The sequence below is a fragment of the Saccostrea echinata genome, unplaced genomic scaffold (assembly GCF_033153115.1).
Source record: "Saccostrea echinata isolate AGI-Se365-2 ecotype Australia unplaced genomic scaffold, CSIRO_AGI_Sech_v1 ptg000054l, whole genome shotgun sequence".
Lineage (NCBI taxonomy): Eukaryota > Metazoa > Mollusca > Bivalvia > Ostreida > Ostreidae > Saccostrea > Saccostrea echinata.
In genome coordinates, this window is record NW_026889803.1 from 46,829,260 (window position 1) to 46,969,330 (window position 140,071).

Below are 140,071 nucleotides of genomic sequence, written 5' to 3' on the forward strand. Positions count from 1 at the left end.
ACTATTATGAATTATAGGAGTTGAAGTATATATATTTTTTTTTTTCAGAAACATCAAGTCAAACACTGTCTTCCCTATTGTGAAGTCAACACTATTGTTTACAGATTATTTCCATCGAAAGAAACATCAAGTCGATATGAATCTTTAAATGGTTAAATGGTTTAAATGGTTTGCTGTTATATACTTGATCATGTGATCAAGTTTAAGCCAATCAGATGAATAAATGAGAAAAGTAATATTCCATGTTAAATATATAAAAAGGTACATGATGCATACCTACTAAAAATACGCATTTCTGTTTAATATTTTTGAAAGTAAATTATCATAGAAAAAGTATTCACATACCAGGTAAAGACCCTGTTCTTCTTTCTTCATGGTATATTTCGGAGTGGCGAGCAGTTCAGCACCCACGTGAACTTGAGAAAATTGAAGCGATAATTACCCCATTTGCATTATCACCTCCGAATGATTCGATAATCATCATACATGAATCTTAACTACCCATATTTATACATGAAATAATGATATATAAAAACTGACTGTGTAAAATAGGTTTGTTATTCCTTTATGTTACTATGACCACATATGTTGCACTGCTTATCCAAACTGGAAAAATTTCTGATGAAAATTTATGCAAATAAAAATAATTGTTTGAATATGATTTCAAGAAAATGGACGCAATTTCTGACGTGTTGAATGCTTTCGTTTCAATTCATTCAAGAAAATGTTTTGTGTGCATCCAGAATGGGCGGCTTCCAATAATTGGTCCTTACTACATTATATATTAGCTTCTTCCCATAGTAGCTCCCAGAAAACTGACAATATTATAGTATCCCCACTCCTGGGGAGGGGGGGGGGTTGTACTCCCTCTTATTTAGAGAAATCAGAAAAACAAATTGATATTCGGAAAGGTAGGGTCTAACAATATGTTCAGCCATACGCTCGTCTCCAACGTCGGGGATAAAGATGTCATTTTTTCTGCATGCCTTTTACATATACGCCTATATGAATGACATAATCTTTTATATATACATATATGCATATAAAAGTCTTTAAAATATAGGGTATGTTTCCAGGTAACAATTAATTGCAATATCAAGTTTTCTTGCCTCCCATTTTTGTTAAGTTTAGATTACCTTTCTATCAGCAAGATACTTTGGGAAGACCTATACTAACCAGGGAAAAAACTACTGTGACTGTGTGTGTGTGTGTGGGGGGGGGGGGGATTGGGTAGGGGAAAACACTATATAGATATACTTGCAGCACCGGTGTAACCGTGATTTCTGTCGCTAGTGCTCAGGGTCGCTCTTAATAGAATATATAGGGAAAAGAGCGACTCAAATCACTGGCCTCTGCGCATGCCTGGGGATTTTAGTCGCTTCAAATCAAAGCGGTGCTCTACTGGTTTTAAATCCACGGTAATATTATCCGCAGTCTTCGCTTTTAGTGTTCTATTTATTTAGTTTAATCCTAAAAGTATGCAAAACAATTATATATGTTATTTAAAACTTAATATTGAATTTTCTTCGTATAGGATTATTAAATGATGTTTTAGATTTCTAAAATCTATTTATTTTCTAAAAAGGAAATAAACGCCACCAAATTTGATTAAAAATTTTGTAAATTGAATATATATTTAAATAGAAAAGAAGGGGGGAAACATGCTACGGTCAACAATCTCTCAGTCATTTGTTTCAACAGGTGTGAACCATGCCCAGGGCGTTATCTTAGACAGGTGTCAACAATTACCTGTATGTTAATAACTCACAAACACAGCTCCCCGTGGTCAAAGGTGTGAAGTGTGTTTTTATAACCACTTCATTATATACACTTGTATTTTGTCTTCAATGAACCATAAATACCTGTATTTCACCAGAATATAAAGTAATAATTCTTATCTCATTTCGACCTATTTTTTATTTAACAGATAAATTAAATAACGGGAAAATAATTCTGAACAAATAAATAATGACGACATAATAATTTTAAATACGTTTAGGGTGGTTGGCCACTTGTCCGGCGAAATGATAAGAAAAAGTGAAAAAAAAAAATGGATGTGGTTTTAATTTTATGTAGCTGATATAAATTTTGAGTTTAATAAATCTGAATATGAAGAATTCAAGAAACATTATCTTAAACAAATCAAGAGCGTCGGTGATTCCAGTCGCTCTTCAAAATTACGGTTTCATGTTCAATTGTTTATACGAGCCGACCAGTATGCCTTCTGTTACAACATTAAATGCAGTTTTGATTTAAAGTAGATTATCTGAGTGTAGTTCAATATTTCTAGGGAAAAAATCGGAAAACGTTATTTTAAATTTATTTAGTTATTCGGTCGCTCTTCAAAAGGGGGTTTCATAACCTACCAGAATTATATTTCCATCTCTAACAACTTAATTTTTCATATATATTACATGTACAACATAAAATTTCGTAAATTATCTCAATTTACTTATTATGACAATCATATATTGTATTCACTGTTTGTATAATAAGGAGAGGATTTATTAAGTTGAAAGAACTTGTATCCAATCCTTTTGTATGTATTATTACAATAAAATATGTTCAAATCAAATCAACAACTTAAAAAATTGGATGCAGTTATGACAAAGAGAAGATGATAAAAGGTAAGTTTAATAATTCTAGAGAAAAAATTCGAATACTACATGTAAATTATTATTAATAAATTATGAGCATCGGTGATTTCTGTCGCTCGTCAGAAATCCATCAAAAGCTACTAGTTCACGGTCTGTACCAACTGAAGGAAATTAAAATGGATGCAGGTTTAGCTTCAAAAAGAAAATTGAAGTGTAGTTTAATAATTCTACATGAAAATATTAGGGAAAATAATTATTTTGAATTACATGTAGTTATGAGCATCAGTGATTTGAGTCGCTCTTCAAAATGGCGATTTCAGAATTTATCAAGACTGACTTATTTAACGTCTGTAAAAAAAAATAAAAAGTGGAATTTGATGCCGGTTTCATTTGAAATAGATAATCTAAATGTAGTTTAATAATTCTACATGAAAATATTTGGGAAAATAATTATTTTGAATTAGTTATGAGCATCAGTGATTTGAGTCGCTCTTCAAAATGGCGATTTCAGAATTTATCAGAACTAACATATTTATCGCCTGTAAAACCAGTTAAAGGTACAATTTGATGCCGGTTTCATTTGAAATAGATAATCTAAGTGTAGTTTAATAATTCTACATGAAAATATTTGGGAAAATAATTATTTTGAATTAGTTATGAGCATCAGTGATTTGAGTCGCTCTTCAAAATGGCGATTTCAGAATTTATCAAGACTGACTTATTTAACGTCTGTAAAACCAGTTAAAGGTACAATTTGATGCCGGTTTCATTTGAAATAGATAATTTAAGTGTAGTTTAATAATTCTACATGAAAATATTCGGGAAAATAATTATTTTGAATTAGTTATGAGCATCAGTGATTTGAGTCGCTCTTCAAAATGGCGATTTTAGAATTTATCAAGACTGACTTATTTAACGTCTGTAAAACCAGTAAAAAGTGGAATTTGATGCCGGTTTCATTTGAAATAGATAATCTAAGTGTAGTTTAACAATTCTACATGAAAATATTTGGGAAAATAATTATTTTGAATTAGTTATGAGCATCAGTGATTTGAGTCGCTCTTCAAAATGGCGATTTCAGAATTTATCAGAACTAACATATTTATCGCCTGTAAAACCAGTTAAAGGTACAATTTGATGCCGGTTTCATTTGAAATAGATAATCTAAGTGTAGTTTAATAATTCTACATGAAAATATTCGGGAAAATAATTATTTTGAATTAGTTATGAGCATCAGTGATTTGAGTCGCTCTTCAAAATGGCGATTTCAGAATTTATCAAGACTGACTTATTTAACGTCTGTAAAACCAGTTAAAGGTACAATTTGATGCCGGTTTCATTTGAAATAGATAATCTAAGTGTAGTTTAACAATTCTACATGAAAATATTTGGGAAAATAATTATTTTGAATTAGTTATGAGCATCAGTGATTTGAGTCGCTCTTCAAAATGGCGATTTCAGAATTTATCAGAACTAACATATTTATCGCCTGTAAAACCAGTAAAAAGGGGAATTTGATGCCACTTTCTTTTGAAATAGATAATCTAAGTGTAGTTTAACAATTCTACATGAAAACATTCGGGAAAATAATTATTTTGAATTAGTTATGAGCATCGGTGATTTGAGTCGCTAGTGCTCTTCTAAATGGCTCTTTCAATATTGTGTCAGAAACTATTATTTTACGATCTGTAACAACTTTAAAAAATTCAAATGGATGCAAATGGATGGTATTAATTTGTTACCTGTTAGATTGCTTAGTAATCTGGCACCAGTTACAAGCAGATGCCTTCATTACAAGTTTCTTATGATCTTGTACCTGTTATAAGTAAGTCATCTAAATTGATCCAACCATTAACAGGTATCTAATTATAGAGCACCATACTTATAACAGGTAGATAGTCCTTTGTCACTTTTGCTTTATGGGCAGGAGCATTGTCATGCAGAAGTTTAATGCCTCTCAAGCCGGTATTTGGTCGTATTTTTTGTAAAATTTATAACGTCTCGGAAGTATACACGAAGAATACATATTTCCAGTGACAATTTTGCCCTGTGGGACTGCATATTGAACTACTAATCCATTAGATTTAAAAAATATTGTGTACAGAGCTTTCTTGGCAGTTTGAGTTCTTTTTGCAATTGTTGGCCTCTTCATATTCTTTGCAATCCAGACTTGATTTTTTACTTTCCTTCCTGGCTGGAAAAAGTGGACCTACATTTCGTCACCTGTGACAATCTGACTAAGCTTCCTGTTGCCCATATCTTTAAACATTTTCAAAAGTTTTTGGCACTTTTGTAAACGATCTCGTTTCTGAGCTTTGGTAAGTACATGTAGAATCCACCTTGCACAAATTTTTTCGGTACTTTAATTTAGATTTTAAAATAGTAAAAACACTACCCGTTGAAATTCCTACACATCTTGCTATTTCTTTGACGGTAAGTCGTGCATCTTTCTTAAGAATATCACGGATTTTGGAAACATTACTTTTGGTGACTGCTCTTAGCGGTCTTCCTGAATGTTTGTCGTCGGAAATACGTGTTCTCTCACTCTTAAACTTGCTAACCCATCTGTAAACTGTCTTTTTTGAAATAACAGACCCACCATATATCCGAAAAATTTCTTCATATATTTCATTTCGTTCTATACCAAGGGTACAACGAGCAAGAATATACCTTCTAATTTCAAGTGACTCCAGACCTCGTGTTTTACCCATACTTGATGTCCAGTGTATTCGGGTAGGTCATTTGCTATTGTAAGCGTTTGTTTCAGAGTGCACGGACTTGTTCCAAATTTTGACACAATGTCAATAAAAGATATATTCATTCAGGGATGACCAAATCCCGAATCGACTGTCCTAATTTATATTGAAAACCATAAGGGACAAAAAATATTGAACGCCCCTCGTATTTATTCAGAATACGGAATAGATTGGGCAACAGGCAATGCCTTTAAATACCCTCTCTATACAAGAATCAAGGTTAGAAAATACAATGAACTGAGTGAATATATGTATTACAATTATACGGGTAAACACACACGGATCCAGATGAATTAAGCATAACATATAATTGTATTAATAACATATAGTGAAAAGAATATATTAAAATGAAATGTATTTAAAAACGTTTTGTTAACCGTATATATTCCATCCTCGCAAGCCAGGGGTCCTGGGTCAACACGTTGCCGTCCAACGGTAATGTATTGACTCAGGACCCCTGGCTTACGAGGATGGATATATTCTTGTACATAATTTGTATGTTGATGCTCGTTTGATACGAAAACTCCGAACACCCATGTAAAAAAATCTTTAGCTTATACGGTACACCTAGCTCAGGTTGTAGGTCTTTTATTAGTTTATTTCTTTGTATGCTATATGCTGGACAATTCATAAAATAGTGCTCATTATGGTAATCACACCTACGACAAGATGCATCAGCTATTATATAATGATTGTTTAAGTGTGCATTAAGGTTATTAGCTTTATTGAGAAATTGACAGTGAAGTATATTCTCGTTTCTGTTACCATAGTTAAAATATTTACAACTGCTAAATGGTCGTTTAATTTTTATTTTTGACTTAAAAATTCATAAAGAAGGTGACATTTTTACATCAGAGCTAAGATTCTTCCACAGTTTTATAGTTGAAGTTGAAGAAATAAAAGTTATAGTAAGATACAGTTCTACATTATGGTTAGAGACAGATTACTTCTGTCTGATCTCAATCTGTAAGCTTTAAGAATGATGCACTTATCATGTTGTAAATTTTGAATTTACTAGGGAGAGGTAAATTCAAAATTTACAACATGATACACTGATTGGAAAGGCTGTAATAATTCGCTAAGATAAATATGGGGCAATACCGTGGACAATTTTATAAAATAATATAAGTTTATGATTTATTCTTCTCTGATGTAATGAATCCCAACCTAGTTCATCGTATAGAATTGATCTTGAAGAATTTACCCTTAGACCAGTAATAATTCTTGCAGCTTCAACTTGGATCTTTTCTAATTATAACAATTCTGTATTTTCCTGAGAGCAATTATCCCATACCACATCTGCGTATTCTAGGACTGGTCCAATGAAAGCAAGATATATCGTTATTAAAGAATTTCTATCAAGTGTTTGCTTTAATAATCTCAAAATATTAAACCTGTTACAAGCTTTTTCGTAAATAGCAGAGATATGGTTATTCCAACTACCATCGGACTGAAGGTGTAGCCCTAGATGTATATGGCTACTGGATTGTTCAATAATGTCCCCATTTCCTCCAAAATGTCTGGAAAAAGTCGCTGCTTTCTTGTAAAATTAACATTAATTGTTTTATCAGCTTTAAAATCTACAGCCCAAGAGTTGGTCCATTTCTTTATTTTTACAAGATCGGCTGTAAGAGACAATGTAGGAGTAATAATATCGGCGTCTACTATAGCAAACAATGATGTTTCCGCAAATAAACGGATACCATTATGTACTAGTATGCCTTCGGTTATATCATTAATGTATCTTAAGAATAAAAATGGGCCTGGCAGAGATCCCTGGGGTACTCCTGCATCAACAGTTTTAAATGTTGATGAAAAACCTTCAATATTTACTTTTTGTTGCCTGTCAGTAAGGTAATCTTTCATCCAGCCCAAAATATTATTTTGGAAGCCTATTTTTCTCAAGTTTAAAGATAAGTCCTTTGTGCCAAACCCTGTCAAAGGCATTTGAAATATCATAGTTTTTTATAAGTTGAGAGGCCAGTTTTATTTTATAATCATTTCGAGCTTTTCGTACTAAGTTGACTACTTCGTTACGAATTCCTCTAAATTTTTGCCAGAGAACAGGATTATCCGTACGTTTTGCTTCATAATGTCTACTATTTCTTTTCCTCATTTTCCTACGAATTGCATTTGTAATAAAAGGTTTGTCAGAGGATCAAACAGTTATGACCTTTGTAGGGATATACTTCTCAACATAGTTCATTAATTTTAAATTAAAATTAATATTCACTTCACTAATATTCTCACAATTGAACACAGCCTCATCCCATTTAACTTGTTTTAAGTCGTCGCTTAAGCTTTGGTAATCGGCTGAATTATAGTTTGATACAAAATGCTACAATTTTAAACATTTTTTCCTAAAAACTTGTTATCTCTGGGTCATCTCTCCATGATTTTGAAACGTTATTTGAGTGCATTTTAATTCAAAGATACTAACAAGCATTAGTATAAAAAAAAATGGAGAACAAAAAAAAAATCCAACGTGTACATGCGGTCCTCGTTTTAAAAAACCCGTATAGTGGCTATAGCGGTGATAGCTCAGTAGTATGCGTTTTCCGTCCAGTGCAAGGAAAAAGAGAAAAAATTTGGTTCGATCCGCAAGGAGCGTTAAAATTTTTTTTTGAAGTACAATCAATCATTTTTTTTATCCGTTTAAATTCATGTACTGATTTATTTTCAAATAGATATATTCTGGTTCTGTTGCACCGAGAGCGACAGTAATTCTTCCAACCTACTGATACTAACTTTAATATACTAACTTTAATATACACATGTACTTGTAATTCCATTTAACTATACCCTATCATCTTATAGGTGTTTATTATTTATGCGAAGCGTTACTAAGTTATACATGTAGTAATTATTAAGATAAGCGGACTTAAATATTAAATTTGACAAAGTATTTCAAACTAAATGTAACATTTTCCCATGTGCTTAACTTTGTAAAGTATGTCCAGCTGTTGTCAGCCGACCAAATCGTATGCATTTAAACAATAAATGTTTCGTACGCATTATTCCTGCAAATAATGTTAACGGTTGTGGCTGCAAGCTATTTGTTAAGGTGCCCTACAACTTCCGTGCATTTCTCTCAACTTAATACATCAAAATCAGGCTGTCGTGTATTATAATTATTACAACAATCTGGCTCGAATCTGGTTCTGAGTAAAATTGTCTCAACTTTCATCTGCAAGCAAATTCAACCATAAATCAACCTAAGTTCAAACCATTTTCAACGTCTATTCCACGTTGATATTTGACGTTGAAACAACGGTTGAGGTCTCAACATTGCCTCAACTTTCATATGCAACCAAAATTCAACGTTGGTTCAACGTTGAAATACCTGCTGGGACACCAATTTAAATTGTTTTTATTAAGACTAACACGTTAACCACCACGCTACAACTTCTGACAAATTGTGGCAATTAAGGACATACGCAACGTAGTTTGAACTCTATTGTCTTTTTCCCTGGAGTTGAAGAGTTCCAACTCTTGAAGGAACGGTGTGCTACATTTTAATGTCTATATATGGTTTTGTACACTTCTTCTAAAACAAATTTGGATAAACAAAACATCTAGAATATACGTTTAATATTTTTTGTATATTTTTCTTTAAATTATACAAGAATTTTCATCAATTGATATCTTTTCAAGACCCTTGGTAATACATGCTAATTTTTTGTCTACGAACATCTGATGGCACTATATTCTTATATTAAGAATATCTTGAAAAATTATCAGTAGGTAAGGTACGTTGCGTATATCCTTAAATCATGCATGATATTTGACTTAATGGACTTGGAATAATTCTCGGAAATACAGTATAATACAAGTATACAAGTATAATACAACATTGTAAAGTTTGTAAATGTGACCTTGAACTTGCCAAAAAAACTTGATTATAAAAAGATACACATCTTCTGATCATAAGTAATCTTCTATTAAAATATGGACATTAAATGTTTCTCTGTTAATTATTATCAATTAATCAAATTATAGATCTGTCATGAATTTTATACTTTTTTTTTACCAGTGACCTAGAATTTGCCACAGTGAGCTTGGGTCAAGGCTATGGCACACACTCAGGTCATAACTAATCTGTGTACAATGTATGAGCTTCTAATGATTTGCCAGTCCAAAGTTATAGTCTAAACAAGAATTTTATGCTTTTTCTGCCAGTGACCTTGAACTTGCAGGAATGACACTTGGTCAAGGTCATGACACACCATCAGGTCATAAACAATCTTTGTACCAGCTCTGAGCTTCCATTGATTCTCTAAGGGGCAGAGAAAACATTTAGAGAATTTATGCATTTTCAATAACTATAAAGCTCTGCCCTAACATTAGAACTCCTGACCTAGGAGCCAAGAAATTGAAAATTTTAGTGGGGGCTCAATGCTTATTACAATTACGCCAACAGTTTGACTGCTTGCTGTCTGGGAGTGAAAAAGGATAATTTTTAAAGATAGCACTAATTTTGCCCCCCCTCCCCCCCAGAGCAGGGACACTGAAATTCACTATTTTTGTACCCCTTCACCCATTGAAATCTGGATGAAATAGGTTTTAGGGTTCAAAAGAAGTAGCTGAAAATGTTCAAAACATTTACAACTGACCAATGGACGAGTGACTCAGGTGACACAAAGAAGAGGCCCACGGGCCACAATGCTCACCAGAGTAACTACAGCCATTCTATTCTTCATCATCAGATTCTTTTTCCTACATATTCTTATGAAAAACTTTAATCAATGTTTTTGGGCCCACCCTATCCCCTGGGTCATGATATAAACAAATGTGAATCTACACTACCTGAGAATGCTTCTGTATTAATATGACTAACAATGGCTTTGCAGATCGTGAGAGATGATTTTTTAAAGATATTTCCTATATATTCCTATGTAAAACTTTGACACCCTGTTGTGGCCCCGCCCTACCCCATGGGGCATGATATGAACAGAAATGAGTCTACACTACCTGCGACTGATCATGGCTTTGCTGTTCTTGAGAAGATTTCTTTAGTTATTTTCTACATATTCTATGTAAAACTTTGACCCCCTGTTGTGGCCCCGCCCTACCCTTGAGGGTCATGATATGAATAAACTTGAGTCTACAGTATATTAATATGACTAATCATGGCTTTGCTGTTCTTAAGAAGATTTCTTAGATATTTCCTACATATTCCTATGTAAAACTTTGACCCCTAGCCTGTTGTGGTCCTGTCCTACCCTTGAGGGGCATGATATGAACAAACTTAAATCTAGTACACTTTGTAATGAAGCTCTCACATAAGTTTCAACTTTTCTGGCCAAGTGGTTCTTGAGAATATTTTTTAAAAAATGCCACCAAATTTTCATGAATTCTTAATTATTTCTCCTTGAAAGAAAGCATGGCACTTCTTCTGAAAAAACTTGAATCCCCTTCACACAAGGGTATTTTGTGGCAAGTTTGGTTGAAATTGGTCCAGTGGTTCTGGAGAATAAGTCGAAAATGTGAAAAGTTTACAGACACCAGACAACAAACACTGGGTCGCCCGCATGGCGTTGTGGTTAGAGTGCTTGCTCCAGAGTCACAGTATGAGGGTCACAGGTTCAAATCCACTGCGGGATGTGGAGACCAGTCCTTCGGAAGAGACCATATAAACCGAGGTCCCGTGTCACAGTAGGTGTTGGCATGAATAAGATCCCTCCATGCTCAATGGTCCTGAGTGCCTAGTATAGGTATAAATTTGCAGCCCTCCATCAGCAAGTGGTGGCTTCTCAATATGAGTGAGAAATTCTCAAGAGGGACGTTAAACAACAAACAGACACCAAACACTCTTAGATCAGAAAAGCTCACTTGATCCTTAAGCTCAGGTGAGCTATAAAGGAGTGAAGACCCACTCATATGAAAAAATTATGTTAGAGTATGAAGAAATGATCAGCATTTTTGCCCTCTTTGGTATGTGTATGCTACTTCTAGACAAATAATTACAATCTTTGTGAGATTTTCTGTAAATTTTGGAGATTTTACATAGTATATGTTAATGTTTGATGAAATATCAAGGAGAATTTTGTTATAATTGAGATTTAATTTTTCACCTTCGTATTTGTCACACCATCGGCATTTTGCTCGCTCATCTTCTTAAATTGCATTTTATGTTTGATGAATGCTGAACTCTGCCACACATAGCCTATTAAAATATCTAAATACTAATCAGCATGTTTTTTAGAGTGAAAACTTAATTGCAACCATCTTTTATCTCAGTGAGACAGACATTCTGCACTGTGGTTGTTGAAATACGAAAAAAAAAAATTAATTAAAATATTTCATACAATAGCAAATTGATTTAATAATTTTACACCAAATTCAATTTGAAAACAAGATCTGGGGAATGGTCATCTAGAAGTATGGATTTTAAATGGCAGATACTATAAATTGTAATTGAGAAACACTATCTTTAATTCCTCTTTCCAATTCCTGAGAGATATAGATAACACCTGCTTGATCAGAGATGGTTAAGGCAGTCTACTTACATTGAATTCAGTAACAAATGTAACTGGACAGAAGTAATTTGGCACTTATCAAAGTGCTCTTTGCATGTCCATGCAACTGAACTTATTGAAACTTCATGGCTTAGATCAATACTCGCATGGAACAAATAGATTTACACTTTCTGCTGTGTTGATGCAAGTCTGCATTTTTGTATACAATTTCATATTTATGTAATTATTGTTATACATGGGTAATCAAAGATTACAGAGCTTAACTCAACGAATTTTGTCTTCAAGTAATGCAAAGTCCCACACTTGAAACTAATTATCTAGTAGACAAGTGTGCATCCCTAGATGCAACATTTATGCAATTTTGGTCTGACAGGGCTTTTAGTTACTTAGGAATGGACTAATCTATAAACTTTAAACTAGTCACTCATCCAGAAAATGTAAGTCAAATCCAGCATCTGAAGCAAGTTTGAGGGTGTTCATCCCTTGATGCATCACCCATGCAAGTTAAGTTCAGATAGGCCTTATAGTTTTTTGGTAATGGACCTGCTAAATTAACTTTAACCTAATTACTCATCTGGAAAATGTAGGTCAAATTCAGCATCTGAAGCAACTCTGGTAGTGTGCATCAATAAATGTATCTTCAGTGCAAAGTTGGTTAGCATAGGGCTTATAGTCACTTTAGAAAGAAACTGCTCCAAAAACTTTAACCTAGTCACTCATCTGGTAGTGCTTAACACCTTCCATCAAAAAAAGGGACAAAAATCATGAATGCTGCATATCCTCTGTGAAAATTGTTGCATATCCTCTATCAGAAATATGGAAGGAAAATCACAAATGATCAGTACCCTAAGTCAATTGGTAAGGTTTGAGGCTGACTGGACTTAAGGGAAAGAAATTATGCACCGAACAAAGATTTTAAACAGAGAGGCTATTTTTGAAGTTGACCCTTGACCTAGAAACTTTGTTCAAGGTCACTGCACATCCACATCCACTGACAAGTGGCACTCTGTGAGTGAAGTATGAGCCACATTGGACCAAGGGGAGAGAAGTTATGCTCTGGACAAGGACTTTTCATATAATTCTGCTATGACCTTAACCTTAAACCTGAAACATGGTTCAAGGTCACTGCACACCCTTTACCCAAAGACATTCTGTGGGTGAAGTATGAGCCAGATTGGGCCAAGGATAGAGAAGATATGCTCCAGACAAGGATCTAAACAGAGAGGCTATTTTTGACCTTGACCCTTGACCTAAAAACTTCATTCAAGGTCACTGCATATTCATTGACCAGTGGCACTCTGTGAGTGAAGTATGAGCCGTATTGGACCAAGAGCAGAGAAGATATGCTCTGGGCAAGGATTTTTCATATAGTTCTGCTATGACCTTGACCTTAGACCTAGAAACATGGTTCAAGGTCAATGCACACCCTTTACCCAAAGACACTCTGTGGGTGAAGTATGAGTCAGATTGGGCCAAGGAGAGAGAAGATATGCTCCGGACAAGAGATCTCGGACGGACAGGCGGACGGACGGACAGACTGATCACTTTAGGGCACCCGCAGAGTGGGGCCCTAATTATCCTTTACCTCATTACTTCATACCCTATCTTCACATTAGATGAATGATCCCTTATTGTAGCCCTACAATCCCCATGGGCCATAATTTGAAAAAAAAATTTGAATCTGCATTGTCTGAGAATGCTCTCATATTGTTACCACTTATCATGGCCTGCTTTTCAGTTCGAGAGAAGATTTTTCCGACATATTCCTAAATAAAGCTTTTATTCTTCAAGAATATTGCCACTCCAACTCTACCCTGGAGATATATTCAAACTGTACTACTTGAGGATGCTTGCATATTATTTAATATCACTTCTAGTCCTGATGTTAATGATGTCTTGGTTTAAAAGATGTGTGAAAGTCGGTCAATATATGGGGTCTCACTTGCTCAGTGGTTAGAGCCACGGTACATGTATGCCAAAGACCCTGGGTTGAGTCCCTCTTGAAACTTGATTTTTCACCACCTGTTACATTTGGCACCCAATATGATAAGCATATTTTTAAAAAAAAAAATCATGAATTTTCCTGTATATTCCTCTATGAGATCTTTCATATGCACCTACCATCCCAGGCATGATCTGAATAGAGTTGAATCCATACTACTGGTACCTGATGATGTTTGCAAATCAATATGACTAATTGTGGCTCTGCTATTTCTTGATATATTTTTTTTCTTAAATATGTAACAGGAAAGGAGAAAAATCGGACAGACCAGACAGGGATTCAAACCCGGGCCCCCTGAATCTCCAGTCAGAAGCTTTACCAACTGAGCTATTGAACCCACCTGACCTCCACAAATATTTCTACTAGTAGATTAATGTAAAAATATTCTTTTGGATGTTTTCAACAGTTTAAATTTTTCCAAGGTAAGGGACTGACATAGGGCTGGTGATTCATAACCAGTTTCTTTTGTGCTAAGCAGATGAGGATCATAGAGTCAGAGACTCCCCATGGAAGGGACACCAGATCATCAGAGGTCTATTACTTCAACTCTAAGACATAAGGTGCTTTAATTAATTAAGGTGTTCAATTCCTAATTGGACAAAATTCTCTATCTTTAAATATCAGTCTGATATAAAATTCATCTAAAGTAGGGATTGACATGAGGAGAGAATTTTCAAAAATGTTACTACCTCATAAAGATAATCTCCTTTTAATCAATATACCCCTGTTATCTTAAATACAGGTACTAAGAATACAAACGAATGTTGTAGTGAAAAAAAAGTAATTTAATTATTATTAGGAATAACACTACAGTTAAACTACTGGATAATGACTCCCATCATCAGTTTGATTAAGTGCATCAGAGTTAACAATTTATGGGAGAAGAGACTACATCGAACCATTTAATTATTAACATTTTACATTTTCAGGGAGGATTTATCTATTGTATCTGTATTCATTTTGTGCCCTTTCTTTTACTTTTTTTTCCTGCCTTTGATTTCTACTTTTAAGACATTGGTTGTAATAAATTATCATCTTAAGCACCATGTTTCTAACAGAAATTTTACAATCAAAATGTCGCTTTGTTAAATTAAGCTGTTTTAAATAAACAATATTGGTCTGGATATCAAATGTTCATCAAATCCATTATTCATAGTATGTAGTCTTGACATATAACTTCAGAATGAAAAGAAGGTCATTCATGAATCACAATAAAATGATGTAATCTATTTTGCTTTAAGTGTAGCATAAAATAGCTACAAAGCGATCCAGTTGTCTTCGAGAAGGTGGCAAATTGTCCAAACAGTGGCCAAGTTTTTTGAATCAAAGGTGATTGTCAATGTGAATTGTTCTACAGGAGAGCTGTCTTAGGGGTGACTTGTCCAGCATTGCAGTGCACGTGCAAGCTGATTTTACAACATATTATCTGGTTATTTATTATTTCCTTAGTTTATATATTCAGTGTGGACCATGAGGTTCATAAACCCCAGACTGAAGTTTAATAATTGACTGTAAAGAAGATTAAACTCCCCATCCCCACCCTAACAATAATTCACTGACATTGTATCTACTTATTTAGTTTACTGAATGTCTCCCATGCATATATCATAACTGAACAAAACCAGATATCTATAGACATGATGACTACTTAGAAATGTAAAGTTAATTCAGTTGAAACACATATTATCAACTAACATACATAACTTTGTTGGATAGTTATTATTATACTTGTACAAAGTGGTCATCTAATGATTCATCATTAGTTATCATACATGTAGATACTGATATAGGATATATTAATGAGTATTAGTCAAAAGGGAATCCTTCTATAACCACAAAATATGATGAAAAACTGCTGTTAATTCATAATTAATTGCAGAGAATTTTAATTTAATAAACACTTATCACCTATTTAGAAAAAATCACCAGTAGTCCTAAATTATATGAAAAAAGGTCAGTGCTTTTAAGTATTGTAAACACAATAGAGGAAATTCGCGTCACAACTTTGTTTCGAATTAGCATTAGACTTGTGTGATCAATATTTAAATTTATTCGTGCTTACAATTAACTTATCGCTAATAAAAAAAGGTAATTATTCTTATTTTATCTTTTAAAACACTGTCTTACTTACAATAAATCGACTTTACAAATCATAATACATGCCGATTCCGGATTCGTATGCGGTTGCCTACTGCCTATAGTCTGTCCCACGACCGGAACGTCACTACTTTTTGCAAGATATCTCAAAATATATAAATACCTTGGCTTTCAACCTAGGTTTGATCGGTAGATTGATTTTTTTCCAAACTTCCTGCATTTATACGAACCCTCGAGGTCAACCAGTGTATTGACACGGCGGTAAATTCAAAGTCTACGGGGATTTAACATTGTCAAAATGGCAGCCACTTCGGAAGGGGATCCATCATTATTCGTAATTTTCCGTACATTGCCGTCAGTGAGGCAATGACGTCACGCAAGTTCGGGAATCCTCTGTGCTTATCGACGTCCAAAAAACTATAAAGCCCGAAACTTGCCAAGTATATATATAGGAGAAATTACGTCTTCGACAAAACTTTCATACCCAGGGCCAGACAGAATTTCACAGAAGGGATCAAAGATTTTTAAAAACAGCTAGCCTATACACTGCATGAAGAAAAGAGGTATGTCTCAGTTCATATCTCATAAGATTGTAATTATCATGTTAAAAACAATCGAGGCAACTGCAAATTTAGCTCAAGTGACATGACTGCTTTTATTGCCAAAACGTGGAGTCCTAACTTCTAATAAGCGTAGTCATATTATTAAGATTATTAAAATTAATTGCTGCTTTACCTTACTCCTTAGCCTTCCACATAAATCCAACTCCCTAGATCCCTAGCTATAGTTTGTTATAAACACGGTCAAAAGAAGAATCGTATTACTTCTATGTGAACAATTGATGTCCGTAACTGCACAGTATATCCTGTTTTTGTTAGACTTTCAACACTTTAAACACATAAATCCACAATCAATATTATATTTTGAATCTCGGTGCAAAACAACAATTGTTGTCTGCATCAAACTACGTCACCAATGGAATTTGACCTTGCCCTTCGAAAACTTCCTGTAATATCGGCATTAGGTAAATTCAGGCCCTTGGATATATTTTTAGTGTTTCCACAAATATAACAGAATGCCAAAAATTAAATACTCAATCCTACACACAAAAACTACATAACACAAGTGTAAAAGATTATACTACTTTTTTATTTTAATTTTTCCTTTTCTTTTTTCATCATCTTATTTTTTTCTTTTGGTAGAAAGTTCAATAGTTTTACATTAAAAAAAAAAGGTTATACATGCATATATATTGACACTTTCAATACAAGTCAGAGCCAGCTGCTAGTTTGATTCTCATATAATAAAAAAAAAATTATTCATAAAAACAATAGATAAAATTTTTTAAACAAGAATTTAATTGCAGGATACCAAAATAGCTACCTGGTGAAGGCACAATATAGACAAGCACAAACAAACAAGTACATAAAATAAATTCAGCCATAAGTAGCTGCAGATACATCCTAAGTAATTTTTGCTATATGGACTGTAGATACATGAGCAGTCTGGGCAGCTTAGTTGTTAAAATACCTCATTAGTATACAAGCATTTGTAATGCAGAGGTCCTGGGTTTGATTCCCAGCCAAGCAAAATTTTTTTCCTCATGTATTTGTAAATTTTCAAAGTATGTTTATTCATTATTCCATTCCCTGGTACATATGGCTTCCTGATATACATTTTTTTTCTAAATTGCATAATACCATGGAATCATTTTAATTTGTGGAGGTCAGTGATTGTGGGCAGGCATATAGTTTTGCTGTTTTGTGGACAGGACTTATTAAATAAGGTTAAACAAAATACAATCAAAGGAATTAATGGATTGATTAAAATGTTAAAATAAGCATTTGTGGAAATATAAATTTATGGGTATGGCTGATCCATGTGATAAAATCCAAGAATGTTGGTCCCCCACAAACAATGATGATTCCACAGTAGATGTCAATCAGTTTTTGTAAGCTACCTGTCTGAAATGGGCAAAGTAATTAATCATACTCAGATAATTGTTTTCAAAATTTTATTACTGCTTGTTTAACAGCTAGATACAGGTATATGTTTTTTTAAAATTATCAAATAGAATTGCTTCAAACTTTAAACACATTTAGTGAGATTACAGGAAATATTGCAAATGATTAATGAATTGTCTTTCCTTTATTTAAAGATATCAGATCAAATTTAGAAGAATAAATGATTATGAAAATTGAGTGCCCAATGCTGCTGGTGTCCATGCTTTTGAAAAAAGAAGTAATGACTCAGAATCCATAGTGAGAAACAAGTCATGAATGAAGATTGAGAAAGAGTGTTTATGTTTGTCTCCACTAAAACTTCTGTGGTAAATGGTTGGTGTCTGGCTCATCCAATGATCAACCCATTGGCAGACTACCAGGTAATCCTTCATTCAGCCAATATACTTTGAGCCTGAAAAAAAAGATGAAACACATTTTAATCCATCATAAAGATTCTGGTGCATGAAAAATACTTTTAACTCTGTGCAAAGTGAAATTTAAAGGAATAATGAAAATTCAAATGATTATACTTGAACTTGCATTGTATGTTAACATGAATTGATACATATTAAAAAATGCATGTTTATAGTCAATTTTCAATTTCAGGTTCCAACCTGAAGAATACATGGGAAGAGTAAAACCTTTTTCATTTAAATAAATACTTACTAGCTATAGTCTAGAAGAATGTCCTGAAACCTGAATGTTTAGTCCACCATCAGATGAATTTCAATCACATTATTCTGAAAAATTGAGTAGATAGTTTTCTACATGCATGCAAGTCTTAAAGTCACACTGTCTTGTCATAATAACTTTGCACCCCATTTAATTATACCTTCAAAAATGTTATTTAGTAATTAATAAAGGCATCATCAAATATTTTTGCTTTGGTTATTATTACATTTCTTTGATCAATGATTTGTCTTTTTAGCTCACCTGAGCCGAAGGCTCAAGTGAGCTTTTCTGATCAAAATTTGTCCGTTGTCTGTCGGCGTCGTCAGCATCGTTGTTGTCGTAAACTTTTCACATTTTCATCTTCTTCTCCAGAACTACTGGGCCAATTTCAATCAAACTTGGCACAAAGTATCCTTGGGTGAAGGGGTTTCAAGTTTGTTCAAATGAAGGGCCACGCCCTCCTCCAAGGGGAGATAATTACGAAATAGCAAAAAATTAATGGCATTATTGAAAAATCTTCTTCTCAAGAACCAGTGGGCCAGGAAAGATGAAACTCATGTGGAACTATTGTCAGGTAGTGTAGATTCAAGTTTTTTCGAATCATGACCCCCGGGGATAGGGTGGGGCCACAATGGACGATCAAAGTTTTACATAGGAATATATAGGAAAAATCTTCAAAAATCTTCTTCTCAAGAACAGCAAAGCTATGATTGGTCATATTCATTTGGAAGCATCCTCAGGTGGTGTAGATTCAAGTTTGTACAAATCATGACCCCCGGGGATAGGGTGGGGCCACAATGGACGATCAAAGTTTTACATAGGAATATATAGGAAAAATCTTCAAAAATCTTCTTCTCAAGAACAGCAAAGCTATGATTGGTCATATTCATTTGGAAGCATCCTCAGGTGGTGTAGATTCAAGTTTGTACAAATCATGACCCCCGGGGATAGGGTGGGGCCACAATGGACGATCAAAGTTTTACATAGGAATATATAGGAAAAATCTTCAAAAATCTTCTTCTCAAGAACAGCAAAGCTATGATTGGTCATATTCATTTGGAAGCATCCTCAGGTGGTGTAGATTCAAGTTTGTACAAATCATGACCCCCGGGGGTAGGGTGGGGCCACATTGGATGATCAAAGTTTTACATAGGAATATATAGGAAAAATCTTCAAAAATCTTCTTCTCAAGAACAGCAAAGCTATGATTGGTCATATTTATATGGAAGCATCCTCAGGTGGTGTAGATTCAAGTTTGTTCAAATCATGACCCCCAGGGGTAGGGTGGGGCCAAAATGGACGATCAATGTTTAACATAGGTGTACATAGGAAAAATCTTCAAAAATCTTCTTCTCAAAAACAGCAAAGCTATGATTGGTCATATTTACATGGAAGCATCCTCAGGTGGTGTAGATTCAAGTTTGTACAAATCATGACCCCTGGGGGTTGGGTGGGGCCACATTGGACGATCAAAGTTTTACATAGGAATATATATAGGAAAAATCTTTAAAAATCTCAAGAACAGCAAAGCCACGGTTTGTCATATTTATGTGGAAGCATCCTCAGATAGTGTAGATTCAAGTTTGTTCAAATCATGAACCCCCCCCCCCCCCCCACTCCCTTTTTAGGAATAGGCCACTTATGCATTTAAGCTTTTCAATACTAAACTGATTTTTCCTTTTTTCCTAGCCACAGTGCTCAGGTGAGCGATGTGGCCCTTGGGCCTCTTGTAAATAGTTAGGACTGCAATAGGAAGATAAAACTGAAAACAAGAGGCCCATGGGCCACAACGCTCACCTGAGTAACTCTGGCCTTGATGTTTTTCACCTGATTTCTCCCCTCCCCCCCCCCCTTGTAGTACATATTGTGGCCCCTCTCTTACCCAGGGGTCATGATTTGAACAAACTTGAATCTACACAACCTGACAATAATTCCACATGAGTTTCATCTTTTCTGGCACATTGGTTCTTGAGGAGAAGATTTTTCAATAATGCCATTAATTTTTTGCTATTTCTTAATTACCTCCCCTTGGAGGAGGGAGTGGCCCTTCATTTGAATAAACTTGAATCCCCTTTACCCAAGGATACTTTCTGCCAAGTTTGATTGAAATTGGCCCAGCAGTTTTGGAGGAGAAGATGAAAATGTGAAAAGTTTACGACAACGCCGACAGACAACGGACAAATTTCGATCAGAAAAGCTCACTTGAGCCTTCGGCTCAGGTGAGCTAAAAATAATTATTTCTAGCCCTGCAAAAATGTTCTGAATTTAGAAGTTAAAATTTTTGGTGAATAAAAAAATATTTACATAACTCTCTTTCATAGTAGGTTTCCCGGCAGAAAATATATTATGCTATGGATACAATTACCATAAATTTTTTATTACAATAGAAAAACTATTCCTTCATATGGGTGTTAAAAGATCTGTCTATATGAATATTGTTGCACTAAACTATTGCAAACAAAAAATTGCATATACCAGTGAATAGAGTTTTGAAAAAGAAATACTCAGATGAGACCCTACAGTATACTAGGAAACAGATTTTTCAAATTAAGTCCACATTTGAGCAGTATGGGAACTTTGAGACAAAATAAAGCTGCTGCCTGAGAAACACAACACAGCAATTTGGAACACTGAATGTGGCACATGGCATTAATTGGAAAATTGCCTCTGATGTCAAATTTTTTTTCGGGGGGGGGGGGGGGGGGGGGGGGGAATGTCTGTATTCAGAATAAATGATTCAGTTTTATCTTTACGTTTATACTGATGAAATTATATAGACATGACTTGTTCTTTATTTTTTTTCCTTTTTCCTCTTTTGCTTATGTTTTTATTTAAACTGGAAAGCCAGGACATGATTGCTAAAACACTCTTATATTCATCTACCTAGATAGTTATTCTATACATCAATACATGTACATAAATGACCCTTAGAACTCGGTCCCATAAAATTGACAAAACTTTGGGCTAAAGGTATATTTTAGATGTTAGAACTTGTAAAAAATACACATTTTTCAGTAATTAATTAAAAAAAAATAATAATAATAATAATAATGCAAAAATTATGTGTTATATATACATGATATAGAAAACTATATTGATTCCCCAGGGTGTTGACACTACAAATAAATGTAAAAGGAAAATGCATTTTACATCATGTAGATTGTGATTCACTGTCAAAAGCATGAAATGTTGAAAAGAAAGTATAGACTTTCATATATTGAAAATAATGTTTTTAACCAGCTGTTATTTTCTTTATGTAATCTTGGTGTTATTTAATGCTTTTTTCCTAATTGTTTAATCAGCTGATTGTGTCATTATAACCATAAAAGTACCTTTTTACGTTTTTAAACACATGCTTCTGTATATGGGGCACTGGTTAAAATGCCAAATATACATATACTGATTATACATGTACATAAGTACCACACGTTTTGGCATATTCTTACAATTTGGAAACACTTCTTTCTTGTGTGTACATTAGGTAGTAAAACAACAACAACAAAAAATAAACAACTTACGTTTTTAAAAACACATTCTTGCATCATCATGGCCATTTCAACATCTGTATCCACAACTTGTACTGCATTATATTCGGCCGCGGACTATTTTCTCGGCGTTTATGACAAAACTCGTTATACAGTGTTAAATATATTTTAATTCAAATAAATACTCACATTATTAATAAGAACACTTTAAATTACGTCCTTTGATTTTCTCAGATTTTTTGGAATTTTACTTTGGAAAGAACGACTACTCCCTTCATAAACTGGTTCCCCGCCCCGTAATCTAGACGCTAATGGACGAGTTTACCATGTTAAATCCCCGTAGACTTTGAATTTGCCGCCGTGTTAATACACTGGTTGACCTCGAGGGTTCGTATAAATGCAGGAAGTTTGGAAAAAAATCAATCTACCGATCGAACCTAGGTTGAAAGCCAAGGTATTTATATATTTTTAGATATCTTGCAAAAAGTAGTGACGTTCCGGTCGTGGGACAGACTATAATAAAAGTTGGATGCCGATCTCGACGATTCAAAATATAATTCCTCGTACGATTCTGTTGTTGCCTTTTTTCAATAAGAAGTTATAAACTGTCTTAATATTTAATTTAATTGGTCAAATCGTCCAACTTCTCACGTAAGAGATGAAGATAAACGAAGCCCACATGCCGATCGCGATGTCAATTAAGAAATGACCATACACTTATTTTCAGGATTTTTGAAGTAAATATTGAATAATACAGAATTGTTCAAGAGTGTTATAACTTTTTTTGCTTCAAAATGTTTCATTTTAAACACCAATAACATCTATATTACGTGGTTATAACTATCTTTGGGTATAATTATAGGAGTGACGAATTGCAAGGCTACCGCTTGGGATTTCTATTTTTAGAGCGACTCTGAGTACTAGCGACAGTTTTCACTGGTACACCGGCGATATTTATGGCATATGTGTCTACCTTGATAAGTTAAGGATCAAGTTTGCAATTTTGTTCTACTTGAATGATTTTTGATGGCATTATCAATTTTTAAGGTTCACCCGCGTGGCGCAGTGGTTAGAGCGTCTGCTCTACAGTCTCGGAGTAAGAAGTCGATCCTTATGTCGCAGGTTCGAATTCCACTTTGGGACGTGGAGACCGGTCCTTCAGATGAGACCGTATAAACCGAAGCCTCGATCGTGTCGCGGTAGGTGCTGGCACGAAAAAGATCCCTCACTGATCATTGGCCCTTAGTGCCGAGTATAGGTCAAACTTTGCAGCTCGCCACCGGCAAGTGGTGGCGTCTCCATGTGTATGAAAAATTCTCCAGAGGGACGTTAAACAACAAACAAATAAACAAACAAAATATTTCTAAGGAGAACCAGATTACACTTGCCGGTAGGGGACTAGTATTGCTTATGCAATACTCTCAGAATGGTTGTAAAAAACCCGGAAGGGACTATATGTTTCCTCTTCGTTTGTCCATCTGTCTTTGTCACTTTGTCCAACTTGATTTTCCGCATTTTTTCCTAAACGCTTGCAGATATTCAGCTGATTTTTGGTAATTGAGCGTATCTTGATGAGTTACAGAATAAGTTTGCAGTTCGTTTCGCTTTTGATTTTAACGGAATTACGGTCTTTTTAATTTTTAAGAGTTTTTTCTGCATTTTTTTTCCTAAACGCTTGCAGATATTGGGCTCATTTTTTGGTATGCGAGTTAACCTTGATGAGTTATAGATCTAGTCTGCATTTTACTATTCTTCATTTATTTTTTTGACGGAATTATGTCATTTACAATTTTTAATGGGAACCACACTACACTTGCCGGTAGGGTATTGATGATGCAATACTCTCAGAATGCTTGTTGGATTGGACATCAGGCATCATGTCTATATAAGTCCTCTGCAAGAAGACCAAGGTTACAAACAGGGACATGTTATCTTTTTGAAAGGGGGGGGGGCAGAAAAAAATTTGTCTGAAAATACTTTGACAAACCCAAAAAGAAAAGAAAAAGAAAAAAAGAAAAGAAAAATTGACCCCAAAATCCTATTTCGTAGGTGAAAGGGGGAGGGGGGGGGTAGGTTTCAAGTTTATTTCACTACCAAAATTTATCAATACATTAGCACATTACCTTGATTTTACTACGCCGCAACAAAACGTGGGGGGAGCGGCAACTGGCCTCTCAATGAAAATTTTCAACAGTAAAAAGTTTTGTTTGGAAAAAAAGGGTGCAGGCCCCCTCCCCCTGATACAATGTACTAAGCCTGACAAATGTTAAGAATTCGCAATAATGTGTAATGATTGACAATGATGAAGTTACACATAATCAATTATATAAATTTAAGGCTAATGCTACTAGAAAAAGAAGGACAGAAGTGAAAAATGTTATTATTACACTGGATTATACACTGGAGTATAACTTAGCATATGTCTATAATATTACATGTATATACAATATAAGAAAAAATGAAGAGTGCAACAAACAACAAAACTGAATAGGAAAACAACAGCAAAAAGACAAAAATACATACCAAAAAAGGATATCCATGGGCCACATCGTTCACCTGATTTCATTGTCTAGGAAGAAGAAGAAGACATCAGTTCAGTATTGAACTGGGGGACTTTAATTTACACTACCTCAGGATGCTTCCATATCAATATTACTATGGCTCCGCTGTACTTAAACAGATTTTCTCCTATGTTTTCCACCGTCACGGTAGCTCATTCTGTAGAGCGCTCGATCCGTGATCGGAAGGTGGTAAGTTCGAGCCCCGGCTGCGACTGACCTAAGTCGATAAAAAAAATAGATATCAACTGCTCCTTCGCCAAGCGTTCGGCATTTTGAAGTGAAAGTTACGGGTCCTTCGGAAGAGACCTTAAAAACCGAGGCCCCGTGTCACGGCAGGCATAGGCACGATAAAGATCCCTCACTGCTCAATGACCCCGATTGCCGAGTGTAGGTCTTAATTTGAAGCCCTTCACTGGTATATGGTGAGGTCTCTATATAAGTAAAAAATTCTCGAACAGGACGTAAAACAGCATACAATCAATCAATCCTATGTTTTCCTATGTAAAACTCTATGTAAAACTCTGATCTCTCATTGTGACCCCATCCTACTCACCTTAAATTCGAACAAATTTAAATCTACACTACCTGCGGATGCTTCTATAATAATATGACTAATCATGGCTTTGCTGTGCTTGAGCAAAAGATCTTTTCAAGATGATTCCTATATTTTCTTATGCAAAACTTTGTCCCTCTGTTGTTCCCCCATGATTTGAACAAAATTGATTCTACAATACCCAAGGTTGCTTCTGTTTAAATATTACTAATAATGGCTTAGTTGTTCTTGAGAAGAAGATTTTAAAGATTTTTCCTATGTAAAAGCATTTTACAGTAGAAAAGGATTTACCAAGAGAAAGTTTCAAAAATGTAATTCACTAAGCAGTAATTAATTAACAAAGATTGCATTGAAGTTTATGAGGACAATCTTTTTTTTTTTTAATAAAAATTCAAATAATAAGAATATCAACAAATACTGTGGTGGAAAGAGTATTCTACACCTACACATCTGTTATGTATTCAATTTCATTGAATCTGTTGTTATTAGGGATGGAATACTTTAACGTCTTCTTTGCTAACTCAACATTCAACTTCTTCAGCTAGCTTCTGAATGCCTGACTTTCCCAAAGCTTTGTCTTATATACCCTTTGGTTTGGCTAGTCCATTCAAAGAGTTGTTAGGTCATTCCATTATTTGAGGTCTTCAATGCGTTTTACTCGAATGCCCCTTAACCATTACACCTATATATTCCTATGTAAGAACTTTGAACCACTGTTGTGGCCCCGCCCTAACCCTGGGGGTCATGATTTGAACAAACTTGAATCAACACTACCTGAGGATACTTCTGTATTAATGTGACTAATAATGGCTTAGCTGTTCTTGAGAAGAAGATTTTTGAAGATATATTTCCTAGATCTTCCTATGGTAAACTTTGACCCCCTGTTGTGGCCTTACCCTACCCCCGGGGGTCATGATTGGAACAAACTTGAATCTACACTACCTGAGGATACTTCTATTATAATATGACTAATCATGGTTTTGCTGTTCTAGAGAAGAGGAATTTTAAAGACATTTCCTATATATTTCTATGTAAAACTTCGACCCCTTCTTGCAGCCCCGCCCTACCCCCTGGGGTCATGATATGAACAAACTTAAATTTTGAGTATGTAATGAAGCTTTCACATAAGTTACATCTTTTCCTGCCAAAAGGTTCTTGAGAAGAAGATCTTTAAATGATGCCACCAAATTTTCATGAATTCTTAAATATCCCCCCGTGAAAGAGGGTGCGACACTTCCTGTGAACAAACTTAAATTCCCTTCACCCAAGAATGCTTTGTGGCAAGTTTGGATGAAATTGGCTCAGTGGTTCTTGAGAAGAAGACGAAAATGTGAAAAGTTTACGGACGACAGACGGACGCCGGACACTCTTTGAATAGAAAAGCTAACTTGAGCCTTTGGCTCAGGTGAGCTAAACACACACACACACACACAAACAAAACAAAACAACATATACATAGAAATGCTGTTATTATTTGCCAACTAGCCAGGAAGGGTACTGGGGAGCTTCAACAAATATGATTTAAATATCATATGACGGATACGCATACTCGTGTGTATAACAGTATACTAGTATGAGGACTCATATTGAACTATATGACGTTGCAGGCCGGATGAAAACAAGAGATGAAAACATGTTTTTCCTTGAAACCTTTGCTTTATAATATGCATGTATGATATATGGAATTGAAGCCTGAAATAAATACAGGAGCAGTGCAACTAAAGCAATTGCAATTTGTGCAACACAAAATAAAAATAATAAAATAACTCACGTTAACTTGTTATTCAAATTTCAACTGAAATTATGCTTGTTATTATTATCCAATATGGCAAACAGGCTAGAACTGAATAGCCATGCTAATCAAACATTATTCAGGCATTTGTCTCCACGTGACTTAGTTTCGATTCTTTATTCACTCAGAAACCAGGTCGCTGGTACACGAGTTATATAATATGAAACATTGGATATTTTTCCCGAAACAAGGTAATTATTTTCTGCTATACCTCGTATATCGCGGAAAATCATATCTTAGTTACGCTCCGAAATTCTGTTGGTCGCTGTTTCCTATGTATAGCATTGATCATGTACAGCATTGATCCCCTATTGCGGCACCAAAATTGTGACCCCGAGGGTCATGATTGAACAAACTTCAATCTACACTATGTCAGGAAACTTTCATTTAAGTTTTATCTATCCTGGCATAGTGGTTCTTGAGAAGGTTTTTAAGAGATGCCATTGAATTTCACTAATTCTAAATTATCTCCCCTTGTCAGAGAACATGGTTATTCATTTGAATAAAGTTACTAAAGGATGATCTGTGTCAAGTTGGCTTGAAATTGGCCAGTTGGTTCTGGAGAAGAAGATGCAACTGTGACAACAATGACAGACAACAGACAATTAACGGACAAATTTCGATCAGAAAAGCCCACATGAACCTTTGGCTCGGGTGAGCTAAAAAATGAACATTTTCCCAATCCGAATAAAACTTTATCTTTATTTCGCTCCGAAAATCAGATCTTTTTAACGATCCAACATTCTTAACTTTTTTACGCTAAATTATGTAGTCGCTGTACAAAGTGCGACTACCAGAATTTCGGAGCGTACAGTAATAACGAGCGTAATAATATTCGGATGCATGTGTACAAAAAAAATCTTGAACAGCAGGGCCCTGTTAATCGTATTGATATTGAAGCATCCCAGTTTTGTGTGGAATCAAATTTGATTACATCATAGCTCTTCTTGGGCTAGATTTTGGTCCACAATATGGAGTCAATCTTTTTTGTATGAAAAGAAGCAGAAAATTTAAAAAAAATCTGCTGTAGGGCCAAACTGATTCAGGTGAGCGTTGTGGTCCATGAGCCCTTTGTTAAAATTGAATATATTCGTACGAAAGCCTATTAGGATCAAACTACGGTAAAAAAAAAAATTAAAGGCGTTATAACGCCATTTCAAAAGGCGTTATAACACGAAAAAAGGGGTAATGACGCTTTTTGAGAAGGCGTTATAACGCGGGAAAAGGCGTAATAACGCCTTTCCAAAAGGCGTTATAATGCCAAAAAAGGCGTAATTACGCCTTTTCAAAAGGCGTTATTACGCCTTTTTTAAAAGGCGTGATTATGCCTTTCCAAAAGGCGTTATTACGCCTTTCCAAAAGCGTTATACGCCTTTCCAAAAGGCTTTATTACACCTTTCCAAAAGGCGTTATTACGCCTTTCCAAAAGGCGTTATTATGCCTTTCCAAAACGCGTTATCACGCCTTTCCAAAGGGCGTTATTACGCCTTTCCTAAAGGCGTTATTACGCCCCTTATTTTTCAATACATGACTTGCTTAGCCCACCCTGGGGGCTGATTATAATTAGATTTCCAGGATAAAAGATTTTTAAATGTGTAAAATATTTTCAGTGTTAAACCAACTTAGTCCTTCTCTGATGCCAGACACCTCTACCAAGGTGCATGGATTTCAGAAAGGAGATGGGCGAACATAGCGTGCAGAAAGCCTATAGCTTCAAATATATCAAAATAATGTTCAGTTTGTGAATTTAGTATTTAGAGTCATGGCCGTAGGAACCGCGGGGGGGGGGGGGCACGGGGGGCCGTGCCCCCCAATAATTTTGCCGATATATATATATATTACTATAGAAAACATAGATACTATATGTCTGTGCCCCCTCAATAAAAACGTCTGGTGCCCTTTTTTTCATTTTTTTTTTTTTTTTTTTTTTTGCTTGTTAAGAAATTTTTGGTAGTAGATAGTGCCCCCTCAACTGAAAATGTATGGCTGTGCCCCCCCCCCCCCCCAAACTGAAATTGCTACGGGCCTGAGAGTAAAGTTCTCATTATTGAAATTTATGAAATTATGATAAACAAATTTTTCTGAGGAAAATTTTCTCGGCAAATTTTATTCTTTTATTAAAAAAAATAATGTGGTGTTCGTGGGGTTCGAACCCTAGCAATAAAAATCCTAAGTATCATTTTCTTTCGAGACTAGCACGCTAACCACTAGACTACACAAGTCCTGATGAAGGGTGACATTTAAATCATGTTTGTGATATGACCCTTGACTTAATGGACCAAGTATTTCTCGAAAAGATGCGAATGTTATGTTATAAAAGTATATTTTTAAGGTATAGTGGGTCATTGCTCCATATTTTTGGTAATCAAAATATGTATATTTTTATGCAAACTTTGAGGATTAACTTTCAAAAAGGTGGAGCGAAGACCCACTCATATTGAAAAATAGTGTTATAGTATGAGAAAATGACTCTTTTGCCCGCTTTAGTGTGTGTCTAATATTTCACAGGCAAATAATTTCAAACTTTGAGGGATTTTTGCAAATTGTAGAGATTTTACATAAAGAATATTTTAATATTAGACGACATATCAAAGAAAATTTTGATATAATCAAAATTTATTTTTTCATCTTCATGTTTGTCACACTGTAGGCTTATCGCTCGTCATGTTCACCCATCTCCTTTGGTTGAAGGCTAATTGCTCATTATATCTATGCATGAATTTTTAGTACATGGCTAGCAAAGCCAAAAGCTGGCTCTGCCTATATCCTGGATTTTCAAAAGAAGAGTGTTGACTTCTCTTAATGCGCATGCAAACAGCTGTTCAGGAATATAGAAAATACTATAATTTATGATATAATTTATAATATTAAAACTATAATCTAAATATTGCATAAATAAAGATGGCTTTGGTTCAATCTTTCATATATTTATTATTTTAAAATAACGCCTTTCCATTTTTGGATATAACTCCTTTTCAAACAGGCCGGTAGTGCGAATGCAATTGGGGGGGGGGGGGGGGGCTCCCCCACCCCACTTTTTGGGAGAATAATCTTGCTATAGTTTAAATATAAAAAATCATTTATTGATTGCTTGGTCCCTTAACATTTTGTTGCAGTATGGTTAAACTCGGGCAAGTCATTGCACTTAAAAAAAAAGAAAAGTTAGAAAAAGATTCCCCACAAGTTTTGGCAGTTTATTTTTTTCGGGGGGGGGGGTGTTTCCTTTTTTTGTTTGCTTGTCAATTTTATGGGAGGCTGCCCCCCCCCCCTCTTCAAAAGCACGGGCCTGTCAAAGACATAATAATGGCTTTTCAAAAGGCATAATAACGCCTTTTGGAAAGACGTATTTTAAAATGCCTTTTAGAAAGGCGTAATAACGCCTTTTAAAAGGGCGTAATAATGCCTTTCGGAAAGGCGTAATAACGCCTTTTGGAAAGGCGTAATAACGTCTTTTGGAAAGGCATAATAACGCCTTTTAAAAAGGGCGTAATAACGCCTTTCGGAAAGGCGTAATAATGCCTTTTGGAAAGGCGTAATAATGCCTTTTAGAAAGGCGTAATAACGCCTTTTTAAAAGGTGTAATAACGCCTTTTGGAAAGGCGTAATAACGCCTTTTGGAAAGGCGTAATTACGTCTTTATTTGCGTTATTACGCCTTTTTCCGCGTTATAACGCCTTTTCAAAAGCCGTTATTACGCCTTTTTCGCGTTATAACGCCTTTTGAAAAGTCGATATAACGCCTTTTAAAAAATTTTTTTTACCGTACTTTGATCCTAATAGACTTTCGTATATTCGAGATGTTCATGCATTCACAAATTATTATTAATGTCTGACCAAAGATTATCATAATTAGGGCATTTTCTCGTGATCTACTTCATCAGCAACGGAATTATCCTTGCCGTCTTCCCAACCCTTTGCGCTGATCAAACAAAAATGACTGAGCATTGCTGACCTTAACAGGTGTTTAGATTAATAAACTATATTTAACAACTCTTAACTATAGTTTACGAGTGTGAATTATCGTTTATGACGATAAACTATGATTGGCAAATTTGAATCATAGTTTATCTCTCAAAACTGTAGTTTACGATCGTTAAGTATAGTTTACGTCTGTTAAATACAGTTTATGAGTATTAATGACAGTTAACTATGGTTTACAACCGAAATCTATAATTAACGAACGGAAAACATAATTATCTGATAAATATAGTTTCACAATTTGTGAAACTATGATTAACAACTCTTAAATATGGTTAACGAATGTAAATTATAGTTTACAAATGAGAATCTATATTTATCAGTAAAATCTATTGTTAACGTTTATTTACAGACAGATAAACTTAGATTAGCATTCGTAAACTACACTTTACAACCGTTAAATATAGTTTACAGATGAAAACTATAGTTAACGAATCGTTAACTATAGTTTACAGTTCGTAAACTATAGTTTACAATTGACAAACCTAGTTTATCAAGTGTTAAACTATGTTTATATCATTTTTGTGAATTTGTGAATAACAACTTCTCAACAGAGAATAGCAATGCTGCATACAAGGTAGCTATGTCACTGCAGGCCTCTTTGGATTTCCTCCGATCTTAAAGGCTAGGGACCTAGTAAATCTGATATGCATATATGCACAGGGTCCCTAGACAATCTGAGCAAAAATAGTATACTCAACACATGTTAAACATCTATGTTTGTTGTAAAGCGCGCTTTATAACTGTTATGGGGAGTCTCGCCTGTGCTATTTTTAGGCTAGTAGAGCACCTGTCGGGATTACTTTCTTATAGCAGATGCATTATGGGAAGAGACAGATGTCCAAACATGGCCGCCAAAAACAGGGATTCCCTCGTACTACGATTTCATTGTTTTTAAAATCGAGAATCAGTGACAAATTACGGATTTTATAAACAGTACGATAAATCATTTGAATATGGGAAGTGATAAGATTAATTAATGAGTGTCAGCATGTGACAAAATTTGTCTACAAATTCATCAAAACAACACTGAAGAAAACATGGAAGCGACAAACTTTTTTGACAGTAAGCATGTTGTGTATTTAAATATCACGGACTCCACTGAAGCGATGCATTTGATATCATAGATAAAAGTAATGTCGGGTCGACATGTTTGTTTTGTGTGTGGTAGCCTGGGTGCAGAAACGGGGCTGCGGATCAAACCACACGACAGACTGCCCTATTTTCCATTTTTGGAACATCATGATCCACCAAAAGGGGCGCGGTTGCCCACCAGCTCTGGGACAGTAGACTGCTGTAGGGTGTGCTATGCGTTTCTGACACAGCAGTGGGAGACATATGAAAGGTCCAAAACTCCTGCAATTAAACGCTTATATTGGCTGAAGCGTGCAGACAATGGACATTTTACAGGGGCTGAAATGAGACTACAAGGAGAATACATTGCACAAATTATGGGTCTGAATTATCAGCCAGGGGTTGAGGGGCGGGCATCACCTGACAATAACACAAGAGATTATCCACCATCTCCACCATTTCATAAGGAGGAAAGAGAAACTCCAAGTAACAACCACACAGGCCACAGGGAACAAAGTCTGAGCTACAAATCTGATGCTAAACCTCAAATGAAGCCCAAGATGTCCAGCCAATCAGTGAGTCTCCCTCGTGAGGAGATCCCTGTCCACCATGCAAATGTCAGCTCAAAGGGTGCACAAAGTGAAGGAGTTCTTGATCTGACTGTTCGAAAAAATTCTAAAGCAAAGCCTGTTTCTTTACCTAGTGAGAAAGAACAGACAATTGTTTGTTACATCTGTGCACAGAGTACTCCAGTAAGGAATTGTAAATATGTTTCAACAGCAATGAATTCAACCAGTGAACCATTCTTCCCAGTTTTACAAAAAATCAGCCAACCTGAGGGAGCATTTCCCCTGAACCAGCATGGACAGGCAATTGTATGTGGGGACTGCAGGCTTCTGCTATACCAGCAGTGGCAGGCATATGAGCTGGCCGGTGTGCCATTTCAAAATCGCATCTACAAACTCTGTGATGAAAAACTCAAGGTACCTAAGTCAGAACCAGTGACCCATACTGAGAGACTGCCTAAAACTCCAGTGGAAACTGATGAGTATGTATGTTATTTGTGTGGTAAGCTGTATGGCAGTGATTTGATCAGGTTGTTATACACTATGCCCCCTCATGACCCTACCATGGGAACTTTGTTCTTTCCATTTGTACAAGAGCTTCAACGTCCAAAGGGTGCTCAGCCCTTGAAGTCTGATGGATCTGTTCTATCATGCCGAAACTGTTATGCTGAACTTTATCACCAATGGCAAGTACAAGAATCTATGCAGGTACCAGTTTACCAACGCAAGTACTCCTTATCATTTGCAAAGGCAGGCCATCGAGATGACTTGCAGCGAATTCATGTCACAGACAGGGCTAGTGGACAAGAATCTAAGGGATCAGTTGTTAAATCAGAGGCAACTCGACCCCTGAATATCCACATAATGGAAGGTTCATCTGGAAGCAGCCGTGGAAGTTCTCAAGGGCTTTTAGCCATTGCTGTATCTGAGGAAAAACATAGGCCAGTCATGTCATCAACATCACCAAGCAAACTGTCTACACTGCTCAAAAGACCATTCGAGAATCTGAGTTCTGGTACAACCATACCTCATCCTTTAGAACAAGCTGTGTCAAAGCCAAAAAAGATCTGCTTCTTGTGTGGAGAAAAATCAAGAATGATGAACACTCATGTTTTACATGCCTATCCTGTCACACATGAAACTAAAAGCAGCAACACAATGGTGATGCCTTTCTTTCCATTTTTGACAAACTCCAGCCCAGCAAGAGGAGCAGAGACAATGACAGAAGAGGGAACAGTGATTGTCTGCAGCATATGCTTCCACATGCTTTTGAAGCAATGGAACCATTATGAGGAGTTTCCCAATGCTGAAACAATCAACCGGTGGCATCGCAGATATGTCATGCCTGACTTTGTGTGTTACATTTGTGCTAAAACGACAGATAGAAAAAATGTAAAGATGCTAGAGGCAGCCAAATTTCCTTTCCTAAAAGACATAAAGTGTCCCCCTGACTCCCTGATTCTTAGTGGAGGCCTGCTGGTGATAGCATGTAAACCCTGTGCCGCAGACCTGAATCAGCAGTATGCAGCCTATGAAAGACTCAAGTTGCCGATCAATTTGCGAAAATACAATTGGGTACAGAGGACCTCAATAGAGGAGCCGAGTGAACAGGACATGGAGCCAGGGGAGGAGGTGTGTAAAAATTATTTCTCTTGGATTTTAACCCCATTAGTTTGCTTTATAAAATAAGTAAATTTATTTTGACTGATTTTAAGTGTTTTTCATTTTACATTTTTTGTACTAATAAATGTTAGTTTGAAATGACAATCCTGGTCCAGTGTGTATAGAGTTCTCATTATACATTTATGACCTTGGATTTGTGGTTTTATTGTCTTCTAAATGTGTTTATCTCTTAATGTGATTTAATGCTTTTTTAGTTCCTGATTTAAGAAGTGAAAAATTTCCTGTGTACACATAAAATATGCTTGAAAAATTAAGATTACATTCTTATTTGGCACAAGTATTAAAGGAGAATATTAATGAAAAGTACAGCATCTTTTAAAAAGTTTAAATACAAAGATCTTAATAGCAAAGAGGACATGTTAGAAATGTGTTCTAATATTTAAGCCTTGAGTCTTTGTATTTTGTTTGTCCATTATTTGGAAAAGATTTTTATCACAGTTTGACCTGATGTCAAATTGTTAGATACTAGAATTGGGTTTTAATTTCAGAATGAGAAGGGCCAAAACATTATATTCTAAATAGTTAAAATGCCAACTTAATCTTGAGAGTTCTTCATATTTTTTAGTTTGGTTTTTGATCATGTATGTACATGTATGTCAGTATATGCAAAATAATGAATTAAAACTTGAATTGAAGGTGAAATTTAAATGCCTTGTAATATTTTTATTCTCCACTGGAGTGCTAACATTATTTAACCAGTTATTAATTAAATGAAGGCCTTATAAATTCATATTTCTGACTTTCTGAAGTTAAACAGTCCATTTGGCCCGTCCATTTGTGTAGAGCATTTAAATCTTTCCTCTTTATGTTTTCCATGCATTTTTTTCTTCAAATATGTTTTCTATTATATGGAATTATTTGTGCAAAAAGCAATAAAAAAAGCGTAACAACAAAAATAGGTAGGTCAAATAAGAAGTGAAAGTCTCCTCCCATCCTATACATTCTGTAAATAATTAATTTTAAAGTGATTTTATTTCAGGAAAAGGAATCTCATTCAGATGCAGTAGAAAATCGAGATGTAGATGTAGAAGCTGTTGATGATGCAACTCCTGAGAGTGGTATGTTTACTAAGTTTTTTTCCCCCATTGCTGTGGTTGATATTTTCAGATTTGCAGTGGCGTCCAGAGAGACTGATAGAGAAAGTGAACTGATGAATTGGTTAAACAAATGCAGATGATTAATAAACTAAGTCTATGATAGACTTCAAGAGATGTCAAACTTTTAGTAGTAGTCCTAAAAATCTGCATTTTTAATTTGATCACTTACTGTGATAAAATTGAAAAGAAATTCAATGAAAATATAATGAAAGATAACATAACTGTATAGGATCTCCCATGATTTGTGTGGTTAGATATGATTTTTTTATCCAACGAGCTGTGTGTTTTTATCCTTGAGCCTTGGTGAGGGGATTAAAAATACAAGTTGGATAAACTCATATCTAACCACAAGCCATGGGAGATTCTATCACATGTTTACACTGTTTTATATATGTAAATCCACAATATTTGACTTGATTTGACATCACAACCAATATCCTATGAGCTATATCCACTGAATAAAGGAGCAAACATGATAAAATAAATTATCCAATGAAACTATAACATCTAATGCATTGATATAAATACAAATAGAAAAAAATATTTTGTAAAGGTAGGACAAAAAAGAGGGAGGGGAATCATTGTATCAATTCTTTTCTTTGAAATAGAAAAGAATGCAATTGCATTATTACTGAAGATTATAAGAAGAAGGACAACTGATCGATATATTGGTTTTGCATGGTTTAAAACAAATCTGTACAGGTTACCTCCCTTTGGCACTTACTGTCTCTATAATATGAAGATTATTTGAAAGTATTTACAAAAGTTACTGGTTGTGTATATATCTGATTATAGCTCTCATGAGCTGAAGGCTCAAGTGAGCTTTTCTGATTGAAATTTGTCTATTGTTTGTTGTTGTTGTTGTCTTAAACATTTTGCAATTTTATCTTCTTCTCCAGAACCACTGGGCCAATTTCAACCAAACTTGCCACAAAGCACCCTTGGGTAAAGGGGATTCAAGTTTGTTCAAATGAAGGGCCACACCCTCTTTCAAGGGGAGATTATTAAGAATTAATGAAAATTTAATGGCATCTTTAAAGGTCTTCTCAAGAACCACTGGGGCAAAAAAGATGAAACTTGTATGTAAGCTTCCTGACATAGTTTTAATTGAAGTTTGTTCAAATCATGACACCCCTGGGAAGAGTGGGGCCATGATAAGAGATCAAAGTTTTACATTGGAATATATAGGGAAAATCTTGCTCCAATGAACAAAAATGCAATTATTACTCATACATGTATTGGTATGCAAGCATCTTGAGATAGTTTACATGCAAGTTTGTTTATAAGGCTTATAATCTTTTCCAGAACAGCAGGGCCATGTTAGTCATATTAATGCTTCTAAATGATGTGTGATTTCAACTTTAAATAAATCATAGCCCCCTTAGGACTATTGGTAGGTTTTATTCCACACCATGGATCAAAATTTTGTATGGACTTATGGAGGCTCATTACACTCGCAATTTATTTCATATTTCATTACAGCACCACTTTAACTAATTCAAGTTAAATATGCTTTGTTTTAAGCTTCTTATCTATAGAATTGCAGAATTCTCAGTGTCAAATGATGGATATCTTCTTCAGACATAAAAAGAAAACGACAACACTTCATAATAATTAATATTATTTTTAATAGAAAACAAATATTTGTCCCAAAAAACAACCAGTGTGCTTTTTGTCTTAATAAGAGTTATTTGGAAAACCAGTTAAAAATAGACAAGAAATGTAAGTTATAAATGGTAGAGCTTGCTGTGTTTGCTGTGACATTGATCATTACTTGTGTATAGTGAAGATCTGGATGTCCTTCTCTTAGGTCTCTGCTTAAAAACAATCCCTCTTCATTTGTGATTCATGATGAATCCATTACTTTGTTTTCTATGTGTGACCACATGTTTATGTTTTTAAGGGTTTTAAAGATTTAAATCATAAACAGAGGGAACCTGTATGATTTGTCCCCACAGGAAAATGAACAAAACAATGGAGGGGTTTTTTGTGTACTTGCATCATCAAAAAGCGGTAAAATGAAATACCTTAAAGAGAGAGTTTTTTTTTTTAAAACTGATGATGAATAACAGAAGTGCCATAGTGACTCAGGTGAACAATGAGGCCCATGGGCCTCTTGTTTACTCCTAAGATCCCTATTTTCAATATTTGCACTGTACAACTTAGCACTCAGTGATATCTCTAACCTGAATACTTGTATCTGAATTTAAAAAAAAGAAATAAAATTCATTTTTAGGTCACTTGAGTTACTCAGGTGACCTTTTGCTATCTTTTTTTGTTCGTCATCATGCAATGTTTGTTAACATTTGAACATTTTCATCCTCTCCTCCCGAACCGCTGAACCAATTTCAACCAAAATTGGTAATAGCATGAGGGAAGGGGGGTAAAACTTGTGAGTTTCTTGGTCCCTGTCCCCCTGGAGCCTAGGGATGGAGATAAAACCACCAAAATTAATGCAATCTTTAAAAATCTTTTTTCTATACTCCTGGACACCAAGCAGTTGAACTGTTGTCATAATTGTAATAAGCAATTAAGTCCTCTACCAAAAATTTGAAATTCATGGCCCCAGGGTCAGGGGTTCCTGAGTTAAGGCAGGGGCTCTTATATGATAATATATTGAAAATGCTTATAGCTACGTGCATGGTTTTGATGACCAAGGATGCCTATTCTAAAAATGTGAATTTCCTGGCCTAAGGGATTCTAGTGTTAAGGTGGGCTTTATTGATTATATAGTAAAAATGCATTAATTCTTTGAAAATCTTATTCTATGCTCTTGGGTATTAAGCAACAAAACTAATTCCATGGTTATGGTGAGCAAGGGTGTCTTTTCCAAAATTGTGAAATTTGTGGTCCCAGGTTCGGTGGGTTTTTTTAAAGGGCAGGAGACTATTGATTATATAGTGAAAATGCATTATTTCTTTGAAAATCTAAGTGAGAGGGAATTAGTTGGGTTTACTAACAGTGCTCAAGCACTATTGTTTTGTTTAGTTTACATGGTGATAGTGACAATATGGGAACAAGTACAGGCAAGTAAGTATATGTACTTTAAGATTTGTTGCTGAATACAAGACTAATTATTTTTTTGATCCCTGATAATCCTATTTCATTTGCTTTTTATACAACATATCATCTTTTAGTTTATATTGTTTTATTTGATACTTCTATCCTCTGCAGTGTTGTATTATACTCAGGCAACTGGTAAGGTTCTTGGGCCTCTTGTTCTAAAAATGTGTATTTTAAAAATCGTAAAAGTTTAGTTGGTGAGCATATTATATTTTTTGGAACTAGATGAATTACTCATCTTGTGAGCTTACATGGGAGATGGGGTGGGGGGAGCTGATTGTAATTATAAGGTTTCCCCAATATAAAATGTCCTGTGTATATTCATATCCAAATACCCTATCCAGGGGTGCTGCCACTGTCCTCATAGTTTCTATGTTACAATCGATGAAGTTGGCTCAATGACAGTTTCCATGAGTCTAGTGTGACACCTTTGACCTAGGCGTGTCAATGTTGCATAAAACACAAACTTGATGACAGAACTGCTCCCATTACTGAGTCCCAGTGAGACCACTCTTATGTGACATTACTCAAGTGCCTTAATTATGGCCTCTATTGGGAATATTGATTTTTTTCACTTTGCAGGTTTTTATTTTGGCTGTTTTATTAGTGAGCCTGGCTTTTTTATGGCACAGATCAGATTTGTTTGCTGCAATGCACATTAAGATTATCTTTTACTTGTGATACTGCAGAAGATGTTATGCCGTTATCAGATTTACATTAGGAAAAAAATATCGATATTCTGACAGTAACAGATTCCAATATCGGTGATAGCTGGTTTATGAAATGATTTACATCACAAAAAAAGCAAAATGGTCTTTTACCTTTCCAATAATACATATTTTGGACATTTTATCAAAATTATGGCCATCATCTGCCATTGCATATCATTCACACTTGAGTCAGTCACAGCCTGTCTTTATCACCTAATGAAAACCAAACTTCCTGTCTCACTCTCGCAGGAAAAAATAACTCCAAATTATTGCCATTTTAATGGTCTTTAATTGACATTATTTAAATCTTACATCTCTAATAAAGCTGACGGTGATTTGCTAATTTAGCTTTTCATATAATAGGTCTGTTCTTAGATTTGGTCCACAATTTTTACCATCATTTTCACACATTGACCCACCCCCACCTTTTCTTGCGTCATTGTCCCAAAAGCCGGAATCTCATGGATAAATATTTCTTATTTGTTTTGCATAGTGGTGTAGAATATTATCCCTTGATTGTGCGATGAATCAATATCTCCTTGTAATTCTGTAGTCTGTGTTAAATAATAAACTAATAGGTTCACGGGAAATTTGTCCATTAATATCAACTCCTCAGTAAGCGGATTGATTTCTCTCATAGGGAGCAAGATCGATATGCAAAAGCTTTATAAACACCAGGGTGAAAAACGCTAACCCTAATAATAAAAAGATATTAGTATATCAATATTTAATGAATCATTTTATGGAAATTGCTGGGATATCATATGTATTCTTGTAAATGGATCCAATGCAATTTCCTGTGAGACTCGCCGACCAGTTTGTGGATGTCGATGTCTGATGCTAGCTTGTTTATTGGGTGATGAACAGGCCACAGTTATGAAGCTCTTTCTTTATTCTTTTCAGCTGATTAATTAGTATTGGTAAGGTCTCAGATTCCCCATAAAATATTCACATCTTGTTGGAACTGTTTTGTTTCTCTACTGATTGATAAGCTAAGGTAGTGGAAGCTTCCTTGGGGGTTGTGACAAGAAATTTGAACCTCTGAAAGAAGAATGCTGCAAAATAGCCCTGGCTGATAAAATGTGATAGAGTTTTTGAACAAAATCCCTTGACAGGCAGTATATGTTGATTTCTATCAGTTGAGATTGAAGTGAGTGCCTGTAAAGGCCTTGTGTTGTACTGGGGTCTGCCATGATTTCTGTTTTTCATTTTCCTTTAATGACACCTAATCCACCTCAATAGTACCTGTCATTCTGAAGAAAACTCAATCAATACCGGAGATTTTTTTAAACTCTAGAGTGTCTGTTATTAGGACCCAATACAGTGTGCTGCAGGCACTTAACACGATTTTGCCATTTATCCCCATAAAAAAGAATGGCTTTCCAAAGAAGCATAAAGCTGCTTTTTCCGCAAAATCTAATTACTTGTTGATTGGAGAAGTCTCTGTGAAACCTAATTTGCTTTTGTATAACAGTAGCGTAGCTTCAGATTAACACACTCTCTTATTGATAAAAGTGTCTTAATATGGCAGAAAAGGAAACAAATATTAAGTAGATTCTTTTTATTGTCATGGAAACTGTCTTAACTGGTCACATGATCACTGCCTTGGAAGTAAAAAGTGTAGGTTAAAAAAAATTATGCAATTTGTAGTGTTCAAAGATTTATAAAGATGCATTAGTCAACATAAATGAAGTTTTTAATTTAGTTATACATATAATGAAGGATATATGCTTTGTAATGGCATTGAAGGCCTTTGGGTTTGTAAATAAAAGGATTGCTTGAAATAATAAAAGATATGAAGTGTTTAAATAGTTTTAAAGACCACTGATAGACTTTTACCTGTTTCACCAGAGAGAGTTCTTGTTGCTTTATAAGGTGATGTTTTTTCAGTGTATTTACATCTTCTAACACATTTATCAAATGGCTCAGATTTATGTATTTGAAATCCACTCTGCTGTAGACGCAGAGGAATTTGGACAATATGAAGGTCTCACAAGTCACCGCAGGTCAAACACAAGTTTCAATACCAGGTTTAATGATAAAAATATATCATACACCAGGATCTTTATTTGTCGGCTTGACAGGTATTTAATGGGAAGTCTTGTGTATCGACAGCTTGCTGTTCTCCAACAAACTCTTATAACAAGAAAATTGATTGGGTCAATGAATTTCAACACAAAAAGGTGCGTGTGATTTGGGAACGATTATAAAGTTTAACATCAATTACACATTGAATAACAAATATTTGTGTTTATGACAGTGCATCAATATAACTTCACCTAGCCTGGTGTTTGAGAAGCCCTACTTCAGTGGTGAAGCGATTATTTATGATTGATCCTTTTAAAGATCGGCCATCTCAGTCGAGGAAAAGATTTTAACACCTATTGAAAATTGCCTGCCAGAAAAGGAACAGACAATTACGCCTTGAATATGTTTTATATTTCACCGTAGATATTTTATCTGCTGTTTTGTGACCCCTGTGACCTCTCATAGCAGAGAGTACACCGTAGATTATCTCAGACTGCACATGATATTGCTGGGATTGTTACAACATGTGCATATTGCTTGTCAGGCTGTGCATGTTTCACAAAACTTGAAGCCGAACTACAGGGGAAGAGAGAGGTAGTAAAACAGAGTGGAATTTACCAGTGGATTCAGAGGAAGGATTCAGGATGTTAAACCTTTTTTCTCTAAGTGTTTAATGGATGATAAATCATAAGGATTTGTTAAGTGGCATTGTGAGTAATTATGGTAACATACATCACGGTAAGTACTTCTATTGTCTGTATGAGGTGTGAGGTCAAGTCTTGTGAGATATGTGAGCCACCAGATATCAGATATCGGCTGTCAGCAGGGTGATATCTGATCCCCTTGGTTAAGGGGTTGTAGTGGATAATGAATCGTTAAATCTCTGTGGCTAGAGGAATGCTGGAGAAGACGGTGTTTGTGCTGGGGTGATAGGAGGTCTTTAATCAAAAGGATGACAGTACGTGATTGGTCAGTTATAACTGCTGTTCTTATGACAAAGTGATGACATTTTACTGTCAATGGATGTAAAAATGAAGGGCTCTGATTTCGAATAGTTCATGCACCAGGCATTTAATTAATTCTCATGCCTTCCAAAGATTTTAGTTAAAAAAAAGCCTGCCTTTATCCTCATGTATGTAAATTTTATCTTTAAAGTTAGATCTGTTAGATATATTGACAGGAATTTTAATAGTGGATTTACTAGTCCTAGATTGTGTGCATCAGTATGGGGTGATTTTTAAGTGACCTCGAGGCATGTTACGGGACTTCCTGGAGATTTTGAAGTACTGCTGTGGGGTAAAGAAGATAAACAACATGGCAAATAAATTTTGATAGAGCACCAATGATTAATATATTTCTTGTAAAGTGAATCACTTAAGGAAATACTGCTTCAAAGTCATGATAGTGGTTAGAGATATACTTTGCAATCCAATCAGTAAAATGTTGGACATTGTTTGGCCACGTTTAAGAGATTTTTTATGCAATCTTAAGTTTAGGTGTAGAGAATAGTAAGACAGGGGGAAGGAGTTTGTTGAGCACCTCAAGAATTGCTTGATGGTATCTTGAAGCCCTATTACAACAGAAATATGGCCCATAAAAGAGATAGTAAAACAAGGTTACTGTGGGATATTGCCATTGTCTGGAATTTAATGAGTAAGATTAGCCAGGATAAAAAAAAACAGATATTATCTTAAGATCAGACTTAAATTGTTTCTGCTATTGATAGGGATTGCCAGATAATATACATCACACTGGTGTATTGGAACATGTTCCTGTTGACAGCTAGCTGCTATTTGATATTGTTGAAGAACAGGGTCAAATTCTGTAAAGCTAGGCATTTTGAATGTTGGTATTCTGAAGGGAGACAACTGATCTAGTCAATGAGCTCATATGGGAGCTAATCTTCAATATTGGGAGTTTGTTAATGTATTAAGTATTCTAATGTGCTGATATTGATGGAAAACATCCAGACTTGCAAATCTTTTAAATTTGCTACTTTCCACATTAAAAAGATTAAATCATAGGTTAAAAAAAAACAATGTTTATCTCAAAGACAGTGACTTAATTGACTTGGATGATAAATGTTCTTGTGTTTACATGCTTCTTCTTGTCTGTCCTTGATATGGAGATATTGACCTCAGTGATATAAGAGTACAAACTCCCTATATCCGGCTTTGATTTATAAATAACCGTACTCGTCCTCCATCCCCCCAATAAAAATCCTATGATGTTCAAGGATAAATTATTGATTTGTTGCTGATGCATAGCTTTCTCATTAAGGCATCAACACTTTGAAAAATGACAATAATTGTTTTAAGATTCCAATCAGTCATGTAACCGACAAACATCACACAGTCCTGCAGGAAAGAAGTTGGCAAGAAGAGCCGTTAGCTTTGACATTAGCCATGCCCTGTGTACATCAGCAGTAGAATTATAGACTGGATGCTATTGTGAAACATTATTGACTATACAAGTCAATTACAGTGGATAAAGATTAATGTATTCCGACCTTATCATGTGATGTTAAACCGCGGAGGATGAGAAAAGTATATAACTTTGTTATTGATCGGAGAGTCTCCAGCGCGTTTAGCTTCTGTTTGGAATTCATTTATTGGATTTGAAGTAATTTACGCCCAATTATAGGAAGAGCCACCGTTTGATCTAGCTGGTGAAATCTTTTGTGATTTGTCATAACATTACTGGACTTAGATGCGTGAGATGGCAGTAAGCTGGCTCCTGTATTGAGATCTCCACAAGATGGTGGAATGACAGAAGCTTTGTCTCCTTACACCTCTCTCTGTGGTCTCTCTCTGTCTTTGCCTGTATTTCTTTGTTTCCTGACACCAGTGAGTTGAAGTAGGATCAGAGCTGTCGGATTATGTATGTAGGCCTCTCTGTTAACTGCCTGGGAAATGTAAGTACTGGCATTTACTGTGCTTTGGGTGCTGCTGGCTTTAGCTATCATATCTTTGAGGATATATTATTGGGTATTATATCAGAGTCTCTCTAAGAAAATAGAGCTTGAAGAGTTGTGTGGTTTGAGTGATATTTTATGATTGATGTTTCAACAAAATGTCATTATTTTTGTTCTTCAGTGATGTTGTCAAAGATGATGTTTAGCGATGAGCATTTGGCTTTTATGTATGCAAGCTTTTATTAATTTAAGACAGACTCCTTATGTGTAAATACTAAGAGTTAGTATATTTGAGGAAGTATGTTTAGCGTATTTCCCTGATTTAACTAATATCTGATTCTCTTTACTACCCCGTTATTGATTTTATATGATATCTTGGCTTGATCTTGAAATATACATACAACATGTTAAAGAAATTAAAGTATTACAGGGTCGTAGTTCCTGAAGATTCCAAAATTGGTCCATTTGGCAAATAGGTAGTTTATTATCATATGTTCTGGTGCATGATGTTGAATTTTGGGAAAAAAATAGGTCAAGGATACTGCATAGGAGTTTTGTATTGGAACTTATAGTATAGCTTAAGTGACATATGGGACTTTTTGATAAATTGTTTCTTCCTTATTGTATGAGTGTGGTTGGAGAGGAGATGTGAGTCATTTGAAGATGTCCAATGTTAAAGCATTTCAGTACTTGAACTCATTATGTTGTGATGTAACAAGTATTGTATTATTACAGTGAAATTGCCTAGAAGATGAGAACCATAATAACCGTGGTGAATTAATAACCTCCTAATTTTTCTGTAAACCACAACTGTGTGATAAATCTCGCATGTATGAACCATTCTCAACTTTAAAAAAATGTTTGACAGTGTTTATGAATGAAATTGTTTGTATGAAGTCCAGTGTTTGTGATATATGAACAAATTGAAACAATGAACCACATGAATGGATTATACCCTAACCTGATAGATAGGATGGAGGCATACTTGATGTCACAGATGGCAGCCCAAGGTGGGATTCCCCCAAATCTCTACTCTCTACATGGTGAGTACTTACTCTCTGACTGCATTACCCCCACTGTGTACTGTATGGTCACACTGTACTCATATTGTGGTATTCAAACACAATTATTATATATGTGCATTGTACAAACCAAAGAAGTGTAATCCTTCCTTAACTATAATTAGTCATGATCCATATTTACCTCAATAAAATTACAAGTGGTTAATTTCTAAAGTTGAATATTATTTTAAGTTTGTAAAATGTTACCAATGCCCTTCACTCTAGAGACACGACTTTGGGTTACAATCACTACACATTGTGTAGGTCATATGCAGCTGTCTTTTCCCTGTTATTGTAATCATTTCAGATTTCTCTACTTTGGGCTCTAAATTAGAAATATTCTGTTCTGTTCAGTTTTAAGCAACAACATATTTCCATGAAGAATAGCAAAGTTTTAGATGTTCGACAGACATACAAACAACTGTAAAACCAAAGCATGCCTTCTCCATTCAATGCTAAAATTTTATAATTCAATTCTTTAATGGGATTTATATTAGTGTCATTATGTATTATCTATCGTACACGTAATTCATGATTGCTGAATATAAATTCACTTCATCTAATGTGTATATATACACTGATGGACTATTTAAAGATTTTTCCATTAATCCATGATTGATATATGGAAGCACCAAAGTAATAAGTTCACAAATAGAAGACTGTGTAAAGCATGTAACCAGTTAAAAGCTGCATAAAACAGATCATCGTTGAGTTGCATTATTTAGCCAGTTAAAAAAAGCATTGTCAAGTTGTTAAGAAATTGTTGAAAATATAGCTGTAACCTTATATTTGCCTCATCAAACTGTGTCTATAAAGGTTGCTTTTTGTTTTGTTTGCATGTTCTTGTGGGCTATCAGTCTCGGTAATGACTGACTTGAAGTACCCATTGCTGTGTTGGAATCAATAATCTCTCTGCAGTGTTATAGCATTTTACCTTGATTAACCCACTGTTCTGTCAGCGGATTAGCTCTCTCAACAGCTCTTCCTCCTAAAATAAAGCCTTATTAATTTGCTCTGGGTTACATTGCGTGAAATCATGTAATTGTCGGGAGTTTTTCTTACCAGAGATTTTATTTCCTTGCATTTGCCAGTGCTGTCCCTGGGGTAGTGCAATCACACAATTAGTTGCTGAGGGAAGATTCTGTTTTAGGTACTGATCCTACAAATTGTCTGATAAGGATGGGTTAGAGTGGGGAATCTATTGATTCTCATAGCCAATCAAAACTGCTTCTGTGGTCTGTAAGTCATCTTATGTGAAAGGTTACTAGTGTTCTATGGGCATTAAGTGTTTAGATTTAGATTGGAATTGAAAAAAAAATGGCCAGTTTTTGTTAATTTTAGTATTGAGCCATTTTTGGCAGTCTTCAAGAAATTTGAACGATTGACTAATGGCATTATTACAGTTAATTTTGATTGATTACAAAAATTCTCCGAATATTTTAGTTGACACTTGTAGTGCAAATGTGTTTAGAAAATTAGCAATTTATTATTAGAAATGATAAATGATGAACTTTATTTATAGAGCAATAGTACTCAGTTATAATAAAACAAGTGTCACTCACATATGCTATATTGCACTAGCTGAAGATTTTCATGGAATTCTGGACAGTGTAACACATTGTGCAATTAATTATAATGAAAAACCTTCTATAGTTTATTTATGATTAGTCCAACTTTATGTTGTCTTTAGTAGGTCAACTGAACCTTTTTTTTTTTTTAGATGAAGTGATCACCTTTTAAACATAATTTGTTTGTAAAATTCAGTAATTTGTATACTGTTGGTTTGTGATCCAGACTGTGCTAATTACCACTATGACCTGATGTGGCCTGAGAGACACCTCTTTAACCTTGTTGAGTGGATAGAACAGGTGTTCTCCATCATATAGAAAAGCTGTGATCTCTTTTGTCATCAACCAAACTTACAAGGAGGAAAAACCTTTCTTCACAATCAGCAGAACCATCTGAACAAGTGATGTTTGATAGACAAGAAAATCTGCAGTGTGTCTCTAAACAGCAGTTTATTTTTCCAGCAATGGCTGCTGAGATTCTGTGTAAGCCTGTGTTTTTGTAGAAGATAAGGTGTAAATTGTTCAACCTTGTTATTGGTTCAGGCTATTTATTGACCAGTGGATTTATTGGATAGACTGGCATGTCTACAACACTCAGGCTAGTGTGAGGTCGCAGATAACTGACCTCCATCAGGCAGCAGACCATATTACTTCTATAGATCCTTCTGGGCTAAGGACATGACCTTTAACCCTCTTCCATCTGACACACAGCTTTGACATCAGAGCCAATATCAGACATTGTGGGATCAGTGTATGAAATGAGAAGATAAATGGTGCAGCACTGCAGCTATTTAATACAGGCTGATACTGCATCAGGCTGCTATTGGAAGGCTTGTGTGTGTTTAACACCTGCTGTTTTGTTAGCTATCAGGGTTTTGTGTTGTGATGATAAAGAGATTGTAGATGTTGTAAACTATATCGCTGCAACTTCAGGATCACTGCCACAGGGGGATCAGGATATATAATATACAGGGTCTATACCTGACACATTAGGTACAGCTATCAAATGTTTACAGACTGCAGCCATTAAAGGCTCAGCATTGATCTCACTGTGATAAAAAAAAAAAGCAAAATAGTTGTTTGAAGTAATGGAAAAGATTACCTTTGCTGCCTCATTTGTTGACATTTGGTGTACATGGTTACGTAATCACTGGCACGTGTTATCAGGAATATTTTGGCAGTGACCTCTAACCATTTGAAGGATCAAAGGTTAACACTATTGTGTAGCTGTACAGACATCCCAGCAAGATGGTATTTAGATGAGGGAACCTTGTGCAATAGCAGTTTACCTGTATGAGAGATTGTGTTTGGCATGCCATGAAATCTGCTGGATAAATTGCTTCTCACCTTTAAAAAACATGAAACACCAATTGATGGAATAAAACAATTATTTGACAAAGAAACTACCAAAAAAATCTGGAGATATTTCTTTCATTTGCAGAAGCTATAAATCATTGCCGCTGTTATACAATAAAAACATCTTTAAAGTGGAGATTTGTAATAATGAAAATATTGATTGACTAAGAATCTAATGGGGCTCAAAATAAATAATAAATACGGGCATAAGTCAACCTTGTCAAAAGCACTTAAACAGACTAACGACAGCAACCTAAGACATATTATCGATTTAACTTTATGAATTCTTATACTTTGAAATAGAGATTTAGTGATCGCCGTATGGTAATCTTCTTACTATGGCTTTGCTAGTCTGTACAGTGGCTACAAAGTCGCTTTAAATGGCAGATTGTGACAAAGTGTAATAATGTATTCGGGAGTTCTCTAACGTGACAAATAGTGCCTTTTGGATCCTGTTAATTTCAGACACACACACCTGTCACTCCGGAAGAGTTGAGGAATATCAGGCTTTCTCCGCTTATCTCTCTGGAGAAATCAGGTATTGATGTAAATCACCATGTTTTGAGGATGGTGTGTGCTCAATTATAAAATTGATTTTTACAATGATAATTCAGCACTAGTGGAAGAAGAGGATCATAAAAAAGAGGAAAGTTGAGGGATTTATGGACCTGAGATTGTGAGGTGGAAATAAGCAGGCATCATTGTCGTTGTGAGTGAAGTAAATACCCTAGAAAGACAATCAGTCTGAATTATGGAGTGACATGAAGGAGATGATGTCCTTTGTGTAGAGAAACAGAGGGGGATTCTGATGTTTCCCATTGATTTTCCTTTCAGCATTAAGTGGGATATGATGGAAGGTACATGATTATGACTAAAACATGTGTTTCCTCTGCAACAGTTGTTCAAATCCATGTTCCTAGATTGACACACACACACAGGTTGTGTTGATTTAGTTGTTTAAGTAGTTACACTTCATGATCTTTAAACAGAATCACACATTAACTGTAGATAATTTCTCTGTATAATTTAGAAGTGCAGACTTCCGATTTTTAAGTTAAATAATGAAGAGATTGTGAATGACAATCAGTTATATACAGAGACTAGAGACACGGTGTAATGGAAGCCATACTGACATAACAAGTCAGGTCCTGTGGTTTATACTGCTGAAGTATAAAGTTTATCTGAGGACAAGGTGATAATACATATCTGTGATAATATGTGGTGGAACCCCAGGCCCTCCGAGATGTTAGCTGGATACTACCAGTATTCTGGTAAGTTAGGGGAGGGAACTGGTTTAACATTTTTTTTTTTTTGCATGTTCAAATGAACAGGGGGGTATTTCTGCAGTCATCTGTCATTTATTTTTTTTTCTTCTTCAGAATTTCTTTTGGCAAAATTTTAATTAAATTATTGTGATGAATTATAAACTGCATAAATTTACTTTAAATTGCTTGTCAAGTGTTCTTTCTGTTACCTCAGAGGGGGAATATGTTATTTAATTATGATTGATTTATTGCCTGTATTGTGTCTTAGGTCCTAATAAACATAATCATTGTATATCTATTACCTACTCAACAACCAAAGATTTTCTCTGCCAAAGAATGTGTTTAAATTTTCCCGAGGCTTCAACAGTTTCACACATTAATGGGGTATACATTTGAACTTAATGCCATGGGGTACATGATCTGAGAATTGAGGTGGATAATGGTCGATGAGGGATGACTAGGAAAGCATGTACAATTTTTCTGCTTCAAAAGCATGGACAAACATTAGGGGATTAGAATGTTTAGTTTGAGTATAACTAGAAAATGATTGATCTTCTCCAGTGCCTATCTACATAAAACCACTTACCATCATTGTCAAAGCGGCCATAATACCGCCAGACACATTATCTATTTACACACCACAGTTCAGGCCCTGGTTTATGTGAACATGGAGTTGATGACTGTTAAATTTGATATTAAAGCTGTATGTGATATTGTTCTTTGCTGTTAAATCTCCTAATCCCCCACATAAAATTTAAACTGGGATACCAAGGAATTTGATCCAATATGAAACATAATTTTTTGGTTATCATTTGTGGTTCTTAAACGATTTACCTTGCCATTTTTCATACACATGTTGAATGATCTGATTGGTGAAAGATGTATACAAGAAAAGTAGTTACTGATGATAAAGTATCTTTGTGTCAAAATTACAGCATCAGTTAATTAAATCAGGCATTGAGTCCAAACATACTTAAAGATTCATGTTGAGTCAAATTTAAACTCGGTGAATAGATTCTTCAACAAACAAGTAGTAGGCTAGTTAGAGGAATACAGTGTATTCACTGAAAATAATATCTGATTGTTACCATATACATGCAGTGTTTATTTAGCAACATTTATTTAAGATTTAATTTAAGTTCTTTAAGTGGTAACATTATGTGTAGTTTGTAGATCTTTTCTTTATAAATAATTATCATGATGTTATTTTATTGGGGGGGGGGGGGGGGGGAGGAGGAGGGGGTGTTAGATACTACGTTAAGGTCAGATTATATATTTTCTTCCAAGTGGAGAACAGATAATTTATTTTCAACATTTTCAAGGACAGATTATTCTTTCCAACATCTGCCAGGCCCCTCCCCCCAGAATCAGATACTTGTCCCTTTATTATCCCTTGCAATGAAGTTGGAGGGGATATAGTAATGCACATATGTGTGGGTGTGGGTGAGTGAGGGCGTAGTGGAAGTTACTATGCATATGATAATTTAGATCGGGATTGCTGTACTCTTTTGCGAGGGGATGCTGCATGTTGCATTGCCCTTGTTTTTATTATTTTTTATTACCTCACGTAAGCCAAAGGCTCAAGTGAGCTTTTCTGATCAAAATTTGTCCGTTGTCTGTTGTCGTTGACATTGTTGTTGTTGTAAAATATATATATGTCATATATATATATAGGAATACATAGGGAAAATCTTTAAAAATCTTCTTCTCAAGAACAGGAAAGCCTTGATTGGTCATATTTATATGGAAGCAGGTAGTGTAGATTCAGGTTTGTTCAAATAATGACCCCCATGGGTAGGGTGGGGCCACATTGGGCGATCAAAGTTTTAGATAGGAATACATAGGGAAAATATTCAAAAATCTTCTTCTCAAGAACAGCAAAGCTTTGATTGGTCATATTTATATGGAAGCATTCTCAGGTGGTGTAGATTCAAATTTGTTCAAATCATGACCCCTGGGGGTAGGGTAGGACCACAATGGACAATCAAAGTTTTACATAAGAGTATATTAGAAAAATTTCAAAAAATCTTCTCAAGAACAACAAAGCTTTGATTGGTCATATTTATATGGAAGCATCCTCAGGTGGTGTAGATTCAAATTTGATCAAATCATGACCCCTGGGGGTAGGGTAGGACCACAATGGACAATCAAAGTTTTACATAAGAGTATATTAGAAAAATTTCAAAAAATCTTCTCAAGAACAACAAAGCTTTGATTGGTCATATTTATATGGAAGCATCCTCGGATAGTTTAGATTCAAGTTTGATCAAATCATGACCCTCAGGGGTAGGTAGGGGCCACAATGAAAGTTTAAACTTGTAGGAAAAAAGTCACAGTCAAAAAAAATATGTAAGCATCCTTAGTGTATGTAGATTCAATTTTGTTCAAATCATAACCCCCTCCCTTTTAGGAGTAGGTGGGGACCACTGATGCATATAAGCATTGCAATACTAAACTGATTTTTGCTTTTTTCCTAACCACAGTGCTCAGGTGAGCGATGTGGCCCCTGGACCTCTTGTTATTTTTATTATTATTAATTCATTTAACAAAAATACATTTTGTTATCACAAGGTGATAATGAAATATAAGTAACTTATGATACATATGTATTCATTATTATTTGCATGATAATATTTGCTGTGCACCAACCTCAAATTTGACTTGTTACATCAATTAACCTTCAGCAGTAGTACCCTATCAGCATTCTTAAATTGCAGTGATGGAATGAAATATTTAGTTGATTGTTTTTAAAAGGATTGAATAAATATGTGGAATATCTAATTATAGCATACAGTTTACAACAGTGAATTTGTGTGCTGCATATTAAATTAACAAATTAAATCTCCCTGAAGATGTACATTAATTTAGTGAACAGAATTATGTGACCTTCATCATGCATTCATTAATTATAAATGTTAATGTGTTATTTAATGTCACATACTGACAAAGACCAGAGTTTGCAAAGATGCAGGATTGGCAGTATATGAAGAATGTCTTGGAGAAAAAAAACAATAATTTCGAAAAATGAGAAAAACGAAAACGAAATATTTAGCTGTTAAATGCAATAATGAGGACATTTTTAATCAACAGAACATTCTGTGAAGTCTTGAATTTACAGAATAAAAAAAAGAAGCTAGTATTGTGGTTTACTTAAAGAGTTGTCAACTTTCTTGTGCAAGTATGCAAATAAGATGTGGGCGCCCAAATCTCTGTCAAGAAGAGGGTCACCAGGTCATGCACTCTAACCTGCCACTGTCAAAGTTAATGTGATTACATCATGAGAAATAAGACAAAACTAGAATTATGCTAATATAGTGCTTGTAAAAAGCATTTGGTTTTGTGGCTGGTATTAGCATTGTATAATTCTGTGTGTGAATCACCCTGACAGTTTGCCGAGACTTTTGTTCTGTCCTCGGTTTGTCATCTCAGGAGGTCGAATAAATGTTAAGAAACTGACTGTGTTCATTAAGCAAGTGTAGCTCAAAATCAAAACCAGTTTGTAATATAAATGCCTTATGCACAGAGAGGTATATGTTACTTCCATACATTTAGACATTTAGTGTGTTTCATTCCCATGCATTACTTTACATTTTGACCATAAAATTATATTTTTTGTTTTAAAGAAATCTTGCATGGCTGTTACGCACAGGTTTGTGTACCATTTTGGACTTTTCAAAATAACAAGAATAGATTTTTTTGATATTGTGGAATCATATTAATTTGTGGGGGTCAATGTTCGTGGGCAAGCAAAATTTTGTCGATTCGTGGGTAACTTGTTTATTCATGAGATTCAATGAATCATAATGGTTCATGGAGATGTAAATTAGTGGGTGAGGGTGACCCACTAAATCCATGAACATTTGTCCCCCAAGAGCAAATTGGATGATTCCACAGTACCAGTATATTACCCAGGTCAACAGAGAGAAGAAGGAAGCAGTTGTGTGACATCTCAGTGGTTTGAAGTTAAAATTTCCCGATTTATTTAAGACAATTGAGGAAGCAGCAAGGATTTAGATGCCTCTTAACACAGTCCTCACTTCTGGGCTTCAACAAGCCACTTCAGAGCACAGCTTCCTTCCTTGTTTTGGTGTCTTTGTTCTCTTATAGCTCTCATCCTACCACTTCAATCCCATCTTGTTTAACACTCTAGAAACTTCCCCTATCTTTTTAGAATTGACTCAGAAATAGTTTCCCTTTTTTTATCTGACAATACAGTTGGTGTGAACATACTTATTGTTTAGAGTCATCAACAAGAGGATGAGTAGGGGAAAAAATGACATTGAAATGCTGCTTCTGTAATTCTAACTTGTAGTGTTCATTATGTAGTAGATCAGTGATGTTGTTACTGAAATATCCCCAAATCATAAAGACCAGACTGTTATAGGTATTTCTAATATGAACTGTGAATTTAAAAAACAAATAGAAGTAATTAGAAGAATTTTTTTTTCATTTTCTGAAAAAGTGACCCAGAGTTCAGTATGATGACTGTGAAGAGAATCGTTATTAATAGTGATGGTTGTAGATTGATGACAGGGATTAATATCCATTTCATCCAGGTCCAGTAAAATGACCCTGTCCCAATTGAAAATTGACTCTTTTTTCCTGAAATTAAGGGGAAAATTCCCAAATGGCAAGCAAATTGAATTTTTCAGTGCTTTTTAAAAAAACTTAATTTTGAGATTAAAATGATAAAAATGTAAATAGAGAATAAGTCTACAATCTAACTCTTCAATCTATAGTTAATGTAAGTCATCAATATTTCCAAATTTTGCCATTTTTTCGATTTAAAATTCCCAATTGAAAGGGAACAGGACTTTAAGCTCTTGATTATGTTTGGCAGGCAGCGGTGTTTGTTAATGGACAGAGGGTCAGTACTACCCTTCACAAGCCCGGGTAATTGGTGTATCTCTGTTATTTTGAAGTGGACAGTGTAACACAGATTTCTGTCATTTTATTTACATAGCTTTAAACCTCTAAATACAGGTAAAGGGTGTCCCATTCTGTTGAACTGTTTGTTTAACATTGGATATTAGAATACACTCACAAAAGATTTTTTTAAATTAAAGTAAAAATATTTTACTTAAGTGATTGAAACGATAAACTTTTTCATTAGGAGGCGAATAGAGGGATTGAGGTAAAAAAAAATTTTACCTGGTAAATTAGAGGGATTGAAGCAGTCTTTTCTGCAGGTAAGCCTCGGCTTGTGGGAGGTATACATACAGATGACAGGGTTATTAGAATTTTGATGTAAGCAGGAGAAGATATATGGTCTTTTATTGTAATCTGACAAGGTGAGAATTAAATTTATACAGAAGGCCAACACTTGTACTTGGTTGTTTGTGGGTAAAATCTTGTAAACAAACCATAAAATCATGCCATTATTTTAAAACCTTGAATTTAGCCCTGAGAAATATATCAGGTTTTTGAGAATAAATAAAAATGAACTGACACACTGAGACCATTCATCATTCTAATGTGTTGACATGTACACTGTCATCTTTAGTTTATTGGAGGAGTCGTGAAGAACAATGATTAGGCAGACAAAACGACAGGTAAAACAAATGACAGAGTTACTTCTTGTCTGATTACAAGCACATTGCAGCTGTTACTAAGAGTTACAGGTTAATAGAGTAAACTCTGAGTATTTTTTTGTTTACAGAACACAGAATATTCCAGCTTCTGTTGTTGATCAGGCTGCAGAAAGGCTATAACACTATCACACCTGTTTATGTCACCTGTTTAGCTCACCTGTCCATGTGGTTATTGATGAATTTAATGACCACATTTTGTAGGGGCGTTTCAAGATAAAAAGTTCAAGAAATTTGGTCAATCCCCCAAAATGGGTTCTATGACCTGTTGACTAATATTTTTACCTGAAAACTTCAATTTAGGAATTGTTGAATCTCAAAGAGATACATGTATAAAAACCTTAAAATACTAAAGAAGCATAATTTGAAGCAAAGTGAAATTCTGAAAATGTATACTGAATCATAAAATGTACATTGTTGGATTTTGACCTGTTAAAGAATTGCAAGGGCTTTGACATTAGGTATTGGTGTTTTACACAGAAGCCTATGATGGCTGTAGACAGCTGAGGGATACAGATGCAGTTTACCCAAACTGTCAGATCCCATCAACATTACAGTAGATCCTAGAGAAAGGACAAGCTTGTTTTCTGCCAAATGACTTCAGGGGAAGATAATTGGGACCGACAGAAGTTATCAATAGCATATTCCTTGTAATCCAAATCAACACGATTTATAACCTGTAGTCTAGGAAGATTGTGTATACAATCAACAAATTATTTACTGATTAGTAAGGCATGTGTATATCAACACACTTCAGAAAAAATGTGTTTGTTATACGTTCTTCAACTTATAATCATTCAATAAATGGGTTTATAACTTCCATTAGCCAGTTTGTGTGAACAGAAATACAGATTATAAGAATTTGGCAGTTTTCTGTTTAAACCATTGCTCTGTGAAGTTTCAGATTCCTTCACTTGTCTCAAACATTATGAAACTGACAGCTACAATTTCCCTCTCTCATACTTTTGTTACATTTGCCATCTTGTACTAGTAGCAGACACACTAACAGCCTGTGAGATCTGCCTTTTTACTTGGCCAGAAAAATGCACATTATTATTTTTATGAGATAGCCTGACATATGGGAGCTATTGAAGTTGATTCTTTTGACCTATTTAACAATACATGCTGCTGTGTGTGTGAAGTGACAAAGTAAAACTTGATCCCAGAAATAAGCTCAGCTGTTCAGTGTTTTCTGCTGAATACGGTTTCTTACCCTCTGAAATAAACCTGTTTTCTCCAAATGTTGACTTTTATTACCCAGTAATTGTCGTACAAGAATACAGTTTTAATGTACCAAGTAATTTCCTAAATGATAGGTAATTACACTAAAGTGCTTTATGTTGATGTGTGGGAATAGTTCATAAAGGAGATCAGACATAAATTTACCACTTATACTACAGTATTTTGAAAATTATACTTTGTCAAAGCCTTAAGGAGGAGAGGGGGGGGGGGACCCTAAAATTGTCAAATTTAAGATAAGTCATTGTCCATCTTTGAATATTCTTGCAAGGCAGAGCATCTGGGGGCTTAATTCTTCTTAATTCTAAGACCTTAAAATATTAATGGTTTTATTTAATAATTCTTATGATTATTTTTGACAAACAAAAAATATTGGAAATGTCTCCTAAGAAGATCATTTATGCCCTACTATATCTCAAGAATCCTGGAGCTTCCTGAGACTTCATCCCCTTGGCCCCCACCAGGGCTTTGCCCTGGACTTATTGGGGACCTCAAGCTGGCCCCCAGACCTCCTGTCTAATCATCAGTGCCCCCCTTCCACCCTTCAAATCCTAAATCTGCCCCTGCATGGGCTGTTGTTACTTCAATTGAAAACATATTGTTATATCTTTCTCATTATTGAGGTCCTGTAACTCTACTGATTACTTATTAATGAATTGATTTGATACATTTGTAGGGCTGCAGCCAGGAGCTAAGCCACCACCACTGACCACGATGATGAGTCCCGCCGCATCTAAACTGTCTCGGAATACAGCCACTGTGCCACCACTGAATCAGGTCTCCCCTAGTAATGGTGTCACCTCTGTCAGTGCTAGTGCTGCAATGAATGCCACAAGGACTGCCAGCTTTGCTGCTGCTCTCCGAAAACTAGCTCATCAGGCTAAAGATCCAGGTAATAAAGTGATACATTAATGATGGAACTAATCAAAGTTGAAGTGAAGATGTCCAAGAGCAACTTGATCTTGTTGCAGAAAATAAGATAAAATATATGGGAAAGAATTTGCATTTCTTGTGTATATCATGAAATATGCACTGATTTTTCCTGCCTTTTCTTTAAGAGGATTACCAAGCTATGTGATATGTAAGTGTGTCAGGTAACACACCTTGAATGTCTATTTCAGAGGACCCAGCACCCAGTCATAGCTCCCAACCTGGCAGTTCGAGTACCAGCCCTCGGGCTGTCACCCCCAAAAGAGGACCCCCTCCTCTGGTGTACAACAGCCACTCCACATCTCTGACATCACCACCAGTGGTCACCATAGCACCCACACAAGCCCATCCCACTATCCCAAGTACAGAGACCAAACAGGTACATTGGTCTAGCTCATATTTAATAGAAAAGCAACTGTAGTTATCTCCCTTCAAAGTTGCTCTTGGTGACATATTGAACTTTGATGTCAAAGAAAAGCTGAAAAGATCTCTGGTCACATGATAGTGAGATATTAGTCATTACAAGAAGCTCTAGTGACAAAGCCAGAGAAAAATAAACAGGGCATTATCCTATCCATAAGGAGAGGCTGACTGAAGATAATTGCTCTGTAACAGTCCTATGCTAAGCCAATTATTGTGTGTTGTCACTTACTGCTGGCCTCCAGGGGGCCGCTAGTCCTCGATCCCTGATGTATATCCTCAATTATAGGGTATTTTGTCTCCTATATCAATGTGGAGAGTGAAAGAAACCAGATAATGGCTGACAAATTATAGAAAACATGAAAGCTGAAATGGTATATGACATAAAATCTGACAAAACATTAAAAGTTTGTGGTACTGTAAATTCATGAGAAATTATATAATTAAGGAAAAACTGAAAAGTTGCATTGTATTGAAACTTCAAAATAGCACAGCTTTAGGAGATTAGGAAATGCTACATATAGGAAGTGCGAGACATGAATTATTTAAGACTGTCTTGTGCATTTTCCTGTTCAGTAGATTAGAAAACCCCTGATGCAATATTTAAGTTCAACCATAAAGAAAAGGATATGACCTGACTTTATAGTTGAGGGTGGACTTCTACCTTTTTAGTCATAGTTTTTGAAATCGTTTGGCCCAGCAATCAGTATTATAGATATTTCTATCTACATGTGATAAAATTCAGATTCTGAAAAGGATTAAAACATCAGCAAGTTATGACTTTTACTTATTAGAAAAAAAAATTGTCTTTCATTTTAGAGCATTGAGCGAGCCCACTCCGTTCAGAGTACTGCCTCCTCAGTGTATGAAGCTATGAGTTTGAAGCAGGAACGAGAACGCCCACAGTCAACTCACTCAAATCGAGATGATGATCGAAACTCGCTCAAAGACCTTCCTCTCTCAAGGAGGTAAAGATCTTGTCATCAAATTGACTTTTATCCAGGCAAAGAAATTAAATACAATGTTATTAAGGTTTGATGTTTTTCATGTACAGTACAAGTCGTTTTTTATCATACCGGTTTTATATCACACTTCTTTTTTTATCATAGATATTTGAAACACGAAACCATTTCTTAATAATTCATTGTAAATTTCGTCTGTTATTATCATAGGTAAAAGTGTACACTTCGCTTACTATAATAGAAAATTATCGTCCATAATATTTTTTTCACACCTTTTCACTCTTGGGACAATCAACAAAACAAAAGATAACACCTATCTACACCTGTGGTTCATGCACTGTCCCTTGTCTATACACAACGGCTTGATTGGGGAGATTAGTTACACTTCAGTGCACTTACCTGAGTGATTGATACGAAGTTTGTTATGCCCCGCCATGAATATGGCCGGGGCGTATAGTGTTTGTCATGTCCGTCTTCCGTCCTTCTGTCCTTCCGTCCTTCTGTCTGTCCTTCCGTCACACTTTGTGTTTAGCTCTGTTCAAAGCTCAGTTTCAAAGAAACTATCCAAGATATTTTTATCAAACTTCATATGCTGATACAAACTGATGAGAGCTATTCAACTGCATCAACATTTTTTGACCTTGACCTTTCTTTTGACCTTGACCTCAATTTTCTTAAATTAGTGTTTAGCTCAGTTTTAAAGATATCATTCAAGATAGTGTAATCAAACTTCATATGTTGATACATACTGATGTAAGTTATTCAACTGCATCAACTTTTTTGACCTTGACCTTTCTTTTGACCTTGACCTCACTTTTTTTAAATTAGTGTTTAGCTCAGTTTTAAAGATACCATTCAAGACAGTGTTATCAAACTTCATATGCTGATACAAACTGATGAGAGCTATTCAACTGCATCAACATTTTTTGACCTTGACCTTTCTTTTGACCTTGACCTCACTTTTCTTAAATTAGTGTTTAGCTCAGTTTTAAAGATACCATTCAAGATAGTGTAATCAAACTTCATATGTTGATGCATACTGATGTAAGTTATTCAACTGCATCAACATTTTTTGACATTGACCTTTCTTTTGACCTTGACCTCACTTTTCTTAAATTAGTGTTTAGCTCAGTTTTAATGAAACCATTCAAGATATTTTTAACAAACTACATATGCTGATACATACTGATGAGAGCTATTCAACTGCATCAATATTTTTTACCTTGACCTTTCCTTTGACCTTGACCTCACTTTTCTTAAATAAGTTTTTAGCTCAGTTTTAAAGATACCATTCAAGATAGTGTTATCAAACTTCATATGCTGATACATACTGATGAGAGCTATTCAACTGCATCAACATTTTTTGACCTTGACCTTTCCTTTGACCTTGACCTCACTTTTCTTAAATTAGTGTCAAACTTTATATGCTGATACATACTGATGAAGGCTATTCAACTGCATCAATATTTTTTGACTTTGACCTTTCCTTTGACCTTGACCTAACTTTTCTTTAATTAGAGTTTAGCTTAGTTTTAAAACCATTCATAATATTTTTATCAAACTTCATATGCTAATACATACCGATGTAACCTTTCAACTGCATAAACAATTTTTTTCTGACCTTGACCTTTCATTTGACCTCGACCTCACTTTTCTTAAATTTGTGTCAAACTTCATATGCTGATACATACTAATGTAAGCTATTCAACTGCATCAATATTTTTCACCTTGACCTTTCCTTTGACCTTGACCCCACTTTTCTCAATTTGTGTTAAAATGTTGCATTACTAATATACCCTCGGCGGGGCATTCATGTCCTATGGACATATTTCTAGTTTATTTTACAAAGTAGATTACATAACAACACAAAACCATTCGCAATCTTATTTTCTTCTTTTGTTAAAATCCTGAATTGTACATTGATAATAAATGTGTTTTACCATATGTGTTGAAACTAAATTTTGTGTCAATTAACCCAGTGACCTATGTACTAACGTTAGTATATATTGGTCCCTGATTAACCCAAGCTTTCTTACGCTTGTTGCCTGATCAATGTTCATAATTAATTACATTTATAAAACTGCCCCATTAATTAAGAAGTGATTTTTTTATGTCTACTTTAGTTGAATAAAAGAAATGAATAAAAAAATGAAATATTGGTAGTTTGAATTGATCATATATTTAAAAATGAAAGTAGATCAAAATGAAAATAAACAAGATGGATGCCAAGAGATCTAGAAGACAGGTCGAAAATCTTTAGTTCTAGAGAGTTTGAAGAGTATTAAGCTTTATTTAAGTGAATTTATTTATTACAAAAAGTTAAAACAGTAAGTAAATATTGAGTAATGATTTTCAAAAAAACTACAAAAAATTGAAATTACATGTAACATAACATGTATGATATAAATACATCCAATAATTTATACAAACGTCATTTCATGTCAGACGTCTGACATGAATTTCAGCCGACTATGGTTAATATAAAAGTCGCTTATTATAAAGTTTTGGCCTGACAAATAAACTATGATAATAAACGAATTGTACTGTATTTATAAGTAAATAGTGATTGTAAAGATTCAGTGATGCAATGTTGAACAACATTGGCACACAGTTTTATGATTAAATTAACCTTATGACCTGGTAATTTGACAAGAATATCTCTTTTCTTTCAGTCGTATGACACCTCTCTCTGGCCCTAGTTCATCTCCAGCTGGTTTGAGAGAGGACAGTGTAGGACGGGGTTTTCAGCCTTACAGACCTGGTGATGACCTTCGACACCAGTTACCGCCCTCTCCTTTTGGCCTAGATCCTGCCACTGCTGCTGCCTACTCTGCTGCTTATCCTGCGGCCGCCTTCCTTCCTCCCCACCCCTTCCCTCACCCTGCCTTCAGGTAAGTATTCAGAAAATGACAACATTTCATATTACAAAAAGTGGAGAAGATATAAATTCTTCATTTCACTTTTATGTCAGATAGAAAAATGTGTTTACATTTTCCTAAAATTCTTACATCTATTACTGTGCAATCCAAGGTGATTATTGCAGGTTTACTTAATTCATTTTGTATCTTGTGATGGTAAAAAAATGGGTGGATTTAATTTTTTTCAAAAGACAACATTGATTTTGTTAAATATTTGTCCTCATTAGGGGGCTGCAGAGAAAAATAATTTTAGACTAAAACATGTACATTGTAGGTTTGATGACCCACTGTTGTTGGAGCGATACCGGATGATGCAGCCCCCCTACCTGCCATTTGGTCACCCTGGGATGTTGCCCCCTCCAGGTGTCCACCCACTACTGGCTTCTGGGAGGTACCCCCCAGAATTATTACACCAGCAGTTTCCCTTTGTTTCCTCTTCATCCCGGTTACCTGATCACATATCCCCCTCCTTGTCTGAAAGGTCTGACTCAAGTTAATCTTCTTCATCTGATAATGCTGAATGTTTACTTCCTCAAATTTAATTAAAATTTGCTATAATTTACAGTGGCATGATTTAATTTGATTTCAAAGTATGAGATATGAATATATTGTTTTTAAATATTTCATGTACTTACAGTTAAAAATTTGTGTTCTTGTAGACAAAGACTGGAGGAAGAAAGATACCGAGAACATGAGAGGGAGAAAGAAAGAGAAAAAGAATTAGAGAGGGAGCGAGAGAAAGACAAAGAAATTTTATTACGAGAAAAGGAAAAAAGCAGGGAAAAGGAGAAGGAATTTGACAAAGATAAAGGTCATTACTACAGCCATAGTTCTGATGGATCTCGGAAAGAGAGGAGTGGATCTCTTGGAGGTGGAGATCATCATAGACTACCTAGAGCTGAAGAACTGGGACTGTCTCGTTTTGGTTCTATCACACAGGGGACTCCCAAAGAAATACCTCACAGGAAAGACAGTCGCTCTGACAAAGGGCAAGAGCCTGACCGCTTGGGGAGAGATGTTCATGGGGAAAGGGGTAGTGTTCCTTTGCCAAGCAATCTGGAACAGAGTTACAAAAGAGATGAGAAATACTCACAGCTCTTCAGCACTGGTCCAAAGGTCAGTCTTATACTGATAAAATTCAGTATCTGTTACAAAATTACAATTTTGCAATTGTTGATTGGAATGAATTTTAACTTAACAATGTTAATGCCCGTGACCTTAGTGTCAGGGTTTCTGGGCAATGAGAAGTCAGAAATTTATGTATTGATTGCATAGCAATTGCAATTTTTAAAGAAGTTCACTTTCACTTTTTTTTTATACAGATGTCTGGTGATGGGCAAGACATCCGATATACTCAGCTTCATTCCTTGGATCGCAGTGCCTCTCATTCGTCCACCGAAAGCAGACCCTCAAAATCAGACAGCAACTTCTTCAGACCATTTGACACCAAAACATTAACCAATGGCTACCATTCAGGAACATCGGATGTTGAAAAATTCTCATCCAGTTTGAAAGGCCTTACTGACCAAAGAAGTAAAAGTGACCTACATAAACACAAGCACAGAGAAGACGTGCCCCATTCACATCACAAAACACACAACGATTTGTCTAGCTCAACCAATCATAAACTCAAACAGGACAAGTCGCGCCATGGGAAATCTTCAGTAGAGGACAGTAGAAGTGGGGGTCACTCGGTGCACACTCATTCTCTGTTGTCATCCCTACATCATCAGGGGGATCATAGTCAAAAGCACAAAAAATCATCAAATCAGTTGCATTCATCACATCATCATCATCATCACAGTCATGAATCTCATCAAAAGACTCTCAGAAGTCGACTTGATCTGGAGGAACAGAGGCTCAAGAGGAAGAGAGCCCTAGATCCATACTATACAGACAGTGATGAGGAGGAGGATACTGAAGAGTTAGAGAAAGGGAGATTACTCTTAATAACTAGTGGTCCTTCACTGCCTGTGGATGAAAACCCAGAGAAAATGAAGTTCCTTGAAGTTCTGGGATTGACATCCAGACGAATCAGAAAAGGTGGATTAATTGTACTTATATTTCATCTGTTTGCCTTCCTAAAAAATGTGCCTAAATTCCAATTTGAGAACATATATATATTTTAATTTCTCTTTTGACAATACATTTTAGAACTTGATTTTGAGAGATTGAGGACACGCAGACGTCTGCACCATGAGCGTAGTGTGTCACCACTGGAATTGGAGATCTCTGAATCCAGTCAGGGGGAGGTCAGCAATCTGCCAACTCCGCCTCAGTCTGTCTCCGATCAGATGTGCCAGGCACAGGATTTTCCAGAGAAATGTTCCTTCCTTAACAGCTTCCACCTGTCTGTTGTGGATAAAAATAAGAAAAAAGGTTATTTTAGAGACATGTCTTTTCTTTTTATTGTTTTGATTTTTTCAGCTCACTTGAGTCAAAGGCTTGAGTGAGAATAATCTAATCAAAGTTTGGTTGGACATGCGTGGATCCATGTATACTTCTTTTCAAACATTTCACTTCATCTTCTCAAGAATCACAGAAACTAACAATAGCATCCTTGGGTAAGGGGAATTCAGTTCAAGGAAGGACAAATCTTTATCTGTGGGTATAAATGAGGAATTGTGAACATAATGAGTTATTTAAATTTCTTCTCAAACAATAGTACAGGTAACTCTTGATGGTTCAAACTTCGATCTCTCGAAGTTATTGATCGCTCGAAGTGAGTCTCCTGCCCCAAATTTTTCTAGCAAATTAGCAAAATGTTTGACATGAGGTCTTAAATCATGCAAGCATCCTTGTGCAGTGTCAAAGCAACTTTGTTAGAAATCGGTGATAAGGATGAACCCAAAGGATTTATTATTGTAGTACAAGAAATATTCTTTAAAATATCCTTTCATGAACAACAGGTCCATGGGTCTTGTGGAATTAATTCGTAAAGTTCATTCAGTCATAACAGAACATTCATGTTCAATCTGAAATTGATGTACATTATTTTAACAATGTTTATTTATTTTTCACTGTTAGAATTGGAACAAATAAAACATGTTTGTGAAGAGGACAGAAGGCGGCGACTGTCAAATGATTCCCAGACAGGTTTGTGTTTTCTTCTTTTTGAAATAGCAGAGGAAAGATTTTAATGAAAATAATTACGAAGTAGAGTTTATGATGTTTTTCATAGTGAAAAATTATTATAAGTGCAGCAAAACTGAGAGATTTTCCTTTTCTTCATAAAAGTGTTATTAAAAAAAATACTCCCTGTTATAAGATAGTGGGTTGTTAAAAAATTGTTTTTACAATTTTAATCTCACAATCACTTAGCTATGACATCTCTTAACCACTCAACTATGACATTACAGCCTACAACTCTGCCTTATGAAAAGGCAGGCAAAAGAAAAACGAAAGAAAATGTAATAAACAGAAAAATTCAGTGTTTTTAATTGGTTATGGAATTTATTTCTCTCGTGAGACAGGATTTTTTGTCAGTTTCACTTGTGCTTTGCACTTATAAAACAAATTTTAAAATCCTGTCCCACTTGTGAAATAAATTCCATGTCCAACTACAAAACATTGAATATCCTCTGTTTATGATATATGTAAATTGATATTTTGATTGTGATCATGGATTAACGCACTAAGTGTTAAGCCACTAAAATATGTCATAAGTGCACCCACAGTCAAACCTTGAATCTTGAACTCAGTGGGACTGTGGAAAAACAAAGAGATATTTAAGAGTTCGAGATATCAAGGGTAATAGTGGTTGGAACTTCCAAATGACTTTGACACCTTCAAGGCATTGTATCAACTGTATTTAGAAGTTACATGACATTAAATGTGGACCTTCATTATTTGTACCGTTTTTAGGATCCAAAAGGAGGAAAATACACCTGTCTGATGGGGCATTCAGAAAGCAGGGGAAGGGCAGGAAATCTGAGGGTAAGATGTCAGGTCTGATGTCCCTGATCCCTAACAGAGATGCCTGTCGAGAATTTGCAGAGGAATTTCATCAGTCTGTCCTTCTGTCAACTCAGCGAAAAGCTCTGGGTAATGGTTCTGCACATTCTCATAAAGCATTTGATATAAAAACTTATTTTAAAATGAATGAACATTTTTTATTGATAAGAAAATTCAAGAAATTTTGATTCATTAAAGAAAATTTTTAAAAGTAATTTTTGCTTTTTTAAGACATGAAAATTGGAAATGTGGAAAGTCAATCTTCAGCCAGAGGAAGTGATGTCACAGACACAGAACAACTGGTTCCCACATGGCCAGGACTTGCTGCAGTCATGCAGTCTTACCAAAATCATCTCTCAGGTCAGTTTCGGTAAATCTTGCAAGGTTTTAGCAAAATGGAAAGAGAATCTTAGATTGTTTTTATAAGCTAGGAACTCTGTAAATATATGTCTGACAGTCCTTTACACTGAGATAATACATAGGATGTGTATTTTGTATCACACAGCAGGGAAGATCTCGGCATTAGTCTTGCACCATATCAGTTTTTTTTGTAAGCACTTTCGGAATAATATTTTTTTTTTTTACAGAACAAATAACAGAGAGGAAAATACTAAAGGAAAAATACAAAGCTCTTAAGTCACAGAACATTCATCTAACAACCACTGCCAAGGCACTCAAACAGAAAGAATCAGTATGTAAATTCTATATACAGTCAAACCTCGTTATCTCAAATTCAATGGGACCAAAAAAAAAAACTTAGAGATATCCGAGGATTCAAGATATCAGGGGTGAAACATTAAAAGAATAAGTGGTTTGGACTTCCAAATCACTTTGACATATAATGGTATTCGAGATATCAGTGTTCGAGATACCGAAGTTCGACTGTAGATGTATTAAAAAAAAAAAAAAAAAGGGAATGGAACATATAAGTTTTTCTTGTTGAAGAAAAAAAAAAGATAATTGTAATTGTACCTGAGGTAAAATACATATTAAACTTTAAACAATCAACTAGCTGACAGAATGGTAAATTTTGAAAATGTTATTCTTTTAGATATTCAGTCTGTATTCACTTTCAGGAGATGCTAAGTTCAAAGACTGAAATGAATGATAAAAAGTTGGAGACACAAAGTGCAATAGACAGACTGAAAAGGTGCTTAAAAGATCTTCATTGAATTAAACAACTGCGGGAGGGTGTTTCATAGTAACAGATCTCTTGAGGGTGTATTGTGTTGAAGCTTGTATTGCTGTGGATGATGAGTTAACAATGATGCTAAGAAGACAGCCAAAATATGGAATATTGCCAATGTGTATAGAAAGCGAACTGTGTTACTCCAAATATTACTGGCCTGCTTTATACCAAGACTTAAAGTGCTGACTTTAAAATGTTAATGTCTCCATTGTTAATGGTGCGAAGTTAAGACAAAACCCAGATTATTCTGTGCAGCAGCGGACTTTTTATTATTTATTTTGTTTTTTTTATATATATTATATATTAATCAGTTTATGTGATTATGTAGCATTGTATACAAAGATTTTACATCACTTTGTTTACATGACCAATCTTGGTCACTGTGTCTTTTATTTAGTATGTTATACCAGTAAACCAAAATTTCCAAATGTCTCGCAGAGATCTGTTTTTGTAGCTTTTCTTCCTTCTGTCACAGAAGAGTCATGTTTCATTATCATAGCTGTTTGTGAAGAGGAATGGTGCATCTTTTGTTGCACTGTTAGAATTATATTCATAATTCTCAAAGGGTAGATGCCTTTAACTGCTGATTATTTTTACACAAGTACAAATGTAATAAGTACTGCTATAACCATTGTTGTTATTGAGGTTTTGATTAAATGTCATGCTGTATTTAAAAAAAAAAAATATTCACAGCAAGTTTAAAAAACGTATTGGAATTTAGGGCATTCTATTTCAATTAGTAAAACTTGGGTTATAGTGAAGTCCTGGGGACCTTCAGATTAACATTGTTGCTATATCTGTAATTCTTTATATCCATATAACAAATTAATAAATGTATATGAAGCGAATTCACAATATACACATTTCCCTTCTTATGACTACCCAATATGCTCATTGAAGTAACAAATGTAAGTCCTAACTTGAAGAACTAGTTTTCTTTTATAAAAATTTAATTATAAATACAGACAAAAAAATAATGTCACTTTAATATTTTTAAATTCTGGAACCTTATAAAAATTTATAAAAGATGTAAATTTTATTATTGTCAACCTCTATGGGGCAAAAATCAATGCTCTATATCCATAAATTCCTTGCATCAAAGTTTGTTATAACCGTAACGTTTTACAAGGAATTGTTAAGAATATTAAGAGGGGACCCCAAGAAACATCTGTGACTAAATCAGTTTTACTGTACAAGATATATGTACCTATGTAAATCTGCATTTCAAAAGACAATCAGTTTTGGGGGGGAAATCGTTTATTGGTACCAAAGGTCATATTGATTTTGTTCAGCAGATGTTAAAGATTGTTAATATTCAGATATATGTATGGAAAGCAAATTTGAATAAACCCAAGCTGTATAGACAATGCATAAAGAAATTGTAAAAATAGGAGTTTCTGTGCCTCGATCAGCTCAGGGTTTTTGAACAGACTACAAACAGTGCAGCAGATTCACCTCTCTAGTAGATTTTTTTTCTGTGTTTTTATCTCATTTATGGCTTTACATTTGGTGTAACAACCAATTTGTTTAACTCTCACTTGTTCATGCTCATGCCACAGTATATCAACAATGTATTAAGAGTGAACAAAATAAAAATCAAAGAAATTTGCAAAACTTACTTTTGAATTCAAAAACCAGTGACAGTCTTTTAGATTAATGCCATGTGGCTAAAAGGCTCCGATTCTTGTTCATGGCCGTTTATTAGCAGCATTTTGCATAAATGTTAGTACAGATCTCTTCCTTTCATAGAAAAATCTAGGATCTTACCGACAAAGATGAATAAACTAGAAAATTGACAAATTGATGTAGGGTCCTGTAGAGTGCTTATAACACTAGCCTTTTTCTTGTGACCAGTAATCATGCAAGCCCATAAAATGTCATCCAGAAACCATCTATCACTATTAAGCAGAACTTGAATTACAACAGCAGGATAATATATACGTAACAGAGTTGGGAAATGCGACAGACCAGACCAAGATTGGAAAGCCAGGACAGAGTTCTAGACAGGTGCTCTACCGAGATATCTGGCCACAAGTGATCGATTGAAACTGCCTGCTTTACCCTCACAGATATTTTGACTCACTTACCCTGGTTTTTTGACCCAGAAATATTAGTACCAGTACCCATGATATTTAATCATATAATATTCATATTTAGTGGAATCAACTTTAAGGAGAGGAACTTTGTAAGTTGTAAAGAACTTGTTTCCAATCCATTTGATGTACTCAATAAAACCGTAGCATATATATTTAGTGAAAGACTTGTCAAACAATCTTGACTTCAACCTTAACTGACCAACTCAGTAACTGAAATATACTATCATTCCAATAACAGCGAGTCACTTTGTTTGATCGAGCGTGCTACAGCTTCAAATGTTGATCACCATATTTCAAATCAGTTGGATGTTAGATTTCAATGAAAAGAATACTACTTTGCATATGAAACAGAGAACCCAGCAATACACTGATAATACTGATAATACTGATCAATCGCATTGAATGATTGTTTACAAGTACAGCATTTGTAATAAGCAGCAAGACGTGGTCAGTCCACTGCTGGCTTCTCTGTTCATATGCAAAGTAGTATTTTTAAAATTGAAATCAAACCTCCAATCAAGAGAAATGTAGTGATCAACATTTGAAACTTTGGCAGGCTTGATCAAACAAAGTGACACGCTGTTATTGGAATGATAATACATGTACTAAGTCATTTGGTTAAGGAACTAGAGTAAAGTGTTGATAATCATGACCTCTGAAAAAAAAGTATAGCTAAACTTACTTTTTAAATACATGAACAAATACATGAACAAACATTATTTATTACATTTTCAACAGTGAAATATTGTGATTTATTCATTGAATAAAAGTGATATTCTCTCACAGTGTGAAAGGATACCAAAATAATATTCTCTCACAGTGTGAAAGGATATCAAAAGTAAGTAAAAAATAATTTCTGGCCTGTCATAAGATAGAGATAGTACCTAAGCATCTTGATAGAGCTATTTAAAACTGCAAATTTCTTCATAAATATGTTGCTAAAATCCATGCTATGTAATGTTTTCAATCACACAACTGCTAAACTATGACGTCTAACTGCTCAACTATGACGTCAAGCCTATGACACTGTGTTAAGAAAAGACAGAGGCAAAGGGAAAATCAAAGAAAATGTAATAAACAGAAAATTCAATGTTTTGTAGATGAATATGGAATTTATTTCACTCGTGAGACAGGATTTTTTGATATTTTCACTCGTGCTTCGCACTCGTGAAAATATCAAAAAATCCTGTCCCACTCGTGAAATAAATTCCATATTCATCTACAAAACATTGAATATCCTCTATATAGTAACAGCACTTGAAAGTGTATAATGGGTATCATTGAATTCCCCAACATTTCAAGTACAGGAAGAAGGGAGGTAACTTTCATACATTGTCTTTTAATTGGCTTTTGAGCACAAGCAGGATACAGAATGCCAAATGTTACATGTATCTGTATCATCATTTGTCAACAATGGAGGCAAAGTTCGACAAAGTTTCCTTCTAGAATTGAGTACATGCATACAGCAAAGAATGAGGGCGTACATGGTGAGGACAATCCCCAACCTCTGACACAATACATTTCTCAACTTTTAAAGTTCATAGAAAATTTATATTTTTAAAAAATTATGTTACCATTAATGTCATCTTCAATATATTTCAGTCATTTATTTTATTTATTTATATAATATTCTTATTTTTAAAATTTATGTTCATGACCATATTTAGTGAAAAAAGGCTATTGGTGCAAAAAAAAAGTCTTTTGAATATTAATGGGTCTCCATTCCACATAAATGTTTAAATGATCGAAAAATGGATGGAAAATCTATTTTATGTTTCAAAAAAATGGAGTCTGAACCCATTTTATATGACAATCAAACATTTCTGGAAAAAATAATATGTTTCAACAAACTTGATTATTTAAACCACACAGACACACTCCAATGACAAGAAGACTGCATAGTGTAGTAGTTACTGCCAGCTATGGAGAGAGTGAATCATGTGGAGCTATATTTTTTTTTATCTTTTCATATATCTTAAAAATGTAACTGAAAAATAAATTATCCATGAGTAATTCGATAAAAAAAATGATGATACTGACAACACAATTTTTGAAAAAATGACTTTTCCATAAACTTTCAAAATTGAAAAATATCTTGTCTCAGAGTGGGGGATTGTCCTCACTTTGTAATGCCTCCAATCTTTGATTAAGTCATATACTCTGTCACCAGCACTTCTATAACAAAATTGTTTAAATAACACCTTTTTAAGAACTTTTCCCTGAAAAATTCTGTGTTCTTGAACAAATTAGAATGAATTCTTCTCTTTAGATTTTCCTCCAAGTCAATGACTTAATTTCAGAAGCACAGGATACTCCTCCAAAGTAACATGAGAATAATTCATTAAGGTACCTTTGTGTTGATATTACAGTAAATGATGATACTAATTTACTTATTAATCCTTTCCAGTAAAAAAGTAGAAACTTTGATCAATGTTGCTTTCATATCTCTAGTTTTACAATGAAAAACAGTAAATGAAAGAAAATCAAATCTTGCCTCATACAAAACTAGAAATACCAATACATCATCTATAACAAATCTACATCAGTAGTCTGCTCCATATGCAACATCCATGCAAATTTAGTCCAGATAGGACTTCTAGTTAATGGGGAACTGTAATGTTCCAAAACATTGTCTGTTTCAGGTATAGCTTATAATTACCTAACAAAGGACCTGCTCCACTAACTTTTACTTGGGATTTATAACATAAGCTCACATCAACTTTGTTGAGATGAGCTAGAAACTTTACAAAGGATTAGATGATGATAATATAAACTAATTTTTAAACATAGAAATGGGGCTAATTTGGAGAATGAAAAGGAAATGCTTTGAAATATAAAGTCAACAAAACAAAAAATGTTTAAAAATAAATAATTTATTATTCCTGAGTTGCCTGAATTCTTCCATTTGTATTGGATCTTAAAACATGCATCTGGTCAAGGGCTTTCGTGAGAAATGGTCGCACAGTGTTCAGTTCCATCAAAGTCAAAAAGTTCAGCTGAAATGTACAACATAGAAATAACAAGCATGTATACCAGCAATACAATCTACACTAGATTTAAAACAATAATTGATCATGTTGATTTCAAGTCAGGGCAAAATATTGTCCAAACAAAATTTAACGATGTATAATCAAAGAATTCAGAATGAGGCCAAGGTGAAACCTTTTTTGGTTGCAACACACCTTCCCCCACAATCAATTGTCAATTGACCAACTTTGATGGAGGTAGGCATCACAGTGTGCAAAACAAGATCTAAACAAGATTTGACTATGTATAGTACAATGTAATAAAATTCCAAAATGAGGCCCCAGTGACCTTCTATTGGCTTGTTTCAGGCCTCCCCATAAGATACATTACTTGACAAAATATGATGATCTTAGGCATCCCATTGTGCAAAATATGATTCAGATACAATTTGACCATGTATACCAGGTCCAGGTAGCCATAAAATTCCAAAATAACGCCATGATTGAATTCTTTTTGGTTGGAACACACCTTTCCCCCCCAAACTGTGCATCAACTGACAAGGTTTAATAGCCAAAGGTCACACAGTCTGACAGATAGGATCGGGATTCAATAAAGCTAATAGACAATCAGACAGATTGACAGGAAAGCCTATACCATAACAGGGCCTGTTAAAAGAACAGAAGATCTATGATGACAGGGCTCTAATTGGCGACTAATTTAGTCGCCATGGCACCTAAAATTTTTGATTGGCGCCTAAAATTTTTCCATAAGTCGCCAAATTGGCGACCATTTTAAACTGACTTGGCGATCGTAGAATTCCGGAAATTTTCACAATTCTAACAATTTTTCTGAAAAAAAAAAAACGAAAAGAAATTTAAAAGAAGAGGAAATTATTTTTAGCAATGGACATGTCATGTTTTTTAGGCACGTCATGGGTCCCTATATTCTATTAACTTTTAAAATTGGCGCCTTAAAAAAATTGCCTGGCGACTGAAAATTTGCAATGACGACTAAAATTTTTTGATAAGGCGCCAGCTGGCGCCTAAATTTTAGAGGCGACTTAGAGGCCTGGATGAGACTCTAGCTCCACTGGTTTGTTCTGATAATAGTTGAAAAATTGAACCTGACCTTAAAACACATTTTGGGGGTGGGGTTATAGTTACAGAATTATGCATCCCGATTTTTTTAGTAAACCTCAGATGTACAAAGTTTACTGAAATTAGATGAAACTTGTAGGAGGAGAAGCACTTTTAAAAAATTTTAAAAAAAAATTATTTTTAGTAACCATGGCAGCATGGGTTATATAATACAATATGCACAAAAATTGAACATTCAGAAAATATTCCAAATTTTGTTATCTGCTTACATCAAAGAGGTCTTTATTTTTTTAAACATGAAAATGAGTCAATGACAGGTTAAAGGTAAAGGAGGATTTACTGGGGAAAACATGTATTAGTGTAGCAGATTTCTGACCAGTACCTTGGCATGTGTAGCATCACTCTTTACAAAAGTGTCAATACTGCTCCGGAGTTTGGCGATCCGTAAATCCCAGATATCCTTCACTAGTGTACGGATCTCATCAGCATGGGGGATATCATCTGTTGCACTGAAAATGAAACCTCCAGAAAGTCAGTATATTCAAGGCCTACCATGACCTTTTTTTTTGGGGGGGGGGGAGGGGGGTACAGGGTCCTATATTTTTCAAATGGAAATTTAAATTGAAAAAAAATAGCAAAATATGGAAATACTGATGACTTATATTGTTTTACTGTAGAATAAAATCAGTTAGATTGTAGACTTATCATCTATTCACATTTACATGAACCATTGTAATCTCGGAATATAATAGCCTTTATAAATTCAATCAGATCTATTGATCAAAGCTAATTTGAAAGCCCAAGTATTTATACATGTATAAAATGCGAAAAGTGATGACTTTTGACAGACTAGAGATTAAATACAGTTAATTACCCGATGTGACTAAAATCAGTTGCCATTCAGTGAATTGGAAGTGCATAGGAGCTTGATTTATCCAGATACCAATAATCTGGACAATTCACGGAACTGATTTTGTCTTAAAAATCCAGAAATTCATGTTCTGGATGTAGACAATCAATATTTACAATGAAACATTTTTTTTTAACAAAACTGGATAATTGAGTTCAAAAGAGATTCGGTTATCCAGGCAATCATTTACATGTACATGTATATGGATCTGATGTTTTGACCAGGAACCAAAATGTCCAGATTAAAGAAGCTCCGCCGTTTTGATTACTGAGTAAGTTAACAACTCCATATAGAAATATGAGAATGGGTCATCAATTCCGTGCACAAATATGAAAAATGGATCATCAATTTAATGCACTGACACACATATATAAATAAGATGGGTATTTCATCAAGGAGAGGTTAAGAATGGGGCTGGTTTTCAAATGCCAGACCAGCCTGTATACATCTATATTAAGCTATTAACCCTGGAGACTTCTACATACCATTTTAATAGGAGCTGGGTGACTTCCATATAATGATCACTTGGCATCTTTGTAAAAAATTTGGAGTCTGTCTCCTCTTGCTTCTTGTCCTGTAAGCGATCTGCAAGGAACAGGGACACTTTACCAAATCCATCATAAACAACGTGCTTACCATCACTGAAAATCACTAATACATGTAATGAAAAATGTATACAAACATGCACATTGAATGAATAACTATTTTATTGAAACATATTTTATTAAAAAAAAAGGTTGGATATTTGCATTAGATGGGAATATAACTAAAACAAGTGACATGAAGTCGAGATAACTGTAGAGCAGCAATAATGGCTTTATTATGAACTTTATCCTTTCATTAAACTCTGTTCACAAGTATGTATTCTTTATAGTTTGCTTTCATAGTTTTGAACATACAGTATTCATGTATTATTTTCACTCTGGATGTTGATTTATTTTTAGAATTCTTTCTTCTATGAAAATGACAAAATCTGAATAAGAGTGAAAAAAAATTACACCTCCTGTAACAAAATTTAGTGAAGTCCTTGAAAGCTTTGAAAGCATATCCTACTGCAGGTGTACAAAAATACAACTGGAATACAGATGTTCAATGTTTGCTGTGTTAAGATAAGAAAATATTTGAAAAAATAAACTGACCAATGTCCATCCATTCTGGTGGCACAATCCTACATTTCTGTCCTTGTTTGAGATTCACTGCCATCCATAGTGGGACCTGTACAGGTAGACCAGGTGTAAGAGGGCCAATGTCTCCCTGCAAACAATATTAATTATGTAGACACTTAGAGGGATAATACAGAAATATGTGGGATCCTTCAAAAAATGCACATTGGGCAAGGCGTAAGCATTTTTTCAAGGACCCAGTATATTTCCCCTGTACATGTCTACATATTGAATTTATCCTGTCAAAGATTTTTTTTAATAAAGTTTATTTTCTCTGAGTTATGCAAACCGTGTTCCGTAATAATTGTTTACATTGTGACACTTTGATGTTTTTGTGACATCAATTATTAGTCTCCTTGTGTGTTCAAATGAAAACAACATATTGAATATGATCTGGACAGTATGCCACGTGGAGGGGGCATATTGATTTGATATGTGGTGGGTAGGTCACATGGAAGGGGCATATTAACAATATGATGTCGGTAGGCAGCATAATATGGCTTAAAAATACAGTTTTCTTCTTGACCAATGAAATTTCAGGATTCTTATTAGAGGCAGGGTAATGAAGTATATAGTGACTGTATAGGTAGACCAGCTGTAAGAGGGCTAATGTCTCCCTACAAACAATTTAGTATACAGTGACTGTATAGGTTGACCTGGTGTAATAGTGCCATTAATGTCTCCCTACAAGCAATGTAAAATACAGTGACTGTACAACAAGATCAGGTGTAAGAGGGCCAATGTCTCCCTACAAGCATCGTCGCAAACCCCGGCCAGAATGTACGATCCTCTCCCATTCTGGCCGTGGTTGAATGAGAAGAGAATATTTCGCAGCTCATTAAAATATTGATCAATGCGAGTAAAGCATAGTCGGATAATGAACTTTTACGCGACCTTTCAATACCCAATTGCAGTATACGAGACATTTCTTGAAAATTGTTGATGTCAGTTGTTGATTTCAATTGCGATTGGAAACAAATATTGTCATTGGCTGAACATGACATCACAACATAGAGGCGTAAATATTCAAGATTACGACACTTTTGGTGATCAAGCAGCCACCGGTAGGAGAGAGCTATATGCAGACTCCGGACCGTGGCTTGAGACGATGTCCTACAAGTACTATAATATACAGTGACTGTACAGGTAGACCAGGTGTAACAGGGCCATTGTCTCCCTACAAACAATGCAATATACAGTTACTGTACAGGTAGACAAGGTGTAATAATGCCATTGTCTCCTTACAAACAATGTAATATACAGTGACTATACAGGTAGATAACTGGAACAAAAACATTTTTATGGTTAGGCTGTTTAAAATTCTACGTTTAACGTCACCCACGCGCGTAGGTTTAGGAGAAATCCATCTTTGAAAAAAACAAACAATTCGGAATTTCATATATCCGTTCTGGTTTGGTTCTACATTTAGCGACTTAATTCTGCATCCCGTAGTGACAGAAAACGTGCTTTGATACCGCAGTTGGTGTCTTTTTAAAAGAAAACTAGTGAATTAAACAGTATGGGATCATAAATGTAAGTAAAAAATAGATGATTTTATCATTGAAGTTAATGACAAAGTCTAGTCTGTTGAGTTTTTATCAGTCTTCGAATCACAGATTCTCAGGTCGTAATTATGTTGGCTGAACTATTCATTGTACAGTATTTGGAGAGAATTGCAAAACTTTTTACTGAGTGCAAAGTGTGTCAAAAACAAAGATGTTATAATATACAGTGAGATGCATCATTTAAATTTTATTTAATAGTTTCATTTTAAAACATTTCGTAAAAATTTAAAGGAACATTAATATTAGTGATTTCTTCATAGATGTAGCATTCATGTACCTACAAATGGCAACAATTTTAGGGAAAGATAATATTTATTTAGTCATTGCCATTTGAGCAGGGGAAATCTTAGAGAAGATAGGGCCTTTCAAGCAAAGGAGAGTAAGGAAAGTGATTGGGGTATTCCAAGAAGTGAAGAATCCTTTCATGTGTGTGGAATTCAAGGTAAAATAATCTTACACCTATGGTCCAAATATAGTATTTACACTTTCAAAACTAAATGCTAGATCTAGTACTATGAGTAAAAATACAGAATTTATTTTCGAGATATTTTCAATTTTAGAATGTATTACATACTGTCAACATAATTTTAATTGTAGATATCAATCAACTATTCTCACAAGAAGACGCATTTTCCTACAGGATATCATGGACGTGTGGCAATATAAATCCAAAGGACAAATGAGGCCAGTTAAAAGCCACTCCCCTGTACATTCAGTCTACATTGTTTGCTCACAAAAGGATTCAAACCAATATACATACTAAGGAAATTAGACTTAGATGTCATATCCAATACTCTTATTACTCAATAGTGTTTTTTTTAACATACTGAATAGGTTAATTTGAATAAATTCACAAATGTTTAAAATTTTTGTTTGTTTATTTTTTTCCTCCCTCCCTCGTAGGTTTTGAACTTTAGAGGTGATGTTAAACGTAGAATTAACTTTGAACAGCCTTAGAATAATGACTAAAAATTTTTAAGTCATTGCATTGTCCAGAGAACATCTAGAGATCTGGTACAATCTCTAGATTTAGCTATGTAGCTTGAATTACCTACATAGCTTTATATACCTATCTGAAGTAGCTTTATTTTTTCTTAAATATAAAGCATTTATTTCCAGGATGTGCAGAAAATTGAACTTTGATGCAGTGATAATTTTTAACTTTGAACTGATCTGGAAACAATTCATGAAAAAATACTCTTGAAGATGTGTCTCTTTTAGCACAATTGCAATCAAAGTTCTATAAGTTTTGGGGCTTTATACATAAATTGGCGTATTCAAAATTTAGCGCAATCACTGGGTCTTGAGTTGTTGGCATATTCATGAATTAGCGCTACACACAAACGTGCCATAAATGATTTATTAACGGTATTCATAAATTAGCGCATCGTTGTCTGTACCAAAGCCGCTAAAATATGAAGCCCACTATTTTAAGTACACATACAGTAACATTACTAATGTTGAATGAAATAACAAAGAAGACCAATTCTGGCTAACATGATAATTGATTGGTAATAATTCAGCACAATGTGAAATAATTATACTTATCCATGTCTCATCGCACACAAGGTGGTATACAGTTACTCAAACAATGGAAATACATCTTTTGCAAGTTCAAAAGCAGCAATGTTTAACTATCTTCTTCTCGGATAGCTTTTTTAAAACTCCCTAGTACAAATATAAGCAGACATACTTCAAGTAGCTAAATCTAGTGATTGAACAGTACCAGACTGATATAAGGTTCCTGTCAGAGTCTTCATGTTAAACAGTAAAATATTATGTAAAGTGTAACGATACTAATAGTTCTCATCATAATGAATCTTTATTTCACCTGATCCCATCTTTGGAATTTTCGGGAGATTTATAGCCTTTTTACAGATTTGTATTCTTTGTAGATTTTTTTTTTTTTTAGATCGATCACTGTTCGTTAAGTTCACATTTTTTTCTTTTCATTCACTTCATGATGGTAAAAATGATAAATAATAAACTTGTAGCACATATTTCTTACTCCAATCAGATATATCTTGTCCAAGGCAAAATTTGGAACGACTGTCACAAATTCTTTCTCTGCCAGAAACTCTACTTCTGATGGATCCATGTATTATTTGTTTACGTTTTACAGGAAGTTAAATTTCGCGGGAAAATAATGTCAAGGTCATATATTCTAGGTTAATCGTGTGTTTGAAAACAATGTTTATTTACATGTAGTCTGCAACATCTTTTTTGATGTAGGCTTGCAGAAACTAGTGATGGCAGCCCACTTACTAAAATTGAAATATCTGAGATGTTTGACGCATGCAAAACAACAGCATGTTTTAAAACAGGTAACTAATGTAAAGAGTTAATCTATCAATTGTTTACCATGTTTTGGGGTGGTTGGGAAATACTTAACATTTGCAAAATGAATGTGAAAGTTGAGATGTCAATCTTTGCCCTTCAAGAATATTGTAGGAGTTCATTATGTTTATTAATTTGAATTTAAACAATATTTTATCCACTGTGCTTATCTGGTTCAATACAGACAAAAGAGAATTGTTCACTGTCTCAGGGTAAAGTTGTTCTTGAACGTTGATCAAGTTTTCATTCATGAAAGTAGGAATCTATATGGAACTACAATTAAGTTAGTTAATCCAAAATATCTGAAGTTTCATAGGCCTTTTTCACAATTTTGATATTTGATGTGCAAGTTAAATTTCAGAACCAGTGCCATAATGAAAACAGAAATTTCGCCTCGAAAATGCTTCTAATACTTACCAATATTGCTTAGAAGAAAATATTACTCCACATTTAAATATCCCTGAGTACCCAAACTCCATCACCATAAGCGGAAAACACTGCATGTTATTTTCTGAATTATTTTTTGATTTGTTTCTTGTTTGCTACACTTAGTAAGGTATATAAACATTGTTTAGTACTAGTTACAAAAAAGTGCAGTTATTGGGCTCATATAACACCACTAAATAGTATGTGTATCAGCTCCATGTATGAAACGTCCAATGAACCCTAACTCTGTCGCCAGGGCCCTCTACAATATGCCAGCAAAGGAGATGGGTGAACATGACGAGCGATAAGCCTATAGTGTGACAAACATCAAGATGAAAAATTAAATTTCAATTATATCAAAATTTTCCTTGATATTTCGTCTAACATCAAAATATACTTTATGTAAAATCTCTACAATTTGCAAAAATCCCTCAAAGATTGAAATTATTTGCCTGCGAAATATTAGACACACACTAAAGCGGGCAAAAAGAGTCATTTTCTCATACTATAACACTATTTTTTGATATGAGTGGGTCTTCGCTCCACCTTTTTGAAAGTTAATCCTCAAAGTTTGCATAAAAATATACATTTTTTGGTTACCAAAAATATGGAGCAATGACCCACTATACCTTAAAAATATACTTTTATGACATAACATTCGCATCTTTTCGAGAAATACTTGAAGTCCATTAAGTCAAGGGTCATATCACAAACATGATTTAAATGCCACTGTTCGTCAGGACTTGTGTAGTCTAGTGGTTAGCGTGCTAGTCTCGAAAGAAAATGTTACTTAGGATTTTTATTGCTAGGGTTCGAACCCCACGAATACCACATTAATTTTTTTGATAAAAGAATAAATTTTGCCGAGAAAATTTTCCTCAGAAAAGTTTTGTTTATCGCAATTTCATAAACTTCAATAATGAGAACTTTACTCTAAATATTAAATTCACAAACTGAACATGATTTCTATATTTCTGAAGCTATAGGCTTTCTGCACGCTATGTTCGCCCATCTCCTTAAATAAAAAATTTTCCCCAGTTAATTTTTTTGTCCCTTTTTCTTGAATTTGTTATCATAAAAAATAGTTTTCAATATTTAAGATATATTAAATTGTATTTTGAGAAAAGTATCAACAACAGAAAACAAAAATTTTAATATAACATATTTTATATGTAATAATGTCGCACAAATGTTATCTCCAACATGTTGTGCATTAGGGCAAATGTAGGCAAAAAATAAAATATTTTTAGTCGTATTCAACATGGTATGTCATATAAAACCTTTGACATAGACCTTCATAAAAATGGCTGACATGTGAAAATGAGCATGTTTACACACGTCGGAGATATCGATGGAATAGCACATGAAGGAAAAGGTGCTTACCGATTTCACATAAAATATGATAGATACAATAGATCTTTAAGTGTAATTGTTATTTGTTTTTGACACATTCTTGAACTTGACTGTTATAATATCTTGGCATTTGATTATAGATTTTCAGCATGCAAAAAATGACGTCACAATCGCATTTGTTTACAAACAGCATGGAGTTTCACAGAAGTGACAGAGTTAGGGTAGTGACAAAGTTCGGGGGTTTGGCAATACAGATCATGAGATGTCGTGAGATTTTAAGTTGCACAAAATCAGAACAAACCTTGACAGTCAATAAAATGTTTTCACCAGACTCATATTATATTTGAACCATAAAAACAATATTGGTTAGTACTAGAAGCATAATGCTATTGATTAATTGTGAGTTTGATGTTTAATTAGGTTTGCAAGTGTCCAAATTAGACCTGAGAATGTCACCTCTGGTTGGACATGTTAAAATTTCTAGCTTTCGGAATCATCAATGGCACCAGTTCTAATGTTTACCTGGCACATCAAATATCAAAATTTTGAAGAAAGCCTGGAAAATCTCAGATAAAACAAATAACAAATGAGAAGACACTTACTCCCTAATTTATACATGAATACTAGTATATTGATACTGTAGACCTAAGCATTACATGAAATAGCATATTCAGAATTCAGTTCTATCGTCCTCTTAAACTGATTACTGATTAGCACAAACATAAATTAGCACTAATAAAACTAATAAAAAAATTTGGCCTTATACCACTGAAATGAGTACCATACATTTAAAGTAGACAAAAATTTCATAATTTATTATTGAAAGATCTTGAATGACCTCACGGCAACTGACAATAAATTAAATTTTATGAAATTTTGCGGGACAGCCACACTTTCAGATTACTTGAAGTCATATTCTTTACCAAATATTTCTGTAAATCGTGTTATTTTTTCTTTATGATCACATCAGCATATATAGCTAATATTGACAAGGTCAACAAAACTGTATTTCAATTGATTTTATCTATAGTTTTCTTGTAAGTTTTGAGGTTTTTCTATTTTGTAATTATCACAATCATCAAACTTTTTTGCATAGAAGAAAAAAATGTGTCTGCATTCAAATATTTATTTGGTTAAAATCTGAACTGCATTAATTTTACAAAAATGATAGTTGCACATTCTCTCTACCATATAATTAATATCCATTCAGTGGTTTGAATTGGTCCACTGCCAGAATTGAAAGTACCGGTATAGTACCGTATAAAAGGTTATTTTAGCCCCATTTTATTTTCACCCTTTCACATTTGCAAAAGTTTTTGCCCCATTTTAAATTCACCTACATACAGTTGCATTAAAGGGATAATGCTGTCTTCTTTGAATTACCCCATCTTAAATTCATCTACTTGCAAGTAGGGATGAAAAGGACAAAAACGAAATGGGAGAAAAAAATTTCCATGTACAGTAAAACATGTTTGTAACAAAGTCCCAGGGACGGATGATATTGGTCATAAACGTATTTTGTTAAATTCGTTTAGTTTATAATATAACATTTTTTAAAGCCAGGGGGAATGAAAATAAATTCGCTGTAAGCATCAATTCATTATAAGCGTGTTTTACTGTATACAGTATAATCCCAATGTTGCTTAAATATGAAAGTATAGTTTTTCTTTTTTTTTTTCTGCCTATTAAAATCAGGCTGTTTCAGACAATGTACCTTTCATCAGTGTGCTGTCAAACCCCCAATATGTTTCCATGACAACAAACAGTCAGACGAAAAAAACACCTGAGTCAGCTGAAGGGAAAACAGAGAAGAAGGTGGCAGCTGTCACAAAAGTGGAGGAGGAACCCGATGAGATTGACCTGTACAGGTGCAGTTTATAATCACTACAATAGACAGGACTGATTGTGAACTTAGTTAGCAGGATTCATGTTGTGAGGCTGTAGTTAGTTCATTAATTAATTAACACCATCCCAAGATACTGCAATGTAATTGTGATACATAGAAATACTGACTGTTGAAATTTTTGGCCTGTTTTCGCAATACATTTTGTTTTATGTTATATATAAAGAAAGAACTGTAAAACTTAGTATTTGGTTGCAAAAAGTTCTGTGTCATTGAAAGGACTTATATGTACATATTACTTGTACTTTACAACCCCCTCCCCATAAATCAATGGCTAAATGTAGTTTTGTTTTTATGGTTGACTGAGTTAACATGAATTTAAAGATATGACATTAATTTGTTTACAGAGAGAAGTATATTCCCATCACCAGAAGAACATTAATACGGAGAGTCATTGAGGAAAAGAAATTGCTGACAGTCCAGGAACAGAGGAAATTTGATGAGTTTGCCACTGCTTTGGACTCAGCCATTGTACAGGAGTATCACGGTGTCCTAAATGAACTCAAGGTAGCAATTATTTAATTATAAATCCCACATGATTACCTATCAAACATGGATACGTCCTGCTGTAGTTACTTCTTTGTGGCAGTATTTTACAAATATAACATTTTAATGCTGTTTCACCGAGTATACAGTAAAACACAATTACACCCAGTATGCTTATAACGAATTTGTGCTTACAGCACGGTGAATTTCATTCCATATAGTTTAAAACATATTATGAACTTAACAGATATAACATTAATAACAAACTATGTTTTTACAAATTGCATGTTTTATTGTATTGTTGCACTAGTTCATTTGGTAAACACTGCGGCCCACAAAATTCATTAGATTTCCAGGTTCAAGTTTCTGTTTGTTCATTTGTTTACCTTTCTTAGGTGCACACATGAACTGTTGTAATTAGTCAATAATTATTAATCACTATTTTGTATATTTTAATTTTTTCAGACCTTGTTTGACCCAGTTAATCCAGATAAAGACACATTACCTTCACAAAGGTTCACACGTACAGAGAGGTTAGACAATGAATTCTGGCTCCTACAGAAGCTTGAAGATGTAATGGAAAAGGCCAATTTTTACAGACTCTCAGATGATACAGTTAATAAAGCCCTCAAACCTCATACAACACAAGGCATAAGGGTATGTTCATCTTAATCTTACACTCAGAAGCTCTTTGTCATAAAAAAATTGTCATACTCTTACTACATTACACACTTGTAAACAGCATTTGAATTGAGTTAAATGTACATATAGTATGTTTCAAAAGGAAATGAGAAATACAATGGTATTTTCAAAAAAGAAACAGATTTTGTGATTTGTAAATTTTACAGGTAAAAGTAGACAGAAATGAGTACAATATCTTAAGCATGTGGATCCTTGGGAAAGAAATAAAGCCTTCCAGCATTCCATGGTACAAGTCTTTGTTCTCCAAGAAAACAGACACAAAGATTCCCAAACCAGAGTATCTCAAACGAGTGGTAGTCATTTGCCGGCTCAAAGGGGACCCAAAAATCATGCTCAAATGTTTCAAGGAGATCCCAGCCAAATCACTGGAGATGCTACTACCAACAGGACGGACAAGCATGACACACACAGACAAGCTTCTGCTAGCTAGTTCCACAGCTGTTGGACTTTGTACAATTGTAGGGGAGGCCATGTTATTTTCAGCTTACAGTAAATTATATTTTATGAACCTAGCAGTTCCTACTGTGCTTGCTTCACTTCTCTTAGGCACTGTAGCATTATCTAATTACACCAACAAAAGTATGAAGTACTTAGAAGACTTGCATAGGATATCATATTTTAAGACTGTAGCCAACAATCGAGGATTTTTAGCTTTAATGGTAGACCGTGCCCAGGACGAGACATTTAAGGAGGCTCTTATTGTGTACATGTGTATTCTGTCCCATAGACCCCCAGGTGCCAGGCAGGAGGACACAGGCTATTACCAGATGGTGATTGCTGAACTAGGTAAGACACTAGACCAAATATCCTATAGAAAGCTAAGTCTTTGCCACTACAGTGTATTTCATATTGCAAAATTTAAATGAATAATAGAAGACAAATTTTATTTAAAAGTAAAATATTTGTATATTAATTGATGCAAAAGCTGTCAAGTGGAATTTTTGCAGAAGGTTTATATGAATGTGAAGTCATTCCTACAAATTTAAAATTGAGATGCAATTTTATATTACAGGTGGGGCAACAGAAGATGTGATAAACAAATGGGCAGAAGACTGGGTTGCCAAGGTGACTGGGGTCAGAGTTGAATTTGACTGCTCAGAAGCTGTGCATCTCATGAAAAACCTAGGAATTCTAAGAGAACACAAAGAAAAACTGTCAGTTTTACCACTGGAGGCAGCCATTAAGAATCTTCCACGTCAGCCTTTTTCTGTCATTGTGAGAGCAAATGAAGTAGCACTTAATGAGGGCATGGACCGAGACGAGTTCCTAGAATCACAAAAACAGTACAAACAGGAAGACATTAGGTCAAAGAAATATGGCTGGTTCTCACGATTCTTCTCATAATCCAGTCAGTCTTAGCAAAAAAACGAAAGCCTTCAAGTCTGAAACAGTCTACAATATTTAAAGATTTAATCATTAAATTTAAGTATTAAATAGGGTCTGAAACTTATGATTTAAAATATCTTTGCATTTTATCTGTCATGTACATGTAACTGTTTATTAATGTTAGTGATCAATTATTTCTAGTCTACCCTCCATTACAATTAACACTAAGATGGACTAAAGCTTGATACCAGAGTTATTTTTTTGTTACATATCAAGGTCTTCATTGCAAGCATACTTTACGAAACTGACTAGTTTCTGTATTTGAATTATAGCATATTTAAATATTAGTTTCTGTATTTGAATTACACATATTAACTAGAAATGCAGAAGAAGCATTTGACACAGTCAATAAAAATGGGCAAGGCCATAGAACCATTAGCATCTGTGATTAGAGGAATTGTGGTGTTAATCAGGCAGCAGTCATTCCTCTTTCATGTCTTTGTTTGCCTGAAAGCATGTATGAGTAAGGAAAAAAATGTAATTCAGTGCAAAAATGCATAATTGTGTCGAATTTTATCTAAGTATAATTGGTGCATTAAAATTGATGTGATTTTTTTTTCATGGTAGAATCTACTGTCAGATTATTACTACATTAAAATGTGTGAACTATTTATCTGAGAATATTGTGCAGCATAAAAATATGAATAAATGAGACAACCTTAATTATTTGCAAGTTAAACAAGAGGCCCAGGGTCCACAATGCTCACCTGAGTTATTTTGGCCTTGTTCTTCATCATAAGATTTTTTGGAAAAAAAAAAACTTTTCAATTTTATAAAAATTTTGACTCGATATTGTGGATTAAAACTTAGCCCTTAAGGGGGCTATGATTTAATCAAAGTTGAATCTACATAACACTGGGATGCTTTAATATCAATATGACTAATGCGACCCTGTCATTCTGGAAAAGATTTTTCTTGTACACATGCATTTTGTAGAATTTGGATCTAAAACCTCGGGGTTTGATCATAATTAAAAAAAAAAAAAAAAACTCAAGTCCACACAACTTAGGAATGTTTTGTTTATTACATCTTATATGATTACGTGTGGTCTTGCTACTTCTTCCTACATACTCCCTTGTAAAACTCTGTACTCATATTATAGCTTCAACCTATTACCTATTCCTGGGGCCCTGATCTGTACAAACTTGAATCTACACTACCTGAGGATGCGTGCAAATGAATATGACTAATAATGGCTTTGCTGTTCATTATCAGTGAATTTTTATAAAGATTTTTCATATATATTTCCAAGTTAAAATTTGATCTCCTGTTGTGGCTTCATCTACCCCCAGGGGCCATTGATTTAAAAAAAATTGAACCTACACTACCTGAGTAGCTTGCATATCAATATTACTAATCATAGCCCTGTTGTTGTTCTTTTTTTTAGCTCACCTTAACTGAAAGCTCAAGTGAGCTTTTCTGATCAGATTTTGTCTGTCATCCATCTGTGTAAACTTTTCACATATTTGACTTGTTCTGCACCACCACTGGGCCAATTTCAACCAAACTTGCCACAAAGCATCCTTGGATGAAGAGGATTCAATTTTGTTCAAACTTTTTTAGATAGTGTAGATTCAGTTTCTTTAAATCATAATCCCCGGAGGTTGGGTAGGGCCACAATGGGGGATCAAGTTTTACACAGGAATATATAAGAAACAAGAGCCCCTGGGGCCACATCGCTCACCTGAGCACTTTGGCTAGGAAAAAAGCAAAAATCAGTTTAGTATTGAAAAGCTTTTTCCTATATACTCCTATGTTAAACTTTGATCGTCAATGGTGGCTCCACCCTACCCCCAGGGGTCATGATTTGAACAAACTTGAATCTATACCACCTGAGGATGCTTTCACATAAATATGACCAATCATGGCTTTGCTGTTCTTGAGAAGAAGAATTTTTAAATGTTTTTCCTATGTATTCCTATGTAAAACTTTGATCGTCAATTGTGGCCCCACCCTACCCCTGGCAGTCATGATTTGAACAAAATTTAATATACACCACCTGAGGATGCTTTCACATAAAAATGACCAATTATGACTTTGCTTTTCTTGAGAAGAAGAATTTTTAAGATTTTTCCTAAACTCTCCTGTGTTAAACTTTGATCGTCCGTTGTGGAAGATTTTTTGAAATTTTTCTAATATACTCTTATGTAAAACTTTGATTGTCCATTGTGGTCCTACCCTACCCCCCGGGGTCATGATTTGAACAAATTTGAATCTACACCATCTGAGGATGCCTCCATATAAATATGACCAATCATAGCTTTGCTGTTCTTGAGAAGCTTTTTCAAGATTTTTCCTATATATTCCTATGTTAAACTTTGATCGTCCACTGTGGCCCCACCCTACCCCCGGGGGTCATGATTTGTACAAATTTGAATCTACACTACCTGACCATGATTCCACATGAGTTTCGTCTTTCCTGGCCCATTGGTTCTTGAGAAGAAGATTTTTCAATGATGCCAATAATTTTTCGCTATTTCCTATTTATCTCCCCTTGGAAGAAGGTGTGGCCCTTCAATCGAACAAACTTGAATCCCCTCCCCCAAGGATACTCTGTGCCAAGTTTGGTTGAAATTGGCCCAGTAGTTCTGGAGAAGAAGATGAAAATGTGAAAAGTTTACAAAAACAACAGACAACGAACAAATTTTGATCAAAAAAGCTCACTTGAGCCTTTGGCTCAGGTGAGCTAAAAATCTTTGAAAATCTTCTAAAGAACAGCAATGCCATGATTATTGATATGGAAGCATCCTCAGGTAGTGTAGATTCAAGTTTGTTCAAATCATGACCCCCTGGGGTAGTGCGTGGCCACAATGGAATCAAACTTTTATCTTTAAAATCTTTAAAAATCTGATGATAAAGAATAGCAAAACCATGATTAGTCATATTGATAGAAGCATCCTCAGGTAATGTAGACTCAATTTTTCCAAATCATGACACCCTGGGGTAGGACGGGGCAACAATGGGGGGGGGGGGGTCAAAGTTTTACATAGGAGTATATATTTAAAAAAAACTACTCGAGAACAGCAAAGCCATAATTGGACATATTGACAAGGAAGCATCCTCAGGTAGTTGCACCAGGACAATATTGACTCAGGTAAGTGTTGTGGCCCATGGGCCTCTAGATTAATTTTTTAAATTTGTTAAGGTCTTCTGTCTTCACGGAAGACCTTATAGTGATTCTACTGTTTCTTATTATGTTCCCCAAACGGAGTTTGGGAACATATTGTTTTTACTCTGTTTCTTATTATTAGGTCTTCCGTTCACAACGGAAGACCTATAGTGATTGTATTGTTTCTTTTTATTATTAAGTCTTCCGTTCACAACGGAAGACTTATAGTGATTGTATTGTTTCTTTTTAAGTCTTCCGTTCACAACGGAAGACTTATAGTGATTGTATTGTTTCTTTTTATTATTATTATTATTATTATTATTATTCCTCCCAAATTTTGTGAGCGCGATTACTCAGAGATGGTTGGATAGATTTTCACGATTTTTCACATGATAGTAGGCTGATATATGAAGTTTATATAAAATTCCGTTTTTTGAAAAATTCACTTCCGGTCCGAAGTTATGGCCGAATTTCCAATTTTTAAATGGACTTTTGTCCGGAATTTTTCTCGGAAACGGTTTGAGATAAAGATGTGAAATTTACAGGGGTATTAGATCATGACATTCTCTTTGTTTCGAAGTTGTTTTCGTGCGTTTCCGGTACTTCCTGTCCGAACCGGAAGTGAACTTGTGTTTGGTCAATTTTCAACTTTTTTGTTTTTTAATATTTTTTCAAGATATTATTATGTATAACAGAGGTTATTCTACAAATACTAAATATATAATTTGTTTTGAAATCAGATTCCACATTTTGTAGATTTTCGGTACCCTCATTTTCCCTATTTACCTAGTGTGTAGACAATGGGCAAAGAAAGATAACTCTGACTTGTAAGTGAGAATAGAACTTTCGAGATAAAGGCGGAAATAGTATCGATGACGTCAGAGACATATACACTCTCCATATCAAAATATTTAGACGTTCTATATTCACTCTTCAAAATTTAAGAGTACGTTGGTTACCGCTTCCAGTGCATGTAAAGTTTGAAGTTGCCAGTGCAGTGTAAGTCTGTATTGACAGTTAATTGATTTACACATGAATATATCTAAAAAAATTAATATATGTGCTAGGTAGCTAATTCAAGTAAATATATTATAAGCACTGAATATACATTTATAGTGATGGACAGGCATGCAATTTTATCTATCTCGTATAGTAAGTTCAGAATACGATAGTTATAAGCCTTCTATAATGTAGACGATTTATTATTCTCTATGATTTGAATGCGAAATTATCCCGATTTCCGAGTTTTAATTTCGATATTAAAAAATATTACATACACTCAAAAAGGAATTGAGCGATAGAAAATTGTAATACAGTACTGTTTTAAAGCCTTTATAAATAAATTGATATCTGCCACTTAAAAGAAAGAAAATCAATTTATAGATTAGATTTGGTTATTACATGTATATTTGATAAAAAGTTAAATTATTTATGACACATGATCTATACTCTATATACCCAAGAAATTATAAAAGATGTGAAAAGACGATTCTTGGATTCTTGTGAAATACTCAAAGAGTTAAAAAAAAATATGTGAAAACGCGATTCTGTGTGAAATAATGGTACGCTATATGTTTCTTTTGAAAAAAAAACCATGATAAAAAAATTGCACAGGTCTCTTGATATGTGGGATAAGTATACCTGAATGAACACAATTTTATGCAGTGATATATAATTATGTACATGCAACTGACTTCCGTATTTTTCCTTATAATTCATAAAACATAAAACTATCTAATTCCTTTGAAGCCTCCTCCCCCTCCCCCCTCCCCCCCCCTCCCCGCCTTGATTAATATTTGGAGACGTTCGTGCAGCTAGGCATTTGAATTATATATTCGGTTTAGATTTAAATCTGGAACATGTGAATATAATTACCATTTACATGTATACAGAATTTCATATTCTATAATGGTAGATTTGTCATTATGAAATGTTCAATTTACGTCTGAGAGAGAGAGAGAGAGGAGAGAGAGAGATTCCCTCTTAATCCCGATCCTCCTATCCATTTACATAGACCAAAAATTAGTTCTATATCGGTCACACCCATTCTTTATTAAATGTTTTCTGATTTCATAGTCATGGTCACATTCTGTATATTTTTCAGCTTAAAAAGTATCACACGAAGTGCACCTGTGTTGACCTGTCAATCAAAATCACTTGACGCTGTATGCACTGCAATTAAGTAGCCTGAGTTTGAAATGATCTTGAAGTATGATCTTTAAGTAAATCTGATGCAACAAACTTGTGAAAAAATAGAATAAAATAAAAAATAAAATATCTCGGTATTATGAACTTCGATTGTGGGACGTGGAGACCGGTCCTTTGGATGAGATCGTATAAATCGAGGTCCCTTGTCGCAGAAGGTGCTGGCATAAAAAAGATTCCCCTCTGCTCAATTGCGATAAGTGCCAAAGTATAGGACAAAAATTTGCAGTCTCCACCGCAGAGTGGTGTCGTCTCCATGTGAGTGAAAAATTCTGGAGAGGGACGTTAAACAACATACGTATAATCAATCAATCGATTGCTGAAGAATTACTGTAATTGAATAATCTGTCTTATAGGTATGCTGTCAAATCTTGATATTATAACTTTACAAAACTCAGTGACTTTACGTTTAATGTGATACTAACTTAATTCATTATATTTTTTCATAACACCATCACAATTATGCCAAAACATACATGATGGTACGGTGTTCGTTCGTCTGTTTGTTTGTCTTAGAAATGATTGCAAACAATTTTTTTTTTAAATTGCTAATGATATACGTATATCTCTTATAGGTGCCAAATGTATTATACAAGATTGATAATGAAAATCAAAGTACCTTAAGTACTGAAAGGACTTTTTTTCCAGTTATTTTTTTCTTTCACAGTAAATATGATATGTATGTTTTTTACACAGAAAAAAAGCAAATTCTTACAGATTTAGAAGAACGGAAGACTTTTTTGTTGCCATGGCAACAAGAGTCTAGTTATTATTATTATTATTATTATTATTATTATTCCTCCCAAATTTTGTGAGCGCGATTACTCAGAGATGGTTGAATAGATTTTCACAATTTTTCACATGATAGTAGGCTGATATATGAAGTTTATATAAAATTCCGTTTTTTGAAAAATTCACTTCCGGTCCGAAGTTACGGCCGAATTTCCAATTTTTAAATGGACTTTTGTCCGGAATTTTTCTCGAAAACGGTTTGAGGTAAAGATGTGAAATTTACAGGAGTATTAGATCATGACATTCTCTTTGTTTCGAAGTTGTTTTCGTGTGTTTCCGGTACTTCCTGTCCGAACCGGAAGTGAATTTGTGTTTGGTCAATTTTCAACTTTTTTGTTTTTTAATATTTTTTCAAGATATTATTATGTATAACAGAGGTTATTCTACAAATACTAAATATATAATTTGTTTTAAAATTGGATTGCGCATTTTCTAGATTTTAGGTACCGTCATTTTCCCCATTTACCTAGTGTGTATACAATGGGCAAAGAAAGATAACTCTGACTTGTAAGTGAGAATAGAACTTTCGAGATAAAGGCGGAAATAGTATCGATGACGTCAGAGACATATACACTCTCCATATCAAAAATATTTAGACGTTCCATATGCACTCTTCTAAATGTAAGAGTACGTTGGTTACCGCTTCCAGTGCATGTATAGTTTAAAGTTGCCAATGTAGTGTAAGCCTGTATTGACAGTTAATTGATTTACACATGAATATATCTAAAAAAAAAAAAATATATATGCTAGGTACCTAATTCAAGTAAATATATTATAAGCACTGAATATACATTTATAGTGATGGACAGGCATGCAATTTTATCTATCTCGTATAGTAAGTTCAGAATACGATAGTTATAAACTTTCTATAATGTAGACGATTTATTATTCTCTATGATTTGAATGCGAAATTATCCCGATTTCCGAGTTTTATTTTCGATATTAAAAAAATATGACATACATTCAAAAAGGAATTGAGCGATAGAAAATTGTAATACAGTACTGTTTTAAAGCCTTTATAAATAAATTGATATCTGCCACTTAAAAGAAAGAAAATCAATCTATAGATTAGATTTGGTTATTACATGTATATTTGATAAAAAGTTAAATTATTTATGACACATGATCTATACTCTATATACCCAAGGAATTATAAAAGATGTGAAAAGACGATTCTTGGATTCTTGTGAAATACTCAAAGAGTTAAAAAAAAATATGTGAAAACGCGATTCTGTGTGAAATAATGGTACGCTATATGTTTCTTTTGAAAAAAAAAAAACATGATAAAAAAAATTGCACAGGTCTCTTGATATGTGGGATAAGTATACCTGAATGAACACAGTTTTATGCAATGATATATAATTATGTACATGCAACTGACGTCCGTACTTTTCCTTATAATTCATAAAACATAAAACTATCTAATTCCTTTGAAGCCTCCTCCCCTCCCCCCCCCCCCCCGTCTTGATTAATATTTGGAGACGTTCGTGCAGCTAGGCATTTGAATTATATATTCGTTTTAGATTTAAATCTGGAACATGTGAATATAATTACCATTTACATGTATACAGAATTTCATATTCTATAATGGTAGATTTGTCATTATGAAATGTTCAATTTACGTCTGAGAGAGAGAAAGAGAGAGAGAGGGGGGAGAGAGAGATTCCCTCTTAATCCCGATCCTCCTATCCATTTACATAGACCAAAAATTAGTTCTGTATCGGTCACACCCATTCTTTATTAAATGTTTTCTGATTTCATAGTCAGTCATGGTCACATCCTGTATATTTTTCTGCTTAAAAAGTATCACACGAAGTGCACGTGTGTTGACCTGTCAATCAAAATCACTTGACGCTGTATGCAATGCAATTAAGTAGCCTGAGTTTGAAATGATCTTGAAGTACGATCTTTAAGTAAATCTGATGCAACAAACTTGTAAAAAAAAATAGAATAAAATAAAAAATAAAATATCTCGGTATTATGAACTTCGATTGTGGGACGTGGAGACCGGTCCTTTGGATGAGATCGTATAAATCGAGGTCCCTTGTCGCAGAAGGTGCTGGCATAAAAAAGATTCCCCACTGCTAAATTGCGATAAGTGCCAAAGTATAGGACAAAAATTTGCAGTCTCCACCGGCGAGTGGTGGCGTCTCCATGTGAGTGAAAAATTCTGGAGAGGGACGTTAAACAACATACGTATAATCAATCAATCAATCGATTGCTGAAGAATTGCTGTAAATGAATAATCTGTCTTATAGGTATGCTGTCAAATCTTGATATTATAACTTTACAAAATTCAGTGACTTTACGTTTAGTGTGATACTAACTTAATTCATTATATTTTTTTATAACACCATCACAATTATGTTAAAATATACACACAATGAAGTTTATGATAGTACGGTGTTCGTTCGTCTGTTTGTTTGTCTTAGAAATGATTGCATACAATTTTTTTTTTTTAAATTGCTAATGATATACGTTTATCTCTTATAGGTGCCAAATGTATTATACAAGATTGATAATGAAAATCAAAGTACCTTAAGTACTGAAAGGACTTTTTTCCAGTTATTTTTTTCTTTCACAGTAAATATGATATGTATGTTTTTTACACAGAAAAAAAAGCAAATTCTTACAGATTTAGAAGAACGGAAGACTTTTTTGTTGCCATGGCAACAAGAGTCTAGTTATTATTATTATTATTCCTCCCAAATTTTGTGAGCGCGATTACTCAGAGATGTTTCGTTAGATTTTGATAATTTTTCACTGGATTATAGGTCGATATGTGAAGTTTATATAAAATTCCGTTTTTTGAAAAATTCACTTCCGGTCCGAAGTTACGGCCGTATTTCAAATTTTAAAATGGAATTTTGTCCGGCGTTTTTCTCAGAAACGGTTTGAGGTAAAGATGTGAAATTTACAGGAGTATTAGATCATGACATTCTCTTTGTTTCGAAGTTGTTTTCCTGTGTTTCCGATACTTCCTGTCCGAACCGGAAGTGAACTTGTGTTTGGTCAATTTTTAACTTTTTTGTTTTTTAATATTTTATCAAGATATTTTTATGTATAACAGAGATTATTCTACAAATACTAAATATATAATTTGTTTTGAAGTCAGATTCCACATTTTGTAGATTTTCGGTACCGTCATTTTCCCTATTTACCTAGTGTGTATACAGTGGGCAAAGAAAGATAACTCTGACTTGTAAGTGAGAATAGAACTTTCGAGATAAAGGCGGAAATAGTATCGATGACGTTGTCGATGTCTGCATTCTATTTAGAGGTTCCATATTCACTCTCTTCTACATGTAAGAGTACGTTGGTTTCCACATTCAGTGTATGTATAGTATAAAGTTGCCAGTGCAGTGTAAGACTGTACATATTGACAGTTATTGAAGAATACATATGTATTTACACATGTATATATATATCTAAAATAAACTGATATGTGGCAGCAAGCACATTCAAGTAAATATATATTATAGACAGTATACATTTATAGTGATGGAATGCAATCGGAATACAGTTTTAAAGCTTTAAGATGTAAACTGAAACCCGTCACTTAAAATTATGCGAAAAGGCGATTCTTGTGAAATACTAAAAGAGTTAATAAAAGAAGTGAAAAGACGATTGTGTGTGAATTATGCCTCTGCTAGATGTTTCCTCTGAAAAAGAATTATTACAGTGAAAAAAAAAATGCACAGGTCAATTGATAGGTCGGTTAAGTATTAAACTATCTGCATTGTACTTCCTTTGAAGCGCCCACCCCTGTCTTGATTTATATTTGGAGAAGGTAGCGCAAATAGGCGGCATTTAAGTTATATATTCATTATAGATTTAAATCCAGAACATTATAGTTACTTCATATTCTATAATGGTAGATTTTTTCTCATAATATGAAATTATGATACTGAAATGTTAAATTTAGAACTCGATCGAGAGAGAGAGAGAGGTTCCCTCTTAATCATTCCTCCTATCCATACATACATACATACATACAGAGCAAAGAAATGTTCTATATCTTTAATAAATGTTTTTTGATTTCAAAGTCAGTCATGATCACAATCTGTTTTTTTTCTGCTTAAAGTATCACACGAAGTGTTCGGTCTGTCAATCAGAATCACTTGACGCTGTATGTACTGCAGTATTCTATATAAAAGTATTTCGCCTACTACCATGTTTAAATGGAAAGTACCTATTACTATAAATAGATTTGCTTGATGCATAATTATGCTGTATTGAATTTTGGAAGCTAACTTTTTGAAATATATGTACAGATACGGAACTGCTTCTACATGTAAATTATAGAAAATATTTCTGGGTAAACCTATGCTCTGATTCGGGCTATAAATTCAAGAGAAATACTTTCAAACTGTATACGAGATATCATCAACATACCTGCACTGCTCTTGCACCTGGTGTGAAGTATTGAATACCATCTGGTTCCAATGAAATGTATCTACTTATTTTCGGGATTCTGTTCATAACTTGAATGAACCACACTTAATACAAAATAAAGATGTTATCCTAAGAAAATGAGATAATTGTACAATTTATGGATTTTTAAAAAAAAATTCTAGGCTGAAATTATAAATCAAAATTTATATAAACGAGTTTAATGAAATAATGTCCATAAACTACACCCGTTGATTTATTTCATTTGTATAATGTTTATATTTTGTTTGTATAATTTAGTCTTTAAAAAAAACTTTTTAAAAATACTGCGTTTATGGTACATGAACTTTCGGATCATCGGGTTTTCTGTGTAAAACCAAAAATAATTCTCGGATAAATTTTTATTGAACAAAGAATAGGGTGAAATAATTCTAACATTCTAAACAACGAAATTCACCTGGCGTTATTTTTTCTCGCTATTAAAATCATGTATTAAAGAAAGCAAAAGAGATTGTCTGGTTCCGCCGTGATTATGCAAGATGAGTAAAAAGAAATTTAATTTATAGTATTTACATGTGTAGTATATAGTATTTCATTCAATACTTGACTATATTTTTAAGAAGTCACTGTTATTTGTTGCTTTTTTTAGTCGGATCTTGTTTTTCTCATCTTTAATTGGCTATGAACCTCCACCACACCCCCACCACCCCCCTCCAGGCGAATATGCCTCATACAGGATTAAGACTATCATAATTTACAAGGTTTTAATTAATTTGCCGTTATAGACCTATATTAAATAAGGTTTGTTTTTTTTTTAATAACAGTTAACATAGACTCTAGTAGCAATAATTTATAATTATTTAGTCCGAAAAGTCTGAATTCACTTTTTTCATATTTATTTATTTATTTATTTTTGTGTTCTTTTATTTTTGTAATCATTCAATGTTTGCTAATTTATACGAGGTTTTGAGTATCTGATATATAAATGATAAACAATAGAATGTTAAACGACACTGATTTTCACCGTTTCCTGTCTATAACCAAAAATTAGAACCCCTGTTTCGTATGGTCAGTTTCTTCGAACTCGTATGAAATCCTGTTATGTAAATTTATTTGTAAACTCATAGCAAGTCCTCCTGAACAGATTCCAGACATCTGCAGATTCTGTGGCAAAATCTTTCTAGATATATTTATGCACATCACCTGTTCTTGCTCGCTGACATCGGATTTACGTAATGGCTGGTGGGATGACATTTCCAATAATTTTGATGTCCAGCTCTCTGCAGAAATTTGTGCAATGACAGATGACGAGATATTTCTTTTTCTTCTTGGACGTAATTCTGTTCATTTACTATCTGGAAAAGATCTTCGGCAGCTTAATGTGACCAACTTTCGATACATACGAAATGTTGCCACGTGTTACAACCGAGCCCTCCAATTCTAGTAGCAAATTTGCCAACCGACTTACACTCACAATTTGCAGTGACCTTTAATTTACAAATTTGTGAATGTATCAATACTATTTATTTATTATTTGACTAATTTATTTATCTTCTTATTTCCATTTCATCTTGCTCGTCTAGCCGTTTATTGCATGCTATTTTGCTGTTTGTATCTATATTTACTATGTGTTTATTCTTGATTGTATATATGTAACTATCTGTCTTCACATACTCCTTTAATGAGGGAAATAAAGTATGAATGAATGAATGAACATATATGACAGCTTAGCAAAGAACAAAGAAAAAGTCATGACATAATTTAAATGTATTAATTTAGAGCGCTATTATATTAGCATTTAGTTAGATTTCTATTCTGGACATTATTTTTCTTGGGGAGGGGGTGGGGGGCGGTAGTAGTTGATGATAGGTCTATAATAACAAGTTTATTAATTATGTTAAATCGGATTTTTTTTACCCTTTCTTTCGACCGGTCTCCTATTCTTTTCCTAAAATTTTTATATCTAATTGCGATTTTCGGACACACCGCAGACAATCTGCATTTCACTATAATACACTAAATTATTGACAATAAATAAATAAATAAATAGGTTTTGTAAACTAAGCATAATGACTTCAAATGTTTTATCATAATACTTTGAATATTTTATCATTTAGATTTGAAGCTTTGCAAGTATTTAAAATTAACATACTGCAGTTTATCAAACAAAGGAATATATTCGTCTTGTCAAAAACGTTCCGCATTTTGAAACAATCCTATCAGATTTTGCGTTTAGGCCAAATAAAAAAATGTGTGTGGTTCCGGTTACCCGACCGTCCCTATTTTATACCCCCGACCCTAAACTTTTTTCCGGCAATTTTCATATTTTTTCTGGAATTTTCCCAGATTCCTATCAATGGCTCCGGTTTAAAAAAAAAAAATCCCTACCTACCTACCCTATTTTTTTTGGAAGTGTAACCGGAACCACACATATTTTTTTGTTTGGCCTTATCGTTTATCAGGTCTATAGTGTTTTACGTTTATCGTGTTTTGCTTTTATCCTATCGTGCGTGTATCCTATCGTATCGTGCGTGTATCCTATCGTATCGTGTATCCTTTAAAGAATAACGTTGCGGGTACTGTATGTTTGTTGGTATGCGTCAAATCATGATATCATTATTTTACAAAAATCATTGACTTTAAGTCTAATGTTTACTAAATCATTATGAATATGCAAATAAGCAAATCATCGTCGAATTCAGGAAAAAAAAGGGGGGGGGGTGATCTTACTTAGATCAAACAGCAATCATAATAGCTAGGAAGAGAACTGAGATGAGAAAGCTGACCCGTCTACAGCTCAGCTATATATATTCGCCAGTTTGTTTGTGTATTATAATTACTATAAATATTTTGTTTTGTTTTTTTAAACCTTGTGAAGGTGGAATATATAATTCTTGATCCACCCCTTATATTTTTTATTACACAATCACAATTATTCCAGAATATAAATGTGCACTGAAAATATGATAAATGTTCTTATATGCACTCATTTCTTTTTTTTTTTTTAATTTAAATATTTGACTTATTAAAGCTCATGCTTGCAAACTCAACACTCACACAGTGAAGTTTGTGATAGTACGGTACGGTGTTTGCTCGTCTGTTTGTTTGTCTGTATAAATGTTTGCAAACAACTTTTTTTTTAAATGCTACTCATCCTTGTTTTAATCCAATGTGTAAGACGTTGCACACAAGCCAGAATATATATCAAATGGTGTTGCAAAAGTTACTTGGGAAAAAAAACGCTACTTTCTATACAGATTTGTTTGAATATTTTTTTTAATGATATACATATAGCTTTGACAGAGGTCTATCCATAGGTGTTATTATTCATCAAAATCAAAGTACCTTAAGTACTGAAAAGGTATTTTTCCAGTTAAATATTGTATGTGTTGTTTTCTTTTCTACATAGAAAAAAGCGAATTCTTACAGATTATATAGAAAAACGGAAGACCTTTTTGTTGCCATGGCAACAAGAGTCTAGTTATTATTATTATTATTATTCTTTTTTCTTCTTATTTCTTCTCCGGTACTTTTTTGTCCGCGAGTGTTCTCGGAAACTGCTCATCCAATTGAGTTAAAACCTTTTTAGGGTTAAAAGGCATGTTATGTAGATTTGCGGAACAAAGGTCATTTTGCGCGCACGTGCATGCACGTGCGTGCGCGTGCAATGGGTAAAATGACCAATATACTTGATATAGCTGTAACTTTTATATTTTTTGGTGAAATGCTTTGATACTCAGAATATAAGGATATATTAAAAGTGTGAACAAGATGACATGGTCAACATGCACATGCATGCGCGTGTGCGCATGCGCAAAGCGTAAAATGACCAATTTACTTGATAATATCGTAACTTTTATACTTTTTGATGAAATGCTTTGATACTCAAAATATTTATATATATGGAAAGAGTAGACAAGATGACATGGTCATCATGCACATGCATGCATATGCATGCACGTGCGCGCGCGTGCAATGTGTTAAATGACTAATATAATTAATATAGCCGTAATTTATATATTTTTTGATGAAAAGCTTTGATATTAAGAATATATAGATATATTAAAAGTGTAGACAAGATGATTTGGCCATCATGCACATGCGCGCGCATGCAATGTGTTAAATGACCAATATACTTAATATAGCCGTAACTTTTATATGTTTTGATGAAAAGCTTTGATACTATGAATTAACAGACATATTATAAGTGTACACAAAATGGCATGCTCATTATGAACATGCATGCATATGCGCGTGCGCGCAATGCTAAGATGACCAATATGCCTGATTTAGCCGGAACTTATATATTTTTTGATGTAATGTTTTGATACTGAGAATATAAAGATGCTATATAGTATAGACGGGATGACATGGTCATCCTGTACATGCATGCACGTGCGCGCGCGTGAAATGCAAAAAATGACCAATATACTTCATTGCCTTATTTAATGAAGCTTACAGGAAATAAGTCACCAAAAGGGAGTTGGGGAGCGTTTGGGGAACATCTGTAACGGTCCCCGTTACAATTATAACTAGTTATTATTATTTTTCATTTTTATTTTTTTGACCTTTTCAAACCGCGATATCTCAAAAACTACTTCATGATTTTCAGCCAAATTTTCAGCAACGATGTGTTATCTCATGCCATTTTGAAATATTGAAAAAAAAATGGAAAAATTTACTTCCGGTCAGGAATTATTATGATTTTTCACTTTTTCCACTAAAAATCTAGTCCGTGAATGTTCTCAGAAACTATTAAAGGTAGGAGTCTGAAACTTTCAGGTATGATAGAAGGTGATTCGTAGATGTGTGATGGAAACATTTCGTGTGTCGTCGCCACTTCCGGTCATCGCAGGAAGTGATTTAAAAAGGGTAATATTTTGAACTTTTTTATTTTTCACTATTTTTTTTTATTATATTGATAGGTTAAATAGAGAGTCTTATCAGAATACTAAATATGTAATTTGTTTAAAAATTGATTAACCCGTACTCCAGATATGTATTACTTGCTACTTTGATGCGAAGGTCTTTGATAGCGTAATGGTTAGCGTGTTGAATTTTCACACGGATGACACGTATTCAATCCCCAGAATGTCCCATTTTTTCACTCCGTTGTTTGGGCTCAATTGTAAGATTTTATCTTTAAAGGGGGGGGGGGGGGTATGTCGTTCAACGTCAGAGCAATGGTGTTTGACTTCACAATAGCAGTGTGTCTTTTTACTCCTTCATAAAGAGTCTGCAGTTGAATTTTGCACTAATTAATGTGCAAACATGCAATTGTGATATAACAAAGCAAGAAAAATGTAAATGTAGCTAGGTACCTATGCAATTGAATCACAAATTGGAGATTTGTCAAATTATATTTTGAAAGTAGAATTTATTATTTTCTCATTGCGTAATGGTTAGCATGTTGAATTTTCACACGGGTGACTCGTATTCAATCCCCAGAATGTCCGATTTTTTTCACACTGTTGTCTGGGCTCAATTGTAAGATTCTATCTTTAAAGATGGGGGGTTGGGGGTATGTCGTTCAGCGTCAGAGTAACTGTGTTTGACTTCACAATAGCAGTGTGTCTTTTTACTCCTTCATAAAGAGTTTGCAGTTGAATTTTGCACTAATTAACATACGAATATGCAATTGTGATATGACAAAGCAAGGTAAATGTAAATGTAGCTAGGTACCTATGCAATTGAATCACAAATTGGAGATTTGTCAAATAATATTTTGAAAGTAGAATTTATTATTTTCTCATCTTGATTGAATAACAAATAGCAATTTCAGATGAGATGGAAAAAAATTCAATGACATTTAGTTCAGAGGAAGATCCGTCATAATTAAGAGCTCAAAGCGACTTAGCGCATAAAGGTATGGTTAATTAATGATATACAGTGTATTAAAACAATAAAACACAAAAAATCTGTATACTCGAAACAGTATGTGAAAAAATATCCTTTCAGGTAATACATCAGTAAATTGTCAATCAATTTGTTATGCGTGTGTGGTGCTGACTCAGGGAAGGGGGGGGGGAGGGGTAACCAAATGCATGAAATCAGGTAGGATGAAACAAATTAAAAAAAAAATCTTATCATAATTTTAGATTTTGTACAAGTTAAGTGTGAGAATATGAAACTTTAAAAAAAAATTCACACAAAGACTTTATGGACCCCCCCCCCCCTTTAAATGATGTCTCGTATTTTTTTTCTGTTCCAGTTTTGCAATATTTTCAAAATTAAACGTTTAATTATATTTTATTTATGAAGGTGTTACAGGGAATGCACAACATAATAAGATGTTTAGTGAGGAATCAATATCTATGAAGAAAGAGAAGGGACGGAAGACATTCTTGTTGCCATGGCAACAAGGTTTCTAGTTTTCTTATATATTCCTATGTTAAACTTTGATCTCCTATTGTGGTCTCACCCTACCATCCTTTCATTTCAATGTATGCAATATATATTGTATCAATATGACTAATAATTGCTTCTCTATTTCTTGAGATTTTTTCCTACATATTTAAAAAAAGAACTTAGATCTCCTACTGTGGTCTCGACCTATTCCAAGGGTCATAATTTGATAACAAACTTGAATCTAACCGAGTAATGAAGATTTAAAAAGTTTCATCTTTTCTGGTCCAGTGGTTCTTGAGAAGATTTTCAAAAATAACATTAAATTAAAACTCATTCTTAATTATCTCCCCTTGAAAAAGGTTGTGGCCCTTCATTTGAACAAACCTGAATCCCCTTCACCCAAAAGCTTTGTGGGAAGTTTGGTTGAAGTTGGCCCAGTGGTTTCTCAGATGAAGTTAAAAATGTGAAAAGTTCATGAGAAACAGTGAAAAGACTGACAGACACCAGAAAAAATGTTATCAGAGCTAGAAAGAAGAAGGGGGTCTTTCTCATACTACTTCAAAGTAAGAAATTCTTGATGAGCCATAAGTTTCCAGATCACAGCTGAAATATTATTTTAGAAATGATATTCAAATAGGCCAATTCCATATATTTGTGTGCTATTTCAAACTTCTCTCTCCTTTGAATGTGCCCAACAGGGAATATACTAGTAAGTCAAGTATGGACAGTTCTAGTTCAGGAAAGCATCATATGAAGACTCAGTTCTATAAACATTCATTTTGCTGTTTTCAAGATTTATTGCATTTTGTCTGAACACGGAGTATTGATCCTATTGGTTTCTACACAGACAAGATCACAACATTTAGGACTATCACAGATTTCACTCAGGCGAGGCAGTAAACAAGCCTCTAGACTGCTAATTATAGCTTTATCTAGCTTCAACATAGAGTCTAGTCTAACATTATAAGTTCATATATATATCATTATACAGTAAAACACGCTTATAACAAACATGCTTATAATGAATTGATGCTTATAATGAAGTGATTTTCATTCCTCATGTCTTTAAAATATATTGTAAACTTAACGGATATAATGATTCACGAATTACGTTTATAATGAGGCAAAATCGTCCTTCCCTGGCACTTTGTTATAAGCGTGTTTTACTGTAATTGTCTGATTTCAGTAAGTATTCAGTTACTTAAAACAATATTTGATTATATTGTGTTCAGTAAGTAATGATAGATTTAATTTGCCACAGGTTGAGAGATAGACAAACATAAAAATCAATCCATAAGTCATTTTCCAATAGAAGCAACACATACACGACCATCAATATATCATCAAACAAACAAGAGGCCCATGGGCCACATCGCTCACCTGAGCACACTGGCTAGGAAAAAGCACAAATCACTTCAGTATTGAAAAGTTTAAAAGGGGGTTAGATTTTGAACTTTTGCTGTTCTTGAGCAGAAGATTTTTAAAGATTTTTTTTCCTATATATTCTCTTGTTAAAAATTTGATCCCCCATTGTGGACCCTGGACCCTCCCTACCCCCCCCCCCCCATATCATTTGAACAAACTTGAATCTACACTACCTGAGGATGCTTCAATATCACCATGACTAGACATGGCTTTTCTGTTGTTGAAAAGATTTCTTCCTATATATCCCTATGTAAAAATTTGATCCCACATTGTGGCCCCACCCTACCCCTGGGGGTTATGATTTGAACAAACTTGAATCTACACTATCTGAAGATGCTTCCATATCAATATGACAAAACATGGCTTTGCTGTTCCTGAGAAGAAGATTTTTCAAGTTTTTTTCCCTATATATTCCTATGTAAAACTATGATCCCCCATTGTGGCCCCACCCTACCCCAGGGGACATGATTTGTACAAACTTGAATCTACACTACCTGAGGATGATTCCATATCAATATGACTAATTGTGGCTTTGTTGTTTTTGAGAAAAACAATTTCAAGATTTTTCCTACATATTTCTATGTAAAACTTTGATTCCCCATTGTGGCCCCGCCCTACCCCTGGGGGTCATGATCTGAACAAACTTGAATCTACACTACCTGAGGATGATTCCATATCAATATGACTAATCGTGGCATAGTTGTTCTTGAGGAGAAGATTTTTAAAGATTTATTCCTATATATTCCTATGTAAAACATTGATCCCCCATTGTGGCCCCACCCTACCCCCGGGGGTCATGATTTAAAAAAAACTTGAATCTACACTACCTGAGGATGATTCCATATCAATATGACAAAACAAGGCTTTGCTGTTCCTGAGAAGAAGATTTTTCAAGTTTTTTTTCCCTATATATTTCTATGTAAAACTTTGATTCCCCATTGTGGCCCCACCCTACCCCTGGGGGTCATGATTTGACAAACTTGAATCTACACTACCTGAGGATGATTCCATATCAATATGACTAATTGTGGCTTTGTTGTTCTTTAGAAGAAGATTTTTAAAGATTTTTTTCTATATATTCCTATGTAAAACTTTGATTCCCCATTGTGGCCCCACCCTACCCCTGGGGGTCATGATTTGACAAACTTGAATCTACACTACCTGAGGATGATTCCATATCAATATGACTAATTGTGGCTTTGTTGTTCTTTAGAAGAAGATTTTTAAAGATTTTTTTCTATATATTTCTATGTAAAACTTTGATTCCCATTGTGGCCCCACCCTACCCCTGGGGGTCATGATCTGAACAAACTTGAATCTGCACTACCTGAGGATGATTCCATATCAATATGATTAATTGTGGCTTTGTTGTTCTTGAGAAGAAGATTTTTAAAGATTTTTTTCTATATATTCCTATGTAAAACTTTGATTCCCCATTGTGGCCCCACCCTACCCCTGGGGGTCATGATTTGAACAAATTTGAATCTACACTACCTGAGCATGATTCCATATCAATATGACTAATCGTGGCTTAGTTGTTCTTGAAGAGAAGATTTTTAAAGATTTACTCCTATATATTCCTATGTAAAACTTTGATCCCCCATTGTGGCCCCACCCTACCCCCGGGGGTCATGATTTGAACAAACTTGAATCTACACTATGTAATGAAGGTCTCATATAAGTTTCAACTTTTACAGCCCAGTGGTTCTTGAGAAGAAGATTTTTAAAAGATACCACCAAATTTTCACTAATTCTTAATTATCTCCCCTTGAAAGAGGGTGTGGCCCTTCACTTGAACAAACTTGAATCCCCTTTACCCAAGGATGCTTTGTGGCAAGTTTGGTTGAAATTGGCCCAGTGGTTCTGGAGAAGAAGTCAAAAATGTGAAAAGTTTACAGACGGACGGACAGACAGACAGACGGACAACGGACAAAATGTGATCAGAAAAGCTCACTTGAGCCTTCAGCTCAGGTGAGCTAACAAAAAAATTATAGAATGGAAATGGCTGACAGGAGCTGAACATTTCCAATAACAACTGCTATTACTTTTTTCGACATGAGTACTGAAAGACTACAATGTTACAGATCTACATATATCTGTATATACAACCAATCAACTGATACACAGCCATAACTAGTGCCATTAACATCCAGGCCAATTCTGTCTCAATAAAAACAAGCTGATATATGTATACATTTGGAAATGTTGCCATGCACCTTGAAAAAAAAAGTCCAGATAGACACAATAAATATGTAAAACACATGAAATATGTCAAGAGAATTTAAAAAGATATACATCTCTACAAACCAACAAGGAAACAAAATCATATATATTACACCTCTTGGAACACTATATGTGGATTTCATGAAAATAAAGGAATGTCTTCAAAAAAATGTGTAAAAAGAAAATTGTACATATTCTAGAACTCTGAATTATAAATAAACTATAAATGCTATGAATAACAATGTTGTAAATAAATAATAATTCTTAACACTATTTGTAAAATGCACAAAAATTTATAACATTTTGTTGTAAATAAATAATAATTCTTAACACTATTTGTAAAATGCACAAAAATTTATAACATTTCAACAATATTGCACCATGTTTATTACAGTATGTAAAGATTAACATATCATTTAATTTCTTCAGTCCAATCACAATTAGAGGAGATGAAACCACTAAGAAATAAAAAAGTATTCCTGTACACTTTAACAATGATCATGGACCACAATATACATGTACTGTATTAATGGTAATTTCTGCCATTTCCAATTTTTGAAGATTTGCAATTCTGTATCTTTAGTTTTGCAAACCCAATGGAATTGCAGAAACTGTGAATAAAAAACTTACTACTTGCTCACTTTGAGAAATCAAAATTTTGAACTGCAGAAATCATCATCTTTGAGTCTTTACTTGCAGTTTACATTGAGGAGGGTTTTTACTTAAAATCAAATAAAGCTTATACAATGCATATTGAGTTATGTTTCTCTGCAACATGTAGAGTTATCTTTCTTGGAATGTAGGTTCATAGGCTAGGCTTCACGCCATTTATCTACGTTGTCTTTTAACATTTGGACTTGTTCTACAAAATCAAACATACAGTGCATGAATATTTAATTACAAAGTAGAGTATATGTATTCATTTTATAATATTCAACACTGAGTACAAACATTGGCCAGTGACTACAGGTATTTGTCACAATCATGAATTAGTGCTATCAGCATTTTTATAAATCACATTTTGGCGGTATACAGAAAAACACCCTAAAGAGAATGCCATGCACAAACAATTTTGTTTTGTTATAAACATAATATGGTTCTTCTGATAAGTTCTAAATACATGTATCATACATGTGATATGTACAGGCTTTACGCAAAATGTACAGTTTTTTGAGCCCATTCATCATGTACCGGCGGGACACCAAAATTCAGGGAATATGAAAATTTGTACAGTATTTTGAATTTCTCGCTAAATGCCGCCATTTTCCTCTCATTCTCGCTCGCGAGACACTGGAAAACGTCACCTATGTTTGACACTTGACCTGATGATAATTGTGTAGTGTACACAAACCATCGCGTGCGAAGGTGTGAACTGCCAATTGGGATAATTATCTTGCTATAAATCCGTATCAAATACCCCTTTAGGTAGCTTTATTTTTTAAGGGGTACTTAATTACTGTTAATGTTTCGTATACGCAACTTGATTGAAAAAAATTAAGCCAACTTCTAAAGTTGATATACATGACTTTAGTCTTAATATACGTGAATCTGACCCAGATCTTCGTAGGTATAAAATATACGATGTTTATTACAATGATTACGATGGAATTTCAGAAGAATTTAAGCGATATTTTATACCATTTTTTTGTACCGTTTTTTGATAGGCAGTGTACAGTTTTTTCACCCAAATTCCAGTTTTTTTTATGGCTCCTGTACAGTTTTGTGGTCTTTGACTTATCACATGTATGCATGTATATATTTTAAAACTAAAGGGAAAAATGCACAATAAGCATGAATTCATTATAAGCATGTTCACTGTAATGGTGTTTTACTGTATTCTAGAATGAGCACATGAAGGATTTGCAACATATTCTAAAATTTGAATTCCAATAAGACAAATTCATAGACAAGAATTAGGATAATAAATCAGTGCATTTGATAAAAGTAGTGAAAATTAATGTGGAGTAAATGTAGACTTTATATTGAGAAAAGGGCATGTAAGTGTATTGTGATAGCTATTATATACAGTAAACATGATAGATAGATAGATAGATAGATAGATAGATAGATAGATTAAAGTACTTAGTGTAATTTTACAAATTCAAACAAATAGAACTAGAGGTACTGTAAGGGAACTCACAAAATGATACCCCCAACTGTAAAATTGTGAAAAATGTTGCATCCAATGTTTCTCTCTTACAAAGTTATGGACCATGCACAAATTATACACTTTTTCTCTAAGTAACCTAGAACTTACACTTCTTTCTAGTGAGATCACAGCACACTTTCAGGTGATAAGCAACATTTTTTTAAAAACAAATTTATAGTTGGGGGTATCATTTTGTGAGTTTCCTCACAGGTACCAGGTACTTTAGTTCTATGTATGTTGTATTGTAATTATAATTGCAATAAATTGATTCTCTGTAACCATGTTTGCACTAAACTGCTGTTTGAAAGAAAAAAAACTTCATACTAGCCAAGGGTTTCTGATCTGCAACTCTCCTCATAGACCCTTGGCCTATGGAGATATCAAAAGTCCGGATTGTTTATGTTGTGATCTTAAATCACACCACATACACACAGACTGTGTCATCGACAGAAATAAAAAGCACTTTTAAAAATAAAAGTATTTACAGAAAAATTAACATTCAAGCAAGTGTCAAGCAATGTTTATTAGTTGCAAATCTGTATCTGTAATATAGATTCCAGACCTGATCACATTATGTGCACATCTGCTTAACGTTGGATGACACCATAGCTATTTATAGAATGGTACATTATCTTATGGATTGTTGTTTGTATTTTTCATTCCCGGGACTAAAGAGTCAAGATATCTCCCAAGCAGAGATATTGTCATTAACAAAAGCATTTGCTGATTAGTCGAACAATATTAATTGACTCCAATTACAACTTGAAAAAAAAAAACCCTGACTTTTGATAGCACCATAGGCCAAGGGTTTGTGAGGAGAGTAGCAGATCAGAAACCCTTGGCCAGCGAAGATGCCTCACACTAAACACTTGAATAATTTAGATTTTATATGACAGTGCAATGATGCCACAAGTGTAAAACTGCTCCATATACACCAAACACAGGATCCAAACAAACTGATGGTAAGCATTCATACATGTTACATGTACCCATGCAAGTTTGGTCCAGGTATAACCTTTAGAGACAGAAGAATTAATGGACTTGCTCCAAATGCTTAACCTGTGACACAAATTGCTGAGATCATTTCTCTATGACTCTGTCATGATGAGCAAAAAGTACCGGGTAGCTATGCCAATTAGAAATAATCCAATTTCCACTCCCTCAAAAGTAGCAACCCTTTTTAGGCCTATTTGAAGATATGATATATGTCATATGCTCTGCTAAAGAGTTAAGTGATACCAACCAGATGTTCAGACATTTAAGAAAGCAAGACAACAACCAACAATCCTTGATTAAAATCTCACATGACCTTTGATTCAATTAAGTGAGCTAAGATAATACATGTATATACAAAATGAGAAACCAAAATATTGCCAAGAAACAGACATCTAACTTGAAGAACTTGATAGAGTTTTTATCATAACACTTTGTTTTCACTTCTATAATATAAAAGATTAACCTTTGAACTTACCTCTTTTCAGGTTGGCAATTATCGATTGTTTCCTCAGAAATTCTATACACAACTCCTTGGACAGACCAAATGCCCTCATATTGCATGTGAAAGTCCTAAAAGTACAAAGGTACTTGATACAAATCTAATTAAAAACTTCAATAAAATCAACATAAAGATACATGCAAACATACCATGATTGAAGAACAGATGCTATAGAATATATATGAGAAAGGGCAATGGGTAAAAAAAAAGGAGGTAAGAAAAGCATTTTTTTTGGTTGGCTAGGTTTTCTTTTCTTTTTTTTTTTTTTTTTTTTTTTGGTTTTTAACAAATATTAATTTAAAGAAAAATTAAATCATATTCTATATAAAGAAAATATCATATCTTAAACTAATTCTCTGTGAGATTCTTTGGCTAAAAAGTGGAATGGTTGTTGTTCACTGTCATCCAATACATTATTTCTTAACAGCCTTTTTTTCAACTGTTTTAAATTAATGTGCAGTACCCTAGCTGTCCAAAGGTGATGTTTTCTTGAAACTGTCTGTCATCTTTCTGTTGGTCATCCCCTTCATCACTACAAAAATCAACAAAATGGTGAGAAACGACAGTTAGACCCAGCCTTTGTCAGACAATTCATTTGTCACACCAGCCGCACAATGAAACCAACCATAATTAATGGTCACATCACCCAAATGAAAACGTGTGCCTTTAGAATTAATAAACATTCAAATATAGAACCAGCATTATATAATGTGGTTTCCTTACAGATATAATTACCTATATCCCAATTTAATACTTAGGCAATAGATATTGATTCAATTAAGTGTTATTTTTATCTCTGTATGGCTATTTTGAGCATGTTTCCATTTTTGTATAAAAACTCGATATAATGCATGGGATATACTGAAAAGGCTCCAACAGTAACCTGTAAATCACTTTTTCTTACTTTGACCAATTAAGCCCCAGAAATTTACAATATGGTAGAAAAATCTTTGTTTATTATCATATGGCATGAATTTTGTCTCTTAAATGCTCAAGGTTTTTAAAGAAATAATACATTTTAAAAATATTTCAACTTAGCCCCAAATTAGGGCCTTGACCTCGGGACTCAGTTTGGCAAATGGTTCTTACGTTACCGTCTTCATCCATACAGCTTGCTCAATAAATCTACAGGAATGAAAATTTTAAAGTGTTAAATTTTCTATTACATAGCCAGTCCAAACCTTAGGCTTGAATTGAGGGGTACTAATTAAAATTTTAACTGCTCATTATAATTATGCAAACAGTTTGTCTGTTAGAAGTCCAGAGTAAAGACATAATGTATTTTCAATATATGACCCAATTGGCCCCACCCTCTGACCTGAATCATTCATCAAATACTCAATACAGGGTTATGTTCACCCTATGTTATTTAATTCCTTTCACAGTTTCAATCAATAAAGCCCCATTTTAAATTCACCCAGTCTAAATTGTGTTAAAGAGATAAATGCTTTTTTCTTAAAGATAGCTTCATTTTAAATTTGACCACTTGCACACTACATGAAAGGGGTTAAAATAAAACAAGAGCAAAAATTTCCATGTACACAGTAGAAATGAATTTTATTGTTATTATCAATTGAAATCAGATAAACAGTTTGCCTGCTTGATGACTGTGTTTAAAGAAAAAGAATTTCAAAGATATCAGGAATTATCAAGATATGAACAACCCTCACTGGTGCCTAAAACAGAAATCATATAGCAGGGAACATGAATTTCACAATTTATATACAGTATATCAGGGGTAAAATACTTAAAGAATAAGTGGTTGGGACTTCCAAGTCACTTCGACATATCCATGATATTCAAGATATCAGTTTTCGAGATACCGAAGTTCAACTTTATTTCATTATATAATTGAGCATGTTGGATCAGGGGTTGGGGTCTAAGCAATATATTGAAAAACAGCTTAAATCTTTGGCCATTTACAAAGAATTTTTCAGGATTTGAGAAAAATGATGCAATTCATGATGTCATAATACATGGACTATCTAAAGAAATTCAGAGTTGTGGAAAACTTTTTCAGAAAGTCAGTCAGACTGGCAAGAAGACAAAATAAGCCAGTCCGAAATGATTTTAGCTAGTCCGAAATCTTAAGTAACAAAAAAAAAAATAAAATAAAAAAAAATCATTTACTTCATTCCACATCTTTTTACTTCATAATACAATGAGTTTTGATGTTCTGGTCCCATCCCTGGGTGGGCTGGGACAATATCATCTCATTTCAACCATTAAGATGCTACACATCCAAACTGGATGAAATTGGTTTTGAAGTCATTTAGAGGGGAAAAAAATTGAACAAGTTTGAAGCTTACTGATGAATGGTGCTTGATGAAGGAAGGAAATCTATAGATTGAAATAGGTGACCTCAGTGACTAAGGTGACCTTAAAAAGTTATGAATTATTTCTGATTTTCCTGAAACCCCCCCCCCCCCCCCCCAAAAAAAGGACAAACTTTCTGCTGAAACCCAGTGCAAGACAATTCCTGTTAATCAAATGGTTTTCTTCTATAAACATCGTTAAGATATAAGTACATAAAAATGTCATAATTAAGCTGAGAAGATTGTTTCTATCATATTTTTAGGTTGAAAAGAATTATTAATGTGCAATAAATAACAGCAGAAGACATGTTACCACATCATTTATCAGAAGAAGCATGTTGCATGTTTATCAGGAATGCCGTCTTCTCTCAATTTATCATGCCCATTATGAAACTTAATTATATTGTGGCTTTTGTATTTAATAGTCATCATGTAACAATCCTAAAAGCAAGTTATTAAACAAAAAATCCAGCAACACTTTCGATATTGTAAGCAAGTTCACAATATATTCCTTCCCATTTTCCCCTCTTTTCCCCTCGGACTTTTGTGAAACAAAATTTAGATTACTTTAGTTTTCAGTTACATGTACTTTGTATTTTGTTAAATCATTTGTATCATTTTGTGAAAGCAAATTATGTGCCAAATTTCCGAGGACTCCATTTCTCTACCCCCAGATATCAGAACCAACTCTCGTTAACTATTATGTGTAAAGTAAAACCTTTCAATGTTTTTCCATTTCAAAGTTAATGACATGGTAAGTGCATAAATGTGTGATTCTTATTCAATATTTATTTGTGGAGTTTATTATTATACAGTCAAACTTCGCTATCTCAAACCCAATGGAACCGAGAAAAAACTTCCAAGATATCTGAGGATTCGAGATATCCAGGGTAAAATACTTAAAGACTAAGGGGTTGGGACTTTCAAATCACTTTGACATATCCATGGTATTCGAGATATCAGTGTTTGAGATACTGAAGTTCAACTGTATGTGGATCATCACACTTACAATTATCCTTGTACTATTCAGTGTTGCTGATACCTGATTTAACATTTTATGAATGTTCCTGAGAGAAAATTACTTCAATTTTAAAAGCTTTTATTATATATCCAACTGTTTGTCACTCAGTTTTACTGTTGAATTTACGCAATCATGAGACGATGTGATCCGACGTTCCGGATCACCACACTGTGGTTTTCTGAATCCATATCACCCCTCTTTGAAACTGATGACGTAGTACACAGATAAATGACGTTTTTATTCTCGCGCATCAAAAAGTTCCTTGACAAAATGGTTTGTTTAATGGATAAAAGTTATGTAATTGATCCAAAAAGTTTTTTTCTTTTATCATATTTTGCTAGTTGTTAAGGGGTATATAATAAATTTATCATTATAACAGTAACTTGATCCGAAGAGCCGTATCACGTCTCGTTGACAGGCGCGGATCATCAGATCAAACTCGACGCTTCGCGTTTCGTTTGATCTGATGATCCGCGCCTGTCAACTTGACGTGATACGGCTCTTCGGATCAAGTTACTGTTATAATAATATATATGTATCATGCACTTTTCAATCTTGATGTACATTGGAATTTTTAAAAAAAAGTCTTCCAATTTAAAATGAATCCCTCTGTAATTTAGTACAGATTATGTTTCATTATATATGGAATGGAGGCTACTTTTCAACACTGGACACACATCTTTTTAAAAGAATTGTAGCAATAATTTGGGTTTATCCTTTATACTTTCTTTTATTAAACAAATAAGAAAATAAAAACAAAGAAAAATTTACATACACTGTTTTACTAAAATTGGACAAAAATAAATTATTGAGTCTGCATTTAGATAAGTGTATAATATTCCATATTGTTTTCTATCTATGGTGCAATGATACAAAAACAAACACGGCTAAGTAGCTTTGATTTCTCCCAGACTAGCTGGGTGTAAAATATCACACCAGCCAAAGACAAAGATCTGCAGCTTTTACTGTGGAGACCAATAAAGTAACAAACTGGGGAGAAGTTTACTATTACGACTACAAAATTATCTCTTAACACAATAATGAAGAATTTACAGGAATTTGAAATTGTATAACACAAATGTACATATCACCCAGGTTTTATTCAGAATTTTTTTTTTTAGAATCTATATCTGTAGTATAGAATTAGATGTGAAGTTTCTTTGCTTTTTAAACTGCTTTCACCTTTTCAAGACCTTTAGAAATGCATTACACAAAAACCAATTTAGTTATTTTTTTTTAAATTTTAGTATAAAAGGTTTATGAGAGGGCAATCCGGGTCTAAATCTTTATTACAGGAGAAAAAGTAAATCTATACAACAGTTATCACAGATGAAGTAGTATGACTGTTAACAGAGAGAAAGATGAATGATTTGTGTTGATGGAGGACATTAACCATACCTAGTACAGACAGGTCTCTTGGATCTCTCCAGTTGTACTGCATCAAAGAATGCAGCATTCCAGAATCTCAATGACTGCCAGATAGGTTGATCTCTAAGGTAACTGTACAGGAAGTTCTTACCATGGCAACCTGTCAACAAAAGTAAATGTCATTAAAAACTAGCAGTTACCTAATCCCGTTCATATAGATTAATTACTGCTTATTAAGAAAAGATGGTCCCTAGATAAAGTTGACCCTGATGATGACATTGTTTCTAGGTCAAGACTTATTACAACATTATGAGTTCAAAATAAAAAAAAGGCATAGAAAGGAGATTAAACCAGAGTAATTAGATGTTCCTTCAAATGATTTAATGGACTAACTCATCAACATTTAAATTGATTTTTCATTTTCCAAAAGCTTGCAAAATTAAAGTAAATTACAAGTAGTACTATCAAAAATGAATTAAAAAAAAAAAAATTATATGCATCATTTGTAGAGCCAAGGAAATTTACATTTTCTTTCAAGTTGATCCTGATTGACAGCAAAGATATGATCTAGAACTTTCTAGCAAAATATGAAGTGATTTTATAACACCAATATGATAACATAATCTCAAACATAACATCAATATACTTTCGAGGCTGAAGATGCCAGTGAACTATATAGGCAGTAGGGAGTTGCTGTTCATTATAGAAGCAAAAATACACTTCATCTTTATCATGGTGAGTGATTTAAGGAAGCCTTCCATTAATGTGTTAGTTTCCAGACTCTTTTTTTTTGAAGGGGGGGGGGAGGTGGGGAGGTACTGGGGAGGAGAATTAAATGATGGGAAAATGAATCTCCTTTTACACAAATTTGAGCCCCTTCAGCTAAGGCTGCTTTGTCTAAAGTTTGGTTGAAATTGGCCACCTGGATTTAGAGGTTGGCCACATGCTTTTAGAGATGTCAAAAATATGAAGTTAAAAGATATCAGATGTCAGATGGACAGACTTTTATCAGAAAAGCTCATTTGAACCTTCAACTCAAACAAGCTAAAAGGGACAGCCTGATCAATTTTGTAGCTGTGAGAGAGGCACCCACTATTCAATGACTTACCTTCATAGTAAAAAGTGAAGCACATGTTCATCAGTGACTTGGCCGGGGTAAAATCTTCAGCCTCTCCACATTCAAACAGCACTACTGCAAAATACTGTACCAACTGGAAAAATATCTGCTCTGTAACTCGCTTGTTATGTACCCTCTGTAAGAATAATCAGAGTCCACTGTTTTACATCAAACGAAACATACTTGTCTTACATAGCCAAACACTACAAAAACCATCCTCACTATGAAATCTGATTACAATAAAGTGATTGTGTGTCCTCCAAAAACATAAGAAATCCTATTAAATATACAGTACATTTAATTCAACTTATCCAGATCGATGCAACATTTTCTTTCCAAAGAAGTTCATTTTAACCAAGTTTTACGATAGAAAACATTGTGTAGACTTCAAAAATTAACTAATCATTTTTCTGAATTTGAAATATTTTGATGAATGCATACTTAGAAAGCATAGGAATGATGCATGACTATCACAAAGATTATTATGTAACTTATCTGCAACTACTGTAAACCAACTTTTATTTTTTAACGTGCAAGAAATATAAGCGAGTTACGCGACCTTCTTCTGCTCACAAATATTTTTTGCCACAAACCTATTATTTTATTGTGCAATTATGCATCATGTTTTCCCATTCACGGAAATAAACAGTCGCAGATGGATTTCAAACTGATGATTTGCGAATAAAAGATGACGTGAATGATAGTTGGTTTACAGTACCTCCTTCTGTGGGAACAACTTACTCTATCTAGAAAAAAGTACTTATAATACAAAATTTGAAAAGTATGGTAGTTACATGGCATATTTCAAGAAGTTAACATGTATTTTCTTTCTCCTGCAACATAGTTTTATTCACATCTGACCACCAAAACAAGCTATTTTTAACAAATTTAGGCACATCTCTGCAGCTGAAACTGCGTCAATGATGTAACAATTCTTTTAAAGACGTCAGAATACACAAGGCTTTCTTAGGGCATTGACGAATATAGCTTTGGTTTATTATGTTACCTTTATTCAGTCAATGCAAGCAGTGGTTGCAGAATAAAAATAAAAACTTCTCCTTTCTGTATTTTATTTTTTGATGAGAATATAAAATTAAATATTCATTGTTACCAAAACAATTTTGGAACACAACAACATAAAAAGCAGCAGCTTGATTATTTTTCAAATTACATAATATAAAATACAAGAAAGTTGTTAATGACAATTAGATATGCATGTTGAATCAATCATTCTTTCAATGCCATGGATTCATAAAATTCTATGTATAAAATAAACACGCAAATGAGATTGTACCAATGTTTCTGAATGCAATTTTCTGTGGTACCAACCTGTCCATTGACATATCGTGCAAACCACTGTCTCCCAGCCACCTCCTGAAATACAACAAGAAGTTGTCGTGACTAATGGACTATCTCAACCGCAGAAGAAGGCTAGTCAGTTCACTCCATTATAATGACAGGGATGCGTATCTCTCTAAATAAAGTTCTAATGAGGCCAGGTGTTTATTTCCATGTCAGACACTCCTAAATCCTGGCACATCATTTACATAATGACACCACTACAGAAAATAATAAAGGGTAAATCTGCCTCCATGACATATATAGTGCAGATCATAGAGAAAAATACAAAAAAACAGCATTAAGAAGATGCCTTTTAGAGAGGGCAGTTATCTCTGTGCCTATTTAGCATTGCATTTGGTGTGACAGTTCTGGCCTTAATGTTGATTCTTACGTTGTACATTTAATTATCGTATGAGTATCTGTTTTGACTACAGATATGATAAATATGATAAACCAAGGTTGTATCGAACAAAACTATAAAAACTGATAGCTTGTCATTTTAATTTCAGAGTGTCTCAACCTTTTCAATTCATTATCTACTATAATTTATATCTTAATAATCAATTGACTGTGTAAAGGTCTACAAAAGAAAAAAAAGCACTTTTATTATTACCAAGCATTAAAATAAGTATAAATATAAACAAAAAAAATTACCTGACAAAACTCTCCAAATTTTGCCTTGTCCATTTGAGAAATTTCCTTGCTAAAAAAAAAAAAACATAAATGTATTTATTTAATAATCAGAGTTCTAATATTTAATGCAAACATTGCTGAAGGTTAATTCTAAATGATTTCAGACATTTACTAGTATTTGTATGGAGAATTTCTGATCAGTCTGCTATGTTCATGTGGTAGTTTACTGTTACTCTGATCAGATACACTTTAAATACAGTAGAATACCATGGGCCCATTTTACAAAAAAACTTATGACTATAAGATCAAAAACTTTAGCTGATTGTAAAATTTTGCAAAATTAATGATTCTGTTTAAAAATTTTAGAGTAAAAATATCTTTCTACATTCCTTTTAAAAAGAATAAAACCATCTTCAATTTAATGTTAATTAGGAAGTTATAAGCAGAATAAAATTTTGGTCTTAGTCGTAAGTTCTTTTGTAAAACTGGCCCCAGTACCTCAACAATCTGAAGATTGTGACAATGCTTTATGGCAGAGAGTCAAATATTTCATAAAGATTCTAAGAAGAAAAATACCACATATTCCCCAATGTCTTTAAATATATTTTATGACATTACTTAAACAAACATTTTTCCCAATAAAATTTCCCTATAGGCCTAAAAGAATAAAGATATTGATTCACATATATGGTAACTACGTCCATATAAAAAATACAAAAACATGATTTCCCATTTTTCATGTGCCATCATTGATTTGGCATTCTTTTAAGAGATGAAGATTAATCATTTGGGCCTAAATGTCTTCCAGTCCTTGTGATTCATCAAATATTGGGTCAAAAGGATTAAAACTCTATTAATTACCGGTTAAAATAAAACTGAGATTAAATAATTTATAAAAATATTTCAACTCTATCATTATATCTCTACTGATTTTCCACTATATAACAGTGATTCATAATATTAGCTGAACCCCTTAATTCAGTAAAATTCATTGCCCTCACAAAAGCAAGTATTATTTTCAATGTAAGATCCACCTTTGAGAAAGGAAAGAAACCTTTGAAAAATATTTGTTCTAGCTTTACATTTGCAGAATTAATGTATCCTGATGTTTTTTTAACTTGTACTTAGCTTATTGCAATCAAATAAAGCTATAGGATGAGAAGCATTTCAACATTTTTTTTTTTGTCGTTTTAGTAGCCATGGGAACATCAAAGACAAGAAATGAATAACTTGAAAATTATTTCCCAATAAACAGGTTCTTAATGCCGAGTGACACTGACTTTTGAGATGTTACATTGAGTAAATTTAAGATGATAAACCTTTAAGCAAGAACATCCCAAGAGTTATAAAGTTATAGTCAAAGCACATTTTCAGGATTTCATTGATCAACATCTTCCACCTTTGCAATATAACATTCCACCATCGCAATATGACATTCCACCTTTGCAATATGACATTCTACCTTTGCAATATAACATTCCACCTTTGCAATATTACAAAAACTCAATGTCCTGACATGCCTCTAAACTGTGGGTAACTTCATACTCATGTTTGCATTTATTTCAAGCACAATTGGCAAAGTTATATTCCGTGATTTCAACATCCCATTGCCTAGTAACCTTGACCATTTAGACAATACCTTCTGTCAAAATTACACCCTAAGGTCAAGGGCAACATGCTGAAAGGTTAAAAAACTATTATGGCCCTGACACATCTCATATCCCTTTATCTTTGAGCAAATCCTTTAATAAAGATGGTAACTTGCTTTGAAATCACTAGCTATAACATATTAAGGTTTCAATTAATTCTGATCAACATGAACAAGAGTTATAACCTGGAAATGATTTGTGACAGACTTGCATAAAAACAGGCAAGTGAACAAACACACAGACAAGAACATGCAGCTAAAGAGAACTCAATATGTCTCTAACCTGTTGGGGTGAGACAAACCATGCCATATTTAGTTAACTGTAAACTTGAAAAAATGTTCACTAAAATTTGCCAAAATTAAATTTAATCAGTGCATTGTTTTATAATTAGATAATTTAATTCTGGTTATAACCCAGTATTTGATTGGATAAAAAATTTACTTCATATCGTATAAAATGGGTTGCCTACGTCACAATAACTTGCGTCAAAAACGTATTGATGCGCCTGACTTTACATTAAAGTTTGGTACAATTTGAAGTCATTTTATAAGAGCAATCATCCTATTTTCTTACACTAAATGAATGAAAATTTAATTATAAGGAATGAAATTAATAGCTACCCTATTTATATGGTATAAACTGGGTTGGAACAGTTTAAGCTTTTTTATAGACAGCTTTGTGGTTTATAAAGCGTCCACTGCCCCAACCCAGTTTATACTGTACAAATTGGGTAGCTATTAAATTCATTCCTTGATTAAAAATAATTTATGGGAAATAAATCAGTTAAAAATCTAATTATGTCCAGAGTTGCTTCTTCATACCTAAAGATGGAAAAATGTCAACATATTGACAGTTCAAGAAATTGCCTGAAATTGTCAGAAACTGACAACTTTTACAAAATATGGAAAAAAAAATAATATTGCAGATGACATGTGTGTTCTTATAACAGCATTTTTGCTACATTTTATATTGAGATTAACTACTTGGTGGTGCAGAAAATGTATATATTTTATAGGTCCTCGCTAACAAAGACATAAAAACTAGAAATCTTCAAAATAAAACATAAATATTAATCTGATAATGTTCATTATTGGTGTATATAGTGGTAAATTGACTGTGTACGTAAATATTTAATGAAGACTAGATCATCACCTCAAAATAAAGTGTGGCACAGTTCCTAATTTGATTCATACAAGGTTAGATGAATGTAATAAAACAGCCATCAAAGCATGCTACATGTACACACAGGAGCAGATAAAAACAAGAGGCCCAAGAGCCACAACCCTCACCTGAGTCACCTAGACCCTGCTGTTCTTCAAATGATATTTTGCTTTACAAGATTTTTCTAACCAATCAAGATTTTCCCCCCCTATATATTCCCATGTAAAAATGAATATCCATTGTGGCCCCAACTTCTCCAAGGAGCCAAAATTTGAACAAATTTAAATCTATATATCAGGAAACTTTCACATCTTTTCTGTTCCAGTGCTTATTAAGGAGATTTCTTATTGATTTTTATTGATTTCCTATTTTTGTCATTTCTTGACTATCTACCCCCTAAAAGAAAAAAAAGTCCTTTATTTGAATAAATTTGAATTCCATTCAACCAAAGATACTCTTTGTTGGTCCAACAATACAAAAATGAATCGTTTGCTGTACTCTGACAGACCCATTAAGATCACTCCTACCCTAACATTTTTTTTTTCAGAACTTTAAATTCTTTTTTTGTTTGTGTGTGTGTGTGTGTGTGTGTGTGTGTGAGGGTGTGTGTGTGTGTGTGTCTATATAGGATGAATTGTTTTAAATTAGGTTTATCATTCCCTTAGATTGAAAGTTTTTACTGCAATATATATTAAGTCTGTCTACTTGTCCAGTGTATAATAAAAATATCAATAAATTTTTATGATGTTTACCAATGTGTAAGAATAAAAATGATTCACCAAAAAAAACTACCTACCTACCTACCCACCTTAAGAAATTTGGGTGGGAGTATATCAAACAAAAAAATTTGTTAATGATGGCCTCAAGTACATTCAAAATCAACCTAATGGTTCTGGAGAAGAAATCAAAAAAGTAAAAAGTAAACAAACGGACAGACAGATGGAGACAATGGATACTTTAATCAGAAAAGCTCACCTTTAGCTCAGATGAGCTAAAAATACTGGTAGTTTTAAAACTGTTCAGAGATACTTCTTAAAAGCATGCAATATTTAAATCTGATACAAACCTTGGGTCAAATATTTGATCCACAAAGGCTTTCATAAACTCCATGCACTCCAGCGTTCGTTCATCTGGCTGGCTGTCTATACTGTATGATGAACTCCAAGAATTTTCGGATCCCATTGAGTATGATCGTTTGACTGGGAAGCCTCCAAACTCAGACTCAGAAGTTGACTCATTACCATTCTGATTATTACCCACACTGTACTCAGAACTGTCAATGCTTGAGACACTGGTAAAGGACGAGAACTTTTCATCTCCAATGGGGACTTTCTGACGATTTACAGTTTCTTTTTCAGGATCATCATCAAAAGACATCAAATCCCCCATAGGAATCAGAGTTTTCCTCTTGGAATTTGAATTTACATCTCCATTTTCACCTAAATTTTCATCATACTCATCTGGTTCTTCCGGTGGTACATAGTCGTCAAACAACATTTCATCCACCGTACTGGATCGGCGATTTATTTTTGGTGCTTTCTTGTACCCATTCACAACATCAATGTTTGTCTCTTTCTCACTCTTCTCCACAGGGAAGACTTTTGATTTTCTATCTTCTTCACTGTCATTATCTTTTTCTTCTTTTGACTTATCTTCAGGTATATCCTCCCGACTATCTGTCTTCAGTAGATCTGGCTTTATCTTACTTTTACTTTCACTTTCATATGTATTATGTGAAATGTTTTGCATTTTGGCTTGGTCTTCATTATTTACTTTCTTCAAGCCAACACAATTTGATTTCAGCAAATGTTCTCCTTTAGAATCATATGTAAATGTTGATTTTGATGTTGGTGAGTATAATGGCTCATCAAAACTGATGTTTCCAGCAGCCACTTCATCATTCCCACTGCTGTCCGAATACCCAGACGAACTCTGTCTTCGCGGAATGCCAATCCTCTCTGTCTTTTTCTTTGATCGATATGGCTGAGTTGAGAAGTCATCTCCCCTGAAATTTCTGCTTCCGTTACTGTAGGAGCTATAATTAGAACTTGGGGTCTGTGCCGGACTAACTGATTCGGAGTCTGAATCCTCTGGACTGGAGGAAGTCTTCATCACATTCTCCAGTTTGGAGGATAAGTTATTAATTAGGCCATTCTTTTTGGCCACCATTGAGGTGAAGAATCTTGAGGTTCCCTCTGAGAAGCTTGATGACAGCGACTTTCCCTCATCATCACTACTCCCTCCCTGGGAAAGCCGCCTTCTCACGAAATCCATTCTCTAACCTTGGGACTTAGATCCTCTTCTGATATCTTGTAGAATGAATTTTACTTGCCTAATCCCTGCAAATATAAAAAAATATCTAACAATTTGACAATCCTAAGAAACAGTGCTATATTTTCACTTATTTCTGCCAGAAACAGCTCTAAAGTCATCCTTGCATGAAATGCATCAGGATCTAATGGGCTTCTAGACCTACAGATTCTAATCCAATAATTACCCTACATTCAGCGGAGATGATTTACAGTTTCTCAGCAGACATGAAAATCGCTGAATCTTGACAAGTTTGTTTTTGTTTTTTTCATATCTAATAACAATGAAAATAATCTCTACACAATTTATGCTTCCTTTCAGATTCTACAGATTAAATGTGGACATAAAATTTGCTGAATTTTTTTTTAAGTAATGAAAACATTACCTTCTTCCTTAGGATAGTCACCTTTTACACCAAGTTAAAGATACAAAAGCTTCAAAATATTGTGCAAATCTGAATATGTTGCAATTTTGTCTCTTTTTACATCAATGTTAACAATTCCTTTCTAATACCCATTATGATAATGGGCAAGATCAATTTCCTTTGCCATTTTAAAACAATGATTATGTAAGATGCAGAAAACCAATTACATCTATCTAACATTATTGATTAATGAACACTTCACTCTCTGTGGCACAAAGGACAGTTGTTCTACACAGAGGGAGACATCTAACTTAGCTATTTACAGCAAAGTTCTCCCCAAGATAACTCTTATTGATCTTTGATGAAGGATTTAACACAGCTTGATAGACAAAAAGAAGCACTGATTGCAGAAAAACATGATTTACTTTTCATGCATGCATATCATAAATTTACAAAATAAAGGCCTATGAATGAAATGCTTTATAATTACCTGAAACCCCTTTTCTTAACCCTTGCTTAAGGGGCCATGATTCCAGAAAATTTGGAATGTTTGTATGTAAGTTTAACAAGACATCATTGAGATGGTGACTATCTCAAAATGACCCTCCTTATGCATAGGACATTAGCATGAAAGACCCTTTATCTATGTGCATTCTCTGGGTGAAGTTGACCAAGATGAGGCCAAAAATATACAAGAACAGAATTTTACAGAGATTTGCTATAACCTTGTCCACTAAGCTAAAAAGTTGGACAATGCATACCTTCTACCCATTGGCACTCTTATGGGTAAAGTTAGGGCCAGGTAGGGCAAAGGGGAGAGAAAATATGCTCTGGACAAGGATTTAACAAAAAGAGGTTTTCTGACTTTGACCTTTCATCTATAGATATTGGTTCAAGGTCATGCACACCCTTTACCCATGGACACTCTATGGATAAAGTAAGAGCCCAAATGGGCAAAGGGGAAAGAAAATAGGCTCCGGACAAAGACTTTAAACAGAGGTTTTTGACCTTTGTCTTTGATCTAGAAAATTGGTTCAAGGTCATCGCACATGACCACTAGATCTCTATGAGTGAAGTTTGAGCCTAACTGGCCAACTGGGCCAAGGGGAGAGAAAATATGCTCTGGACAAGGATATTACAAAGACAGGTTTTTTGAATTACAAAGACAGGTTTTTCGAACTTCACTTCTGATCCACAAAATTGGTTCAAGGTCACTGTACACCCTCTACTCATAGATTCTCTGTGAGTGAAGTTTGAGGTAGGGCCAAGGGGGATAGAAAATAAGGTCCAGGCAAGGATTTTACACACAGAGATTTTCTGACCTTGACATTTTATCTAGAAAATTGGTTCAGGTCACTGCTGATAGCACTTCTACCCAAGGCAATCTGTGGATGAAATTTGAGCCTGACTGTGCCAAGGGGAAAGAAAATATACTCCAGCCATATGAAATTGGACAGATGGATGGACAGACTAATCACTAAAAGGCAGCTGCAGAGTGGGTCCCTAATTAATTGTGGCCTTACAGTTTTGTTGTGGAATCTTAAATAATTTTTCCTCCTGTCAAATCCTACATAAAACTTTGGTGCTACCAAAGCCGTGGTTGGCCATGAATTTAAAGGAAAATCCTCAACCTACTTTTAGTATCCTCTTTACACACATGAAAAATGTTTTTAGACATTGAGTAAATTACAGTTTATTACACATTTCTCATTTTCAACAAAGAAAATCGGCCATTTATTCCAAGGAAAAATGTTCAAAGACAATGAAGTAAAGAATTCACTGTTGCTTTTTAAATGGGGAAAATACGTGCAAATAAAGAATTCAATTAATTCACCCTGGCCTAAAAAATGTTAAGTGTGCTTGAATTGATAACAAATTGAGTAATATCCTGTTAGTAGATTTCAATTCATTATTTCAAAGGGCAAATCACTGAAACTTTATAAAAAAAAAAACCATGGAATTAGAACTCTTCAGTGTGCAGTGGCAGTCCTTAAAGGGGCCTGGACACAGTTGCATTACTATTTTTGTTTACAATTTTAAATTTCTATTTTTATTATAAAAACAAGAGATGTTTGTGAAACACTTATGCCCCCCCCCCCCAATAATTGGAAGTCCTAGAGGCATAACTCTGTCAAAAATTCCTTGATCGTACCCAAAAAAAGAGCTTGACCTAAATATTTTTATGATCATAAATCTGTATACCAAATTTCATTTCAGTATTTGCAACCTCTGTGAGGAATATGAACGGAAATGCAAATAATTGGAATTTTCTTAAGTTTAAGGGGCATAACTTTGTCAAATATTGCTCAATCGAACCCAAAACAGACCTTGACCTAGATATTCTTATGATAAATCTGTATACCAAATTTCATTTCAGTATGTGCAACCGCAGGTGAAGAAAATGACCGGAAACTGTTGGTGGACCGACAGAACGACCGACCTACAGACAGCAGCAAAGTAATATGCCCTCCCTTCTTCAAATTCAAGACAAGATGATATGTTTTTGGAATATCTCATAAGGTCTGAGATCTAGCAGATTTGGGGGATGGCTAAGCTTTGTAAACTTACTTTTCTTCAAAATTTTATTTATTTCTCTATGCTTATTTGCAGCAGCATTGTTAGGTACAGAAAAATACCCTGAGGACTGGTATTTGGACTTGCTTTGCAAGAAATCTGCTTAACTTTCCTAAGTGAAACTTTAACATTAAAGTTACCATTGATAGTCCTTCCTTTGGTTGTGTGCATGTGTTTTACTGAACTCTTGAATAAAAAGAAAATTTATAAAACATATTTGGAGCCCTTGCTTCTCTTTGCAATAATAAGACAACAGCTTCCTCTTTGATTCTACATTTTATTCTTGATCTTCCTTTTCAGTTATAAAAAATTTCACCCATGTTACGACATCTGTCACTCAAGTTTATCATATCTTTTTTTTTTGTAAAAATGTTCTTTTTTTATATAGACCATTGGGCCATTTAATGTGTGTTTTCTCTTAAGCATTTGTAAGGAAATAAGGTACCCATCTAATAGAATTATTGTTAGATTTATTTCATTTGTCAGAACTCTATAAACTGTTTAAACGATGAAATGTTTAGCGTCTTAGCAATATCTATCAATGTTAATTTGGCATTTACAGATATGTTGCTCACAGCATTGATATTTTTGGTGCCCCTACAGATTTCGATTGATCAGTTTTACTGCGATCTTTTACTTGTACTTTTTTACTTTTGAATTTCCAAATCCATCTGAAAACTATACAGCGTAAAAGACTATTCTTCCTACATATTAAAATCATATCTTTAATATTGGTTCTTCAGCTATTTATGTAATGAAGCACAGTTTTCACATACGCCCTCATTTTCATCTTCTTGGCAGAGGTCACTTTTAAACAGTTATTAGCTCAGTGTAGTGACCATGCTTACTTTAAATGTGAATTCCTTTGTGAAAACAATAGGAAAAAGCATGCGGTACGTTTTCTGTGATTAGGGGTTCCTTAATAGAATTTTTCAACTGTTAAAAAATAAAACAAAATACTTCTACATTTATTATGATAAACTGTATGTTGCATTAAAAATTACTAATTGAATGTCCCTTGTATTTTCTCTGTAAGACTTTAACCCCTGATGTGGCCTCATATGAGCCACCAACATCACAACTTGAATAAATTTTAATCTACAATTTATATGGAAACTCTTGCGAGTTTTTTTTCTTCCTGTTTTTCCTTGATTAATGGTTATTGGAAAGAAAACTAACTTATAAATATTACCCCACCTTAAGATTCCACTAATTATCTTCCCTGTGAAGGGATGTGTCCTTCATTTGAAAACAACTACCGGGTAAATCTCCTTTAATGAAAAATGGCAACTTTGACTGAAAAATATCCATAAGGTATTAGATCTGGAGAAGAAGTAAAAAACCTGAAAGTGAAAAGACAGATAGAAGATGGACAAACAACTTTTCAACTTTGATAAAAAAATCTCACTTAAACATTCAGCTAAGATAAACTGAAAAGATAAATATTAATAATTCTTTTAATTTCTAACTTATTTTTCAGCAATATTTTCCCACTGAAATGTCAGATCTATTCAATTCAAACAAGAACTAGAGACTGAGGTATCCCATAATCTTTTTTTCTAACTCCAAATGGTATGGTTTGAGAAATAATAAGGAAATATGCTTCATTAAGTAAAATCTGATCACAAACAATCTACAATCTGTTTATTAAAAAATATTTACATCCACTGAATATTATTTCCTTTATTTCTTATGAAAACCATTGCCGTTCATCAGTCAGTAAACGACACTAAGCTAGCCACCTGCATTGATTTCTTGAGCAAAGGCTGTTCCATCAATTATGCATACTATGACATACACATCTCTAATACAATATTTAACATATTTAATTTTACTTTGAATGTCTTTTTTCATGCAGATATAAATATAAACAATAAAATGTCTTTCTTTGTTTGTTAGTACGTGAATTAACGTCACAGCTATTTTTTTCTTTTTTTCATTCGACATAACTTGAACAACAAAATGCTTTCTTTGGTTGTTAGTACAGGAATTAATGTCACAGCTGTTGCAGAAAAAATACATAACCCGTGTATGATTTCTATCTTAAACAACTTACAAATTCGTCTACAAATAATGAAAACATCACAAATATGTGGGCTTATTTCAAGATCATAGTTGTAACAAAGCCAATGGATGAACCCCTACATAGGGAAAGCCAGTATAAATATCTGATACAAGGTACCAAATCCAACAAGAAGCTCATTCACCTGAGTCAATATAGCTCTACTTTTCATCATCATTAAATTTTATCTCTATATATATCTCTATATATATATTCCTATCTAAAACTTTGATTGTCTATTGTGGCCCTACCCTACTCCAGGAATCATAATTTGAATAAACTTGAATCTACCCTACCTGAGGATGCTTCCACATCAATATTGTATGCCTTTGCTGTTCATGAGAAGAAGATTTGTAAAGATTTTTTCCAATATATTCCTCTGTTTAACTCTGATCGCCCATTGTGGCCCCACCCTTCTCCCATGGGTCATTATTTGAACAATCTCAAAACTACACTAATTGTAATGAAGCTTTTACATAGGTTTCAACTCTTCTGGCCCAATTGTTTCCGAGAACAAGGTTTTAACAGATTTTTCCAATATATTCCCTTGTAAAACTTTGATCACCTATTGTAGCCCCACCCTACCCCTGTGGGTCATGATTTAAACAAACTTGAATCTACACTACCTGAGAATTCTTCCACAATATGCCTCTGCTGTTCTTGGGAAGAAGATTTATAAGGTTCTTTTCCATATATATTCCTATATCAAACTTAAATCACCCATTATGACCCCACCCTACCCCTAAGAGACATGTTTTGAACAAACTAAAATCTACACTACCTGAGATACAAATGAAATACAAATGTGAAAAGTTTCCAGGTGGACAGTCAGACTGATGCCAGACAAAATGTGATCAGAGAAGCTCACTTGAGCCTTTGGCCCAGGTGAGCTAATAAGGCAATACATGTATTAGTTAGAACAAGTCAATGGTCAAAATTTTAATTATACATCCTCAACTGTTCGTAACATCCTTTAGTATCTGTAAGTGTTTGCATTTTCTTTATAAACACGAGGATCTTACTGTTCCAATAATACTTGAGGAAAACTGTCTTACAACATGTTAAGCTGTGAATTCAGTTCCATACCAGCTATGTGAGGTCTCCCTTCTGGCCTCAGTTCATTATCTGGAATAACAGAATACATGTAGCTGTTACTGTTAACTGTATAAAAAATGTTGTCAAATTGTGGATTATACAAAGCCAATTGCATATAAATACATTTTTAAAAAAACCTTAAAAAAACATGTACAGTTTTATGAAAAAGTAATAATCTGAAAACATTTTATGCCATATATGAATTTCCAATTTTGCATGGACTTTGACCTTTTGACCTCAAATTCAACTTATCACATTAAGGACAGATGATACAAACAAAAAAAGTGATGCCTAGATTGGTATATATTTTTCAACCTATTTTGGTTGTAAATGATGCAAGTAATAAATTTCAAAATTCAGTCAAACCTCGTTATCTCAAACTCGATTGAACAGAGAAAATACTTCGAGATATCCGAGGATTCAAGATATCGAGGTTAAAATACTTAAAGAATAAGTAGTAAGGACTTCCAAATCACTTCGACACATCGATGGTATTTGAGATATCAGTGTTCGATATACTGAAGTTCAACTATATTAAGAAAATGTAAACTCGCTATGATGTTCAAATTCTACCTTACTGCAATCCTGTTACCTTATTAATCTATATAACTTTTTGTCACTTAAAATCCCAGATTTGTGAAACTTTTGAATGAAAAATTAGTGAGAACTTTATAAATGGTAATTCAAAGGCTAATCTACCTAATCAACTTATTATTGGTGGAAAATAAGAAGTTAAATACATATATGTGAATAGGAAATGGACTGATACACTAATCAACACAAAACAGAATTTAAACAATACTGTATGCAATGATTATTTTATCTGTGCATTTCATTTAAATCATTCCCTTAGAAATTTGAGATCAGTCACCAAAATCTACCATCTGTGTATAACCTGTTTTTTGATGGTCAATAATCGGTGAAACCCTGGATACAGTTGAAGGTCAGTCCTTTCGTTGTTTTTCTTTTTTTTTTAATTAAATGGAACAGTTTCACAATATTCAAGGTCATGCTGTAATAAGAGATTTTATAAACATCTTATTCCATATCCAACAAGACACATGTTCTCAATCATTGCTAGGAAATTTCCACATCTGTGTCAACATTCTCAGAATTTAAACAATCTCCAAACTTTTTTACATTGATCATGACTATGTATATGATGTATAGGTAATTATACCGCAAGTAAATGAAACCCTTAATTAACCAAATTTCTAACAAAAGATCCTGTTTTTGACAGTTTTAGTCAGAAATATTTTATATTGATGCCTACATATAGCCACTTTAACAATTCACTGAGTCTTGCTACATTCTTATGTATTCACATCTGAATCTCTCCTGTTACCACTTTCATGGCCCCTAAATGACTAGCTGATAAAGTGGGAGGTGGACACAAAATTGAAATGACATAATACGAATCCGCTTGAGATAATTGCATTAATTTTCAGATGACTGACTATTTGCCTAGCAGTTCTGTGGAAGAAGGTCAAGGATTTATTTTTTAAACAAACATTTCCACCCCCCAAAAAACTTGAGTACCTTGAAGTCAATCTTACTCATACAGCATACAAAATTAGAAACTAAATCAAAATTTAAAATTTATACTGCAAGTAAATGACCGCATCTGATAAATATCTGATTTTTGCTTTATTTTTCTTGAAATACACTGTACTATCATTAATATCAATACAAACAAAAATTTAACCAATATTCATTGAATTTTACATACAGTTAAAAATTGCCATGCTTTGTACTTTTGCCATCTTCATACCTATTTTCAGGCTTAATGGACACACACATGGAAGGCTTCTTTCAATACCTAAATGTTATTAAGATTTTAACCTGCCTAGACTAAATGGTAGAAATTTATCCTACTATAGTTACTGATGTGCACATTCAACAGAAATTGCTCTGAGCGAGTGAAGTTATTCAATGCTTTCCATTGATTGCAGACCACATATAGACCATGTGTTAATTGATCATGGACAAGTCTTTGGATGCAAATAAAACAGAATCAATGTCTCTAAAGAGCTAGGTCTACTGAGGGTAGAGAACGTAGATGCAGTAGTCATATGATTGATTTCAGCCTTTAGAAAACATTAAAGAATTAATGTGATTGAGGCCCCATTCCATTTTCTGCAAGCTTTTTTCTCTAACCTCATCTAATGAGTATTCAATTAATGGCCAAAATTGAATAAAATGATAGCATAAATATTAAATTTACCAGTAATTCAAGAATAGTAATAAAACTATATACAGCAATGGAAGAGTAAGCAAAGAGTACAGAATTTTTTAATTTGATGAGAAAATTGGTACCAGTCACAAGAGTAAATCATTCATGTAAAATGTTTCCCAATTTCTGGTAAATACATTACACTCCATCATATTCCACTTTGTTGTTGTTGTTTTGAACATATATATTTTATTGACAATATGTCAAAGGGATTGGACACAAGTTCTAAAACTTAGGTAGTCCTCTCCCATTGTTATCCCACTTTGTTATCTTTCTGAATCTGTAAAATGGACTTTCTGCATGTTCTGTACAACACATATTCTCTAGGTATTCTAAAAAAATTAATCTATAGGCAAAATAACGATGAAAATCTTTAAGAAAAGACTCACAGACATATTCTTCTTAATAAAAGTTATTTCCCTTATCCTCCTTCCATGGAGGTACTTAGGGCCCCAAAAAAGACTTGCAGGCATTGATAAACTTAATTATTCAATGGACAAGCATTTGGGCAAAAACTCAGCCTATTCTAAAATCTTACTCTCTGTTATATATTTGTAAATCCTTTTTAGAGTCAAAAGGCAAGGGGTGTCTTTTCTGGTATATTTGTTCAAGCTGCATGATTATAGAATTAAACCTGAAATTTCTATACATCACCGCTAAGTAATGGTTCTCAGTTTTTTTCTTCTCTACCTTAAACTGCTATGGAATCTGTTGAATACTTACAGATACCCCAATATGGAGATTTAACCCAATTAACACCCAGAGAAGTTACTTCCTTGCATTAATTTTTTATGTTCATATACACCATTAAGTACCACAGCATAAATGAATATTTAATACAAACTGTGTGAATTCTCATCATCTCCACACAACACACCAAGAAGAGATGCCATTGTGAGACAGTTATTGATGGAGATGCAAGCAAGCATAATAATCAACACTTGACCTTCATAAGGACAAACAACAAAACTAAATATTAACAAAAGCTCCAAAAATCATACATTTGAATACATTTAGAGTTGCCCAATACTTACAATTCAAGAGAAATCATAATTCCTACAGTTTATCATTAAGAATCTGATGATATGAAGTTTGTAGTTATCGATGATTTTGGAGAATAGATGAAAGTGTATTAGTGTGTTCCCTTCCAATAAATCAATACCATGAGGCGTGTGCTGATGAATCTTTAGGAGACCATGCTTTACGTCATGTTGGACCAATCCCATGCAGTTCCAAAAAATGAGATTTTACAATAATCTGCACAAAGATTGGATCATTTCACCATGAATTATGAGAATTAGTAAACTTTCACATACACTATACTGATTCTCAGTGCAGTATTCCAGGACTTGGGGAGAATACTTTTCATTATTTAAACCAAATCATACTGTTCAAAATTTGATGAGAAGGGTTCAATAAAAGTGTATTTAGTTTAAAAAAAATTTTCATTGATATAGCCTAATGAAACTTAATTGATTATTGCATTTTCTCTTATGGCTGAATCTTCCATAACTAATTGATTGGTGGTTTAAATGTTGCATGTCTAGATACATAAAACCTCTTCATTTGGAAATCTAAGAAGAGGAAAACTTTTTAAGCATCAAGTTTGTTTTTAGCTCATTAATATTTTACAGCATGAAAAAATAAATGGTTCATTGACATGAAATTTGTTTATTATGTATAAAAAAAATGTGGAGTTTACAAATTCACCTTTTTCTGGTAAAAATACAAATATATCTCTGTCAAATGACCAGTAATTTCTAAAGAAGATCTTCACAGAGAAGAAATAATATTGTTGCCTGTGTATATACACACACTCGACATACTACATGTAGTTTTACATGTATTTCTAGGTATGGTAAAGCTGCTAACTTAGAGTCACTAGCTAATCAAAATCTGCTTGTTCTGGTCAAGTTTAAATCAGTTAGTTATATCAAAATATTTATTCAAGTTCTTTCAATCAGTCATTGTATTCATTTATATATACAAATATCACACTGTTATATTCCTTATCTATGTGAGTACGGTATTACAATAGTCCTCATTGATGTCAAATTGCAACAACATGATTTTGCAATTGGAATGTTCATCAACAGTTTTAATATGTATACTATATATTTAAACAATTAAAAAAATACACTGTAAAAGCAAGTAATTTTACTTTGTGAAGGGTGTACCTCTTGAAAATTAAGTGAAAATAAATTTGTCACATATATTTAGAATTTAAAGTATCAGTCTTAATATTTTCATTTGAACCTAGGACCTCTGACATGCAAGTCTAGTGTTTTACCAATAGAGCTATAAAGGCTTTAAATCCACTAGTCTTGGAAGCTAAGCGAACCCTAGCATAACTTTACCACATACTAGAAGTATGGTAGTTTAGATATACATGAAATGACTTTGGGTTTCCCTTGAATTTCCACAGTAGCATATACAATTTTCAATCTTACACATGTACAAACAATATAATTTCTCTCATGACTGTGGTTTAGACACTCTACATATTAAAGCAATGAATGAGAGGAAAACCTTTTTTGTTACATACATCATCTTCTTGGACTTTAAATCTATAGAATGAAGGCATACACCATGCAACCAAGTTACCATTACATCAATATCAACATAATCTTGAGTGTCAGTGAGTGGGCAGTTACTCCTGAACAGAATCTCCAAAAATACCACTACTTTCACCCCTTTTTGATGATCAATGCTGTGTTCATGAAATAAAGCTATTAATCTGTATAGTTTAATCAATTTTACCTTTACTAATACACACAACAAATGTCAGACATAAGCCTGCACGACACAGAGTACAGGTAATAAAAAGACCAATACTGGCCGGCAATCAACAACTCTACAAAGCATCACTCAATAACTAATGACTATGTGTGGTGCAAATTGTCTTTCAAAGGGATAATGATTTTCAGATAGAAAAATTAACAAGGATTTAAACATCAGCTATTTATGGAATTGATTTCATTCATCCTGCGTTCTTAGTTATGCAAGTCTCTTTTAAATCAGTCTTATTTTTTTAAATTTATTTTTTAATAATAATAAGATGAACATATATAATTTCAACATTTATTTCTATTTTAAGTAACCATGGTACCACAGTGCATTCAAGTCTGAAACTGATATAGAACTAAATCGTGCCTTGGTGTAGTCAACTTGTGTATCAGGACATATTGTGATTGTACCAAAATTGTAATATTTCACAGAATTTTTTTTTTTTCATCATGTAAATCTACTCTTTTGATTCCGATGCCATTTCTTTAAAACAGATTTTATATAAACAGGATTCAAGCTGAAATCTGGAATGAGACCTTAATGGAGTTTTTCAGGCTATGACCACTTTGGACCCACCTGGAACTGGCTTAATAAATACAAGGCAAAGATGTATGTAGTTCTAATTCATAATTACCCAAAGAACTCCATACCCAATGATTGCACTAAATTTTAAATATGTCAAATTAGGCCAAAAAAAATAATAGTCTTGTTTCCTGCTACCAGCCTGAAAAAAAAATAGGGTAGGTAGGTCAGAAAATTATTTTATTTTATTTTTTTTTTTTTGACAGCATTTTGTGGATATGAACTAATACAAGATCAGATTAAACATAAAACATAGGTAATCAAAGATTACGAAGCTCACCTCGAAGAATGTTGTCTATAAGTAAGGCAAATTTCACATCATATTTTTTTTCTAGTTAGGGTACATCCCAAGATCAATATCCATGCAAGTTTGGTTTAAGTAGGACTAATAGTTACTTGGAAATAGACCTGCTCAAAAAACTTTTAACCTGTTTACTAATCAAGAAAATTTTGGTCAGTTCCAACATCCAAAGCAAGTCTGGAAGTTTCATCCTTAAATGCACCATCTATGCAAGTTTAATCATAACAGGCCATAATTTTATATAGCTAATCCAAAAAAAAAAATTACCCTGGTCGCTCATCTAGAAAATGTAAGTCAGATTCAGAATCCAAAGAAAGTCTGGAAGTGTTCATCCCTAGATACATCATCCATGCTAATTTGATTAAAATACGGCTAAAATTCACTCATGTGGAAAATCTAGGTCTGATCCAGCATCCGAAGCAGGTTTGTTAGTGTACATCCCTAGATGCATCATCCATGAAAGTTTGGTCCAGTTAGGGCTTATATTAAGTCACTTGGGAATGAGACTGCTCCAAAATCTAAATCTGGTCTCACATGTGGAAAATCTAAATCAGATCCAGCATCTGAATCGAGTGTGGTAATGTCCATTCCTAGATGCATCATCCATGCAAGTTTGGTCCAGGTAGGGCTTATAGTTACTTGGGAATGGACCTGCTCCAAAAACTTTAACCTGGTCACTCATCTGGAAAATCTAAATCAGATCCAGCATCTGAATCAAGTGTGGCAGTGTCCATCCCTAGATGCATCATCCATGCAAGTTTGGTCCAGATAGGGCTTATAGTTACTTGGGAATGGACCTGCTCCAAAAACTTTAACCTGGTCACTCATCTGGAAAATCTAGGTCAGATCCAGCATCCAAAGCAGGCATGGTAGTGTCCATCCCTAGATGCATCATCCATGCAAGTTTGGTCCAGGTAGGGCTTATAGTTACTTGGGAATGGACCTGCTCCAAAAACTTTAACCTGGTCACTCATCTGGAAAATCTAGGTCAGATCCAGCATCCGAAGCAAGTGTGGTAGTGTCCATCCCTAGATGCATCATCCATGCAAATTTGGTCCAGGAAGGGCTTATAGTTACTTGGGAATGGGACTTGCTCCTAAAACTTTAACTGGGACGCCGACGCTAACGCCGACACCGATGCCAGGGGTATAGCATAAGCTCATCTCGACTTCGTCGAGGTGAGCTAAAAAGATAAAAGTCATGAAATAACATTTGTTTGCCTATTTTGGATGCTGGCCTAGTTCAAGTATTAAATATGACCAACAGCACTTGACTTCTGCCAATGGCTGCTGCCATTTTGTTTTGTGTTAAGGCCATTCCAAGTTTTTTCTATGTTTAGCGTCCACATGTGCTTTCGTTTTTGGCACCCCATATCAAAAAAAAAAACAAACAAACAAAATCAGGGGTCCTAAAATTCATTATTTTGGTCAAAATTTTGGAAATTTGTCAAGTTCCTTAAATATTTCTCACTAGTATGTCATATTATGTATATTTTATGCATTAAATACCTTGATTTTACCAAACAGAAGATATTTCTATGAGAAAAATAGATTCATGAAATCAAATCCTTTGAATGATGTCATTTTTATTACTGTAAAGTCTGTGTTTTATTTTTTGACTTGTGTGTTTCTTGCAAATAGGTAGGTAGGTTTTTGAGAGATGGGTGAACGCTAAACAGAGAAAAAACTTGGAATGGCCTAACACAGAAACTGATTACGGTGATGGAATGACGAAATTCTGGAAATTTCTGGGGTTTTTTTTCCAAAACTGAAAAAAGAACTTAAGGGTCGGGCGCAAAAAAATAGGGTTAGTCTGGGTAGCAGATAACAAGACTATTATTTTTTTTGGCCTTATGTACACATACAGCAGGGTTGCAAATAACATTTAAAACCTAAGGAGCTATGTGGACCCCCAACTTTACAAGTTTTACTAGTACATATTTAGTCTAGTTGAACCCTTGAAATGGTCCAGAGTATACTCTCAAATGACTCGAGGGTTTTCTGTCCCGTCATGCAATGCACAAGAACAGTAACTCTTGCCATATCCAATATAAAAAACTTGCCTATATCTTAGGAAAAAAGAATGATAATATTGTTATTTCTGCTATGAACTTGGTAAAATGTCAACAGAAAAAAATCAGCAGGTTAAGTTTTCCATAAACTTGAATTTATACTGTAGGATCACAAAATATTTTCTGTCATTTCATCAAATAATTTATTAATTTTCAGGTACATAGCCATATATAATGAAAATACGATTAAATTTCAATATATTGTTCACTATTACATGAATAGTCATTTGCATGCTTTAGCTAATCCCTAATACAAGAAATATAAAAATGGCGGTCATCGAAGTTAATATTGTAAATAATGCCTATATAAAATATGTTAAGAATGTGTCCATGATGTTTAAAAATGGAAATAATTATTGTTTGGTCTGGGGTATTTCCCTAATTTACAGCTGTTGTATACTACCATATTTATAGATACTGTTTAATGACAGTCAAACTACGATGGCATTGAACAGGCAAGTTGGAGAAAATACGTTGTATAGCAGAATTCAAGGAAGTTTCAACTAAAGAAACTTTTGGTTTTACTCAAAAAATACCATTTTATTTTCTCAATATGATAATATCAAAGGGTAAGCCAAGAAGTTCACATGTTCTGATTCGTAGTATCTGCGTAAGAATCTCTAGAAAATCGATAAACAACACCTCGTCCTATATTCCGAATTCATCCTATCTATGGATTTTTTTTAAAATTAGAGCTAAAAATGAGCCTTTCGACCTATATACCCCATCGATGTATACCCCAAAAATTACAGTATGTAGAAATGAGACATTATAAAATCTGAATTGAAACAGTACAACACAAAGTAATTTAAAGCACAAAAATATTTGCTGGATGGTACAGAATATTTATTTCTGATAACTTTCTCTCTCCCTTTCTCTCTCTCTCTCTCTCCCCTACGTTTTTTTGTTTGAAAATGATGTGTAAGCACTTGCCCATAGGCAGCTACGTGCCTGATTTTGTGTGACATCTAAATTTACTTTTTTTTTTAATTATGGAATTTAAAACACAAGAAAAAAAAGATTTTAAGAATAAGGAAAATATGAATTTGGAGTCTAGATTTAAGGAGGCTGGGGGTCAACAAATTAACCATCAGATATAACTTAATTTTTTAGACATGATATCTTAAGCTGTCAACTATCATTTGGCAAACAAAAATTTCATACATTTTAGTTTTAAAATTTGATCATTTTTGTATATCTTTATATGGAGCTCTTCTTCTAAAGGAGATCAATATAGTCTGAAAATGGCCACAACCACCCAGCCCTCTTAAATAAAATAAAATATAATTGTGTTTTTCCAAAACAACCGTATTTATTAAAAAACAAATTTCCAAACATTTTATTTGATTCTTGTAAGATAAAAAAGGCAATAAATACGATAAATTGCATTTGAATTTTATTTTTAACTGTATTTTTGTTATACTTCCTGAGCATGATTATCCATATAAAGACTTTCGATTGCTAGTCAAAGAAACCCACAATTTCCTCTCCACTTTGGAAAAAAACTCTTGATCTTTTTGTATTTTAATCTCTGAGAAATATACTTTGCAGTCTTTCCTTTATATTTACATTTGCAAATGTTTTCCCTTATATATAACACTATTTGAACAAGGCGTTTTTACACCTGTGTAAAACAAGTTCGTCATGTGACCATTAAATTAATTGTTTAGTCATAAACGATCTACATAATTTCATAGTGACGTCATAAGTGATCGACGTGTTCAACACATTCAATTTATACCATTGAGTTTTGAAAAAAAAACAAACAAATCATTTGTGGGTTTAAAACTTTAATACCTAACTATTTGTAATAAATCAGTCACAAATGTAAATATAAGTAATAAGGTATCATCAGGGACCTATATACTATAGGTCCCTGGTATCATTTTAAAATCTATTATAAAGCCCTTTGGGCTTTATGGGATTTGATCACATGACCAACCCATATTTACATCCCAATAAAACTTTTAAAATGATACCTTATTTCTTAAGTAAACTTGCTACATTGAATAAGAAAATGTTTTTCATCTTCAATTTGACTAAGCATGGCGAATTCAACCTATAGCTAAATCAAGAGATTGTGTCGGACCTGTTTAGTAAATTGTACAGGAGCTGGTTTCATACGGTAAGCAAGTTTAACTATCACTAGGCTATTACTTATATACGATATATACTCTATGAAACCAGCACCTGTGTTAGCATAATAAAACATATGGCATGTTTATTTTTTCACTTGCATTTTTATTAATATTCACTTGATACTTGTTCAAGGGTTGTGATAGAACTGCCTCAAAAATATCCAAGTTTTCTTACCGACTCACCGCTTCTCAGCCTTCTTCAGCAACCGAATTACAGGCGGAAATCACACTGGCAAAGTAAATTAAAGGGCGAAATCGTTTCAAAAATCCGGACAAAAAAGTTTTTTAAAAAATATGAAGAGGTATGCTACACCAAAAAAATCATTTTTGGAAGTTTAAATTATTTTTTATGACATATGGAATTTGCAGAGGTATTAAAAGTTTATACTGAAGCAAATAAAAAATGACTTTGGACCCCCCACCCCCCCCACCCCATCCCCGTAGTAAACGTGAACCCCACCATCACCACCGGAACTGGAATTTACGTTGTTTTTTTTTGTTTTTTTTTTTGTTTTGTTTTGTTTGTTTGTTTGTTTTTTTTATTTGGTTTTTTGGTTTTGTTTGTTGTTGTTGTTATTTTTTGATGTTTGTTTGTTTGTTTTTGTTTTTGTTTTTGTTTTTTTGTTGTTTTTTTTTTTTTGTTTTTGTTTTTGTTTTTTTTTTTTGCTTGCTTGTCCAGTAATTTTCTGGATAGGGAATGGATTTTTTTTTTTGACATGTCAAGAATTGTTTGGGTTGGAAATTTATTTTTTGACTGGGGTGGACACCCTCGCCCTTGGAAAAAATTCCCGGATCCGCGCCTGAAGAAATATTTTACTAATAGAAAAGAAATGTGTATTAGACAACCATATTTTAACAAGAAATTGAAACGTACATGTATGTAAATGCGTTTAAAGAAATATTCCTAATTCAGTTTCAGATTTGAATATTTTAAAACCCTTTAGACTACTAGATTAATTGGCTGTTATTTTGTTTACAAATTCATTAAACGTAGAACCCAATATTAATGCAGAAATCATATTTCAAAAGAAAACTTTTGGTGTGGCATACCTCAGTTTTTCAACATGCAAGAAAAAAAAATTGAGTACATTAACATGGACAATTTTGCCATGACAATGTAAAAGTGATTGGGACGGAGGGGGTTCAATAAGCATTTTCAATGAAAAAATCAGGTGCCTAGGCGCTAGGAAGAGTAATTATCCCCTAGGGGATCCATGGTATCTTTTCGTTAATTTTACTTCGAAATTTATTAACTCTGCAAATTCCCGGGGGGGGGGGGGGGGACCACCGAACCCCCTCTAGATCCGCCCGTGTTCTTTAAACTAATACAACATTGAATATTTTTCCTGGTGAAATATGGCAGGTACCTCATGCTGGAAATAAACTAGATAAACTCATTATGTACACTTTAATTTGTATCATAGTCCAAAAAAATTTTCATTATTGTTTTTATTTTGAGCTTCATTTATGTTGTATTACGTAAATATCTATATATACATGTACATAAGCATTTACCACACACACATACCCCCTCCCCCTCCCCCAACACACAATTTACTATTTTAATTTACAATTTACTAATTCAGACACGCAGAATCATTTTTTAAACTGGTTAAGGGGAGGAGGGGCCTGACAGACAACTTATATTGGCAAGCCAAGAGAGAGAGAGAGAGAGAGAGAGAGAGAGAGAGAATGAAAAAGATACTTTCAAGAAATTCATATTCTTAAATTTTTACATGAATGTATTGATTGCGTCATAAAAATAGAATGCAACTAGTACAAATTTGATATATTAATCAATTCATATTAATGCCAATGTATTCATTTAAAGTTGTAAAAATAAATTTGATTTCACTGACAT

General features: G+C 34.1%; 4 protein-coding genes and 2 long non-coding RNA genes across 6 annotated transcripts; 3 read left to right on the forward strand and 3 right to left on the reverse strand.

The window, feature by feature from the left end:
• Nucleotides 1–16,439: 16,439 nt before the first annotated feature.
• On the forward strand, nt 16,440–18,812 carry LOC133171821 (uncharacterized). Its single transcript, XR_009718876.1, has 3 exons — nt 16,440–16,494; nt 18,090–18,314; nt 18,541–18,812. It is a non-coding gene; the product is annotated as an uncharacterized LOC133171821 (long non-coding RNA).
• Nucleotides 17,814–22,168, reverse strand: LOC133171820 (uncharacterized). The gene is made up of 3 exons (XR_009718875.1): nt 22,125–22,168; nt 18,601–18,674; nt 17,814–18,346 (listed from the first exon to the last, which is right to left on the reverse strand). It is a non-coding gene; the product is annotated as an uncharacterized LOC133171820 (long non-coding RNA).
• A 9,640-nt stretch (nt 22,169–31,808) lies between these two features.
• LOC133205798 (uncharacterized) lies at nt 31,809–68,173 on the forward strand. The gene is made up of 15 exons (XM_061341677.1): nt 31,809–34,246; nt 35,277–35,355; nt 56,863–57,078; nt 57,308–57,495; nt 58,356–58,504; nt 61,171–61,389; nt 61,691–61,897; nt 62,076–62,532; nt 62,739–63,459; nt 63,571–63,795; nt 64,444–64,512; nt 65,281–65,460; nt 65,602–65,730; nt 65,958–66,061; nt 66,447–68,173. The coding sequence occupies exons 1-15, from the start codon at nt 32,111–32,113 to the stop codon at nt 66,540–66,542; spliced, it is 5,175 nt and encodes a 1,724-aa protein (XP_061197661.1). The 5' UTR covers nt 31,809–32,110; the 3' UTR covers nt 66,543–68,173.
• Nucleotides 68,174–71,512: 3,339 nt separating this feature from the next.
• LOC133206250 (DNA replication complex GINS protein PSF2-like) lies at nt 71,513–78,508 on the reverse strand. The gene is made up of 5 exons (XM_061342199.1): nt 78,366–78,508; nt 74,769–74,883; nt 74,115–74,214; nt 73,102–73,228; nt 71,513–71,651 (listed from the first exon to the last, which is right to left on the reverse strand). The coding sequence occupies exons 1-5, from the start codon at nt 78,453–78,455 to the stop codon at nt 71,532–71,534; spliced, it is 552 nt and encodes a 183-aa protein (XP_061198183.1). The 5' UTR covers nt 78,456–78,508; the 3' UTR covers nt 71,513–71,531.
• Nucleotides 78,509–78,574: 66 nt separating this feature from the next.
• LOC133206248 (transmembrane protein 143-like) lies at nt 78,575–85,611 on the forward strand. The gene is made up of 6 exons (XM_061342197.1): nt 78,575–78,681; nt 82,169–82,341; nt 82,724–82,883; nt 83,328–83,519; nt 83,711–84,350; nt 84,577–85,611. Exons 1-6 carry the CDS (start codon nt 78,607–78,609, stop codon nt 84,906–84,908), a joined length of 1,572 nt encoding a protein of 523 aa, XP_061198181.1. The 5' UTR covers nt 78,575–78,606; the 3' UTR covers nt 84,909–85,611.
• A 20,136-nt stretch (nt 85,612–105,747) lies between these two features.
• LOC133205890 (uncharacterized) lies at nt 105,748–128,113 on the reverse strand. Its single transcript, XM_061341782.1, has 9 exons — nt 128,059–128,113; nt 120,760–122,032; nt 116,905–116,953; nt 116,239–116,283; nt 114,901–115,045; nt 113,823–113,952; nt 109,552–109,620; nt 109,065–109,159; nt 105,748–106,306 (listed from the first exon to the last, which is right to left on the reverse strand). The coding sequence occupies exons 2-9, from the start codon at nt 121,965–121,967 to the stop codon at nt 106,257–106,259; spliced, it is 1,791 nt and encodes a 596-aa protein (XP_061197766.1). The 5' UTR covers nt 121,968–122,032; nt 128,059–128,113; the 3' UTR covers nt 105,748–106,256.
• Nucleotides 128,114–140,071: the final 11,958 nt, after the last annotated feature.

Coding starts and splice junctions, on each gene's coding strand:
- LOC133205798 (XM_061341677.1), top strand. CDS start 32,111: ATGTCGGGTCGACATGTTTGTTTTGTGTGTGGTAGCCTGGGTGCAGAA. Junction 61,898..62,075: donor TCCCCCTCCTTGTCTGAAAG/GTCTGACTCAAG, acceptor GTGTTCTTGTAG/ACAAAGACTGGAGGAAGAAA. Junction 63,460..63,570: donor ATCCAGACGAATCAGAAAAG/GTGGATTAATTG, acceptor AATACATTTTAG/AACTTGATTTTGAGAGATTG.
- LOC133206250 (XM_061342199.1), bottom strand. CDS start 78,455: ATGGATCCATCAGAAGTAGAGTTTCTGGCAGAGAAAGAATTTGTGACA. Junction 74,215..74,768: donor ACCAGAATGGATGGACATTG/GTCAGTTTATTT, acceptor TGTTCCTTGCAG/ATCGCTTACAGGACAAGAAG. Junction 71,652..73,101: donor GTGATGCTACACATGCCAAG/GTACTGGTCAGA, acceptor TGTACATTTCAG/CTGAACTTTTTGACTTTGAT.
- LOC133206248 (XM_061342197.1), top strand. CDS start 78,607: ATGGCAGCCCACTTACTAAAATTGAAATATCTGAGATGTTTGACGCAT. Junction 78,682..82,168: donor AACAGCATGTTTTAAAACAG/GTAACTAATGTA, acceptor TATTAAAATCAG/GCTGTTTCAGACAATGTACC. Junction 82,884..83,327: donor GTGTCCTAAATGAACTCAAG/GTAGCAATTATT, acceptor TAATTTTTTCAG/ACCTTGTTTGACCCAGTTAA.
- LOC133205890 (XM_061341782.1), bottom strand. CDS start 121,967: ATGGATTTCGTGAGAAGGCGGCTTTCCCAGGGAGGGAGTAGTGATGAT. Junction 116,954..120,759: donor GATCAAATATTTGACCCAAG/GTTTGTATCAGA, acceptor TTTTTTTTTTAG/CAAGGAAATTTCTCAAATGG. Junction 116,284..116,904: donor AATTTGGAGAGTTTTGTCAG/GTAATTTTTTTT, acceptor GTTGTATTTCAG/GAGGTGGCTGGGAGACAGTG.